The sequence below is a fragment of the Bemisia tabaci genome, chromosome 10, assembly GCF_918797505.1.
Source record: "Bemisia tabaci chromosome 10, PGI_BMITA_v3".
In the NCBI taxonomy this organism is placed as follows: Eukaryota; Metazoa; Arthropoda; class Insecta; order Hemiptera; family Aleyrodidae; genus Bemisia; species Bemisia tabaci.
The window spans coordinates 8,488,718-8,632,896 of record NC_092802.1 but is presented as its reverse complement, the minus strand read 5'-3'; positions in this window follow the sequence as shown (position 1 = coordinate 8,632,896).

Here is a 144,179-nt window from a genome sequence, read left to right as displayed (position 1 = left end):
AGCTTAAATCTGATTGAATCAAGAGTCATTTTTCTTGTCAATGTTTTCAAGAGTCTGGACTCTAGATCCAATGTGTTTTTTTCCAGGGTGTAGGTTTGAACAATTATAGATCAAATTTGCTGATTTTTTCACCAATTCTTGTCTTTTGAGAATTTTTGTCTCGGAACTTCAAGACTTTGGACTTCGAGGGAAATTGTTTTTCCAGTGTGCTGCGTGGCATGAATTCTCGCGTCGTTTCAAACCCACGAAGCCGGGTTGAATGATCCAAACACAAAGCTGCCGTGCTAAGGAAGAACGTCGAATGAAAATTTGAGAGTTGCCAAATCATCCTTGATAAAACATGTATTTCTGACGACATTCATGCATATTTTTCCTTGAAATTTTCAGATATTTTAGATAAAATTGCGTGTAAAATTGTCTGAAAATTTTGGACAAAAACATACACAATTTTCTAAATGAATTAGGTTTTTATCGAAGGAAACTTGGCAACGTCTGAAGGCTCATACGGCGTTTTTCTTTAGCGCGACAGAATGGAGTCTCGACGGAGATAACTTTTTACGGGCTCAGCGACCAATGATGACGCTTGCCATCGTCGGTGCTTTACTTAAGACGCATCCGAATCCGATGATAAAAAGACGGCGGGTGGTTACGAGATCCCGTTTTAATCCGCACATAAACAACTAGTTATGATTTGCCGTTCGTTATTATTTCAGGGTGGAGGAAAAGGCCGCGAGGGCGTGGGAGTTCTTAGGGGGTGTCGAGTCGGGGACGGTCATTTTCCTCGCTTTAAGAGCGCTTTCGATGTCCATTATTGAATTCTTTCCCGGCTCCACGTGAGGGTGGCCAGAGCAAAGAGAGTGTGCGCTGTTGTCAAATTTTACGGGGAAAATGGAGATGTTGCATGTGTGAGGGATTTGCGATTTGACCATTGATTCTTATGTAAAAGTTCGCGAGAAACACGATGGTGCCACTGATTTTCTCTGAAATCATCTCCCAAGCTCAAAAAAAGCTCTCAAAGTGAGGCCAAAATGGAGGGCATATCCCACCCTACCCTGAGAGTCTACCTCTACATCAAAACAAATTCTCCATGCGAAGATAGGGAGCAAATACATTAGCAGGGTTGCCGTGTTTTCAGTTTTGGAGTCCCCAATTAAAGTGGCAGCCCTGTCAATGTATTTGCTCCCTATCTTTGCATGGAGAGTTTGTCTTGATGTAGAGGTGGACTCTCAGGATAGCGTGGGATATTCCCTCCATTTTGGCCTCACTTTGAGAGCTTTTATTGAGCTTGGGAGATGATTTCAGAGAAAACCAGTGGCGCTATCGTGTTTCTCGTGAACTTATACGTAAGAATCGATGGTCAAATCGCAAAGCCCTCACACATGCAACATCCCCATTGATTGCTGATGTAACAATTAAATTGTTAAAAAATGTCCAACAAGTTCCAAATGTGTATTTTACAATAGTGGAAACCTAATTTAACTTGGAGGTGGTTAAATTAGCATTTTTTGTTGTAAAATCTACGTCGAAACATGTTGGACACTTTATTCAACTACAAAATTGTTATTAACACGAGCTTTTCAGCTAAATCAGCATTTCATTTTTTTCATGAAAGAAAGGATGAAGACTACACAGGGCACAAATCATATCGGTTAACAATGGACCGGAAGTGGAACTACATTTTGCAATTAGGAGCTACGATCTTTGGCTCAGTTTAGAAACAACGTTTGTAACACTATAGTTTCTCCATGTACATAAGTGTTACGATGATACAGATGAGCTGGAAATTGTAGTTCCAGATATTGCAAAATGAAGTCCAGTTGCGAAATCTTAAATCCGGCTATAGGTGGGGAAAACTACATATAATCTAGTTGAGTTTAGGAATATACTTCCCCACTTACTTATAGCGTCTTGTTAGTTTGATATACGGTAACACGCTATTGTACTATTACAAACATCGTTAGGGGGCTACACATTACACATGTCTCGAATTTTTCGTTCTTTTAAAAACTCTATTGCAGATAAAAGTTCTTCATTGTGGATGCATATGGGTGTTATTCTGTCCGTCCTCAGTCAAATTAAGTTCGATCTTATTTCTACGATAAAAAATAAAATTACATAAAAAATTCCCCTGAGATAATTCACGTTTTAAAATCGTCCAATAATTTTCCAAAACCTTCTTGTGCGTCTTGTGTGTTCTTTGTGCAAAAAATGTTCCCAACTATCCGGTTTTTACAAAGTTTCTTTCATAATATATTGTGAGAATTTTTTAAACGGTGTCCTCATCCTTTAATAATTTTTAGGTTGATATTACGAATGATGGGTATTATGATACCCGAATGCATCCGCATTAAAGCACTCGTATGTCAATATCCTGTACCTTATGTACATCGAACTGCACTTTATTTCGATTGTATTTGTTTTGACCTCCGTATGTTTTACTGAACCTTCATTTATCTCGGCAACAATGCATATTTCCATCATTCACCCCATCTTTTGACCAAGCGTAAGTAAGTGCGAACCTCTTTTTGAACTCTCAAACTTTCAGGTAGAGCTTCAAAGCTTTTTCCTTCTATCGATGAAAGTCAATTAGGCATTTTGTTTTTGTTGTAAAAAACAGAATAAACTCAACTTTCCTCTCCTACTTTTTGTTTTCGAAGGAAAGAAAGTAAAAAAAGCTTCCGAATCGGCCGAAATTTTTTCTTACACTACACAAAGATTGATAGAAAAACAAAAAACCAGGCTTGGAAGCTATCTTATCGTCTTAACTTTGGATCAAACTTAATTTTTTTTCCATGAATGTTTAAGTCGAAAAAGATAATACGCAGTACTTTAAAAGGAAAACAACCGAACGAAAGTTCTTTAAAGACTGAAATTATACATGCCTACATTAGAAGAGTTGGATAATGCTCATTTTGTTTCAGGGATTCGAAAAATGTCTCGGTGACCGGAAAATTCACTCCTCTATTTCTAAACATCATAGGAACATATCCTACATATCGATGAGATACACTCCAACAACTCAACGCATGGGCCACTATAAATGATCAGGTTTCACTTGTAAAAAAAATATAAAAAAAAAAAAAAAAAAAAAAATGAACAACAGAAACGAATCGATAAAAATTAGCAACCACCATACCAGGGCCGTCCCCGTTTGCTCCTCTCCGGCGACTCGAAAATTGCCCCCAGCAGGCCGATTATTGAAATTGATGGACAAAGCTATAGACATAGACGACAAAAGGGATTTGGAGGGATCCTATTGGTGGCAGCGGGTGGTGGCAATGGACATAGGAGGTAGGTAATGGACTAACTAACGGCAACCCACCAAAGACCCGATAGTTAGTCCATCATTTTCTTCCCTAGTCTATAAGAACCAACCATGTCAACCAATAGGATCGCTCTATACTCCATATGTCTTCTTTGTCTATCGCTTTGTCTATCAGTTTCAATAATCGGCCCGCAGACCCGGGAAATCTGGAAAAGCGTGCTCCAAACTACGCAAATTGCGCAAAAAAGAGTGGATTCCAGACTTTCGTATAAAACTATCTTGCACTGAAAAAAAACTCCGGCCTTGGAAGCCGTACTTACGGTCTATTGTATAGCCATACCGTCCTTGTTTCATGCTCAGATGCCGAAAGTTCCGGGCGTGGCACCCGGAGCAGATATAGCTACGGCTTCAGCACCCGGAACTTTCGGCCTCAGAACCCGCAACGAACGGTATGTTGATATAGCTCCTGACTTTCTTTTTTCCGGGTTGATTTTTGTGCCATTTCACCCCTAAAAAGTATATTTCCACGGATGAATCTCTTGCACGGAAAAAAATTAAACGTTGATTTAGCATTCATACTGTTAAAAAGATGTCCGACAAGTTTCAAATGCTGATTTTACATTACAAAAATGCTAACATATTATTTAAATTTGTTCGTTTTGCAGTGGGCGTACTTACGTTAGCATTTGTTAAAATGTAAAATCAGCATTTGAAACTTGTCGGACATCTTTTTAACAGTATACATGCTGAATCAACATTTAATTTTTTTCCGTGTGGGTGGGACACTGGGACAGATCCACCTCGCCTGCGTCTTCAATACGAGATCACCTTAGTATATTTGCAATCGACTACAGTGAAGACATTACCAAGTAACGTCTGAACTGGACTAGAGCCAAGCAGATTGGATGAATAAGCTCCGCATCTATGCATCTATGGTGGGAGATCGGATGGTAGCAATGATTAAAACGACCAAAATCGGTCGGATGATAATCAGCGAATAGCAGCGCAGCGAAGGCTCCTCGTATGGAGATGGGCCCGGACGCATAAAAATGTTGTATATATTTCTGCGGTGGGGCCATATATCGTATACGTTGCCAATTACGTCACCGGCAGCCGACGTCGAAGGGAAATATATGGCAATATAAATATCAGGCCCGGGAGTCTGGTGCGCCCGCCGTGTTGCCGGGTAGGCAACCGGCGCCGCGTGCGAGCCTTGCGGGTTGCGTCCGGCAGGCGCCACGTTCGGCAGCGACGCGCGTGATCTCGATCTGGAGCTATTGCAACCCTTTTTTCGCCTGTTCACAGTTTAGTAATCATGGTCCGCGCTGTTAGCTAACCTTTTGCGCTCGGCTAGATAAATTATGATCGGTCGGGGGAAAAAAAGACACCCATGAATTGGTAAATTCATTCGGGAATGAGCGGAGAGTGAGATATAATCGCTAGTTTTCCCCGCGGCTCGGGGGAGTGGACTAGGAAGCTCGCGGTAATAATTTCTGGGAAATATTTAATTGGTTTTGTCGATATCGTGAGAATATGAATGCGAGGATTTTGAATAACGGTTGGGGCAAATTATCAAGTCTCGATCGATTGATTATCGAGTTAGGTTGATCGGTAAATAAGTGAAGGATCTCGAATCGCACCCCTCGTTTGACCGAATAGCCGTGTTTGCACCCCTAGGAATCTCGAAAAGCACGTAAACGCACATCGTTCGCACTTTGTGAGTTTTAAACACACAAGTGAAAGATCTCGAATCGCATCATGCGTTCGACCAAATAGTCGTGTTAGCACCCATAAGAATCTCGAAAAGCCCGTAAACACACAATTTCCGCGATTTGTGTGTTTCAAACTCACAAGTGAAAGATCTCGAGTCGCATGATGCGTTCGACCAAATAGTCGTGTTAGCACCCCTAAGAATCTCGAGAAGCACGTAAACACACAATTTCCGCGCTTTGTGTGTTTTAAAGTCACAAGTGAAAGATCTCGAGTCGCATGATGCGTTCAACCGAATAGTCGTTAGGGTGGAGCGTTTTGGGGAAATGTTGTCCGATCGAGTTCGGACATATGACAATCGATGCTCCTTTTGAATACAAATCGAAATGGTTATTTTGAATTTTGCCGAAAAATTCGATCTTCTGCAAGTAAATTGGACCTAAAGGGCGTAAGTTAAAAATGTGATTTTTCACTTGTGACTTTAAAACACACAAAGCGCGGAAATTGTGTGTTTACGTGCTTTTCGAGATTCTGAGGGGTGCTAACACGACGATTCGGTCGAACGCATCATGCGACTCGAGATCTTTCACTTGTGAGTTTAAAACACACAAATCGCGGAAATTGTGTGTTTACGTGCTTTTCGAGATTCTGAGGGTTGCTAACACGACGATTCGGTCAAACGCATGATGCGATTCGAGATCTTTCACTTGTGACTTTAAAACACACAAAGCGCGGAAATTGTGTGTTTACGTGCTTCTCGAGATTCTTAGGGGTGCTAACACGACTATTTGGTCGAACGCATCATGCGACTCGAGATCTTTCACTTGTGAGTTTAAAACACACAAATCGCGGAAATTGTGTGTTTACGTGCTTTTCGAGATTCTGAGGGTTGCTAACACGACGATTCGGTCAAACGCATGATGCGATTCGAGATCTTTCACTTGTGACTTTAAAACACACAAAGCGCGGAAATTGTGTGTTTACGTGCTTTTCGAGATTCTGAGGGGTGCTAACACGACGATTCGGTCGAACGCATCATGCGACTCGAGATCTTTCACTTGTGAGTTTAAAACACACAAATCGCGGAAACTGTGTGTTTACGTGCTTTTCGAGATTCTGAGGGGTGCTAACACGACTTATCGTGTGTCACGATGAAGTCGCAATATATCTTAATTTTTGACCTGATAATATTGCAAAAAATTGCCGTCGATAATTGAATTTTATAATAATATTTATATATATAATTTATATATAATAATTATAATATATAATATATATATAATTTTAATAATAAATGAAAAATTCTCCGATCAATCGCAACCTAAGGCGATCATTGCTACTTGGGAAAGAGTGTTCGCAATCACTGTGGGGCATTAATTACTGTCTCCTTTTCTAACGTTAGTGTAAAACCCATTGTAAATTCCTCATAATGTTATAAGATCCTCAAAAAATTTAAGATCTTATCTGCCTGGCAGCCGCGTCCTGAGAGTTCTACAATGTAGCGACAACGACCAAACTTAAATGGGATTCTCCGCAAAATTTAAAATGTGGCAAGTTTTAATAGGCGGGATATTTAAATGGCTGTATCGAGTGGCCACGAAATTGCCAGATCGTCGAAAACCATCCGACGTCTCGACGAAAAAGCAGGGCCATTCACCCGAAAATCGACATCAGCGCGCGGTCGTTGTAAACCGTGCCCGTAGCCAGCATAAAGCGATAAACCGTGTTTGAAATTACGTTTACACTGTTCCAGTCAAATTTATCGCCGTTTTAAAGAGATCGTCATCTATTTAAGCGGACTTCATTAAAATTAATGCAAGCATAACTGAACTGCTCTCAAAAGAAGAGGAGGGAGGGGGGGGCATAAAAGCCAGCGACGCCGAATTTGACAAAAAGACAATTCGACGATTGATTTCTGGTGGCTAATAGTTCAAGTTGATAGACAAAGCTGTGAAAACAGAAGAAAAAAAGGATATGGAGGGATCCTATGAGCGGAAGCGGGTGGTTGCAATGGACAAAGAAGGTAGGTAATAGACTGGCTAACGGCAACCTAAAATAGACCCTATGGTTAGTCCAACATTCTCTCCTTTTGTGTATCAAAACCATCCATTTCAGCCAATGGGATTGTTCCATACTCCCTATGTCTTCTTTGTCTATCGTTTTGTCGGTCAATTTCAACAATCGCTGCTTAACACCAAAAAATGTCTTAAGACTCATCAGATTTTCATATTGAAAAAAGAGAGGAAAAACTAAGTGAGCGACAGCGACACGTCTCAGAAGACACAAGGAATCGTAATTAATTGGAAGACAAATTTAAATAATCGGACACTTACGTACGTCGGAAACAGGGTGTAGGATTCAAACGGAACAAAACTCATCGGTTTCTTACCTAAAACAAAGGGAGAGTAAAAAGATATAAAACATTGGAAATAATCAAGAACAGTAAGAGAAATTGAGAAATATGTAAAGACATATGTCTTTTTAGAGGCATAGTAAGTCAGTCACGCTGATCTACGCCTGAGAAAGTAATTACGGTTGAATTCGTGAAACTCTTAATGAAATGCGCGTAAATGAGAAACTTCTAATTTCATTTTAAAATAATTTTTCTTCCCATGGAAAAACACGCATAATGCAGCCCACAGATTATCATCATCCGACTAAAGACTGAGAAGTACATTTTTTCCGTCAGGAAGAAAATTAATCTCGGCTTAACTACAGGAGATTGAATTGCAATTCGATTCCAATAAAATCGTAATTTTTTTACCATTAAATTGCAATATTTTTACACCATTTAGTCAATTTATGCCGATTTTAAACAATCAACAAAATAAGGTTCATGTGTTAGACAGATAGGTTATATGCAATGCAATGAAAAATTGCAGCTTGTTTCAATTTTATTGCAATAAGTTTCAATAAATGGGGCTCCTTCAAATAAGATTTAGGCCACATACACAACACTCCGTGGTATTGCGATATTTTTGCATAGTAATTGCTATTAATTGCAATCTGTGCTGCTTGGTTGAGTAGTATACAAGTGTTTTGCGAGTGAGAAAAAAACACTAAGAAGTGCCCCGAATACTGTAAGTAACAAGATGGAGAAATGGTTTTGGGTCCACACCATTTAGCGGGGAAAACGAAGCCGAGAAGAATTATAATTATAATTATAATTTTTGGAATTTCTCGGCTTCATTTTCCCCGCGAAATGATGTGGACCCAGCACCATTTCTCCACTTTATGCTTTGCAAGCATGCATGCGGTTGCACACGAATTCATGGCTGATTGATGCTTCACTACAAACAGCGCGAAAAGAAACTTGTAAATGTATGATCAGTTTGAATGATGCGACTTATCTAGCACCGGTGCATTGCGGCGTATCACACTCTATTGAAGGCGCTTACAAAAAATCGCGCGTTTGGGTTGTATCCGTATTGCCAATGTGCTACAACACTGTATGGGCACGCTGAGCGAATTTTGGAAATTAAATGGACGGAGTTAAACAGAAAGGAACCAAGCCACATCGGGATCGAACCGAGAAAAATAGGTTTAAAGTTCAGCTCCTGCATAAGACTCAATGTATAAGATAAACTTCAAGTTCAATTTCTGCAAAATTTGCTCCAACAAAAACTTTGAATTTTTGGCGATAGATAGTAAAGCAGTGGTTGAGTTCAAAACCACTCAAAACTCAATTTTTTCCAAAATGTGGGTTGGTTCCTTTCTGCTTAACTCAGTCCAAATATTGTTTGTTTTTGTATCCTATTACTACTGGTTGTTCATTTTGTTTTCCGTTTCATCATATTTGGATCTTTCGGGACCACTGTCTGAAACTGTTCAATTATTATCCGCCTAGTTCCTGATCTAAAGTAAATGAAGTCGACTCTCCTCGACTTCAGTTTCAGCATCATCTGCACTCGGCGCTCGGTAACGATGCCTGGAAAAGTTTCGAGCTCGGCGAAGAACCGATTCCGGGCTAACCTCGATTAGAGGCGCGATTGACCCCCACGCACAGTGGACGAAACTTTAGGAGAAGTTGGACGTGAAATCCTGATTTCAACGGCAAATTTTTAAGTTTATTTCGTAGTATTTCAAAGTTTAAGGAATATTTCCTTCAGAACATTTAACGAGAAAACCAATGGCGAACCACTTTTAAACTACCGAAGATATGAAGTTGTAAAACGAAGTTAAAGCTTATACAGTTTCAGAATGATGTCCGAACCCTCCTATTGTCTGGCTTAACTGAGGGCTTATTATTGAAACGGTTCAGTTGCGCTGGTCACAGAATCGTGTTTTAATACTTTATTCTTGCAGATCAACTAAAAATAATAAGATTTGTCCAAACCGCAACTTTCTACGTTCAATATTAAGCGATATATCGCGCCTTGAAAAACCATATGTATGACGTCATCTACCGCGGTAGTACATACCATGTTATGCATAACCGCTGTCTTGCCTGCGTAATTTTTTGCGCACTTACTTCACATGTCTTGTTTCGGTAAAATTTAGATAAATTTTGCTGTTTTAGCTAGTTCAGCGATTCCATCTAAAACAGATTAGACGAGTTTTGGAAGAAATTCGATTTCGAAAATTTGACACTCACTGCTATCTTCGCTATCACGGCAATTACTGCCGTGCTAAGGAAAAACGCCGTATGAACCTTCTGGCGTTGCCAAATTTCCTTTCCTAAAACGCAAATTTTCTGGTAAACTTGTGAATATTTTCCTCCCGATTTGTCAGATCATTTTGTTCACAATTGCACCTGAAGATTCTGAAAATTTCAAGGATAAATATTCATAACTTTCTTAAAAATTGAACATTTTATCGAAGTAAATTTGGCAACTCTCAAATGTTCATACGGCGTTCTTCCTTAGCACGGCAGAATACTTCGGCTCTACCTTTCACTTTGTCCATCAATTTAAATAACCAACCCAGTGTGCGGCGTCGGGGGCGCCTAATTGTGACGCAGGAGTCTGCGAGAAGTCAAAACGCCCGGCGAACTTGGCTCGTAAACGTGAGCGCGGGGCCACTTCGTTTTTATGTCCCGAGTTTCTGGGCTCTGGCCCCCGGAGTACCCGACTCCCGACGTTGGCGCGCGGGTTATCCGCACTACAGTTCGCAATAAGGAATTATTAGCGTTGCAATGTTGCTCGAATTCCGCAGCTTCTACGGGGTAACGTTAAATTAATTGTAAGTAGATCAATAAGTGAAGTTTACAGGGTGTCTATAAATAAATTTATTGGACCGAGTCGAGGCTATTGTCAAAATTAACGGGGCAATAGAAAATTTGCAGGTGTCTGAAATTTGATGAATTTCGTGTTTGAATGGAGACTACTGAGTGGACTGAACGCGAGGATACCCTCGGTTCAAGAATTGAACAACTATTGGAGAAGATATGACAAAATGATCTAATCTGCTGAAATACATGTGTTTAAATGGAACATGCCGCCAGATGACGTCACTAGGCGGTGCATTTTCTCACTTTAAAATCAATTTTTATACTATTTCCCATATTAGAAAAAAATTATAAAAAATACTGTGAAATCAGCTCTTTAAGCACTCTCAGATGCAGCAATAAACAATTTGCATGCGAATTCTCCATTGGACCTAGTCAAAGCTATTGCCAAAATAGAGAATTTGCAGGTGTCTAAAGTTTGATTAATTTCGTGTTTAAGTAGAAACTACTGAGTCTACTGAACATAAGGATACCCTCGGTTCATGAATTGAACGATTATTTGAGAGGATATGACAAAATAATCTAATCTGCTGTTTCTATACTATTTCCCATAACAGAAAAAAATTACAAAATATACTGTGAAATCAGCTCTTTAAGCACTTTCAGATGAAGCGATAAAAAAATTTGCATGCAAATTCTCCATTAACGGGGCAATTCAATTGTTTTACATAAAAACGGTTGTGCGAATTTGTAGGCAAATTTCAGTGAATTTTCTGCATAGCAAGAGGCAAATCCTTAAAATTCCAAAGGAATCGGCACACACGTTTTCTTGTAAAAAATTAAACTTTCCAGATAAATTTGGCAATAGCCAATGTAGCTTGGTTCTTTTCTGCTAAACCCGGTCCAATTCACGATACAAGCAATACACATGTCCTTTGGGTGAAGATTTTTTAATTAGTATTATCTCAGCTTCCAAATAGACCAATAGATCTGAGACAGACTACGTTCTTCGCAAAATGACAGGCGCGAGGAAACAACTATTTGAACTCCCATGTGATGTGGCGAAGTATCACAGTATTTGAAGGCGTTTTGAAAACCACTCACTGTGCAACAATAAGAGCGGCATCGCTTAGACCCACTTTGTGGTTTTATGCGGTAGTCAAATGAGCCATTTCTGTAGGCTGATCATTGAAACTGATAGACAAAGCGATAGATAAAGAAAACAGAGAAAATAGAGTGATCTTAGCGGTTTATTCCAGTGGACAAAGGAGGTAAGTGATATAGTAACTAAATACTTAACGATATTGATTTGGACCGCGTAAAACAGAAAAAAAACCAAGCCACATTAGCTATTGCCAAACTTAAGTGATCAATTTAATTTTTTACACGAGAAAGTTTGTGTGGATTCCTTAGGAAATTTTAAGGAATTCGCTTCTTGCTATGCAGAAAATTCACAGAAAGCACAGAAATCCACACAACCGGTCTTAAGTAAAAAATTGAATTGCCCAATTAAAATTGACAATAACTGATGCGGCTTGCTTCCTTTCTGCTACATGCAATCAAATGAACATTATATAGAAAATGAACATTACATAGAAACTGCTTGAATTTTCAGCATTGGTTCGTTCGTAAGATTCCGCGACTAATAAGTTCATAGAACCGATGAGTATATAAAATTTACGAGATGATTTTTTCATTGCATCGGACGGATTAACGGATAACGGATAGGTCGTCCTACTATACAAATCTTGGCAAGCCTTTCCCCGTCCATCCTCTCAACATGTTCCGACCACAAGTTTCCGGCGCATCTTGGTCAATTTGGCAATATCTTGAATTTGGCACTCTTTGCGAATTGACTCGTTAGTCTACCTGTCTCGGAGCGTAAAGCCAAATTTGCAATCCCCTAATTTTCACCCCCTTTTTGAATTGATACCTTTTGAGTTAATTTACAAGTTTCAATTGAGGTAACTGTTCCTATTTCAACAAAAGAGGAAACAATGGTGTAACACCGCTCGCATGTTCCCCAGGTCGATGAGCTATGCGGGATGTGGGTGGAACAAGTCAAGAGGGTTTTTTTTATGAAAGGTCGATGCGTCGTGTAAACAGGAGATCTGTCTGTCAGTTGCTTGACTTTTGAGAGCTTCCGAGTCTCGGGCCTATTTTTAGATTTTACCTCGGAATAAATTAATTTATAAAAACTCAATATAAGGATCCCGTCACAGGTAGTGGTTGAAGGACATTTCAACAACGATTTTTTGTCCGCACACCTGGTTCTTCTTAGTAGTTTATGTCCACGCGTTTTTCGGCAGGGGAGTTCGTGCCGTAGTACCTTAATTTATTTTTCGAGGAAAGCTTCGTACTCTTGAAGGATGCCTATCATTTTAAAATGTTGGAGCGCCTTCAATTTCGTTTGATACTGTGCACCTCTCTGTTGTAAAATAGTTGCTTGAGGCGCCGTGGCACGCTACGCGGGCCATCTCCCAACGCGCAATGGCGCCTACAAACCTAAGGGGATACTTCAAGCATTGCGCAATGCGTAAATTATCCCCTTACGTTTGTAGGCGTTAGTGCGCATTTCGCGCCGGTAGCACGCCGCTCCGCACTGTGTTATGGCTCGTAATATTTAAAATTGCGGAGTCGGTGTTTTTCAGTTCATGATTTTGAAATTTTTGCTTACTCTGCATGGATTTTTGTCATTTAAATTGAAGGAAAAAATAAATTGTATTTTAGGAATATATAAAATGTGTTTTGTAAATATTACGGTGGTTCTGTGTCAAATTTAATGATTCCCAAAGCACTTTAATGTTTTCTATTATATTTTATGCTTTTAATATGCTTCAGCGCGGCTTTCCGCGCAACCAAACGCTTGAAATCGGAGATATTTGACTCTAAGAGATCAATGTACGTAGTCGTACGGGTTAAAACTAATGAATACGTACTTCTTGGTTTTTCTCCCTTTTTTATTAATTTTTGTATGGTTTCTCACAACACAACTTTTATTTTCCGGGTGGACGTAAACTACTGGACAAAACAGGTGCGCGGACTAAAAATCGTTGATGAAATGTCCTGAAACCCAGGTAGTGGGGCCATAAAAATCGCAAATCGGTTTGCGACGTTGCAAACGTATTTCCTTACTTCACCGTTTTGAGGACGAACTAGTGTCATTGTGCGAATAATTTTGTGTAATTCACCCTCGTCTTTTGAGAAATTCATGAGAATTTTTCAATAACAAATATTTCGGGACATACTTTTGAGGAACCAAAAATGAACGAATTCAAAATTGTTTACAACAAACCTACTACAATGCTCGACCTTACCGAGTGGTAAATAGGGCGTATTTCTGCCAAACGGAACTATGTGCATTAAGACCTGAACCCTGGGACCCATAATAATGTATGCATAACAGGGCTCAAGTCATATTGCACATAGTTCCATTTGGCAGAGGTAAATTGGGCGTATTTCTGCCAAACGGAACTATGTGCATTAAAGACATGAGCCCTGAGATCCATAGGAATGTATGCATAACAGGGCTCAAGTTATATTGCACATAGTTCCATTTGGCAGGGATACGTCCAATTGTGGATCCGAGGACGAAAGAAAATTAAGCGAACGTCCACGCGAATTTTCGACGAAGTGCGCTTACTTCTCCGTTAATAATAATTGCGTCTTTTCGACATCCTAGAAGGGCTTGCTCAGGAGGCGAGAGGGAGTCCGATAAAATCTGGTCTTGGAAGCTCTTGAGAGAAGTTTCTAGCAGTGGAATGGGCGTGCTTTTCGATATATCGATTGGTCTGCCATTTGAACCTATGGAAAAGAATCGATAGACAGGGTGTTCGCGACGAATACTTTGATAATCGATTCTTTATCACAGCTTCAAATGGGGAATTATCGAAAATCGATCATTCACGTCTTGCCACTGGTTTCCAGTTTGGAAGCAACTTCCGACTCCAGACCACATTAAAGCCAAGAGGATAATGAAACGACCCAATGGGACAACTCGAGTCTGCGACACAGTTTCTAGATTTTGAGACATCCCGAAACTCAATTCGCAATTTGCAATTTAGCTTGTGATATACAGGATGATCCAAGACTAAACCGCAAAGCTGCAAGAGCGTGTCCTAGGGTCCGAATAAGAATCTTTCCTAATTGGTAATCGTCCAAAAGTCCTTGCGATTTGCAATTTAGCTTTTAATACACAGGATGATCCATGACTAAACCGCAAAGCTACAATAGCGTGTCCTAGGGTCCGAATAAGAATTTTTCTAATTGGAAATTTTGTCTAAAAGTCTTCCTTAGGGGCCGTCAAGAAATTACGTAACCCATTTTTGTTCAATTTTTCGACCCCCCTCCCTCACCGTATCCAACATCCACTGCTAGACCTCCTTAAAATTTCGGTCATCCTCGGCGTACCCCCCCCCCCTTCTTTTAGAGGAAAGCGCAGAAAATCGATTAAAATCAAGCAAGATTTTCAGACTTCTTGCCTTCAGGAAAACTGACGTCATTCTTGGCTTAATCTTCCCTCCCACCCCGTCACCTACCGTCATCATCCACCGCTAGACCAACCCTCCCCTCAACTTGGGTGAAGTAATTTATGGACGGCCCCTTATCCGTACATGGAAACTTATTTTGGAATTTTCAAATAATTTCGTGGAAACCCGGCCGGGGAATAAGAAAAATTAACGCCAGTTTAAGATCCCCAGTTCTCACATGGAGAAAAAAAAATAAATAAATAAATAAAAAAACGGCCTGTATAAAATTCGCTGATGATTGTTAGGGTGAGCACTTGCCATGCGAGTTTTTACAAAATAGGTTAAGTTTACTAAACCGAGGGCTCAATTTTCTGGTCGTCAGTCATCTACACTGAATTAAAAGATTGGTAGAATTTACCATTCCTTCACGCTGTACTTCAAACAGCGTCAATTTAAAGTCAATTCTGCCAGAGGAAAAATGAACATTACTATACACTGGTCACTGGTTATTTTAACTAAACCTTTAAGTTATCAACTTAATAAAATTAATTAATTTACTTAACTTCAAAGGTTATTGTTTAAAACTCAAGTTAATAATTTATATCTAATATCACTTTCCAGTGATCTTACTTTGTTACGACTTGTCTTAATTTATGTAAGAATGACGGGCGATTTGTACATAGCTTATATCAAATTTAGTTAAATAACTTGATTATAAACTATGAAATTTAGATGGTAATTTTTGTCTTAAATTCACAGTTTTTAGCGAGTAAAATAGAAACTATTAATGGATAATCGGGTTTTTCCTCCAAGAGAAAAGAAGTTGCACAATCTTAGCAACATTGCAATGCTAGTGGTTCCTTTTTGCAAAATGCAATCCATATAAGCATTGCTTTTTACACTACTACAGACTCATGTTTTTTGGACTCAGATTTACGAGTTTTTCAGTATTAGACCTTGCTTCGTAATTATTTTGCGCGTATTTCTGGCACCATGGGAGCAAATGCACAAGAACACGTTGACACGAAATGTACTATACCCGAGTTTTGAGTGCACTACTCGCAAGAGAGTGGAGAGATAATGCGTTTAGTTCGCAAGAAGTTCAACATTATCATGCTGCAGGTTTTAGAGCAAGTCTTCTCTTCTCCTAGCTCCCTGTGTTTTCTCTGCAGGTGTCAATTAAGATGATGGCAGGAGTATCACCAATAAGAACTTTTAAGAGCTCGTGAAAAGAACAGCTGAAACTTACTTTCCCGGGGGAAGTTTCGAATGATTATTATTATTGGTCAACAGACGGAAAATTGAATTAATTTTACATTCAAACTGTGAAGCTAAAAGAAAGTTGGCGAAAGAGTAGCAGATTTCCAGATTAAATTTGAAAAAAAAATCACAATTTATATGAAGAGACCTTCTTGTTTAACTACATGAATGGGCGTATTTAAATCAGAATGAGGTATCTCCATCGTTTAGATCTGAGAGCCAAAGTCACAAATATTAAGATAATTCTTTTTTATTTCGATGAGTTTATTTTGTGAGAGATTCAATTTATCACTTTTGAAAGTCGCGTCAGAAAAATACGAATTGTGCTGCTTTAATATTTCTTAAAAATGTTTTCGGATTTTTTTAATATCTCTGAAGTGTTGAACTTTGAGTTTCCGAGATGCAGAAAACTGTAAAGTATCCGAAAAAAGTATAACGTGAGTGGCTCAGTTCCTTTTTCTAATAAAAACGGGGTATAATTGCACTGTGACCGCTATTTGATGCTCTAGACCAGGTAGTCCAGAATTTTAAATAATTTTGCTCGAAACAACGGTTTTCGAACGGACAACTTTAGTCCGCGCTTTTTTGTCATAGTACAATGAACCAGAGAACAGTTATGCTTCAGAGAAATAAAGTTAAAACAAAATGTCTATCGCTCCTTCTCCACACGTTTTAATAGCAGATCAATCGATATATCATAAAGCACGCCACGCCACTGAAACTGCAAACGTTCCGGTTTCTAGGTTTCACGAATCTGGCATCTGCGTCCTCGATAAAATTTTAAGGGTGTTTTTTGCGGGTGGAAGAAAACAGGGTGACAATTAAAACTCCCGCAAGCGATGCAAATAACGACTGGAGGGGAAGTTGGAGCGGACAAAGATACACACCCCTGAGAGCATCTTCTTGGTGGTGCATCCTTTTAATTTCGTTCAAGAGCGAGACGAGGATATTTTAACTTAATGCTATTAGCGAATTCAACTTCGTTAGCGAGTAAAAAGTTCGTTTTCTTCAGATGAAATGGACCACGAGACAGAGCACTAATTAAAACACCAAAAGGTCTGTTTTCTCAACAGAATGCTACGCGGATTACGTTTTACATGTTCAAAGAGTCATAAATCAACCGATAAGTGAGATATTAAAGTGTAAACTTCACACCGAGAAAAGTATTTTGGTTCATAATTTGCATACAAGTATTCTAGTTGAGTAAATCAAAAAAATTTTTAAAGTGACAGGAAGTCTCTCTAAAATAACAGACAATAATACTACGTACACGCGCCAAAAAGTTTATGTTCGGGAAGTACAAGTACGTAAGAAGCGACTTGCCACACTAATTTCCCTTGTCTAGTAAGGTATATGTTTGTAAACTTTGGTATGAAAAAACCCTGTCACATTAAGAACATGATTTTATCACAAATTCAACAGAAATTAAGGTGAAATTCAACAGAATTGAATAAAAAAAACGAGATATTGACTCTATTTTACTAATTATTGGTTTCTGATTGAACTCTTTTTTTTGATACTCACTAATACTCACTTGTTCGTTTTCGCCCGATTATCAGATTCCGGTTGTCTTTTTTTTATTGACTATGGTGAACTTCTACTTACAATAGTTATTCACATTGATATTACATTTAAGAATGAAGAAATTGTACAAACGACAACGTAATTTGTATCTGATTTGCAAGTAAAAGATCGAACTCTTGGGAAAAATGGAGCTATTACGCTTTAAGTAAACGCTTAGCTATTCACTCTCAAAAAATCAGGTTCGTAAACCCTTAGGTGAAACTAGAAGTATTCTAGCGCAAAATTCCAAAATTTTACGTACCGCACGGTTCAAATTTCTCAGCCATGGTACCACTGTGTAGGTCGTTCGATTGTTCTAGCCCGAGCGAATGCCTAGTTGATTAGCATTGGAATCAAATGAAAGTAAATGCGAACGCGACGATATGATTCGGGACAAGAACCTCGAGTCAGGGCCAATGACAGGGTTTCAGGCGCCGCACAATGCTGTTGTGCTTAGAAATACGTCGTATGAACCTTCAGGCGTTGTCAAATTTCCTTTGATAAAACACGAATATACCAGGAAAGTTGTGAGAAGTTTCCCCAAATTTTTCAGAAATTTTTTTTCCCACTTTACTCTGAACTATCTGAAAACACCAACACTGGGAAAAAACCACATTGGATCTAGAGTACAGACTATTGAAAACATTGACAAGAAAATATACTCTTGATTTAATCAGATTTAAGCTTAAATCAAAAGAAAATCCGCTCAAATTAAGAGGCTTGGTTCTTGATTTATGCAAAAATCCGATTGAATCAAGAATATTTTTTCTTGTCGATGTTTTTAAGAGTCTGGACTCTAGATTCAATGTTTTTTTTTTCCAGTGAAGGGAAAATTCGCATAAATTTCTATAAAAAACATTTCATCGAAGGAAATTTGGCAACTCTCGAATGTTCATGCGGCGTTTTACCTTCGCACAGTAGACTGGTCATCAGCCCCGATTATGTATTCCGCAGACGACTCTTGTGGATTCAATATCGCATGAATCGCTTGCTGATAGGAGAGTAGTTACTTTAATCCAACCCTCGGTTCGGTACGGTGGTGTTTTAATTAAAGCGAATTATCATATTGGTGACTCTCACTGTTGACGATGGCGTAGCGTTTTCACGGCTAAAGAAAGGCTCAACCCTGTGGGCTGAGTATTAAAACTGATAGACAAAACAGTCGACAAATACATTGGAATGTCAATGCTGTCATATAACGAAAACAACGATTATAAACATCGAGCTATATAACTATTTCGACGCTCATGTGATGTAGTGAAGTGTCACAATATTCGAAGGCGCATTCAATCGTACAACTATTCGATCGCAGATGTTTCGTCTTGTGATTCGCATAGATAGCCGATTTCCTACTGGCTCCGATCCGCGCAACTTACGTGCAGGCGTTGAGGATACAACTATTTTAACTCACACGTGATGTTGCAAAGTATCACAGTGCTTGAAGGCGTTTGGAATTGTGAAATTCCTTAATTTTAGATTTATGGTCTCGTGTCTCTCAGACGCAGAGATCCACGTTTGGTGCCATGGTAATTGCGTATACTATAATATCTAGGACAGCATCCGGTTTGCGGTCCATTTTTGCTTGTCGAGACAAGCAAAAATGGAGGTCTAAGTGGGACAGAGTCCGGGAAAATAAACGGAAAATATCCAATTTTCATGAAAATATCTGAATTTTTAATCATCACTGAGATCATGCTTGATTGCTTACTTTGATCGCCTCATTTTCTCATTAATTCATCGAAATACGTGGAATCCATCGTGGTAAGGTATACCCAACCTATGACGCACAGTGGATCGAGTCAATTAGAGAAGTCGGAAATGAAATTTTCGATCAAATCTGTAAATTTTAATGCTTATGTCGTTACACTTTAAATTCCGAGGGGTGCTTTCAGAAGAAAATTCCACGAGAAAACCAACGGAACCACTTTCAGAACCTCCAAATTATGTATAAACGGAGTTATCACGGATAAAAAAGTGTCGGGGGTTATCCCCTAAACTTGTGGTACTACCCCAATTTGTTGGATGATATGGACATTTCTAATTAATGGACCACTAGACAAGGTGCGAATTTCAGCATTCTGATTCATGTTTCGTAACTAAATTTTCAGGTAGAACACGATGCGCACAATGAAAATTACCAATATAAACTCCTCACGAAGATTTTTAATGATTGCATGAATTACGATGTATTGTGACCATGAAAGCGAACACCCGCCCGCATAACAATCATGCAATTCTGATTCTTGTTGCGTGAATTGAAACCACCCGCTCATGTAAACTCAATGCTTTACGTGATTCACGTCGCGAGCTAAACGTTATCATGACTGTCTCTGCGATGTAAAAATCTTCAACCTCAATCTTGACACTTTGGCTCAGCTATAGCAAATTTCTAATCGTTTGAACAACATATGGTGGAAAATGAACATTGCTCGATTGAGAAGCTTGCTGAAACCGTTGTGGTGCGCGATTTGACTCAAGGAGACCTTTGAGTTTCTTGTGAGCGGGCAGTTCAAATTCCTCGTAATCAATGTAAAATAAAAAGGTTAATATCTTCGTTAGGAGTTGATTTCAATAATTTTCGTTGTGTGAATCGTGTTCTACGTGAAATTTTCGTTAAGAAACATGTATCAGATTGCTTAAATTCGTACCTTGTCTAGTGGCCCATTGTATTCGTACCGCAACTCAAGTTAGGGTAGTACCGCAACATTTGGGTTAGTTACCTAATTTATTGGGATACTACCGTAATTAATTGGGGTGCCACCATAATTAATTGGGGCACTACCACAACTATTTGGAAATGTCCATATTATCCAACAATCTACCTTTTTTTCCCGTGATAAGCTTTTAAAGTTTCCAAATTTTGTCCGACCTCTCCCATTGATTCGATCCTCTGTGCGACGATCGAAGAATATCAAGTTTCTACTCCTTATCATCATATCAAAGGGAATAATTTTGTGATTTTTATTCCTCTTTTTATCTCCAGGAAAAAATTCACGCTGAGAGATATGACGCAAAGCGTCGAATGCAATAAGCTCGGAGGAGGATAAAAAAACGAAGTAAAAACGAGAAGATATCGTCGCTCCTCTGACGAAAGGGCGTATCCCTATCTCCAAATGAACCCCCGGAAAGCATAGGATTATACATGGAACAGGGCTCACGAGGGAATCGAGTTACGCTTTTACAACAGAGGGACGATAATATGCAAGCTGCCGATGGATGGCGAAAAAAAAGGGATTCAAGAGGAATGGAAAGTTTTGAAGTCGTGAGAATGATATTCAGTGCTGGAATAAAAACAAGATTTTCGAAGAAGGAGGATGTTAAATCATTAAAAGAAATAGAAATATCGCAGAAACACTGCATATAGGTTATCACCGAATTGTTCCTATTTTCCTTCAAAACGTTTTGCACATTGAAAATTATTTCAGCGGCTTTGAAAAAATTATCAGCGCCTAGCCCACATTTTGCGTATAGTGGTTGTTCTTTTCCTTGACGTGACAGAATATTCTCCCAGTTTGGCACCGGTGCGCTTTGGCAAATGAAATTAAGTGTGGCCATGCACCGAAAAGAACCGTATTCTACGAATGCAAAATTTTAGCACAGCAGTTTTTGCGGTTTTTGTCGAGCTGGGTTAATAAATTGGAAATTGAGATTTCGAGGGAAAACTCTCTTTTCTGTCTTTGTGAAAATAACCTTCAAATTGAGTTATGCAGGAATGAGCAATACGATTTATTGCTGTCAATGTTCGAAACTCAGCTTGGAGTTTCAGGAACCATGTGGCGCATCAAGCTCGATTTTTATGGACCGTTGAAGATTTTTTAGGGGCCAAATTCAGTTTTTGCCTAAGTATCATGGCGCATTTAGTGACAAGTTAGACGCAAGATGCTTTAGTTACAGAACTAGTAGCTGTTACTGGGGGAAATTTCGAAAAATCACGAGACAGAAAAACTAGGATTTTTACTTTCTCGCTCCCGTAGGGTAGAGAGGAAGTATTGTCATCCTCCAAGAAAAAAAAAAAGTTGAAATTTCATAATTTCTAGACGTTTCAAGGTCCCAGAAGTCAAAATAACCATACTTGTTTTTTGTGTTTTTTTTTTTGGGGGGGGGGGGATTTTTAGGGGCCACAATGACGCAGAGCCTTCATTTTTTGGGCACCATTACCGATTTCTCAGGCCTTGTCTCCACGGGCTTTTTCACGAGATTTGTCCCAGGGAAAAATCCCACTTACGAAGTTGGGAAAAATATTGAGTTGATCAATATTTTTCCCAGTACCAAGTATGGTCCTTTTACTCCTAGGACCCACTGAGAGAGGAAGAAGAAGTGTAAACGAATTGTGCGATATTTTGTGGAATACTCCATTGTTCATGTTTGTTTGGTTAAAATAATGTGTCTGATTGTCAATTGAGTGCTACTATTATTTTAATCCCGGTTAAATACTCGACTTCGTCTAATTTATCTTCCCGCGCAAACTAGTCGCAGGACCGTATGAGCCTCGTCCCGTGGAGACGGTGACTGGGAAAAATCCCAGAACTTTCACTCCTGCGATTCGAACTTGGGACAAATCCCATGAAAACGTCCCGTGGAGACAAGGCCTTAGGCGCATTTGGCGCGTTGGCGCCTGTGAGTTCCGAACACTGATTGCGATGGATTAGATGCGTTAATCAAAAATCCCTCCTGCATCGCAAGAGCCCCACACCATCGAGTATCTAGGTCTGGCATCGGCGCCGCAGAATGAAATTAAGTGAGGTATCACGGTCGGGTTAGGAGTGCTCGCGGCGTAAGAAATATAAATCTTTATCAATGACTCTGATTTCATTTTAGAGCAACCCACCCCCTCCCCCGCCCCCGCGCCGGGGAATCCCGTATTTTTTTATCTGGGATCTGGGATCGGTTCGACCTGTAATTCAATTTCCGGGTCCGTGGCTCGTTCTAATCTCGAAATTATACCCCATTGTTTCCAGCTTCCCTTTTTTATAGTCATTTCGGATCCCGGCCCGCAACGCCAGCGCTGCAGTTCCGCTCATAAAATCCGTTTTTCTGCACTGGAATTCGCGGGAAATTATCGACGGGATGGCAACGTCGGGATCCATTACTACTTCCCTTTCGGGATTTTTGCCTCCGGGCTCTGCCGTTGCCAATTTGAGCGTAATTGTGCGTGAGGGAGGATTCGCACGCAAATTTTATATTGCTTCACCTGAGAGTGCTTCAAGAGCTGATTTCGCATTTTTTTTAATGATCGAGTCTCTAAGTTTGAAAACGAATCAACTCGAGTCTTTAACAAAGATCATTTTTTCACCCGAAAAGACTCCTTCTCTGGCCGTTACGTAATTGTCTCTTGACAAATTTCATTTTTCCGAGATGGGTCGTTTTCGAATTGAAGATGAGAACTGAGAATGAAACATAAAGCCGCAAGTACGCAAAAAATGAAGTATTTATAGGCCATATATTATAGGCGTATTTTTAGACAGCAGTAAGTGACATCATTTCTTCAGAGAGCCAATGAAAACAGTGCTTTCAAGTAAAATGCCGCCCTCTTCTGCCAATTTGAGAGTCATTGTGTGTAATGAAGAATTCGCACGCGAATTTTTTAGTGCTTCAACTGAGAGTGCTTTAAGAGCTGATTTCGAATTTTCTTTTTTTCTTCTTTTTTTATAACTGAATCTCTAAGTTTAAAAATGACCCAACTCGGGTCTCTTACAAAGTCCATTTTTTCACCTGGAAACACTCCCTCTCTGGACGTTACGAAGTTTTAATCATCTCCTGAAAAATTTCTTTTTCCCGAGATGGGCCGTTATCGAACTGAGAATTCATTTTCTGATATGGAAAATCGTATAAAAATAAGAAAATGCACTAGTGACGTCATCTGGCTGGCGGCCTTTCCCATTTAAACGCATGCATTTTAGCAGATCAAATAATTTTGTAATATCTCCTCCAATAATTGTTCAATTTATGATTATAGTTGTCTCCAATCCTCGTCGTCAGTTCATTCAGAAATTTCCACGCAAACACGAAATTCATCAAGTTTTAGACACCTGTAAATTCTTAATCGGGCGATGCTACGCAGGAAAGAACCAGTTTTCCTCGCTGTTCTATGAAAGCACTCATCCGTACGAGGAATTGAATGGAAATCATGTCGTTTTTATGAGGCTTACCTGAGTGAGATGCCAGTGTTTGGACGCTTTGGCGATGGGGTCGGTGACCTGTGTGCAAGCGGCTCCGAACAGCATGACCTTGTGGGGTAGGTCATGCATCATGTCAAAGAACGCTTTGACCCCGACCGCGGTATTACACTGCAACAAATAAGTAAAATAAAGAAAGATTAACAACTTCATTTCGTCAATTGCGTTTACTACATAACTACATCACAGGTTAAGTGAAATAATTCGCTTACTTAGGCGGACCCGTTAGGAGCGAACCCCTCCCCCCTCCCTTACAGCTCGCTCGCTAGAAAAAAAGTAGGAAGAAAGAATAAGAAAAGCACGGAGGAAATAGGAAAGAGGAAAGAAAGACGCTTAATGGTAATTATTCATTTCGAAATGAACTTAAATTGCATATTAGATGCTTCAAAAATTCAACAACTTTCTGAGGGAGGACCCCAGATCCCCATGTGCCCCCCTCAATTCGAGGTGGCTGGGTCCACCTGTGAACGGTTAAGGCATGGAAGTGTGTATTTTGAGAAACTTTTGACGACCACGAGCTAATATAGAAAGTATCGCCGTTAAAAATAAATGAAAATGTTTTTATTTGTTGATGTACATGTACATTCTGTCAGAACTAAGTAGGACGATGAACAAACAAAAAACGCCATAGGAACCATATAGTGAATACTTATGCAAAAAATTTTACTTCGAAGTAGAAAGTTATAAAGAAAGGTAGGCCGCATAAGGCACGGCTTCGTTCATTGCGCAACCACCCGCTTCCACCAATAGGATCGCTTCATTCACCCCTTGTATTCTTTGTCTACAGCTTTGTCTATAGATTTCAATAATCAGCTTGCTAGAAAGACCTATTTGACCGCTGTATAAAACCACAAAAGGGCGCCAGAAATGCTGCTCTCTCATTGATGCACAGTTTGTGATTTCAAAACGCCTTCAAATACTGTGATACTTCACCACATCAGATGAGAGTTGATATAGTTGTTTCCTCCGCACCTGCCGTTTTGCGCAGATCGGAACTGGTCACAGAACTTTTGCTTTATCGCTCGTTCGTATGGGGGACTCTATTCGTTCTGGATTTATTCTCCCACGGTTTTGCGGTTCTTTATCAGGCGATTGAAGAGCTGAAAAATTACTCAATATATTCAAGTTGATCCGAAGACTTCACCGGACAACACAAATCCTAGAATATTTAATTTTGGACCATAACCCGTGCTCTGTCGAAGTATAGGTCTTAGGGCGCAAAAGGGCAGCCAACCTCCTAGGGCAAAACATTTCACTGCCAATCTTCAGATTCCTGTATCAAACCAAGATGGCCAAGAATGCTCATAAATGAGTGCCCTGCCGCAAAAATGAGCGTATTTATGCAAAAGTTAAGTCCAATACGTGTTTTACAAAAGACGGGTCGTAACCATTGAAAGTGTTCATGCTAAAAGCATTGGCGGATCCAGCGAATCGGCAACATTGTTTTTCTCCATTTAAACCTATGGAAATGTATCGATTCCTGGAGGCGTCAGGTGCTCCGACAAGAATCGATTATTTAACATAGGTTTGAATGGAGGGAATCCGGGGTTGCCTAAGTGCTGGATCCGCCTCTGGCTAAAAGGAACCGGAGACGAGTGGGATCGAAGAAGTGTGCTCGTTAGTTGATGGCCGTAAGAATGAGGGGGATTATACTGCCGTGCTAAGCAAAAAAGCCGTATGAGCCATAAGGCGTTGCCAAATTTTCTTCGAAAAAAGCGAATTTTCAAGAAAAATAGTAAATATTTCTCCTCCGATTTTTGGGCGGATTTTGTTCGAAGTTTCATCTAAAAAGTCTGAAAATTTCATGGAAAAATATTTGGAGCTCTCTTCACAAATTACCATTTTCTGAGAGGAAACTTGGCAACGTTTGAATACTCATACAGCGTTAGTCCTTAGCATGACAGTATAAAGAACCAGTGACGTCAGCTTCGACGACAGGGACGGGGAGATCGTTGATGATGCACTCTGACTTTTGACCCCTGTCCACAACGCTCTTTTCACATGCCCAAGGTTCATGAGTTAGCATTCTTTGACGCTTGGTTTTTCCGATTTAATGTCAATTCCAACTTTCCCACTTTGTTAAAAGGAGCCACGTCTACTTTTACATTGTTTCTTATGGAACTCAAACGAGCACAGCGCATCTTTTCCACTCATCTGTAGTTCATCTTAGCATAAATACGTTCGCTTGTAATAATAAATCACTCTGGATAATTTGAATTCATGGATTGGCTGGCTTTTTGGGCCCTAAAAGCTCCGTGACCTAACCTTAAAATTATCAACGCGTCTGCACTATCCATGTATACTGCTTTGATAGCGATGAGAGCAGTATGTGTCAAATTTTCGAAATCGTTTTCCTTTACTTTTGTATTCTGTATTTTTTGGGGTTTTAAATCATTTCAATCCCTATAAAGGACCCGTTTTCAGAGTTATATAGCGGAATTTCATTCACAAATTGCGAAAATTGCCTTAGTCGTGATGATATGTAAAAATCTCCCTGGCCCTCTCCTTAAATAATAATTTCTTCTAAGAGTCTTTTGGATGATTGGTGGTAATTTGACGAAGAACGGAAGCTTCCTTCGATAAAATTTTCCGGTCAGACGCCTCTGAGCCCGTTTTCTTAAAACTTCATTTTTGCACTTACTGCTCTCTTTGCTGTCACGGTAGTATCCTCGAGGTGGATATGAAATGGGAGTACCGCAAATGAAAGAATGATACAACTATTCAAGCTTCCGTGTATTGCACAGTATCATTCCCAATTGAAGGCGTTTTGTGATCTCTCCATCTGTGAACGGAGGCTTCTTCCAATATAATTGTTCGTTCATTCTGAGCCCGTTTTCTCAAAACTTCATTTTTGCACTTATTACTCTCTCCGCTATCACGGCAGTGTCCTCGAGGAGCATATGAAATGGGAAGATTGGAAATGAAAGAGCGACAAGAGCTCGATACAACTATTCGAGCTTCCGTGTATTGCACAGTATCATTCCCAATTGAAGGGGTTTTGTGGACATGAATGATATGAAACGGGAAGATCGGAAATGAAAGAGCGACAAGAGCGCGATACAACTATTCGAGCTTCCGTGTATTGCACAGTATCATTCCCAATTGAAGGCGTTTTGTGTTTTCTGCATCTGTGATCGGATGCCTCTTTCAATAAAATTTGTTGATACTTACTGCTCTCTTCGCTATCACGGCAGTATCCTCGAGGTGGATATGAAATGGGAATACCACAAATGAAAGAGTGATACAATTATACGAGCTTCCGTGTATTGCACAGTATCATTCCCAATCGAAGGCTTTTTGTGTTTCTTCCATCTGTGAACGGAGGCTTCTTCCAATAAAATTCTTCGTTCATTCTAAGCCCGTTTTCTCAAAATTTCATTTTTGCACTTACTGCTCTCTTCGCTATTACGACAGTATAGGTATTCTAATTGGCACAACTTGGTAGCAGCGCGAAGGGTCCTCGGTGCACTTGGCTCGAGTGACACGGAGTTAGTCTCGTCCGTCCGGATAAAATCGTATCTTTCGAGCCCTTTCAGACTCGGCTCGGAGCCCGTGGCTCGTCCTGCATTCATTGTGCTCGCAACCTCCCCCCCCCTCATCCCCCAACCCCCCCGGCCGGGGCACTTCTGAAGCACTCTTGAATGCGCATTCCTTCGAGCTACTTTCCGCCGGGCGCGCTCATCACGCAGTTGCCGAAAATCGGACGCGGCACCGTCGATGGTTACCGATTGGAGTGAAAAATGTCTGTCTTCTATCTTGCTGTATTAAATTAAAACGCCGTAAGAACATTCTGCCGTCCAACACAAAATCGCCGAAAACGCCATTTTAATTATTTTGGAAACAATGTATTATAGCAGAAAAACTTGCGTACCTTGGGACGATGTTTTTGCAGAATTCTTTCCCAAATACTATCAAAAACTTGACCTGAAATACTATCAAGAACTTGACCTGAAAATTTGAGGTGTATGGGTAAAACAGGTTTTACTTTACACATTGCTAACTTCCAAAAAACGTGGGACAATCTTGATGGATTTACGGCGTTTTTGCTTAGCACGACATCAATCGAGTGTTGCGAAAGTTCCTACTGCAAAATGTTCATTTATAAAGAGCGTTATGAATACAATCTCTTGAAATTTTTGGATAATTTAGATAGGATCGCACAACAAATTGGAGGAAAAATATGCACAGATTTTCCCCAAAATTCGTATTTTATCAAAGGAAATGGCAACATTTGAAAGCTCATACGGTGTTCTCCCTTAAAACGGCAGCATGAGGAGTATTCCCGTGCCTAAGCAACTTTCTGAACGGTATTTATCATTTATAGGATTTTCTTGGGGCTCTTTTAAACAAATTTGAACAAATCTTATTATTGCTCATTATTGCAATGGATGGACAAAGCTATAGACAAAGAAGACAAAGGAACAAGGCAACCTATTGGTTGAAGCTGGTGGCTATATCGAGGATCAAACCAACTACATGATTTCTCGTGGGTTGCCGTTAGACAGTCTATTATTTACCTCCTTCGTTCATTGCGCAACCACCCGCTTCCACCAATAGGATCGCTTCTTTTACCCCTTGTATTCTTTGTCTACAGCTTTGTCTATAGATTTCAATAATCAGCTTGCTAAAGTGACCTATTTGACCGCTGTATAAAACCAAAAAGTGAGCGCCAGTGATGCTGCTCTCTTACCGATGCACAGTTTGTGATTTCAAAACGCCTTCAAATACCGTGATACTTCACCACATCACATGAGAGTTGATATAGTTGTATCCTCCGCGCCTGCCATTTTTCGCAGATCGAAACTGGACACAGAACTTTTGCTTTATCGCTCGTTCGTATGGGGGACTCTATTCGTTCTGTTTTTTTTTTTTTATTCCACGGTTTTGCGGTTCTTTATCAGATGATTGAAGAGCTGAAAAATTGCCCAATATATTCAAGTTGATCCGAAGATATCACCGGACAACACAAATCCTAGAATATTTAATTTTGGACCATAACCCGTGCTCTGCACCTACTTACTTTTTCTGCGTTGCTTGTTTTTTACTTATAATTACTGTCTATAACTTTGTCTACCTATTTCAATCATCAGCCCACTGTTTGATATTGGAACTGGTCCCTTTCATACATTTCAAGTCATTTTGACGAGTGTCTTTTGGAAAAAATAAAGTAGGTCAAACATCTTGAAACATCACGAGAGATATACATGGATTGATTGAGCATCGATATTAAGAAAATTTAAGTACACATATGAATAATCACGCAGACTACAATCAACTTTTCTCGCGTAAATTGATGTCTTTTTTTAATAAAAAAAAATCATTTTTAAAAGCATTGAATAATCATCGCATTTTCTAGGTTTTTTGTGCCCTTCCATCAACGCGCGTTCCGCAAAGATCTAACAGCCTTTTATACGTGAATAATTTTACCACGAATTTAGGAATAAAGAGCTGTTGACGAAAAAGCGCAAAATGTCGGAACAATGTTTCAGGTAATCGCGAGGGAAATATCCCCACTTGACCGAAAACATCACGTTGTACTGAGGCGAAAACTCGTGTCAATTGCATGAGCAGCATTTGAAATTTCAAAATCTCGCTAAATTTTTCCCTACATGACCGCAGCAGATGATGCTTGCCAGCATTTACGACGCAACTGCACACATTAAACGCGAACGACCGTCGTTGATAAAGCTTTCAAAGTTGGGAACGAGTGGAATTACCATGCATCATGTTGAACAACCCTCCTTTCCTTCCTGAAATTTCTCTCCGGTGTTGTCATTATTGCGGAGGATTTTTTAACTTGTATTCATTCTTTTCCTACCGCTTGTAGCGTACCCATATACACTGGGAAAAAAAGAACAGTAGAATTTACCATTCCTTCGCGTTGTATTTCACACAGCGTTAATTCAGAGTCAATTCTGCCAGGAGAAAGGTAAACGTTACTATATGCTAGTGCAGGTAACCATTCCTCTGGCAGAAATAACTTGAAGATTGGTAGAATTTACCATTCCTTCACGCTGTATGAAATACAGCGTGAAGGAACGGTATATTCTACTTATCTTTTTTTTCAGTGTAGGAAGAATATGGTCATTTCGATCATCTGAAAACAGGAAAATTTGGTCTTTCCCTGAATTTTCTACGTGCGTCAGGACTTATTCGATACAGTTATAGATTACAGTATCGAATGCGAGGTTTTTTCCAAACAGGCTTCTGCTTTCATTTTCCTACATTATGTTGATTTTTTGGTTCAGAGTGCTTCTTAAGGCTCATGCGCAAGGGATATCGTCCTTTTTGGGCTAAAAATTCAAAATATGCCGATATTTTTTACCTAATTGATGCGATATATCGCACGCCTATTTGACCGTATCGGAGAGCTTGACGAATCACTTTAAATGATAAGTTTAAGTTGTCCGATACATTTTTGGAGATCGATTCAATAGTTGATAAATCAAATGATAATTCCAGAATTTTAGAAAATCCTCAAAATCCGTGAGTGCCGCATCACGGTAAAGTGCAAAAGGTTTTTTTGTGCGCAAAACTGGACCAAGGAACATTACTTTAGTGATATTATTTCACCGAATTTATTTTACAAATATTCACCTCCGTCCTCAACCGTTCTACGTCATGCCAATATAGCGATAAAAATTTACAAAAAACGCTTTTTCTCGTGGGAAGTTTTTAAAGGAAAAAATGATTTTACTCAAAAAACGACAACATTCTCCCTGCCCTCCTCGCGCAATTTACGTGGTGAGTTAGAAGAGTGGATGCCAAATGACCATCATTATCACCATTGAAGTGATTTTGACGAAATTAATGGGGCGTAAATAGGATCAAAAATCGAGTGCCTTTCATGCGCGCTTGCGCTAATCTTACACGACTATTTTTGACTCGTGATTTTTCGACTGGCTATGATTTTATAGTGAATCCCTGACTGTGGTCTACAGTTAAAGAACACAACTTTCTTGCTCAAAAACATTTAAACGCAATAAAGTAAAGAGATAGTGACGACGAATACAACCTTCCAGAGCCAAGGTAAATGGCATTCTTCTTGACAGGGCTCTTGGTTTGTTTTAACCACTCGAGTTTTATTTTTTATATTCTTTTGTTGTGATCAGAGGCTGATATTCTAAAGACCCTACTCTGATATTTTCCCTATTGTGCAATGAAAAGTTACTTCCGAAAGCCAAATCTTCGATTCGCCTGATGATGACTGAAGACCGAAATGTCAGATACGAATCGTTTTACAACTTAAAACGCCTTCAAATACAGTGATACTTCACCACATCACATAAAAGTCGGAATAGTTGTCTTTTCGGCGCCTTAACGTTGAGCACAAGGAAGCAAGCCGGAGATCTATTCGTTTAGTAATGCTCGTTAATTTGCAAAAGCTCGTCTAGAAAAGTGACAACCCGACATTCAGCATCAGCGGTCATAAATGGACATATTTATGCTAAAAGGAACTATATGCATAGGATATGCATGTAACAAAGTTCCTTTTAGCATAAATACGCCTACCTAGGGGAATTTTAGTTGCATTGTTTATCAAAAAGTTGCTCATCAATCATCATTGTGCTAGAAGCAGTGTTGACCACCGGACTTCAATTTCTTGTCACCCGATTACAATGCTTAGATCTATTTACTGCGGGGCCTTTGTTTTCTCTGATCCGGAAGATCATTTATAAACAAAGGGACTTGATGAAAACTTCTGAGACACATCTCAACGGCCGGCAAAAAGGCAGGTCTATAACTGCAGGATGCTGCCTTGAGTGTGAAACCCTCCGTCATTGCTAGAATACCAGACGAGGATCTGCTATGAGACTCAAGGTCTGCGATTGAGGAGTTTAAACGCCTTCAAATACTGTGATATACTTCACAACATAACACGAGAGTTAAAATAGTTGTATGCTCAACGCCTGCACGCGTGTTAAGCAGATCGGAACCAGTTGAAGATCTGCTGCGTATTTCGATCGAATAGTTTTACGATTCAAAACGCCTGTAAAAACTGTGATACTTCACAACAATACATGAGAGTTAAAATAGTTGTATGCTCAACGCCTGCACGTTGAGTGAAACGAAGCAAGCCGGAGATGTGCTGGTTTGGTATTGCTCGTTAATATGAGGGGTTCTATTCATCTTTGCGGGTTGATTATTGAAATTGATAGACAGATCGTTAGACATAGAAGACACGATTTAGGGCGTGTTAGGTTTTACGGAAATCCACAAACTAATTCGAAATAAATTCATTTCCCTTCAGTTTATTTATTAAATTCCTTTTAATCATTAGGCATTCACATTATTATGCAATTTTTCGACACAGGCTGTAGAATTAGGACCGAAATTCAGACTCACAGGCAGATATACATTATTGCATGAAACGCCAGTACTTAAATTTTTCATGTACTTAATTTTGTAAAATTTCATAAAATTTGTTTAAACTTCTACAATGGATACATCATGGCATGACTCGCACAGGAGAAGTCAAACTCATAATTTAATTTTTTTCCCTTTTCTTTTACAAAAAATTTATGATCGCTAGGGAATTTGACGATATAAAATTCCCAAGTTTCTCAACGAATTCTCGGAAAATTGTCCCTAGTTGAAATTTGCGGCCTCTGAAAAATCGTTAAAAATTAATAAAAAATGAAATTCCACTTTTCAGCAAAATAAAATTTCAATCCGTGAAATTACATTTTGCATTTCTATTTATAGATCTCAAAAGCAAGCAACCTGCAACTAGCCTTTGCGTTCCAGCTGAAGTTTACGATACTGCTGTGCAAAGGGAAAACGCCGTATGAAAAATTCAAGAGTTGCCCAATTTCCTCTGATAAAATGTTCATTTTTGAGGATGGTTATGAATATTTTCTCTTGAAGTTTTCTCATGCTTTGGATCTGGCTGCGAAAAAGATTCTGTAAAAATTAAAAGTAAAATTTTCACAGAATTGTCTTAAAATCGGACGTATTTCTGCCAAATGGAACTACGTGCATTATGACGTGACCCCTGTTACGCTTGTGACCTAATGGGTCCCAAGGCTCATATCTTAATGCACATAGTTCCGTTTGGCAGAAATACGTCCAATTCGTATTTTAACAAAGGAAATTTGGCAACTTCTAACGGCTTATACGGCGTTCTTCTTTAGCATGGCAGAATGGGACAAAGGCTTCGGTATCAACGGTGCACTGGAAAAAAAACACATTGGGTCTAGAGCCAAGACTCTTGAAAACATTGACAAGAAAATGGAGTCTTGATTCAATAAGATTTAAGCTTAAATCAAAAGGAAATCCGCTCAAATTAAGAGGCTTGGCTCTTGATTAAATCTTATTGAATCAAGAGTATTTTTTCTTGTCGATGTTTTTAAGAGTCTGGACTCTAGATCCAATGTGTTTTTTTTCCAGTGTGTTCTCCGCGAAACTCCGAGAAGGAAACTCGAGTTGCGGTATTTGCTTCCCGGATGCGGCTGGTAGTCCGACCATCCTTCCACGCACACCGACAACGCGGGCTCGAATCAGGGGAGAAAAACGAGTTGTCAGGACGGTTAAAATTACCCGGCAAATCACCGACTCGTTAAAGCGGCGCGTTTATGGCTCCCCCGTTGTTTTTACGCGCGCCCCCCGTGCGCGCCCGGGCCGGGGTGGGGGATTCCGAGCGGACCCCATAGATCTTCGCCGAGAGGCGCTCCCCCCCCCCCCCCCGCACGGATAAAAAAAAAAGCGTGTCGCGTAATGACGTCATTATGAGGAGTTCACAAGTTAACTTGATTAGCTCCGACGCGCCGGGACGGTATGCAGTCCGCGTTGTCGTTCGCAGAATATTGGCTTTGCGGTCACCGAGCAGGGAAATGCGGATCGCCATTGGCTACAGTTGCATTGAATAGATGAGGGAGTCGGCTTTGATTAAAGACCTATTTCTGCCGAGTCCTTTTTCAAGGTCTGGAGTAATGCCGCAATCACACGCTGAATTTAGCAGCTGAATGTGGAAGTCGACAGTCATCGCCCAACGGCTAAAATTTCGCAAATTCGAGTTATTTTCATCCAGATATGTATCTAATCTACTTGAATAGTTCGGACAAATCCAACATTAGTCCGATCGTTGCTGAGAATGAGGCATCGGGCCGATGTCCACATTCAAGCCACATACAGCTCCCACATTCGGCGTGTGATTGCGGCATCAGGGGAAAAGTTCACTCGAAGAGAATCTCTAACCTAAAGTACCTTTATGGGGAGGGTATGATAAGTCGAAATATGGAGTTTTTAGGGCCCGAAGTAGCAGCAAACCTTATAACACAATATGCAATGGTAATATATTAGCAATACAATAGTTGAATTTGCTACCTGGAGACTCTTCTTTCTTGACGAATTTCCACGCAGATTTTTTATTGTTTCATTTAACAGTGCTTAAAAAAACTGATTTCACCGTATTTTTTTATACATTTTTCTGATACGGGAAAATAGTATAAAAATGAAAAATAGATTGAAAAACTCATCTAGTGGGATTTTCCGTTTAAACACTGGTTAAACACTTTTTCCGAACTGTAATAGTGCAATATATTCAATTTCTCCACGATGAATTTAGTGCAAATAAGTCCGCGAAAAGCTCCACAATGCCAATAAGCTTAACTTTACCCTAGAGAGAGATGTTGGACGCGGGACCCCGGCAATTCCCCTGGCCGATAGAAAATCCGCGGGCTTACATGTGGAAACGACTTTTGAAGAGAAAAGCTTCCTCTTACTTGCGTAGAGCGTCCGATTTGGACAGTCACAAAGGCTGTAAAAGTTCTAGAGACGTTTGAAATAGACAGTAATTCTGTCAACCGGCCCTGTCTCGCGAATGGAAAAGGTTCACTGGGGGCATTATCTGCCAGGGACTTCCAAGTCTCTGCGTGCGATTTATTCTGCCGTGTAAAGGAAAAACACCGTATGAGCCTTCAAACGTTGCCATATTTCTCTCAATGAAGAACGAATTCACTAAAAAATTCTGAATATTTTCTCTTCCGATTTTTCAGACAATTGTTTTTGGATTTTAATCTATATTGTAATATCTGGAAAGTTCAAGGATACATATACATAATTTTTTTCAAAAATAATTATTTTATCGGGGAGATTTGGCAACTCGCGAATGTTCATACGCCGTTTTTCCTTGGCACGACAGTGTTGTGCTCACTGGTTTCGGAGGAGCTTATGAAATATTAACTTGCCGAAAAGTTGTTACAAGACTTTCCGTGATGTAGGAAGCAAGTAAGATTTGTCTCTGGACAGGTTCGAGCCCTTGAGTAGACATTATCTAGGCGGTCAATGTGTCGAAAACTGCTCAACCCGGGGAAAATCAAAGATTCGCTCTGATGCAGAAAATTCGTTTTCAGGGCTCTACGCATCTTTAAATATTCTTTTTTTTCATTTTACGTAATAAAGATAGACAAGAAGCATTGTTGGCCGTAGTTAGCCACGGAGGCAAGGCGCAAGGTGTGAAGTAAAAAGAAGGAACTCAGATTTTTTCAATGTGAAATTGTGTTACTTATAGTATATTAAAAAGAGAATGTAGAACTTCGATATCCCCATAATATAGGGCACCCCTTGAAAAGGAGATTTTGATATAGGTATAAGCACAGTTCTCCCTCCCCATAATAGGAGGACAGTGATTATACAGTAATCATATTTAAAAAAATTAATTTTGAAGAGGGGGTAGAATTTATTGAGTGCGCTGAATGAGGGGGAAATACCCAAGCTCTCGGAAAAAACATGACAGCATTGCAATAGGCGCAATGTTCTCAAGTTGCGAAACAGGATTGGGCGGACTATCTTTTGCCGCTTCGTGGACACAAAGTAGAAGAGGGGAAATAGGACTCGTGCCAACCTAAGCAACGTTGCCAAGGATAAAATAACAAAGCGTCTTGCTTACAGTGGACTGAAAATTGGATCACGTAGGATAGGATTTCCTCTCGCTGAACGAGGTAGCTTAATACGATGTTGATATCGCATCGGCAAAGCATTTACATAGTTACATCGATAAGTTCTCAAACTGGATGGATTCACGGCAAAACAGATCGTGTGAACATTTAATTAAACTCACATGAACTATATTGCACGCAAAGCGATGCACACAATCTCTTTTATTCAATTTTTACATGATTCTTTTCAGCATAGACAGTCCAATTGAATCGTGTCGTGCGAAAACCGCTAATGTCCAGTTTTCCAACTCTCAGTTTTTTTATGTTGATAATACCTAACAAAAGTTTATACAATCGTGATAGTGATGCAAATACTCTTTTTGAAATTAAGATAATTCTAATTTGAGAATCAACGCCACTTTCATGGTTACATGTCACCCTGAAAAGTATTTTCAACCCAAAAAAACTCAAGACTGGGAGAATGGACATTAAAGCGATTTTGTCACGATTCAAATATTGCATTTGGAATTACATGATGCATTGCATTATACTTTCTACCAGCATTACACCTGTGTTGACGAATTAGTATACAGTTTACTCGGTTAGGTCATCATTGACATAGGCGGGTCAGGACAACTCGGTTGGATGGAGTCGGAGGGGGGTCTGGGGGCCAACCTCTGGAATTTTTTGAGTTTTGAAGCATTAATATGCAGTTTGTGTCAATTTTGTGATAAATAATTGCCAAATACATGCGTCTTTTCTTCTTCTTTGCTCCGTTTCTTCCTTCCTTTTTCCTTGTTTTCTCTTCCTCATTTTTTTCGGGCGAACGGTGGGAGTATACGCCTCCTACACCCCCCTGGATCGGACTATGATCATTGAAATGTAATGAAATAACAAGCCATGTAGATTGTAGATTTAGTATCAAAGAAAAAACTAGGATTACACGATCCCTATCTCAACATTATTGTAAACTTCCTGTGTTGATAAGTTTTCACCGGAAAAAAAGTATGGTAACATCTACCAATAGTCCACTTGATTTTTTACAGAGTGATGCTCTTCAGTGAAGATAACCAGAATTATAGCAATATTCACCAGAACTCAGGTGATACTTACCATGACATGGTAATTGCTACCATAAAGCCTGTGTTGATTACCATACTCGGATTCCTGCTTTAAAGCATGGTGAAATCTATTATATTATTTTTACAGTGTTACGATGGTATTGCGGCAATATTGGGGCAAGTCCCCTAAAGTAGCCATGCCGATATGCGTGCAATGCTCCATATGATTTTACAAGTAGTAGTTGCAGTATCATGCACACAACTGTGTTACGCTTCCTTGGAAAGGCTTGATATAAAAATGCATCCAAAACTAACAAAGTGCAAGGATTTTCCGCGTTTCAGTAAGTTTTGAAAGTTCAATGCTAAGTTGAAGATGCCCACTTATGAACTCCGAGCTTCAGGCAATGTGCTACATGCGTCAGCTGCGCGCGAGCTTACTTGTTTCCTGGTGTTTTGACACACTGCAAAAACGAGGAAGTGAAAAAGGAAAGATTAATGGCGCACATTGGAAGTCTACATGGCTGGAAAAATATCAAGGAAACGTTAGTCCCGATTCCGTGAAGTCGGTGTAGATTCCCATTCGGCTATTATCTGATGTTTATTAGACGTCACTTCAAACGATAGAGGTTGACATTCAGTTTGCAACAAAACTTTCATCTACTAACAGATTTTCTTAGGACACTTAGGAGAATTTCACGAGTAAAATGGATTTGAAAGGAGGACGTTGAGGGGAAAAATGGGGAACATTTCACAGAGAATTAACTTTTCAGATATGTGTGTGTGTGTTCAAGTTAGTTTTACGGCGCTAGGGCGCTCTGCGACGCCTACCCACCACAGGAATCTATCAATGTAGCAATCCTTTGGAATCTGGCATCTCTCCATTTCTTCGTGGACGCCCTCTCCATCGTCTACCTTTAGGAGCCCACGCCAACACCTTCGGTAATCTGGTATCAGCCATCTGCACATGGCTATATCATACCAATCGCCAGATATGTTCTTTTTAAAAATTATGATTAAGGTATAATCAAAGAAGTGCATCGGAAAGGTCTGAAATACACTCCTAACTTCACAATCTGGGTAAGAAATATGCGTTGAATTCAGCTTTCCGCTTCAAAAACGATAATGATCACAGGTGAACATTCCATAAGAGGAGGTCGCTCCATCCAACCCTTTCGCACTAGGATGCTACGAAATATTCATTATGACTGACGCTTCCGCGCGGAAATCGTGAGGAATCCCATGGCCTTTATCAACGCAACGAAAATTTAACTATAAAACACGCCGCCAGTTGATAAAATCCCATCTCGTAACGTGTGATACGGTGGGTTGGCATCGGCCATATTGAATATTGCGTAGCATTCTAGTGCGCAAAGATATATGGTGCAACGACTCCCCTAACAAAATATTCACCGGTGTCGTAACACCGTATTTGAATAGGGAAGCTTAAAAGGGGAATTTCGAAAAAAAGCGAATTTCATTCGCAGATTGTGTGATTACGAGTGTATTACAGACTTACCGATGCACTAATCGTGGTTTTTGAGCCATTTTCTACAGCTAACAACCCTTTTCGCTCTAGTTACAGTTTGCCCATTATTTTTCACATCGTTTCCTCCAAAATCTGGCGAGGCTACCAGCTACCGCACAAACAACCACTCTAAGATAAACACGACAGCCCCCCCCCCCCCCTCAATAAAGTGCGCTTCGTCCAATCCGTTACGTTTCCCCTGGAAATCCGGAGAATTTCCACCCTCACACCCCCTCCCCCAACAACGCCGCACACTGGACCTACAATTAATTGTAGGACTCGGATAAAGTCTAGAAACTTTGAAAGCTTATATTTGCGTAAATATGGGACAAAAAAGTTTAAGAGTGATTTCATGGGGTTTTTAGTGAAATCTCCTTTCAGAAACCCTCCTTGAAGTTTGATTTCTGACGAAATATACATCAAAATTTGCGGTTTTGGACAAAAATTTCATGTCCAACTTCGTCTATTCGCTCGTTCCATTGTGCGCTGCACGTGGGATATCGCGTCGGCTTATCTGGGATACATTCTTTGCCCGGATAAATCTGACTGATGGTTTAGCGAGACAGAGTTGAGAGATAGACGCCCCCCCCCCCCCCAGACGGACGGAAACCGACTTCCAGGACGAATGGTGAGGCGACGCCTCGGTGACAGCTCCAGGCGTGGCTGCCATCTGGTGGCGAGAATTGGAAACATGCCTCGTTGAATAGGAGGATTTTCAGGGGCAATTTGGCGACATTGTCCAGACGTCCTCGTATACCGATTCCAGATAAATTTGCGCTCCTCCCGTATCCGCCCCCTCGGTGAGGATAAGTGTACGGGAGCGTTTCACGAGACATTAATTTCTGAAAGAATCAGGGGTTCGGGTTGAGTCAACGCTGTAATCACGTGCTCCGGGATGATGATGGGATGGGTTCACACGGGTTGCATTTTGGGGAGGAAACCGGGTTAATTTCGGACAGGGTGGGTCTGGTCGTAAGTTAGTCTGCAGGATGGACCATTAGTCACAGAAACAATTAAGGTACAATGACATAAAAAAATTTCGCACAGAATGTGGATCCGTAATGACAGAGCCCCTTCAAATCTTCGTTTATACTACCATGACATCTCCTAGGTATGAATAGTTTGACAATGGAGTCGAATTTTGCTAGTCCTTTCACCGTACTTAAAATATACTTAAGACTATCGTCATTGCGTCTCCGTGTAAAATAGTCGACAAAATTCGGTCCCAGGCGTAGGATAAGCGAATATGCTGTGCTTCAATTTTGATATTGCGATGCACTGGAAAAAAAACACACGTTGGATCTAGAGTCCAGACTCTTAAAAACATCGACAAGAAAAAATATTCTTGACTCAATCGGATTTCTGCTTAAATCAAGAACCAAGCCTCTTGATTTGAGTGGATTTCCTTTTGATTTAAGCTTGAATCTGATTGAATCAAGAGTCCTTTTTCTTGTCAATGTTTTCAAGAGTCTGGACTCTAGATCCAATGTGTTTTTTTTTCCAGTGTGTGCTGAGTGAAGTGCCTTCATAGGGAGAGTATACGGTCACGTCGAAATACGGAGCTCTTGGGGCTCAAGAGAGCAGCCAACCTTCTAACACCTAAAATGCCAATGCCAATCTTTAGATTCCAATATCAAATCAACATGGCCAAAAAAGTGCGCAAATGAACGTTCTTCCGTGAAAGTGAGTAAATTTATGCGAACAAGTGAAATATATCGATGGTGAAACTGCAAAATTGCGTTTTTCGGTTACGGTTCCGAAAGAAACCGAAAGACGCGATTATGCAGTTTCACCATCGATATATTCCACTTACAACATGGCTCACTGGGAGAAAACACATTGGATCTAGAGTTCAGACTCTTGAAAACATCCACAAGAAAAAATACTCTAGATTCAATCGGATTTTTGCTTGAATCAAAACAAAATCCGCTTAAATTAAGAGGCTCGGTTCTGGATTTGAGCAAGAATCCCATTGAATCAAGAGTATTTTTTCTTGTCAATATTATTAAGAGTCTGGAAAAAAATAATTCAATGTATTCAACTACCTACATGATGTTAACAAAACAAGCAAAAGATGAAAATACAGCGCGCTCAATCATGTAGGTAATGGAATAAACTGAATTATTTGTTGGCTTTTAGCTCGTTTAATATATCGTTTACCTTTTCTTCAATAGCCTAACCAGCCAAATGTAGCATTAAAATGTATTTGTTGGATGAAATGGATCGATATTTCCAATTAACCTTGGTGGTGCTGCAATATTTGGATGAGTGACCTGGTTTATTGGATGTCTACCACAAATAATTGGAAATGTCCAAGTTTGGACTTAAAACCTACCTTTTTTTCCATCTGGTGGATTAATCATAGGGCGGTGCAGGCATAGCAATATTCTCATTGTACAGTAGCCTAACACGAAGACGAAATGAAATATTACACATCTGCACGGAGGAATAAACAGTAAAGCTGGATCAAGTCATCTCATGAAACTTCATAAAGTGTTTGCATCTCCGTCCCGACTTTCGTGCAACGAGAAAGGCAGAGAAATTAAAAATAAAATAATAAATAAACGCGCTTTTCACTCGCGCTTGAAAGACGGCGCAACAGCTGCGAAAAATCTCGCACTCGAAAAAAGAAGGAGAAGAGGAAAATGTGTACTTGAAGGGAAACGCAGAATTTATTCTGATTCAGCGCTGAGAGCCTCGTTCATTGAACAAGAGAGCGTCAAATTACCGTAAATTATACGGAATTTCTCAACTGACATAACCGGGAAAAAAGCATTTTACAGTACTATCCGACGCTTTTGGAGAGGCGAGCTAGGGAGTGGGATGTGTGTGGATGAGGAAAGAATGGAGAAACACAAAGCCTCTTTTAGAGAGTTTAGTTTTAGCTCTACGCGCGTGGTCCATTTATCTTGTAAGCATGGAAAATCAGAACAAGGGAGTTTCATACGGGGAACAGTCAGATGTGGTATAGTTTTAATGCTTTATTTCTGTTTAAAAATATATCATCGTCTGTATATTATCATACGGATGAAACTAAAATTTATTACTACAAGCATTTCCCCTCTCCTCTGATTCATGGTACTTAACAACTTTGGCTATGATAATTCGCGTCACAAAGGAAGGCCCACAGTACTGGAAAAAAACACATTGGATCTAGAGTCCAGACTACTAAAACCATTGACAAGAAAAAGTACTCTTGATTCAATCAGAATCTAGCTTAAATCAAGAACCAAGCCTCTTAACTTAAGCGGATTTTGTTTTAATTCAAGCCAAAAACCAATTGAATCTAGAGTACTTGTTCTTGTAAATGTTTTCAAGAGTCTGGACTCTAAATCCAATGTGTTTTCTTTCCCAGTGAGCCATGTTGTAATTGGAAAATATCGTTGGTGAAATCGGCATCTACGATAATCTAGTTGGAGCAGCATGGCAATTTTAAAAACGCCTTCAATTGAGAGTGATGCGCCGCAACACACCAATGCTCGTTAAGTGATATGACCTAAGCTGACTCATCCTGCCTTTTGAACTGGCGGCTCTCATACACAATAGTTATCTTGATGCGCGGAGCTGATGTTTCCAGACTCGAAGGATTGGTGAAAAGTTAACTGGAGCTCCCGAGAAAAAGTATTTCTAGTATTTTGAAAAATAAGTGGCATTTGAACCGACTCGTAATGTATTTTACTAGCGTACCTTGCATACTTGTATGAACACGGGGAAAAAGCACTAAAAATATGCAGATTTATATCGTCACCTTCCGGCCAAAAAATCACAAGCGCCACGCGACTTTTCAAAATTTCTATCGTCATTTTATTTTTTTGCAGAAAAATTGTTGAACAAATTTATCCGAAAATGAATGAATTGAATTTTCTTCGTGCTGCCGATAAAATTCAGTGAAATTTTCAAATATATTTAACAGACAATTTCTCTGTAAAAAAAATAAAATGGCGGCGGAAATTTTCAGATATCGCACGGCGCTTGTGATACTTTAGCCGGAAAGAGATGATGTAGGCACGACTTTGATTTCGATTTATGTAAAATGTACAAACATCCAGGTTTTTTAAACTTTTCAATGGCTTTGTTAATTCGGAATCGCGAGGTCATCATGTTTTTTCATCTGTTTTTTAAATGAAATGAGTCCTAATGTATTAGCAAATTCAAGTCGCAGTAGGATTGTTTGGAATTTTTTATAATTCAATCCTTGGTGTTTATGAGAATTCAAATTATCCAGAGAAATTAATATCATAGTTGTTACGACCCGTCGTTTGTAAAGCACGAATTTCACATATTTTTCGTATAAATTTACTCATTCGACGTTTTCCCGACTCAACAGGCAGGGTTGCAATAATTTCTCCATCACGCGACCGAGCGGGTGGCAATTTGTCACTTTTTTAAGGAGAAAAAGTTTTTAAAATGGGAAGGCCAATTTGAAAAAGAGGAAGGAAAAAAACTTTTCGCATCCCTGTCAACGGGAATACCTCTTCTAAAAATTTCACTCCGTAAAGTTATCACAGAAAAAATTGAATGTTGTTTAAGCATTTATTATGTTAAAAAATAAATGTGAGACAGGTATAAGTGCAGATTTTACAATGAAAAAGAATGCTAGGTTAACTTCGTCCATGGTTAAATCAACAAATTCAACTTGAGTTAGAAATACTTTTCATGTGAAATCTCTCTGATACTTGTCGCACATTATTAACAGTAAAGGCTAAAGCAACATTCAATTTTTCTCCGTGAAGGTCCCTTCTCCAGTGACTGTTGGTCAAATGGACCTATTAAAATCAAAAGGACCTATATCAATTCCACCGCGAGCCCCAATATCCATAAGAAAACATGCAGGGCAGGGCTCATGCCGCAATGGATATAGCTCTTTTGTCATGGGAACGGAGTTCCCCATGATATTAGAATCGTTCCGTTGCTATCGCTATGGGATTCCCTATACCTCTGCGACCTTGAGCGTTTCGCCCAGTCTCCGATTTTTGCATGATTTTCCGATGTATCAAAAACCGTTGTATTTTTTAGCCAATCATGTCTCTACTTCAAGTTGTGTTGATTTGTAAAATTCGCTTTCAGCGAGTTTTTTTCCACCTTGAGATGTCGTGTCTGACTGGTAAATCTGCGCAGAACCACGAAGTTCCGTTTTTGGGCAAATTCTTTTTTTTGGGAGGTTCTGATTGGTTATTTTTCGCCATCAGTTTTCTGTTCGTTGGTGCAAAAGATCGCCTACCTCGGTGTTCTTGAGAAGCCGCCATTATCCCACCTCAAATTTGAAAAATAGAAGTAAAGAAATAATAACCATCGTACAAGGTGGAAAATTGTTCTGGAGGACTCGTTACGGATAAAGAAGTCAAATTCAGAGCTCGATTGATTGATTTAATTCATGGATACGCAAATATTGCCTTAGCTCAACTGCCGCGATCGGAATGCATCCTGGGATGAACCTCGAGACGCATTAAAACAGTGCGAACCATGGCTCCTACAGCAATGCGCTCCCAAAAGCAGTCAAGGTCTCTTGTGATAAGTCCCGCCCATTGCCCGAGTCTTTTAAATGCTATTTTTACTCTCGCACACATAGAACCGTTTTAGCCTAGTTGACTAAACCACCTCGTTGTTTTGATTAGATGTGGGCACCCGGCGACCGGGAGTTCGATACCCGGCGTTGGATACTACTTTTTAATGGTTGTATTGAATGTTTTAGACTAATCATCAAAAGATAATTAATAGTAGATGATAAATGTACGAACATTTTCTCGTTAGTTAATATGTTAAACAAAAATACTGGAATATACCTCCTTCATATAATCAGCCACATGTTCCCCCAAATTAATGACGTTATTTTCTTTTTTCAATAAAGTTCATTTGCATTCAACGTTCGTAGGTTAAGCAAAAAGTACCTATTGATACAAATAGATAGACATGAAAATAGTATGTCTAACATTTCAGTTGTTTTTTTTTTTATTTATTTTTTGTTTTTTTGTTTTTTTGTTTTTTCAATAAAACAAATTGACTGGGACTAGAATCATTGTATCTTTGAAGACAAAAGCTAAGTTTTTTGATACAGAATACTAATATATTCATCCTTTATATAATCAGGGAGATGTTGACCCAAATATTGATGTATATTTTCTCTGTTCGCCCAAATTAATGATGGTATTTTCTTTTTTCAATAAAATTAATTTACATTCCACGTTCTTAAAGCAATATTTTCTCCAAAATTCAGCAAAAAATAACAATTTATACCTACGCAAAAAGTAAATAAATAAATAAAGCAATGACATGAAAGTAGTATAGGTAGTACACATCTAACATTTCGGTTACATCTATTTGAATGAAAAAAATGGCAACTTAGGAAGCACATAGGTCACTTATCGACGGTGAAACTACCAAACCACGTATCTCGGTTTGCGACGTCGCAGACTTCCTGTCACACTTTATTTTTTAAATGAAAAGCTACTTAACGTCCAGTCTTGAAAATTTCCGTGATTTTTCCTCTTCGTGCGGAGAAAATTCTGTGAAAATTTCAAGGAATGATATTGATTTGGTCTACTTCAAAAAAATAAAATGTGAGCGGAGATTTTTAAACACCGCAAACGAGATACGTGGTTTGGTAGTTTCACCGTCGTTATGATGCGTATTCGGGCATATGCGTAGAGTAAAAATATCATACTTTACGCCGCAAAAACGAGACTGAAAGTTAAATGCGTTAACTTCCAAAAACCATACATAATCCAACGAAAATAAATAATTGGTAAATAACAGCTTTCTTGTATGAAAAGAAAAAAAATTAAAAATGTTAAAAAAGAGATGCCCCTTCAATTTTGAAGATACTACAAACGAACTGTACCTTAAAATTTTCATATCCCAGAAGCAAAAGTTCCCATGACGAATATTGCTATCGCTAGCGATTGCAAAAACCAACTTGTTCGATTTCAATTCGTCCACATATCGGCTTAAATTTCGCTAAAACGTTTCCTCCGCTCAGACTAACTCCCTCCCTGTCAGCCATCATCGGAGTTTGGAGAACTTTTAAAAGTGTAAAGGTAACGAGACCGGAGCACAGAACTTGAAAAAAAGGAAGCTCAACTCTTCACAACAGACTCGGCCGGCAGCAGAGGGAATGGAGTCGTGGGGCAACTCCGAGTTACCTTTGAAGTCGCCGCATCCTTGCCAGATAGTGCTGGAAAACAGCACAATCCCCGTATAAAAATCCTCATTTCATCGCACAACCTGGCAACGTCGAGTCGGCGCGACGAAGGGTCAGGTTACGGACCGCTGCGCCCGGAGATAAATATTTCGCGCGGTCCAGCGAGTCGGATCTCAAAAGGATGCTGCTCTGCCCTGCTAGGGAAGAACGCCGTATGGACATTCGAGAGTTGCCAAATCTCCCTTGATAAAACGTGTAACGACATTCCTGTACATTTTTCTTTGACATTTTCAGATGTTTTAGATTAAAAATTGTAAGAAAATTTTGGGATAATTAGAATACCTTTTTGGGAGAGTATGGACAGCTCGAATATTTGGAGGTAAGGTATGATCAGGTCATGTAGTTCTTTGGGCCCAAAAAGGCAGCCAACCTATTAACTCGAACTATCTACTTGTACTAATTGAAACTCCGAGAGTAGGTACAGGTACACTGATCAAAAATTACAAAAGCACGTAAAACACTTTGACCTCGCCTACATTTTCTTGATCCTTAAAAACGCTTGTTTGCAATGCGCTGTCAGACCTATTCATTAATCTTTTTGTGATTTTCGTTTTACTGAAAAAAAAGTGAAGTTGATTTAACATTCTGGATGTAAAAAAAGTGTGCGAGAACTTACAAAATGCTGGATTACCCGCTACGGCAGTTACTATAGCAATGCCAAGATGTAAAACTAACTGTTTTGGCGGGTAATTCGGCATTTTCTAAGTTCTAGCACACTTTTTTTTACATCCACCAACCACTGTATTAAACCAACTTCACATTTTTTCGGTGAGCTTTTTTCGGCCATGAGAGCTACATAAATCGAGTTGTCCAAATATTCAAAATTTTCCCAGTAAATTCAGTTTTTATCGAAGGAAACTTGGCAACGTCATAGGGTCCGTACGTCGTTTTTCCTTAACACAGTAGTGCTGCAATGTGCAGTGCCCTTTCGGAGAGAGACTTGGCGTCAAATCCACCCGAACAAAGATGAAGCCGTGGTCGGAGACTCGCCGAACGGGGTCATGTCCGATTTCGCGCGAGCCCTGGAGTCCTCGAATTCCGGCGTTTTTTAGGGTTCATCCGAGAACGGAGATTCTTTGCAACGAGGAGAGCGGGCGACGGATAGAAGCGCCGAGGGCGCTAGGCGAGCACTCGCATTTCAACCGAGAAACAAGCTGAGCTCGGAGACTGAGTTTACTCCACTCATCATTTCGTGCACCGTTGACGCTCTGGAATGGCGTGCAGTCGCGGGGTTGACACGTCTCGGTAGATTTCAAATGTACTGTCGTGTTGAGTACTTATAGAGAGAGAGTTTGTAGCAGGAGAAGGAACTATGCGCAGGTCGATTTACTTCGACTCTCACAGTGAATTCTGTCGAACGAGAAACAACTTTGGTCATACCACTTATCGAGCATTGGTGTATTGCGGCGCATCACTCTCAATTGAAGGCGTTTTTAAAATTGCCAAGCTGCGCTACCGATTATGAAAGTGTATGGAAAAACTGAAACGTTTAAAGAAATGAGGGGGTATCAATACATTGTCTCTCAGTGGAAGGCAGGAAATGTAGACGCTCATTGTAAAAAGATATTAAATTTTTACAATCCAGATGACTTCAAAGACACCATGCATTCACGGTGTATTCTATACCTCATTCTGTAAAGTTAGTTGTTCTAGAAAAATGTAGAGAGAAAGGTAAAATATTTCATTTATTTCCCCACCGATGATGTTTTCATTAATATCGCCGTGAAGTATCTAACTTTGGAAGAATAGTTTGACATTCCCAAAAATTCATATAGAGTTCAATTTAGGAGAAGGTACTACTTGCAGGTCGATTTACTTTGACTCTTACAATGAATTATGTCGAACAAGAAACGAGCACACCGCTCTCATACCAAAAAATCTGCAAGCTTTCAACTGATTGCAGCGCAGCTTCGCAATTTTAAAAACGCCTTCAATTGAGCGTGATACGCCGCAACACACCAATGCTCGATAAGTGGTATGACCTAAGCTGATCCATCCTGCCTTTTGAACTGGTGGCTCTTATACACAATAGTGATCTTGATGCGCGGAGCTGATGTTTCCAGACTCGGAGGATTGGTGACAAGTTAATTGAAACTCCCGAAAAAAAATGTTTTCAAGTATTTTGAAAAGTAAGTGGCATGTGAACTGGCAGGAACTATGAACGCTCATTGTAAAAATATATCAAATGTTTACTGTCCAAATGACTTCAAATTTGACACCATGCATTCATGGTGTATTCTGTACCTCATCCTGTAAAGTTAATTGTTCTAGGAAAATGTAGAAAGAAAAATAAAATATTTCATTTATTTCCCCACCGATGATGTTTTCATTAATATCGCCGTGAAGTATCTAACTTTGGAAGAATAGTTTGACATTCCCAAAAATTCATATAGAGTTCAATTTAGGAGAAGGAACTACTTGCAGGTCGATTAACTTTGACTCTTACAGTGAATTCTGTGGAACAAGAAACGAGCACGCCGCTCTCTTACCAAAAAATCTGCAAGCTTCAAACTGATTGCAAGCTTCCCAATTTTAAAAACGCCTTCAATTGAGCGTGATACGTCGCAACACACCAATGCTCGATAAATGGTATGACCTAAGCTGACCCAACCTGTCTTTTGAACTGGTGGCTTTTATACACAATAGTGATCTTGATGCGCGGAGCTGATGTTTCCAGACTCGGAGGATTGGTGACAAGTTAACTGAAGCTCCCGAAAAAATTTATTTCTAGTGTTTTGAAAAATAAGTGGCATTTGAACCGACTCTCAATGTATTTTACTAGCGTGACTTGCATACTTATATGAACAGGGGGAAAAAGCACTAAAAATATGCATATTCATATTGTCACCTTCCGGCCAAAAAATCACAAGCGCCACGCGACGTTTCAAGATTTCTACCGCCATTTTATTTTTTTACAGAAAAATCGTCGAACAAAATTATCCGAAAACAAATGAACTGAATTTTCTTCGTGCTGCCGATAAAATTCAGTGAAAATTTCAAATATATTTAACAAACAAGTTTTCTGTAATAGAAATAAAATGACGGCGGAGATTTTGAAACGTCGCGTGGCGCTTGTGATTTTTTGGCCGGAAGGTGACAATATGAATATGCATATTTTTAGTGCTTTTTCCCCCTGTTCATATAAGTATGCATGTCACGCTAGTAAAATACATTACGAGTCGGTTCACATGCCACTTATTTTTCAAAATACCAGAAATAATTTTTTTTCGGGAGCTTCAGTTAACTTTTCACCAATCCTCCGAGTCACATCACGTCCGCGCATCAAGATAACTATTGTGTATGAGAGCCACTAGTTCAAAAGGCAGGATGGGTCAGCTTAGGTCATACGACTTATCGAGCATTTGTGTGTTGCGGCGTATCACGCTCAATTGAAGGCGTTTTTTAAATTGCTTAGCTGCGCTGCAATTAGTTGAAAGCTTGCAGATTTTTTGGTAAGAGAGCGGCGTGCTCGTTTCTTGTTCCACAGAATTCACTGTAAGAGTCAAAGTAAATCGACCTGCACATATAGTTCCTTCTCCTGAATTGAACTCTATATGAATTTTTGGGAATGTCAAACTATTCTTTCAAAGTTAGTTACTTCACGGCAATATTGATGAAAACATAATCGGTAGGGAAAATTAAATATTTGTCAAATTTGAAGTCATCTGGACAGGAAAAATTTGATATCTTTTTACAATGAGCGTCTACAGTTCCTGTGTTCAAGATATTGATACCCCTCATTTCTGTAAAACTTCCCCATATATTTTCAGTCCGTAGGAATCAGCATTACACCCTATTATCGAACTATACAGGGTGATGCAGGGTTAAAAGGCCAGACTGCAGGAGCCGAAACACCCCCAAACCCCCTATTTAAATTGAGTTTTCGATATTTTTAGATCATTTATGGATTCAGGGCTGAAAATTACTAGCAAGTACAAATTTTTATGGAAGTTGGTTCCCAACCATGGCCAAAATTCAGGAAAAACGTTTTACTTTCCAAAATTTTAGGGGGCCGTATCTCCAGAAAAAGGTTTATAGAACAAAAAAGTCTTTTTGTGACCCATAGAATATGCTCCTGTAGTCTGGCCGTTTAATCCTGGATCACCTTTTATTTTGCAAAAGGGAACTGCAGGAGTGCAGGATACAGTTTCGATCAACATAAATCGGTCGAAAAATAGTGAACCAATCGATGAAATTTGATCGATTCACGGGTTTGTTGATGAAATCGGTGTTGATCTAATCACTTCGGCCGTACACGACTTTATTTTTCGATCGATTCATGTTGATCGCATCGACACCGTTTTTTTAATGAATTTTCGTTCGATTCATGTCAAACAAATCCATACTCTCTCAAAAAACTACTGTTTCTGGCTCATTCACAAAAGCTTGTATCAGCATAGGGAAACTAATGGCCCGTATTTCGTTTCTGAAACGAGCTAGAAACAACAGTTCCCTATAGCAAAATGGAGTCAAATTTCCTTCAAAGCCGGCATCGGTGCGGAGGGAGGTCTGGTCCGGCTCTCCGCTCCAACTAGATTATCGTAGGTCTGTGCCGATTGAACGTTTGACCTCCGTCTCTCTCCCGAAATTCCGGAAAAATGATCCGGAGATCAGGCAAGGCTGGAGGCCATGCATGATCGCGGTCAGCTTCCGGAAGATAAACGTCGCGGTTGCGGGGCCTTTTTAATCGGGGTCGTTCTTTCTCCGGCACGTAACTCCCCCCCCCCCCGGCGCTCCGCCGTCCACACCGCTGCGACGCAGCCGAAAATTGCAAATTTGCATGTAATTTACATCGCTCAGGAATTGCGTCTAGACGAGGACCTCTCCTAATTCTCGCCGCGGACCGCAGCTCCGGATTGCCAGATTTCCGGCGAGAGTGCTAAGGGAGTCTCCTACACGGGGAAAACATTAATTTTGAAAGGTCGTTACGGACAGTCCGGAAAATGTGCGGATTTTCTATGAAAGTCATTACGGAAAAGAAGCCAAATTTCAGTCGCAAGCATCGAGAGTGTCTACCATAAGTCGTGTATGCAGGACATGTATACAGGGTGTCCCAGAATTAAGTGCGAATATTGAAGGAGTCGATTCCTTGGGTCAAAAAAATACATTTTTCTCAGCATTCTCCATTGTTTGTCTGGCAGCAGCTGATGCGACTTCTGTCGTGCTAAGGGAAAACGCCGTATGCACCTCCAGGCGTTGCCAAATTTCCTTCGATGAAACACGAGTTTCCTGGTAAACTTGTGAATATTTTCTTTCCAATTTTTCAGATAATTTTGCTCGCGATTTCACCTAAAGTTCCTGAAAATTTGAAGGAAAAATATTCATGACTTTCCTGGAAAATGAGCATTTTATCGGAGGAAATTTGGCAACTCTCGCGTGTTCATACGGCGTTCATCCTCAGCACGGCAGACTTCGTTTTGACACGCGTGCATTCAGGTCCGATGGTTCGCGCCACAGCTTCATACATAAGATATTTCGTGATGCCGCGGACCAAATTTCACAGTCTGCGAACGCTCTTTTAAGTAATCAAAAATGTCTGGGTCGGAATTTTTCATCCCTGAGACGGCCCTGATCGCGGCGGCCCTGTTTCCAGAACACAGGGGTAGTTAACTTTATGCAAAAAGGTCTTCTTCCCTTTAATGTGCGGCGGAGCGGGCTTATGAGGGTGTGCCCATACATATTCACGTTCCGAATTTAGTCATGCCGCGTCCGTCACCCGACAACGGACGTTTAAATAAATAAGGCCTCCTTCACATGCCGACTAACTTGCTCAAAGCGAATATTGCGTTTTCTCCCTTACGTGACGAGTTTTATTTGCCTCGTACCGTTTTCGTTTAATATTTCTGGGGTGCTTCGACGAGCCGCGGCTGTAAAGTTGCGGGGAAAAGGTGATTTTTCTTCGTGAACAAAAGCGGGCTGGTTGTTGAAATTTATATACAAAGCAATAGACAAAGAGGATTCCATTTTGCGAAAAGGAACCAAGAGCATTCCATTGTCGTTAGATTGTGCAACTTTTTTTACCTTGCAAATATAAACTGATCATCTATACAAGGATAGCCTTTACTTCCAATAAACTACAATGGGCCTGTTGCATGCAAGAGATACAGCCGTGCGAATAGACTTTTTAGAGGTTAAATGACACAAAAATTACGATGGTCACATTAAAAAAGTCTGAAATACACTCCTTACTGCGCAATTTGTGTTGTTAGGAACGCGCTTTTTCAAATTTCCCGCGTCTGGGGGCAGTTTTCTAACGGAAATAATTAACGGCAACTCGCGGCTATTTCCGGTCAACTAAAACTGACAACATAACCTAAAAATCGGAGCTCGTGACATCGTGAAATGAAATGTAGAAGGATTGCGTTGGATATTTAAAAGTTGATCGATTTGGTTACCGCATAAAGCGTATATGGACCACTGTAGGAGATCACGTTGGGTTTGTAAACAAACTGAAGGAATAAATAACAACAGCAGCAACGACTCGGCATCTTCCGGAAATCACCGAGCCGCCGTTTGCTCGTTTCCGGTGATTAGAAAACTGCCCCCAGGCGCGGGAAATTTGAAAAAGCGCGTTCCTAACAAAACTAATTGCGCAGTAAGGAGTGTATTTCAGACATTTTTAATGTGACCATCGTAATTTTCGTGTCATTTAACCTCTAAAAAGTCTATTCGCGCGGCTGTATCTCTTGCATGCAACAGGCCCATTTCAAGACAAAATCTACCTTTGTAGGTACCTTGCAAGTATTAAGTTTTTGCATGATTTCAGTGGTTTTATTGCGAAGAATTTCAGTTGCACAGTCTTAGAAACATAGGATTGCTCTTGGCTCCTTTTTGCAAAATGCAATCCAAGAGGACATGATAAGTAGAGCGATCCGATTGGTTCATTTGGGCGGTTCTCATTCACAAAGGGAGAAAGTGATGGACTAACTGTAGAGTCTCTCGTGAGTTGCCGTTAGTTCCTCTATTACCTACCTCCTTTGTCCATTGCAACCATGCGCTTCCACCAAAAGGATCCCTCCTTATTCTCTTTGTCTCTTTCTCGGTTCCTTAACACAGCAGTGCAGAAGTCGGACTGCAGAGCAGCCGAGGACGGTGCTCTTGTACAAATTTATTCAACACATTTATCGGTCCCTCACTTTTTCGTGGGGCAAAAATAAACAGACAAAAGCGGAAAATACTACCGCGCTAAGGAATATCGCCGTATGAGCCTTCAGGCGTTGCCAAATTTCCTTTCAAAAAAACACGAATTTTCCGGGAAACTTATGAACATTTTCCGTCCAATTTTATAGATAATTTCGTTCGCAATTTCATCAAAAGCTCCTGAAAGTTTTGAGGAAAAATATTTATAACATTCCTCAAAAACTAACATTTCATCGATGGAAGTTTGGCAACTCTCGAATGCTCATACGACTTTCTTCCTGAGCACGGCGGAATACAGCTTTGATGTGCCGCACAAAAGCCGACAAAGCCGCGAACCTTCAAGTACGGTTTCCGCTAAGGTTCCGCGGTTCCGCAAAGGCCTCTCATCTCAATCAAATTTCGCGCGTGCATTACAAACCCACGTAAAAATGCCGCGCAGATGGCACTTGAGTTAAACAGGAATTCCGTTTTTAGTTCGAGGCCAGTTCAGGATTCGGTGGTTTTTTAAGAGCTTTTTTTACAAAGCATATCAAAGAGTGCCTTACTTTAGGCGCCGACCACAAAGGGCTTATTAGTGACGCCTCGGTGAGTGTTTGGGTGGTTCACCTTTTCATTTTTGTCTCGGCTTCCTTTATTTTCCCCTGACAACAGGTGCCTCCATTGTTTTAATCCCTGAGATCCTCTCAACCGGTTTTTTTTTCAGCCTCATGTGTTGAGAGAGAAGCGGCCGAGAAGTGCACTTAATCGGAGGTTTCATTGTTCATAAAAGATCGGAACATCAAGTTTCAAGTATAATCAACTACTTTAAAGTGCTATTTTTGCAAATGCTCAAGTGCGATTGGACGTAAGGACCTGAATAACAACCGCACTGAAAAAAAAGATTAGTAGAATTTACCATCCCTTCACGCTGTATTTCACACAGCGTCAATATTTAGAGTCAATTATATCAGAAGAAAGGTAGATGTTACTATGTTGTTGCATATTGCACATTTTTTTTTTAAAATTTAGAGTTACCTGAAGATAGGCGGCCTACCCGCTCAAAATGGCCATAGTGCGTAGAGAACAATAAGAAAGTTAGTGCTATATAATCGGTTTTCAAAAAAGTTTCGAGTTAATCAAATAAAATAAGTAGACGTTACTATATATTGGTACAGGTAAACATTCCTCCGGCAGAATCGACTTGAAGATCGGTAGAATTTACCTTTCCTTCGCGCTGTGCGTGTTGTGTGTTCTCCTTTCAGCGTGACGGAATGGTAAATTCTACCGATCTTTTTTTTCAGTGCATATTCAGCTCACCATGCATGGCAGAGATAGGATTGATTACCTGTTCGTGAAATAAGATCTTAATTTCTCGGAGCTACTTCCGAATTTTGGACCTCGTAAGATTTTCCTATATTTTTCTCAAAGCTTTTGATTTTCCCGATATGTTGCGGATCTTTTGAATTTTCCGGAACTTTCTCGGAATTTTTGAAAGAATCTAAAAGGGATCTCGGAACTTTTGACAGACATATAGCGGGAGAAATTGGAACAAGAAGTTCCGAATCCTAGAACTTTTGACGGAAATGGGATGGGAGTACTGTTGAAGTCACAGGAGAAAATGTTTCAGGGGTCACGGCTCGCACAGAAATCGAGATACGCATTTATAATGTCTGGGAAACGGCGAATATAATACTTACTACGAAAATGGAGAATTTGCACGCACATTTTTTTCATCTGAAAGTGCTTAAAGATCTGATTTCACAGTATTTTTTATAATTTCTTTCTGATATGGGAAATAGTATACAAATAGATTTAAAACGGAGAAAATGCACCGCCTAGTGACGTCATCTGGCGGCATTTCCCATTTAAACACATGTATTTTAGGACATTAGATGCTTTTGTCATATCCTCTCCAATAATTGTTCAATTCATGAACCAAGGGTATCCTCAAGTTCAGTTCATTCACCGGTTCCCACTTAAACACGAAATTCATCAAATTTCAGGCACCTTCAAATTCTCTATTGTGCGTTACGGCCCTCTTCTTCTTTTTTTCTCTTTTTTTATATTGAAATTTCTGCTTTACTCAACTTGATGTTGGTACTGAAAACTCTACTCAGGTGGCTCCTGTGCGCAAACTGCCTGTGCAAATTTCCCGTCTTGAAGAACGTTAAGGATAAGGTGGGAGGTGGGGAACTCCGAGAGAAGACTCGGAAAAACTTTCTCAGGCAAGCACGTGATGTGCAGTTCTATAAACGTAAAAGCAGAGACTTCGTAGAATTGCCAAAGTGCACTCGCTAGAGTTTCGACGACGCTGGTAGTCGCTCTTTTTAGCGCGGAAGAGATAGATTAAGATCATCTGCCTTATGCTGTCCAGTTCCTCAATCCCAGATCCCAGTCCTCCCGCAACTCCTCCCTCTACGCGAAAAATAAGTTTTACTTTCGTGGTTTTTGTTCCCGGCGTTGTGATTTTCTTCGCACTGGTCAGGAAATTTCGAAATTGCAATCGGAGGTGCTCGAAACAGCGACGAGAAAAGGGAAATATCGAAGTATTTCATCGGAAATACCAATTTTGGGCCATTTCAAGAGAAACGGGTGACCATCCGATTTTGCGGATTTCTTTTTTCGGTTCAGTATACCTTGTACCAACAAGTTATATAAATAGTCAAGCGTTATTCAGGTCAAAAAATATAAATTTTTTCAGGGCAGACGATGAAAGATCAGTACCTGAAAGTCGGTGAGAACGAAAGCACACCAACTTGAAAATTTTTAAACGCTTAATTCTCTGCGATCAAACAAGGTGTATCGATTTCAACTTGGTGCTTTACGAATTCTATAAGTACTTGTCCTTTGGCACCAAAAAGGTTTTTCTTAGACCAACTTCTTCGCTCGCTGCGCAGTTTTAGGTGATTCCTGAACAATTTTTTTTCCGAGTTGGTGTGTTTTCGAACTCACTGATTTAATTATGAAGAAGCAACATTTTTAAAACACTGTAATCGTGCGGGTTCCTTTTTGCTAAATGCGATCCATTTCGGAATGCATTCCGCTCGACAGCTATCGAGTCGAGGACTAAGCGAAACACCCTGTATAATAAATAACCTCCCCGCTCCGGAACGACAACGCTGATACGCCATCACCATTTGTTATTCGTCTGGCTCCTTCTTAGAGACGTCACACATGCACAAAAATGTTTTCGCATTTCGCTGCCCGGGATTCAACCGCGTTCCCACACACCCGAACCACCCCGCCCCCCTCCCACTCGAGACTCAAGACTCGATTAATCACCGCGAGATAACAATATCGGATCGCTTGCATTTTTCTTGCATCCCAAAATAATGCACACCCCCTCCCCCTCCCCCCACCTACCCACCAAGTACGATGGCCAACGCTGCCATGCTAAGGAAAAACGCCGTATGAACATTCGATAGTTGCCACATAAAACATTTATTTTCGAGAAGAGATATGCAAAATCTTCCGTGAAATTTGCGGATTTGTTAGATGAAGTTGCTCATAGGGCGTTTTTTCTTACGGCGGAACGAAAGTCAACGTATTTTGGGTGGACTTTCACGATTTAGCACTGTGGCTTTCTTTCTTTCTTCAATTCCTTTAAGTCTTTTTGTATTTTTTATTTTGAAAAGAGGAAAATTATCATGATTTGCGAGGATCTATTTCCAAAGTCATCCGAATAAATATCCTCTCGAGATTTGTTAAACCGTTCTTGGGATAAAGAACGAACTAATGCCATGACAACCAGCCGCGATTGTGCTTGAGATGAGAGTGTTTCTCGCCTGTCACATGTTTTACTATAGAAAATGATGACATTATTTTTTAGTATACAATGCGAATTGGATAATATTTTGCTGCATCGTTGCAAATGTTTTAGGTTTATAATACATTATTATACATGCGTCTTTAAGTTTAGAAACCGGGCCCGCATTCACGGAAGCCCGTTTGAATTACATTGTCACGACACACGATAAAAATCTATAATTTTGTGCGCAAACATTTGTCCAAGCTCCGGTGGCGAGGCTTGAATGCTCGAGTATTGATATTTCCTCATTCGAAGCAATGGTAAAAGATCGATTATTGAGGTGTTCTTTGCGAACTTCCTGTTTATCAATCCTTTTCCATAGTTTAAAAGGACATTTCAATCGATATATCGCAAAGCATGCCACGCCACTCGACTCCCAGCAACGTAAAATTCAACTCTTTCTTTAATGTGCACAGTCCTGTACCAACACCGTACTGCCAGGCTAAGTAAAAAGTGCGAAAGTCAGATAAAAACCGTAAGTAAGTGCGCGGTTTTTAGCAAGCACGGCCGTATATCAGAACAGTCAATAAAATACTTCCAACTCTACGAACAGACCTTTTTTAACGGGACCATCGACATGAAGCACGCAACGCAATAAAGAATGGAATCCATACCTGGAACAGAGAAAAAACGAACATTGTCAATAAGTAACGGAAACCCGTAGTTTTATTACGGGGCAAAGAGACTTTACGACTGCTCACTTACGAATAAAATCAGACTCCCGTGCAAATAACTCCGTCATATTTTTTCATAACTATGTTGGCGGGGGAGGATTAGCAGATGTTTCCCCTTGATGCCGAATCGCGCAAAAATGGGGGAAAACTAAAAAAGATTACGACATTGCGGCGGTCTATACATTACTTCAGGCGGATCAGTAGGGAGAATGCTTGTCTTAAATCATGAAAACCTAAACTCGCAAAACTTGGTGCTTCAACTCATATTTGCCGGCCAGCGGGCCGATTGTTGAAATTTATAGATAAAGTGGTAGACAAAGAGGACAAAGGGAATATGGAGCAATCCTATTGGTTGAAACGAGCGGTTGATATGGACTCAGGGAAAAAATGATTGACTCACTACATGGTCTCTCGTGAATTGCCGGTGTGACCCATCTTCTTTGTCCATTGCAACCACCCGCTTCCATCAATATGATGCCTCCATATCCCTTTTGTCTTCTTTGTCTATAGCTTTGTCCATCAATTCCAACAATCAGCCTGAAGGTTGGCCTGTTGGTTAGCCCGTCCGACTCCAGGTCAATAGGTCCCGGGTTCCGGTTATTGCAAATATTATGAATTGGAATGGACCGGGACATTGGGAGTACGGCAAGGAACAAATGGAATGAGAGAGAGAACGGAGATAGGAATTCGGGAATGGGTTAATTAAAGATTACAAAACACGTCCGATTTTTGTAATCTTTATTCCCGTTTGTGACATCCATAAGCCGCATTGTCTCAATTCTCTCCATACAGGGACCCAATGCCTAGGTAGGTTCCAAATTGTATAAAACAAGCTTATTGCCAGTATGAAACTCGGTGCTGCCGTGCCATGAAAAAACGCCATATAACGCTTTGGACGTTGCCTAATTTTTTTTGATAAAATACAAGGCTTCTGGGAACATTTTTCTTCACATTGCGGCGGCGCGGCGAGCGACCAACGGGATACACGCAGTGGCACCTACAAACCTAACAGGGATACTTCACGCATTGCGCAATGCGTGAAGTATCCCTGTTAGGTTCGTAGGCGCCAGTGCGTATGTCGCGCTGCCAGCACGCAATTGTGTAATCTTTATTCCCGTTTGTGGCATCCATGAGCCGCGTTGTCTTAACTCTCTCTGTGAAGGGACTCCGAGTGTCTCTAGATTCCAGACTTATAAAATAGAAAGGAATAGAAGCCGAATAAATTGTAGAAAACCCTCATATTTACTTCAGCGACCCATTCGGTTGTCTTTAGATCCGCCGTGATAGAGGCGGGTGACAAATGTGGTCTCGGCAGCACATGCCGGCGGGAAGTTGCGGAATGCTCCGGCGTGCGGAAAGCTACAAAAAGCCGTCTCGAATCAAGATGGATGTGACGAACAAAAGCCGCGGCACGACCCGAGGGAGCCGAGTCATATTTCGACAAAAAACGTGTTCCGGACCTTATATTGCTATAACTCAGACGATATCACTGTTCTGACACAAAAAACCCGTCCTTCAGTTCGTCCCTTGCTCGTGCGGCGCAATCCTTACGTGATTAGCATACTGCCGTGATAAGGAAGAACGCCGTATGAACATTCGAGAATTGCCAAATTTCCTTTGATAAAATGTTTATTTTTTAGGAAAGTTAGGAATATTTCTCCTTTAAATTTTCAGAATCTTCAGGTAAAATTGCGAACTAAATTATCTGAAAAATTGGGAGGAAAATTTTCACAAATTGACCAGGAAATTCGCGTTTTATCCAAGGAAATTTGGCAACGCCTGACGGTTCATATGGCGTTCTCCATAGCACGGCAGATTAGCATACTGCCTTGATAAGGAAGAACGCCGTATGAACATTCGAGAGCTGCCGAATTTCCTCCGATTTTTTTTTCTTTTCTTTTTTTGTGTCTCGTGGAGATAAAAAATCTGCATACAGATACCAAACTTTAACCGACTGTCACCAACTTCATGAAGGTTTCGTGTATCTCACAAGAGATAGTTTGGCGGGTTGAAGGACATTTGGACTGCATTTTGCAATTTGGAACTATAAATTCTGGCTTTACTGGAAAAACACTTAGGTGCATAGGGAAACAAATGGCACATACGTTGTTTTTAAACCGGGCTGGGATCTATAGGTCCAAATTGCAAAATGCAGTCCATTTCGACAGCAATTTTTTATCCGCACACCTGGTTCTTCCAGTAGTTTATGTCCACGCGTTTTATCGGCAGGTGAGTTCGTGCCGTGGTATCTTAATTTATTTTTCGAGGAAAACTCCGTACTCTTAAAGGATGCCTATCATTCTTAAAATGTTGGAGCGCCTTCAATTTCGTTTGATACCGTGCAACACCTCTGTTGTGAAATAGTTGCTTGAGGCGCCGCGCCGTGGCACGTGGCGGCGCGGCGTGCGGCTGGCCAACTCCCAACGCGCAATGGCGCCTACAAACCTAAGGGGATACTTCAAGCATTGCGCAATGCGTAAAGTATCCCCTTAGGTTTGTAGGCGCTAGTGCGCGTTTCGCGCCGGCACCACGCCGCTCCGCTCTGTGTTATGGCTCGTAATATTTAAAATCTCGGAGTCGGTGTTTTCCAGTTCATGATTTTGAAATTTTTGCACACTCTGCATGGATTTTCTTCATTTAAATTGATGAAAAAAAGAATTGTATTTGAGGAAAATATAAAATGCGTTTAGTAAATATTACGGTGGCTCCGTGTCAAATTTAATAATTTCCAAAGCACTTTAATGTTTTCTTTTAAGAACAAAGCACAAAAACATAGCCCGAATATACGAATAAAGAGGAGATTTAATTGAAATATGGGTAAATAAGACTAAAAAATTATTGAAACACTAAAACGCAGGACGTTTCGAGCTGTTACCAGCTCATTTTCAGCTGCGAAAAAACATAAAAACAAGTAAAAAATTGAGTGGCAACCTGATCCCAGCCGCTATCACGTAACCACTGGAATTCAGTACCGAACATCCGAGGCAGACATAGTGGCCACCTTCACATCAACCAAATTTCAGCTGACCTGGCCATCGTGCTCAACGTGTTGCGCAGATCAGAGCCAGCGGCTCGATTGTTGATTCGATTTCGAATGATATTGATCGATAAAAAGCATTGCTAGGCTAAGGATTTATCGATCAGGATCATTCGATAACAATCCAAAAATTGACCTACAGTTGGCAATCTGCTACGTATACGAATCACGAGACATCTGAGATAAAATAGTTTTACGATTTAAATCGCCTTCAAATACTGTGATACTTTACCACATTACATGAGAGTCGAAATATTTATCTCCTCGGCGCCTGCAAGGTCACGCGTTTTTGTGAAATAAACGCGTTTTTGTGAAATAAACGCGTTTTTGTGAAATGAAAACGTTAATATCTTCGTTAGGAGTCGACTTCAGTAACATTCGTCGTGCGAATCGTGTTCTACGTGAAATTCTGCTTGTGAAACATGTATCAGATCGCTTAATTTCGTACCTATTCTAGTGGTGCATTGCTCTTTTTGCTCTCCTAGAACGCAAAAAATTGGCTATTCTCGATCACGAAAAGGTGCAGTATTTTCACTCTATTTTCACTTTGTCCCCTTTCTTTATCAATTTCAACTATCAGCCAGCAATAGCGAATGTATGAATCATAAGCCATTTCATACTTTATCAAAAAATGGAATACTTTATCAATCGAAGCAGCCGTAGAGAATCGATTATTGAGGCGCTCAGCCAAGCACTTGATAACCGAGCCTTCTCTATAGGCTCAAGTTGAAGACAATCGATTCATCGCAGAGCATAGCACGACTGCAGATCCACCTTTTTTCAGCGACGAGCTCCGCTGACCGTGCCGAGGGCTCCTCATAAAAACCCCGCGTCCCACCCTCGGCGTGTACGGTGTCCAATAAATCGCCGATTAAACCAATGAAGGCAATAAAACAGCATAAAACTGGAAACGCGATTAATCACCCGCTAACGAAGCGACCCCGCGCCCCTCCCCCGCCCGTCACGAACCCTTTTTCGCCGGGCCCCGCTCTAGGTTGTTTTTTGTCGGGAAAGTTTTCCGTCGGGCGCAGGTAGAACGCCTTCGTTGCCAGAGTTGGGAGGACATATCCGACGAGGGAAAAACTTCACTATGCTGCCGCGCTAGGGAAAAACGCCGTATGAGCCTTCAGGCGTTGTTACACTGAAAAAAATGGTATGCTGTTTCAGCACCTAGGATGTCAAAAATGTGTCTGGTGATCCTACGATGCTGCCTTGATTGCCCACGCAGTTGAATTAGCATTCTCAGGATGTAAAGTTAACTGCGAGGGCAGTAAAGGCAGCATATTGGGATCACCAGACACATTTTAGACATTCTAGATGCTAAAACAGCATATTACTTCTTTCGGTGTAAGTTTCCTCCGATAAAAACCGAATTCACTGAGAAAATTGTGATTATTATTTTCAAAATTTTCATGCAATTTTGTACGTGATTAAATCTAAAATTTCTGGCAATTTCAAGGGAAAATATGCATGAATGTTGTCAAAAATACATGTTTTATCGAGGGAAATTTGGCGACTTTCGAATGTTAATACGGCGTTCTTCCTTAGCACGACAGTAAGGAGGTAATACAGAATGTGAGTAGCGATGACCTTTAAAAAGAAATTGATGGAAACTCTGAAAACATCTGTTGAAAATTATTGAAACTAAAAAACACAGGAAAATTTGCTTAAAAAATTTTAGGAAACACTATATGCATACAGGATTAGGAATCCAGCATTGAGTGCATTCTTCATCATATGAGCGGCCAATTTTAAGTAAGGAGACGAATTTTTACAAACCGCCAGTGAATACAGAGGTGTCGTGAAGTGTTTGATGAAAACATACATTCTTGCAAATTTCGACCGACAACTTTGAGAGGACTCCTTAATTAGCAAATTAAACCGCACAAAAAGTCTTTCAAACTAATATGAAAAACATTAAAACAAGTATATTATAGGCTAATTAGATTACATGTTGCAAAAAACTACCAAGTGTATTCAAATGTTACAAGGATTGTGCAACTTACATTATTTGAGATGAAAGTACTGGTTTCACGCAAAACATTGAAATTAACGAAGGTAATTATCGTATTGAATTAACTGTTCATCGGGAGTAAAGATAAAACTTGTCTAGATGATCAGTTTTTAACTGCAAGGTAAAAAGAGTCACACAATCTCACTGGGGAGAAAAAAACATTAGATCTAGAGTCCAGATTCTTAAAAACATCGACAAGAAAAAGTACTCTTGATTCAATCAGAATCTACCTTAAATCAAGACTAAGTCTCTTAATTTAAGTGGATTTCGTTTTGATTCACGCAAAAATCCGATTGAATCAAGAGTATTTTTTCTTGTCAATGTTTTCAAGAGTCTAGACTCTAGATCCAATGTGTTTTTTATCCCAGTGCTTAACAACACTGGAGAGCTTTTGGTTTCTTTTCGCAAAATGCAATCCAATATTCTTCCAACGCATGACGCAGCATTTTGTCATCTCTTTGTTGATCTAGTGAGCCATCACCCATCATTGCACAGAACGCATTATATGTAGTGTACCGATTGAAAGCAGAACACATTATTCATCAGCTGAACGTTAAAAAGGGTGGTGGACGGAGTTAAAAGTTAAGCAACGGTGAATATTGCTGTCACTAACCCATTAAAACTTTATGTTGAACTCGATGGACGCACTGGAAATTCAGGTCCCACCCGTAAATGTTTTTTCAGTTCTGCCCGTGGGTCACTTGAGAGGACGAGAGTTAAAGCGTCAAACGACACGTCCCCTCATCAAAAGTTCATGCAAAACACGTTTGACATAATGAAAATTCCCGAAATCAACTCACAGATGAATCGCGGCACGCAAATAGGGCGAAAGTCGGAAAACCCGCGAATTAAACATGTCCGTCGGTAATGATGTCTAGAATGGCGCGTGTGTTTTCGGAACTCGTCCCTTTTGCGCAGCAAATGGATCTGCTACGCGCTAGAGATGCAGTATGTTGGGGGAATTTTTAGAGGTTGAAACGAAAAAAGAAAATAAGAAAATAATAGAAAATAGAAATTGAATAGAAATAGAAATTTAATCAGTGAAATTTAATAGAAATTGAATCAGTGAGAACGAAAACATACCAACTCGGAAACTCAAAAATGCTAAATTTCCATTAAAAAGATAAAGGTCACTGAAATTAACGCCTATGTTCCAACTTGGACCTTTAAAGTGTCCTTAAGTACTTGTCTTTCAACACCAAAAATCTTTTTCTCGTGCTAACTTCTTCAACTACTACGCAGTTTGGCGGGTGTCTTGATTATTTTCATTTTTTCGAGTTGGTGTGTTTGCGTTCTCACTGATTCAATTAACCCGAGGACAAAAATCGTCCTCACAGGACGAAATCAAATTATGAGCATGGTGTCGACGATCAGGGTGTCAAAAGACAGTTTCTCGAAGTTTTTGTTGACACCATGATCATCCAAAAATAAATAAATTCTGCCTCCTATGCAAGATTACCTTGGTGTCAACGGAACTTAAAACTTCCTTTTTGATACGTCTTTCAAATTATAAGTCTTCTTTTACTTGTGTTCGAAATCGCCCGCTCAATTTGCGCCTTTGGAGGGGCTGATTATTGAAATTGATAGACAAAGCGATAGACAAAGAAGACAAAAAGGATATAGAGGGATCTTAATGGTGGAAGCAGGTGGTTGAAATGGAAAGGAGGTAAGTGACAGGAAAACTAAAGGCAACTCACGAGAGACCCCATAGTTAGTCCATCATTTTCTTTGTTGGTCTATAGAAACCACCATTTCGACGAATAGGATAGCTTCATACTCCCTATGTCTTCTTTGTCTACCACTTAGTCTACCTATTTCAATAATCAGCCCGCTGGGAGGACAATTTATTAAAACTAGGGGAAAAACGTTGAATACATTGTGATCCATTTTACGCATGGTCATTAAATTTTTTCACATCTTCGGGGAATTCTTCTAAATGCGAGGGCGGTCGGATTCGTCGAGAGGTATAAGATAAAAACAAAACCTATACAGTGTGATTCAAAAGTACAGTACCACCCGGGTAACCCTTAAAGGTCTTGCTCTTTTCAGGGCGATCCCTTTAGGATTTTAGGAGTTCTCAAAAGTAATTTTCTTGGTCCTAGGAGCACTCAAAAAATTTCAAGTCTGTGTTTGAATTTTTTAAACAGTTATAGGGGTAATGCCTGGCACTGATGGTGTGCGTAACTTTTTGATCACTGTGTATGCACAAACAAATCTCGAAAGTTATCAGCCTGACTCGCGTATGTGATAGCAATTCTTGTAGAAAGGATATTTTCGCTAAGTATATTCCTCTTCGATCTATAGATCGTAGTATTCTTTGTAAAATTTTGAAGTGAATAGTGAATTTTGAAACCAACCCTTTCCATACGCTCTTCCTGAAATTATAACCAGTAGGGGTCTACACCACTATTTTTTTGTTTTTATTTAAGGAACTCACACTCATGACAATTATCATGGGTCCTTTGCATCACGAGTAACTTGTTTGTAAAAAGTAAAGTTTGTGTGAAATTACTAATTTTCCAAACTATACTTTTTTCATTCAAAACGAAAACTCCAAAATAAGGCTCAAGTTACTGCAGAGGTATTAGAAAAGGGATCTAACAACACGGAGAACTGGTGCGTAGCAATCGGGAAAATAATTAGCACCAATTTATTTCTTGTCTCTCTGAGTAATTTGCTCACAACAATACAGCGGTGCCAAGTGAGAGACTGCGTTTTTTAAACAGGGTATCTGGTAATTGTCGGAAGGTTAATTTTTTCACCGAATTTGCACATTCGTCAAACAACTTTTGCCCTCGATTTAATCACCCTGTCAGAGGATCGAATTTTCTACTTTCTCTCTTCAACATGAGCTTTTATGAAAAATACAACCTGTATAGATGTATCCTTGCTTTTAATTTGAGTAGATCCCAAAAATATGGCTTAGTAGGGGAGATAGAACCATTGGGATGTCGAGAGGTAAAATATTTGCGCCCGTTCCGAAAACATGGAAATACCTACCTCTCCGTTCTCGGAACTTTGGATTTTTGAGTACAAAAGCTCCTAGTATGCGCAAGTTGAGGCCAAAATGGAGGGGATATCCCAAGCTATCCTGAGCGTCCACCTCTACATCAAGACGAACTCTCCATGCAAAGGTAGGGAGTAAATACATTGACAGGGCTGCCACCTTATTTAGGGACTCTTAAACTGAAATCACGGCAACCCTGTCAATGTATTTGCTCCCTATCTTTGCATTGAGAGTTTGTCTTGATGTAGAAGTGGACTCTCAGGATAGCGCGGGATATCCCCTTCATTTTGGCCTCAATTTGAGAGCTTTTTTTGAGCTTTAAAGTTAATTTAAGAGAAAACCAGAGGCTAAATCGTGTTTCTCACGAACTTTTACATAAGAACCAACAGTCAACTCGCAAATTCCTCACACATGCAACATCTCCATTAGAAGAAAAATACTCAGAAGTTTCCGTGGAAAACTTTGTTTCATCAAGGGAAATCTAGCAACGCCTGAGGGCTCATGCGATGTTTTTCCTTGGAACGGCAGAATAATCCGAGGCGAATTTCGAGTCTGGCGATTATCGGCGGTTAACAAGGTGCCGGTGCCGAAACTGTTTGCTCTGCTCCGAGCCGGGAGCGTCTTTGAAAAGGCTCCGTTCCGAGTGTTCGCGGTTCGGTTTCGCGGTTGCAACTCATCAGGGAGACTGGGCTCCTTGCGAGTTCCTGCCGCAGGCCATGGTTCATCAACCGTGGCTCGATAACCGCAGCGCCGGGCTGAGCATTTGAGCATTGTGCCCCAAGTTGCCGTCAGATGGAAACAAGACGACGGTTCCAACGTTAAGACGTTGGAGAGCGTTCACCGTAGCACCTCGTCGATATGTAAAAGTGGTTTTGCGAGGACGGAAGAGAGCGCTGCAAGACGCTGTTGAACTAAACGTGGAGCGTAACCTAATGTGCTGGTTACACGCACAAATTCCCATCAATTTCCGATCAAATAGTGACTGGTGCGCACCATCTACCATCAAAGTTCTGCGTCCTGCAAAAAATTGATGGTAGATGATGGAGCTGTGGGGCTCATCCTTCATCTGATTTCCACACAACCGTGCTTATTTCAATCAACAAGCTGTTTTAATTAATTTTCCTCATCAATCTAGATAACTCTCGACCGCCATCTTGGTCATCATTTTGATCGGAATTTGACGGAAATTTGAGCGTGTAACCAGGCCATAGGAAACATACATAAATACAAAAAATGTCTTGTCATCATAGAGTAAAATAAAGGGGTCATTAGTGAAGGGGTACTTTGTACCCAAAGATTTTTCTAGAACTACGACGACTAAAAATTTGAACGATCCTTGAAAGAGTCATTAAATAAAAGTACGTTGCAGAGTTTTAAAACGTAAGGATATTTATTTCTCAAAGAAAAGCCCACAGGCATTACATAAAGTGGACAAAATAGGAGAAAAAAGTTAGAAATGGTACATAAATAGAATTGAGAAACTAGGTATTGCTTATTCCCGCCACGAAAAATGGCGCCGATACCCATGGAGCAGTGCGGGCCTTTACCAATGGATCCATTAGTAACATACCCGATGCAAAACGACGGGAAAGAGCGTACACTACTAACGTGGTGAACGCTCAAAACACGGGGGCAAAATGGATAACAAGGCTAGAAATACAACACTAAAAACGTTCGACTCAAAATTGAGTCATTTTCGGTTTGTTTTCGAGAGAAATGATTTCTCTTCTGGGCAATCAGTTGGTGCTTCAGAGAGGAATGTATCCGTTCCTAAGCAAAAACTAGTTGCTCAGGAGGGGGAAGATGTATCTTTTATGCACCGAATAGTTGCTCAGGAGAGAAGAAATTTCTCTCCTTTGCACCGACTAGTTGTTTTCGAGAGAAATGTTCTCTCTCCCGAACAACTTGTTAGTGCTTAGGGATGGATATATTTCTCTCCTAAGTACGAACTCGTTGCTCGGGAGAGAATTTCTCCCGCAAACAACAACTCAATGCAGAGGAGAGACATTTTTTTTTTGCAAGAATTAGTGCGAAGCAAATTTCTTAAAATTTTCAAAAAAAAAAAAAAATTCCGCGCAAACGTTCTCTGGTAAAAAATAAAATTTCCATCCCGCTGAAGTTGTTCATTTTACCACCATATAAAATCACAAAATGGACCCAATGATGCCGACCTTATTGTTGAACAGTTTGTGATTTCAAAATACCTTCAAATACTGTGATACTTCACGACATCAAAAAAGAGTCAAAAGACTTGTTTCCTCCGCGCCTGCCGTTTTTCATAGATCCCAGTCGAGATCCCCTACTTCTGAAAACCACAAGTCCAAGCACCTACGATCGAATAGTTTCACGATTCAAAACGCCTTTAAATACTGTGATACTTAACCGCATCACATGAGAGTTGAAATAGTTATCTCCTCGACGCCTGCACGCGTTACGAGAAGAACAGAACCAGCTGGAGATCAATTGATTTAGTATTGCTCGTTGACATGAGGGACTCTATGCATCTCTGCGGGTTGATTATTGAAATTCATAGACAAAGCGTTAGGCATTTAAGACAAAAGGATAATGAAACGATCTAAGACTAAGGAGGAAACTACAGTGTTTATCAATTTTAATAATCAGCCCCCTGTGCAGTCTAAAAAGTAGGCTTTTTGAGAGTGCGACCGCTTTAAGCAGAAAGGATCAAGCCACATCAGCTGTTGACAAATATAATTGGAAAATTTTATCTTTTACATGAAAATGACTGTGCGGATTTTTGTGTAAATTTTATTTTTATTTTTTTACATAGTGTGAAGCAAATTCATGAAAAATTTCAAAAAATTCGGACAAGCGTTCTGTTGTAAAAAATCAAATTGCCAAGTTAAATGAGACAATAGCTGATGTGGCTTGGTTCCTTTCTGTTAAACACGGTCCATATTATGCAAGTAAGGCTTGCAGTAGAATCATTTGACTTACTGTTTAGGTATTTATAACACCGTCTGCAAACATTCCCCAAGAGTTCCGAAAAATAAATCGCTTTAGTCCTTTTTCTAATCTTAGATCTACATTTATTTCCTCGTGGCTCTGGTATGGATCCAAATCTGACTGAATGAAGCATCAAGTTCTCAAATTTCAGCCCTCGTCTAAAATTCTACCCGGTGAATTATCTATGACATCTCTCAATAGAGGGTGCGGATTAAATTATTCAGGTGACGGCTAACATCATTTCTGACCTTTTATTTTTTTCTCGATGTCAATCTTTGTTTCCGTATTCGTGATCGAGGTTGGACCGAAAAATCAAACTTGGTTGAAAGTTGCCTCGCTGTCTTTTCAAACGACACCTCGGGTTTCAATCGCACCTGTCCTGAATTTACTTTAACAATTTAGTTATTATACGACTGGCAAATCAAGGTTATACTTAAGCTTATCATAGGTTCGTGTATTTATAGCCTACTCCTGCATAGAGAGAAATACTTTGATTCACATTCATCGAAGTACACATAAAAAGCGACTTCGGAATCCGCATTGGCGGCTCCAGTAAATTGGCAACATTTTTTTTCTCCATTTGAACCCATGGAAATGTGTCGATTCTTGGAGGGACCAGGTGCTCCGACAAGAATCGATTATTTAACATAGGTTTAAATGGGGGAATCCGATGTTGTCAAATTGCTGGATCCGCTCCTGGGAATCCGGAATTCGCAAGAAAAAAATATACATAGAATTCACCTTAAAGGCATTTATGCTTACTAACGTTGAAATCATGATTATTTTCCTAATTTTAGACAAAATAAGTCATTGCTCCTGTTAAAAAGACTTCTCTGTAAAAATGTGCATCATAGAATAGTGTGTATTTTTAACGATTTTCAGGGACCGAGCAAACATTTATCTTCACATTTTTAGCATGTTATAAGACACAGAATTTTCTTAATTTTACAATTTTAAATGTCTGAGCATCATTCTACAGGAAGTAGCAAGGAGATCACTTAGATTTGATCATGCACTTATTTTTCCCATAATATCAAAATTTCACAATTTTGTAAACTTTCAGAATTTGAGTACACTCAAAAAACAAGTATGGGAAGAGTGACTTGCCGGCCGAGTTATGGATCATGGAGCCATAAAACATAAATCGTGGAGCCATGCTTATAGGTTCACGACCAATGAAGTATGGCTCAGAAAGCCATACTGTAGACGGTAAGTCACTTTGGTTGGAAATTATGGATCTTCGAGCCCATTTGTATGGATCTTTGAGCCCATTTTTATGGATCTTTGACCCATTTTTATGGGTCTCAGAGTCATACCTTTTTTGAGTGTATCTGATCAGGCATTTAATAAAGTGCCTGATTTGGCTATTCGCCTACGACATATCTATCCAACGAGCAGAATCGAATCCTCAGTTTAGGAAAAAAACGATCGATCAAAATTTGACAACGTCGAACGCAAATTGATTCCGCGTCGGACGTCATAATCCAGTGCATGTCAAGGATTCCACCGCCCTAAATCCCGATTTACTTTATTTATTTACCTATTTATCGCTTTATATCCTTTTATTTATTTTTCGTCGCGATGACTGATGCGCTGTAAATATTTGCGACCAGGAGTCGAGTGCGCTCTTTCGTTAGGGCATTTATTTTTCATCCGGATTCTCATTTGATGCTGTTTGCTTTCAATTTGAAATCAGTGTTTCCTCGCGTCTGTACTTTCCGGCGGGCGTTGCTAGACAGACATCCTCGAGGGAACATGACTAATCTAAATCGGTCAGCTTCCGGGTCACGAAAGCGTATTTACTTGACTGCCGTGCTAATGAAAATCGCCGTATGAACCTTGAGGCGTTGCTAAATTTCCTTTGATAAAACACGACTTTCCCTGTAAAATAATGAATATTTTTCTTCCAATTTTTCAGATTATCTTAGTCGCAATTTCACCCGAAGTTCCTGATAATTTCAATCATAAATATTTATAAATTGCCTTAAAAATAATTATCTTAGTGAAGGAAACTTGGCAACTCTCGAATATTCATACGGCGTTTTTCCTTAGCACGGCAGTATGGGGATAGTACGAACAAGTCGAGGCTCTTTCGGTCAAAAAGGGCAGCCACCCCTCTGACACGAACAATGCCACCGCCAATCTTCAGATTCCAATATCACCAAAAAGACGGCCAAGAATGTTTATAGATGAGCGTTCTTCCGCAAAAATGAGTAAATTTATGCAAAAACTAAGTCGAATACGTGCCTTAAAAACGACGGGTCGTAACAGTTGTAATAATAAATCACGCTGGATAATTTTAATTCATAGGTTGGCTGCCTTTTTGGGCCCTAAAACCCCCATATTTCGACGTGTCCGTACTTTCCCCGTATAGGTGCTCTACCGGACACCTGAGTCTCGAGAGCCCTTCCGGAATGCTTCTCATCCCACCCGAAGCGGCGCACAGTGGAACGAGTAGATTGAAGAAATCGGACAAAATGTGGAAACTTTTAAAGCTCATAACTGCGTTATAGCCATATGCTGAGGTTTTAAAACTGGTCTCATTGGTTTTTTCGTAATATTTTCTTGAGAAAACACCCCTCAAAATTTAAAATTTGAAGAAATTTGAAGATTTAAAGATTTAAGATTGGATTTAAATGTCCGAACTTTAACTTGAAAATTTTTTTTCATAAATTATTTACGTAAATCTTCTGCCAACTTATGAAATGTAATTAATTTTTCTAACTTAAAGGTGAACGTTTATAAACTCAAGTTAATAAAATATATCTAATATTACTTTACATACTAATCTTACTTTGTTCCGATTTGTCTTAACTTACATAAGGATGACGGGCGATATGCATAAGGTTTATTTCATATTATATTAAAAAATTTCATTCTAGTTTACTTCTTAATCCTTTTTTGTAATATTTTTAACTAATCTAATCAATATTGACTTCATGTAAATGTAATCCACCTTAATTTTAAAACAATTGTGTGTTGACTTGATTTTTTGAGCTAAGTTTTTGAGATTTTTCGATTTTTTTTTGGAGAACATCCCTCAAAATTTATAATTTAATGAGATAAAAATGTAAATTTGTAGTTTCCGTCCAAAATTTCTTGTCCAACTTCTCCCATTGACTGGGCCCGCACTGGAAAAAAAACCACATTGGATCTAGAGTACAGACTCTTGATAACATTGACAAGAAAAAATACTCTTGATTCAATCGGATTTTTGCTTGAATCAAAACGAAATCCGCTTAAATTAAGAGGCTTGGTTCTTGATTTAAGCCAGATTCTGATTGATTTAAGAGTACTTTTCCTTGCCGATGTTTTTAAGAGTCTGGACTCTCGATCCAATGTGTTTTTTTTTCTAGTGCGCTGTGCGGAGGCTCCAGCTGAGTTTTTGAGATTTTTAGATTTTCTTTGGAGAAACATCCCTCAAAATTTATAATTTACGAGATAAACATCTAAATTTTCAGTTTCCGTCCAAAATTTGTTGTCCAACTTCTCCTATCGACTGTACCCGCTGTGCGGCGACGGGCACTTTTTCTGCGGGCGGCGTCAACATTCTTGCGATGTCAACCGCGGAGGGATGATTGATGATCCGCGGCCACCGATGCCGCCTGTCGCTTTGTGCGAAAACCGATTGACCCAAATTCCTCCGCGCCCCCACCCCACTCCATAACCCCCCCCCCCCCCCCGGCGACACCTCGTGAAACCGCGGGTCCGTTCTCGACGGGCAACCCTCGGACTCGTGCGATAATTGGACGGCGTGGTGGAGATAAGATCTAGAGGCACGATCGACGTTTTAGACTAAAATCGTTTGTAGGCGAATTTTTCCATCGGGTCTAATTCAATGAGCTTGTTCGATAATTTTTAGTGGTCAACTGGATCCCATTTAGTAAAATAAACCAGCACGATTACAGTGTTTTCAAAATCCTGAACAACTTCTCCATATCGGATCAACTCCCCCGTCACGCGTTCCCCCGTGAAAACACATGTTTAACCGTGGCTGAGTTTCATCCAATATTGTGCTGGTTACACGCTCAAATCCCCGTCAAATTCAGATTAAATGGTGACTGGTGCGCACCATCCACCATCAAATTTCTGCGGCCTGCAAAAATTTGATGGTAGATGATGGATGAAACTGTGGGACTCATCCTTCATCTGATTTCCACACAACCGTGCTTATTTCATGCTTATTTCAATCAACACGCTGTTTTAATCAATTTTACTCATCAATCTAGATAACTCTCGACCGCCATCTTGGTCATCATTTTGATCGGAATTTGACGGGAATTGGATCGTGTAACCAGGCCATAATGGTCAACTGGATTGCATTTAGTAAAAGGAACCAGCGCGATTACAGAGTTTTCAAAATCCTGAACAACTCCTCCATATCGGATCAACACCCCCGTAACGCGTTCTCCCGTAAAAACGCATGTTTAACCGCGGCTGAGTTTCATCCACTATCGGGACATCAAAGAAACGTACCTACGGCCAACATAAATGTAGTCACAGTCACAAAACGTAGGCAACGTTTATTAAAAATGTCCATATCATCCAACAAAGTAGGGTATCACCACCCTTCTAGGGAAATTTCCAGAAGGAGAACACTTATTCTGACAATTGATTAAGCCCGTGTCCCACGATCAAATGAACCTATCACATACTAATCAAATGCAAGATGTCGACAGGTTTTCGCGCAAGTCCGCTGTCAAGTATTAGAATGTTATCGAATGTTGATGAACCCGCCATCTTGCATTTGATGAGTATTTGATAGGTTCAATTTGATCGTGGGACACGGGCTTCAGACGATTGACTTAGTTTTTTCATAAATTTACTCAGTTTTGCAGAAGGACGCTCATTAATTAAAATGCTAGGTTACATTAATGCATAATTGGAATCTGAAGAATAACAGCAGCAATGTTCTGATTTTGTTTTTCGTATAGGGAGGTGGCTGCCCTTTCGGGCACTAAGATCTCCATGTTTTGACACGTCCATACTCTTCTCATATAGGCACTCTTGGTATCGCTGATTGCTTCTCCAATAACTAAATATTAAAGCTCCTTCACGGAAAAAATGAAATTCCTGATTTAAAAACAGTACCCGACGTGTTTCCGTATACATTTCACAATATAAAATGCCAATTTAACCACCCTCATGGTTAAATTAGCTTTCCACTTTTGTAAAATGTACATTTGAAACATTTCGGACCTATTTTTTAACAATTTTCAAAGCAATCCTTTCGTTCTGTGTTGTCCATTTTTCATGTTTTAATCTATTCTGTTGAATGGTTTGAGTTGAATGAACTCGTTTGAAACGAAACTTGAATCAACACTTTGTTGCTGACAGCACGGCAACACCCGCATGGCGAGACATAAAGACGAGGGTATAAAATGCATTGTTGCAGGTCGACGGAGCACGCCTTTGAGGGAAGCCTCTTCGGCGGCGGAAATGATCCAGTCGAGTTGGGAGTTTCAAAAGATTCGCGCGTCATAAATCAGCGGCCCGGAAAACATGAAAAATTACGAAAAGCGAGAGGAATCGAGAGCGAACAATATACCGAGACGCCATCGAACGAAGCTCCATCGAAAAAGGAGTCTTCGGATATGAACCACTAGACAGGCTGAGTATGAATTACTTCATGGTAAGAGACAACACATCACAGTGCACGGAAAAAGTCTAAAAATACGTGTCTTTATGCTGCCGTGCTAAGGAAAAATGCCGTGTAAGTCATCACACGCTGCCAACTTTCCCTCAATAAAATAGAAATTTACTCTGCCGTGCTAAGGTAAAAAGCCGTATGAGCCTTCACGCGTTGCCTTTCCTTTGATGAAACACGAATTTCCCAGTAAACTTATGAATATTTCCTTAAAATATTCAATGAGTATTTTTGAATAAGCGTGCAAAATTCACAAACATTTACAAGAATTTTGCATTGCTTGTGTATATGCAAATTAACAACACTATAATCGCGCTGGTTCCTTAACTATAATGCGATCCAATTCATGCCAATATTATGCAGTAAGCGTGGAAAATCCAGGGAGTTTTTCTGCTGGGAAAATCAATTATCAGTTTTCTCTTAAAAACTCAAACACTGGAAAAAAACACATTGGATCTAGAGTCCAGACTCTTGAAAACATCGACAAGAAAAAATACTCTTGATTCAATCGGAATTTTGCTAAAATCAAAAGGAAATCCGCTCAAATTAAGAGGCTTGGTTCCTAATTTAAGCAAACATCCGATTGAATCAAGAGTATTTTTTCTTGTCGATGTTTTCAAGAGTCTGGACTCTAGATCCAATGTGTTCCTTTTTCCAGTGAATATGAAATATGGACAGAAATTTGCATTGGAGGTGTGCATTTTTCGACTTGGATCGTAGCTCTGTTTCTGCGAAAAAACGCGAGCGGCAAAAGCTCGAGTTGGGTCATTTTCGAGCGATTCAACGGATGAATTCCCGTTGATTAGCGCGGCTAAACCGCGAACGGAATCAGACAACGAAGGGGGTAACAAGCTCGTTTCCCGATTAAACGCATCGACTTCGAGAGCCGTAACGAACGGCCCCCTGGCGCGGCGCGCCGCAAAATGGAACTAGTCAATGGGAGAAGTTGGACAAAATTTAAATACTTCAAAAGCTCATTACTACAGAGTTTTATAGGTTTAAGAGTGGTTCCTCTCTGTTGTGATAGTGAAAGAGAGCATTAATCGTCAAATTTTCGAAATCGAGTTTCCTTCAAAATTCGTCTGATCTCTTTTAGGTGAAATCACTGAAATAGCTAAAACTGTAAAATTCATATTGATTGAATGAAAATGAGACGTAGGAAAAAGCCGCGAGTGCGCTGAAAATGTCATAGTTTCCACGGATAATAAAAAGCACGAGTTTGTTGTTTGATAAGGGCATTTCCAATTAATTGTGGTAGTGCAAGAATTAATAATTATGGTAATTTGTGGTAATTACCCTAACTTGAGTTGCGGTTCTACCACAATTAATTAGAAATGTCCGTATCATCCAACAAATTGTGATAGTACCCCAATTTTAGGGGATAACCCCTGACACTTTTTATTTCGTGTCAGGCAAAACAGCAGTAAGTGACATCATTTCTCCAGAGAGCCAATGAAAGAGGTGATTTCAAGTAATATATGTGCCGCCCTCTTCTGCCAATTTTTAACCTGAAAATGTGTTTGTTATGTGTCCAAAACGCAACCATGGAGGCATGCAGAAGATAGCACTTACAGCTGTCTTGTCAAACACTAGCCTGACATGAAAATGAATAATACCCTTTTTATGTAATTGAAATAAAATCGTTAGATTTTTAATCATTCAAACGATTTCTAAGAGTCTTTCGGATGATTACTGGCAATCTGACAAAGAACGGAGACTTCTTTCAATAACATTTCCCACTCAGAAGCTTCTGGGTCTGTTTTCTCAAAACTTCAATTTCATACTTACTGCTCTCTTCGCTATCTAGGCAGCGTTGGTTTTCTATTACAATGGGCCTGTTGCAAAATTCATCAAGAGCAAAAAGGAAGAATACTTATCTTTTAGAAAATGCCTCAAAAATCACAATGAACGCATCGGAAAAGTCTGATCTGCACTCCTAACTTCCCAGTCGGCGTATGAAGTATACGATGTTTTAAGCCTCCCACTTGAAAAACGATACTACGGCACAGGTGAGCATTTCGTAACAGAAGTCGTTCCATAGAACCCTTTCGCGCTGGGATGCTACATAAGATTCATCACGACTGACATGACGCTTCGTCTTTCGACCATCGGTCTCTACTTATTTCTGGTTTCTGGTTCCTTTTAGCATAAATACGTCCGAATAACATCGGAATGGAGATGTTGCATGTGTGAGAAATTTGCAATTTGACTGTTGATTCTTAAGTAAAAATTCACGACAAACACGATGGTGCCACTGGTTTTCTCTGAATTCAACACCCAAGCTCAAAAAAAGCTCTGAAGTTGAGGCAAAAATGGAGGGGATATCCCACGCTATCCTGAGAGTCCACCTCTACATCAAGACAAACTATCCATGCATAGATAGGGAGCAAATACATTGACGGGGCTGCCACTTTATTTGGGGACTCTAAAACTGAAAACACGGCATCACTCTTAATTTACTTGCTCCCTATCTTTGCATGGAGAGTTTGTTTTGATGTAGAGGTGGACTCTCAGGATAGCGTGGGATATCCCCTCCATTTTGGGCTCAACTTGAGAGCTTTTTTTGAGCTTGGGAGTTGATTCCAGAGAAAACCAGTGGCACCATCGTGTTTCTCGTAAACTTTTACGTGAGAATCAACAGTCAAATCGCAAATTCCTCACACATGCAACATCTCTAATTGCAATTTTACTAAAAAATTTCACGCCAGGCCTCTCCTTGGATCGTTCCACAGTGCGGCGCGGGGGTCGGTAAAGATCTCGAATCGGACGGGGACTAAGCATTCAGCGCCGGCAGTTTCAATTCCCGTTTTGCAACTTCCGATAACCTCGATTTATTTGATTACGCCCGGATCAATTGAATTAACGGTAACGAAGTCAAATTAAAACACAGCCCGGTCTGCCTTCGCACCACGGTTGCCGAATTGTCCTAAATATAAGCACTTGTCCACCACCATGGACTCGTTAGGTTATGCCGTATGCGACATAAAATTATAACTACACGGAGAAAAAAACCTCGTGCGTGGGACCCGAAGTTTAGGTCATATGGATCTCTGAAGTTTTCGGATTGAGGATCTGAACACTTTAGGTGTAGCAGTCGAGGTTCGGATCACACATCTGAAACTTCAGTTATTACATCTGAAGTACTTCAGATGTGAGAACCGAAGTTTTTCGGATGTGAAAACCGAAGTACTTCAGATGTAAGAACTGAAGTTTCAGATGTGTAATCCAAACCTCAGCAGCTGGACCTTAAGTGTTCGGATGCTCAATCCGAAAACTTCAGAGATCCATATGACTTAAACTTCGGGTCTCACGCACGAAGTTTTTTTCTCCGTGTAGGAAGAACGTCTTATGAGCCTTCAGATGTTGCCAACTTTCCTTCGATAAAATATGAATTTTCACATTGAAAAAAAAGTTACGGGAAATATAGACATACCATCCGTTCTGGGCTCAGAGGCCGAAAGTTCCGGGTGCTGGAGCCGGAGCTTCAACTGCTCCGGGTGTTACACCCTGAACTTTCGGCTTCTGAGCCTGGGACGCGGACGTAATGTCTATACAGCCCGTAAGTACGGCTTACACGGTCGGAGTTTTTTTTCAGCGTATGCGTCATGCACGGAAAGAAATTAAATGTTGATTTAGCATTTATACTGTTAAAAAGATGTCCGACAAGTTTCAAATGCTGATTTTACATTTCAACAATTGCTAACGTAACTACGCCTACTGCAAAACGTACAAATTAAAATGTTATGTTAGCATTTATGTATTGTAAAATTAGCATTTGAAACTTGTCGGACATCTTTTTAACAGTATAAATGCTAAAGCAATATTTAATTTTTTTCCGTGTGAAACGAAATCTGCTGTTCTGAGGAAGAACGTCGCATGAGCCTTCAGACTTTGCCAACTTTTCTTCGATAAAATATGAATTTTCAGGAAGAACACAAACACACGAAAATAGCCCGAATAATTAAACTAAAACACAAGAAAATCGGGTTTCGGGAAAATCGATGAAACTACCCAGAAACGTCCGAAGCTTTATGTTGTTTTGTTTTTCAGCCTTAACTACCTGATTTTCTTGTGGTTTTTTAGTTTTTCGAGGAATTTTCGAATATTTCCTTTCGAATTTTTCAGAGAATTTCATTCGCGATCAGACCTGAATTACCTGAAAATTTCAAGAGAGAATATTCATGACACTCGTCATAAATAAGCATTTTATTGGAAGAAATGTAGCAACATCTGGAAGCCCATACAGCGTTTTACTTTAGAAACACAGAACTATAAACGCAATTTAACACAAGTAAACACGATATATATGAACGCAAGGTTTGCATCAATGTAGCCGGGTTTTCTGCCGCTCTCCGGTGTGCTGACGTCAGAGTCGATGATGCTGATGCAGGCGTTTGTTTTGTTTGTAATTTCTAGCCACGCTGGTTTCCGTCTGCTACATTTCGACGCTCGTAATTTGAAACTGAAGAGGAGTTGTAAATTGGTTTCAATTGGACACAATGTACTTTTGTACTGCAGTCAATAGAAGTGATTTTTGAAGGGACTCCTTGATTATTTTACTCCGAAGCAATGTTTATATCAAATGTATTTGTACCGGTCTAATCTAGTATATTAATAAATTCATTAATAATTAATTTAACTAAATATTATTAATTTTAAAAATCCAGAAGTACTCGTCAGAGAACCCAATTTCATTGCAAGGTTGTATCATGAAGCCATACAGATTAAACGGTGCTCAAGTTCCATTAATTTCAGAACTGACACCAATGTACTGGGCACGGCGTACAGTGCTTTTTTCTGATTATTTTGTGTGAAATTTTATGGGCAGCAGAAAGAAAATTTCGTAAAATTTTAGGACAGTTCCGTCGAATAATTTCTCCGTAAAAAAATAAAATAGCGGCGGAATTTTTTAAATGTCGCTTGGCGTTTGTGATACTTCGGCCGGAAAGTGATGATGTCAAAACCGTGATATTGGCAATGCTCGAAAATACTGAGCCAGCGGAAATTTTTTGTTAATTTTTATAATCAGGGGAAATAATACTTACCATGGGGAAAACATTTACTGCACTTCTACTTTAATTTTTGGAGAGCAATTTAAGCCTTACCTGCAACAGAAAAATAAATGGTACCATTAAAAGCAGTTCAAGGGACGAATATGATACAGCTCTCTTAGTATGAAAGTTTTATGTTCAAAAATTTTTAAAAAAAGGGTATACTGGGAAAAAAAAAAAAAAACATATTGGATCTAGAGACCAGGCTCTTGAAAACATCGACGAGAAAAAGTACTCTTGATTCAATCAGAATCTGGAATAAAATTCACTTAAAACTGAGTCCAGCCCACGTCTAATGCACTGGAAAAAAAACACGTTGGATCTGGAGTTCAGACTCTTAAAAACATCGACAAGAAAAAGTACTCTTGATTCAATCAGAATCTAGCTTAAATCAAGAACCAAGCCTCTTAATCTAAGCGGATTTCGTTTTGATTCAAGCAAAAATCCGATTGAATCAAGAGTATTTTTTCTTGTCAATGTTTTCAAGGGTCTGAACTCTAAATCCAATGTGTTTTTTCCCCCAGTGTATGGTCGATTATTGTCAAGTTGGATCGATAAATTTGACTATTTATTATGCGAAATTGAACCATGCTCCACACACACCTTATGCACATGGTTCCTTTTATCATAAATAGTTTCAATTTAATTTTGAAATTTCGGGCGTATTCGTATTCCTTCTGTAAATGTCCCAAATAGACCCAATGTGTTTTTTTCCAGTGTATGAGATAAACTAGGCAACGCACAGTGCAGTTATGCTGATTCTGTGTAATAACATCCGCTTAATGATCTCCATTTGTCTCCGCGGGTCTCGCGGAGCGGTTCCCGAAACCTCGCGGAAAAGCATCTCTACACTTTGTAAAAGCGCTAAACGGAAACCTCAAAATTCCTGTCTCGGCGACGCGAAATCCAGTCGAGTTAAATATCGCGGAGCAGAATACGTTTATCGGGTTTCATCCGCCGAGATCACCATTAATTTTCGCGAGCGGGATTCGCCCCCGGGCGGCGGGCGGGGAGCGTCGAAAAACAAGAAAGAGTAAATTATAATTACTCTTTCTGCAACCTGGGCTTCCCCCCCTCCCCCCCCCCCCCCGGCGTCCGACATCCCGGGCGTTAATGTTGCTGGCAGGGTGCAGGTTATAATTTAAACTTATCACGGCTGGAACACCATACTCAGGTTGCCACATGGCATGGACCATCTGCACGTGACGAACGTGTAGAAGCTCGAATCGAGGGTGCAACTCAAAAACCGCGTAACTCGTTTCCAATGTTGACAAATGTATGATTGAGCCTCTCAAATCATTGAACATCTCAATCATTGAGAGGTGAGAGAAAAGCTCTTCAGAACTGGGAAGTGAGTGAGTTTATGGTTGGTCTAAAATCCTTACTAGTCGGCACTCTAATCTTTAAATGATTTTTTTAATGATAGTTGGCTGTAATTTTCTGTGCCTTTTATTTTGTAAATCAAGAGAATTTTTTCGTGTCGATGTTTTTAAGAGTCTGGACTCTAGATCCAGTGTGTTTTTTTTCCAGTGCTTAAGTTCAGTTAATCGCGCCAAACACTAACCGTCGACGCGATACGCATATTGGCGCCTACAAGACTGTATAAATACTTCACGCATTGAGCATTTAGCGCGGTATATTGGCGCCTACAAGACTGTGTTAATACTTCACGCATTGCGCGTTTAGCACGGTATGTTGGCGCCTACAAGACTGTGTAAATACTTCACGCATTGCGCGTTTAGCTCGGCTCGCGCTTTAATCGTTGAAAATTTATAACCTTTTGGTGGCGAGCCTGCCGCGGTGTACCGCATTTATGGCCAGTGCACACTGCAAGCCTGCCATCCTAGGATCAACGGTTCTTAGAGATTTCACAATCCTGAATAGTATCTTAGTCTATTGCGTCATTGACACCTGAGTTCGTCCGTTTGTTCTGATCGACCATCGTCATGACGAGAGTCTCTGTATGGCGAGGTAATCGGCCTGTCCCTTGAGTTTTCCTTATACAGAGCGATTAATGCTCATTTCAAAAGCAAAATTTTCATTTATGGTACTACGATTTTAGAGGAATTGGCTCAAATACAATTTAAGAGCATCATTTTTACTAATGGTCCTTTTAGAAATTGGTTCCAACATCACGACGCCCAAAATGTAACCATAATTTTATACAGTAAAAAACCCGCCTAAATTGACCTCAGTCCTTTAGGAACTTTAGTTACTAAATACAAATATTTGACAAAAATGTTTACATATTTGAAAAACAACGTGTTTCATGTTAGGCTAGAAGACAGTTGCCTACATTTGGACTGCATTTTGCAATTTGGAACTATAAATTCTGGCTCATCTGAAAAAACACTTATGTGCATAGGGAAACTAATGGCACATACGTTGTTTTTAAACCGGGCCAAAATATACAGTTCCAAATTGCAAAATGCAGTCCATTTCAAGTCCCCTTAATTTACAAGCCATGACTCAGGTTTCTCCTGTAAATCAGCAAAAGTTTCAGATAAACATATATTAAGGATTTTCAGGATGTTTTAGATGACAGTATACTTAAAAAGGGGCTTTTGAATTTATTTTCATACGAATTCAGAGAAAAATAATCCTACTTATAAATATTTCAGAAAGTTCTCCGGTAGTGTAACCGACAGTATTTTAAAACGATTAGGCAAGCAGCACGCTCTGTCGGGACTTTTTGGCACCGTAGCGGTGACATCAAGGAGCCGTGTAATTAAAACTTATGCTTTGCATATTGCATATCTCCTTTTCGCCGGGCGAATCATCCGCGAGGGGCTGCTCCCGCCGTGATGTGAGCCAGCCTAGTGGCGGGATGGGAACAGGGGTGTCCACCGGAAAAAAGGGAGCCCTCCTATGCAGTGTTGCCCAGTGTTCACCTAATTTACAAGATAATTGAATTAAATCGACGTAACAAACTACATATCGACGGTGAAACTACCAAACCACGTATCTCGTTTGCGGTGTTTAAAAATCTACGCTCACATTTTATTTTTTCGAAGTAGACCAAATCAATAACATTCCTTGAAATTTTCACGGAATTTTCTCCGCACAAAGAGGAAAAATCACAGAAATTTTCAAGACTAGATGTTAAGTAGTTTTTCATTTAAAAAATAAAGTATGACAGGAAGTCTGCAACGTCGCAAACCGAGATACGTGGTTTGGTAGTTTCACCGTCGATATGGACTAGAATCCAAAATGAATGTAAAATTCAAAGAAACCTGTTTAACAAGGAGTCAGTCTGGATGATGCGACTTATCGAGCACCGGTGTGTTGCGGCGTATCACGCTCAATTGAAGGCGCTTGTAAAAACATCACTAGTTCCGGTTGTGGAAGCATCACACTGCACTGTATGACACAGAGGCTTCGCCCATCTGATATTATTTTGCTATTGTGTTGCAAAATACTGCTATAGAATTTGTGCACATCATTTGTGCTCTTCATTTTCTTCGATACACTTTTTCTAACTCAGAAATATCAAAGTGGAGGGATAGAAAATCTAGGTTTTTTCCGGCGTGAAAGAAAAATGTTCAAGATGTCTTTGGAATGAATTTTACTGGTAAAATTCGTATACAAATCAAATAAAAGATCCTCGACTATTTGAGAAAGAGGAACTCCGTTAGAACATGCAATTGTCGCACAGTGGATCCAGTCGATCAGAGAGGTGGGACATAAAATGTCTAACTTAAACCGGCAATTTTGATGTTTAATTCGTAAAATTTTAAATTTTAAGGGGTGCTTCTAGTCGAAAATTTAAGAAGGAAACCAATGATACCACTTTTAAAACCTCAAAGTTTTGTATAACCGGAGTTGTAGGTTTTTAAAGTTTCCAAATTTCGTCCGACTTCTCCGATTCACTTGATCCACCGTGCGTCGGTGGAAGATATAAATAGATTTAGTTTCCGTCAAAAACTGAAAATATCCGTGCGGAAAGTTTCTCCACCATAAAACCGACACGATGCGACAGAAGTAGAAGTAGAAGAAGAAGAAGAAGAAGAAGAAGAAGAAGAATTGAATGAAGGAAGAACGGAAAAACGGTTTATGGAAGTAATGATAATCGGCAAATTACCTTCCCTCCGTAGAATAAAATGTTCGTAAAAATTAGCATCTTTTAAACACTGAAATTCCAGTTCAATGATCTGAGCATCGATAAAGGTGCATTTGAGAGGGCAAGTGCACGACGGAGAATACGATCTCTGGATATTAGCAGCATTTAATGGGGCTTCAAGTTAAAATATTATAGCCAATGCTCGTGTAGACAAACTATAAAAGGGCTCAGGGAGAATAGAAAAAAGACAGCTTCCTGGAAAAATTGAAATAATTAATTACTCCGTCGCTAAGAAAAAAAGAGAGGGGGAAAACGAGAAGAAAGAAAAACTACTAATAAAAGCGGAAATAACACGGACAATGTACGCGAGTATGAAATTAAATGCGAAAAAAGGGAGCCGGGCGGGTAGAAGTACCCGGAACAAAGAGAAAAGGAGGCAGGGAGGTCTCTTTTTCCTTTTTTTAAAAAGCACTCAGCGCCTGAGATCACTTTTGAGCTCTGTAAGTTCCCAGGGCTTAAAGATTTACAGGAATCTCCAAGTTTCGCACCACGTCGGTATCCTAGCTCCTCTGCTTGCATTTTTAAAGTTTCACTTTAAAAATGTTAAGATACTTTACGAATATTTACAATTGAAGCGCTGGGTATCGAAAAGGCATTGCTTGGTTATCTTAATATATAATTTGAAAAATAGAATGAAATTGTGAATCAACCACTGTACTAATTGCGAGGGGCGTTGGTTCATTTGAAAGGTGTTGTTCTCAATGCTTCGGGAAAACTATAAATTATTTTCTGGGGTTCGTCCCCGATTTTTAAATCCCTAAAAACTCATAAATTGGATGAGGGGAAGTGGGGGTTTTTTGTTTTTTGTTTTTCGGAAAAGTTTTGTTGCTACGCATCTTACTTTACTGTTTGCTGTCTTTTTATCAGCTGTTTTCATTCAACAATCATCATTAAGTGAGGTTACTTCCAACACTCAACTGCCATCAACTTACATTTTTCTTTTCCCGCGTTTTTTTTTTTTTTTTTTTTTTTTTTTTTTTTTTACGGTTTTTCATGATTGGTTCCATATTTTTCCTATTGCCAATTTTTCCTCATTAAGGCAATAACCTCCAAGTTTTTTTTCTCATTTCCGATCAGAACTTTTCACGCTGTTTCTTTTCAATGTGTATAAATATGTTTATTATTAATTTCCATTTTCATTTCATCCTTTTTCTTCTGATTTATTTTTTTTAATTTAAAAATTGAACTTTTCAGTTATGATTTTGTTAAAATAATAATAATTTTTACTAATTTTAATTTTAAATTTAACAGTTGTTATGAGTGAAATTTTCAATGACCGAGGCGGTCGTCCTCCAAAACGTGGTCGCGTTTTCCAGAATTCTTCGCATGTTCGTTTAGTGAAGCAAGAACTTAACTCTGTTATTAGTATAGAAAATCAAAGTTTCATTTCTTCATTTCGGAAGTATAAAATTGATGATCAGAACTTTGATGAAAATTTTGTTACCAAATTTTCAGTCGGTTCAATGAATATAATTTGTCATCATTGTGATGCTCGCCATTTTCAGGGTGAAATGTCCAATGGTCATTTTAATAACTGCTGCCAAAATGGCTTAATTTCTTTACCGAGTATTCGGACAAATACCGATTTGAAATCATTATTTTTATATTCTCCAAATTTCATAAAGCATATCAGAAATTATAATAGTGCTGTTGCTTTTGCCTCTTTCTCTGCAAATCGAATTGATATTCCGGGTGATGGACCTTATTGCTTTAAATTTCAAGGATCCATATATATGTAAGTTTATTTAATATTTACCGTTACGTAACGTATTTTTTTCAGTTTCTCAGTCCGTCCCTCCCTCCTTCCCACCCCTTAACGCATCCGGAATGCAGCTGCATTCCGGATGCATTTAAAAAATAAAAAAAGATCTTCTTTAAAATTAGTTTGAAAACAAATGTAAAACCTAAAAAATAATTTTGTATGAAGATTAAAACAAAATTTTAGTTTAAAGTTTACTAAATAAAATTACAATTTTTGAAAACAATTGTTATATTCTCTCAAAGAAATAATTAGACCCGATTCAAAGACAAAACAGAAAATTAAATGAAAATAAATAAAAAAAAAAAAAAATTTTAAAGTGAAAAGTGTACAGGAAAAATAAGGGGCTGCGAAGCAGCCCCATAAGCCCCTAGTCTTAATATTTAATTTGAAAAATAGAATGAAATTGTGAATCAACCACTGTACTAATTGCGAGGGGCGTTGGTTCATTTGAAAGGTGTTGTTCTCAATGCTTCGGGAAAACTATAAATTATTTTCTGGGGTTCGTCCCCGATTTTTAAATCCCTAAAAACTCATAAATTGGATGAGGGGAAGTGGGGGTTTTTTGTTTTTTGTTTTTCGGAAAAGTTTTGTTGCTACGCATCTTACTTTACTGTTTGCTGTCTTTTTATCAGCTGTTTTCGTTCAACAATCATCATTAAGTGAGGTTACTTCCAACACTCAACTGCCATCAACTTACATTTTTCTTTTCCCGCGTTTTTTTTTTTTACGGTTTTTCATGATTGGTTCCATCTTTTTATCTTTTTCCTATTGCCAATTTTTCCTCATTAAGGCAATAACCTCCAAGTTTTTTTTCTCATTTCCGATCAGAACTTGTCACGCTGTTTCTTTTCAATGTGTATAAATATGTTTATTATTAATTTCCATTTTCATTTCATCTTTTTTCTTCTGATTTATTTTTTTTAATTTAAAAATTGAACTTTTCAGTTATGATTTTGTTAAAATAATAATAATTTTTACTAATTTTAATTTTAAAAACAGTTGTTATGAGTGAAATTTTGAATGACCGAGGCGGTCGTCCTCCAAAACGTGGTCGCGTTTTCCACAATTCTTCCCATGTTCGTTTAGTGAAGCAAGAACTTAACTCTGTTATTAGTATAGAAAATCAAAGTTTCATTTCTTCATTTCGGAAGTATAAAATTGATGATCAGAACTTTGATGAAAATTTTGTTACCAAATTTTCAGTCGGTTCAATGAATATAATTTGTCATCATTGTGATGCTCGCCATTTTCAGGGTGAAATGCCCAATGGTCATTTTAATAACTGCTGCCAAAATGGCTTAATTTCTTTACCGAGTATTCGGACAAATACCGATTTGAAATCATTATTTTTATATTCTCCAAATTTCATAAAGCATATCAGAAATTATAATAGTGCTGTTGCTTTTGCCTCTTTCTCTGCAAATCGAAATGATATTCCGGGTGATGGACCTTATTGCTTTAAAGTTCAAGGATCCATATATAGGTAAGTTTATTTAATATTTACCGTTACGTAACGTACTTTTTTCAGTTTCTCAGTCCGTCCCTCCCTCCTTCCCACCTTTTAACGCATCCGGAATGCAGCTGCATTCCGGATACTGCATTTAAATCTTTCCTCTTCTGTTAGTTACTATTTGGACTTTGTCTATTCCGTTTTGTTTTTAAACATTTTAAAAATAAACAGTTCAGAGAAAATAATAAGACTTATAATTCTGTTTAATAGTGTTGTTATTATTTTATTACTCATCTCTAAATTTTATTTTTAGAATTATTTTTTAAATTTTATTTTATTTTTTATTTTAGTTTAAAGTTTACTAAATAAAATTACAATTTTTGAAAACATTTGTTATATTTATTCTCTCAAAAAAATAATTAGACCCGATTCAAAAACAAAACAGAAAATTAAATGAATATAAATAAAAAAAAAAAAAACATGTGAAAGTGAAAAGTGTACAGGAAAAATAAGGGGCTGCAAAGCAGCCCCATAAGCCCCTAGTAGTGTCTTAAAACACAGAAAATATGAAATTGCTGAGTTGAAAATTTTGAAGTTAAAAAAAGTGACCAACATGTTTCAATGTAGAATTTACTATAAAAAAATGCTAATTTGACAATCCATTTTTTCCGCGAATCTCAGCTAACCTCCGTCCGTTGTAACTGAAGCAAATTTATGTGATTATTTTAACTTTTGCTGAATATTTTTCATGACTTTACACTGCTGAAAATGTAAAATTGGAAAAAATTCACTCAGTAGTTTCCTCTCAAAACTACAAATCAGTACTGGAGATTCTTAAACCTTGCAATCAAAAAATGTCTTTCCTGCACCCAGTGCCTCAGTTTTCCCCTTCCTTGATTGAACGAAATCAACCAGGATCAGTTTTACTTCACCAGGTGTTTTCTACTTTTGTCTAATGCTGTATTTTCATTTTGAAAAAAAAACGACACAACACGCTGACTTAAAATTTTTCGAGTATACTATATACAATCGAAGGGAAGTCCGCTGAGTGTTGTGTAGTTCCTCGTTGATAAATGTAACCCATGCAAGAAAGACCGCAACACAGAATGCAGTTAGGTCGATTTTGGTTAAATTCCTCCAAATTTCACGTATATTCTCTTGCATTAATTGTAACATTTATTAAAAAAATCGATTTAAATGTATATCGGAAGGTTTAAACTACATTTTGCGAGAAGGAACATTTTTTTGCCTCATACATAAAAGCTCCTATCTGCATAAGGAAGCAAATGGCACAAACGTCGCTTCAATTTCTTAGGATAGGCACTAAACCAGCCAAAACTCTAAAGCACCAACCAATCGCGGTGAACGCACGGATCGAAAGACGAGATGTTGGAGTTTTTCAGCCAACGTGCGTAAAAAATTCAGCTTAAAGCTGAAATCTCATTAGAGAGGGAAAAAGCTCACACACAAGCACAATTTACTCAAAACTCTAAATTTACAAAACACTAAAGGGTAAACTTGTCAGAAACGGGCTCTAGTACTGTTTTCCCTCCATTTGAATCCATCAAAAATTAACGGCTCTGCGCGGGACAACTGGAATCAATATTACTCGATTGTTTCACATACATTTAACCGGACGAGATCCAGTATTACAAAAATGCGAGAGTCACCACTAGTCGATTATTGATTTCCCATTTTCGACGTCTTCCGTTTCATGAGCGAATAATTTCACTTTTATTCTTTGAAATTACGGTCCTCAAGCGATATCTTGGAGCGTGACTTATCATTTCTCTCCATCACTTATCATTATAGATTTCTAGGAATCATTCAATTTTTCCCGGAAAGCCCTCGACACGAGTTGCACAATTGAACGTCTTTCAGCAAAATATATTTATCTACAAATGGAGTTTCAAAAAACACAACCACTGAAACACTATGTTAAGTTAAATGGTGTTCCTGCAGGAATCTCATGCCGATACCAGCTTTCTACTTAATTGGGTCTGATTATTTCGGCGACCGTCTCATCAACTGCATCTCCGATGAAGCCAGACGAGAGCTACCTCGCAGAAACGAGGCGGCAGATAGTAACGTAATCTGCCGTGGTGAGGAAGAACGCCGTATGAACATTCGAGAGTTGCCAAATTTCTACGGATGAAACATGTAATTTTAAGGATGTTATGATTATTTTCCTCTGAATGGAGATGTTGCATGTATGAGGAAATTGCGATTTGACTACTGATTCTTATGCAAAAGTTCGCGAGAAACACGATGGTGCCACTGGTTCTCTCTGAAATCAACTCCAAGCTCAAAAAAAGCTCTCAAGTTATGGCCAAAATGGAGGGGATATCCCACGCTATCCTGAGAGCCCACCTCTACATCAAAACAAACTCTCTATACAAAGATAGGGAGCAAATACATTGACAGGGATGCCACTTTATTTGGGGACTCCACAACTGAAAACACGGCAACCCTGCTAATGTATTTGCTCCCTATCTTTGCATGGAGAGTTTGTCTTGATATAGAAGTGGACTCTCAGGATAGCGTGGGATACCCCCTCCATTTTGGCCTCAACTTGAGAGCTTTTTTTAAGCTTGGGAGTTGGTTTCAGAGAAAACCAGTGGCACCATCGTGTTTCTCGAAAACTTTCATATCAGAATCGGTAGTCAAATCGCAAATTCCTCACACCTGCGACATCTCCATTATTCAGATGTTTCCGTTAAACTAAAACAAAATGGTTTGAAAAATTGGAAGAATAGTAATCACAACTTCACCGATAAAGTTGCATTTTATCGAAGAAAGTTGGCAACCGCAGGCCGGCTTTGAGCTTTAGCAATTTTCACTTGCGTCTGCAGTTTTCCGGGAAAAGACCGAACAGTCTCGGAACCTGAACGAAGAAAAATCTGCGAAAGTAATAATTATGTGAGAGGTATAACGATGAAGAGGAATTCATTTAAGTCTCTTTTTCGAAGACTTTCGGGTCAGGTTGTCATGCGATTGATCGTAAGTTCAATCTAAAATCGTATTATGAACTCTAGTCTGACAGACTTAGTCATCGGACTCCAAGCATAGGTCAGAAAAGGACGAATTAGGGATTAGAAGACACAGAGGGAGAAACAAAGAGAGAAAAACGAACAGGAGGAATGAAAAGAGGTAGGAGAGGAAGAAAAGGAGAAGGGAGAGGAGGAAGAAAACACAGAGAAGAGGAAAAGGGGAAATGGTGGAAAGGAGGAAACATGTGAAGAGCAGGAGGAATAGGAAGAGGGAAATATTTTAGAAAGAGATAGTGTAAGAAAAGTAGTAGGAATAGAAATAATAAAGAGATGAATAAGCGAAACTGGAAGGAGAGTGATAAGAAGTAGTAAAACAGGAAAAAAAGAAAGAGGAATAGAAAATAAAATAAAAATAGGAATAGAAAGTAAAGGAGAAAGAAGAGGAAATAGAAAGACAGGGAACGATCATTTTCTTCGTCTCTGCCTTTTCTCTTTCTTTCCACTTATATTATTCTTGTTCCTAATATTCCTCCTTTTCTTCAATTCTGTTACTTCCGATTCGGAGGAAGGCGAGTCTGATCCAAAAGACTCCAGTCTGTCAGGCTGGGGCCACCTGACAGAGATCAAGAGTGAGCACTGAGTAGTTGAAAGATGAACTCGTGGAAGTGGTTAAAATGTTGTGTGGAAAAATGAGTAAAAGTTTAGCGGATAAACAAAGACTCTAAGGGTGTACTGTTATTCGACTGGCCACGGTTACAATTTCGAGAGAAGTTTTATGAGCTAACTGACCGCAAGAGTTAGCAGTTGAAGAGCAGAATTAGCGGTAAAAGTCAAGATGTCTGAATTGTTTTGGCTTAATTGGTTAGAATATGAAGACTTATACAAGTTTCAGACAGGTAGATTTCAAGAACTGCGCTCCGTTCTTGTTCGATGTGCCGCAGTCTCAATTGGACGTGTTATTCCAAAAATGAACTATATTGAACGCAAACCCCGCAAAAGTTCCTTTTAGAATTAATATTTCCAATTTGCGTGGTGTATTACTTACGAACAGACTTCAGGAGTTAGCGGTAAAGATGAAGATGTATTGCTTTACTTCCGCTTAGTTTGTCGCTCCTCTGGCGTAAGACGCATCTACTTTTCCATATGAGCCCTGGGAGGCATAGAGTTAAACGGAAAAGAGGGCTCATACGTTGAGCTTAAGATACGCCCTTACGTCAGATCAGCGACGAATTGGAACACGCGCAACAGTTTCGCGGATGCTGTTCCGAAGAAGATTCCATATCCGGAAGTGGGTGAAGTAGGGGACGCTTTTCAACTGTTATTTGATGTGAGTTGAGAGATCCTCAGAATTGGGCCGAGAACAAAACTGCATATGAAAATCGCGGAATAAGTGAGGGAGATGTGTTTCCGGAAATTCCGGGGCGATAAGATTGGTCGGTGTAAGTTTCAAGATAATTTTTCAGGAGGAGAACTTAACATTTGATTCATCTAAGTTATTTTTGTAAGCAAGATGGATAATGGAGATGTTGCATGTGTGAGGGATTTGCGATTTGACCACTGATTCTTATGTAAAAGTTCTCGAGAAACACGATGGTGCTACTGGTTTTCTCTGAAATCATCTCCCACGCTCAGAAAAAGCTCTCAAAAGGAGGCCGAAATGGAGGAGATATCCCACCCTACCCTGAGAGTCCTCCTCTACATCAAAACAAATTTTCCATGCAAAGATAGGGAGCAAATACATTAGCAGGGTTGCCGTGTTTTCAGTTTTGGAGTCCCCAAATAAAGTGGCAACCCTGCTAATGTATTTGCTTTCTATCTATGTATGGAGAGTTTGTTTTGATGTAGAGATGGACTCTCAGGGTAAAGTGGGATATCCCCTCCATTTTGGCCTCACTTTGAGAGCTTTTTTTGAGCTTGGGAGATGATTTCAGAGAACACCAGTGGCACCATCGTGTTTCTCGCGAACTTTTACATAAGAATCAATAATCAAATCGCAAATTCCTCACACACGCAACATCTCCATTGAGGGGCTTGGAGGACAAAGAGCATAATTGCAGTTTTTACTCTTCCGAGAGATGCGCGTTTGAAGTTTGGATATTACATGGATCTTTATGGCGCGCGGAGAGAAAGTTCAAACTGATTTTTGGATGCTTGAAAATTGGAATTTCGGAGGGAATTTTTCACAGAATATGCATTAAGACTAGTTTTACTTGCTCGCATTAATAACTCAATTATATCAAAAACTGCACTTATGCACCTTGTTCGCCAAGCCTCTCAAATTCAAAGAACACATATTTACACAGTTTTGGTAGCTTTCTGATTGGGTATTGAAGATCTGAAATCATATAATTTCCCTCGGACAAAAATGTGGATTATAGTATCTCTCCCATGATTTAAACAGTGTGTGCAATTATATGTAAAGTATCTCAGGCTCCCGACAGTACAGTTAAAATACAGTAATACATAAAACACTGAAAAGCAAATAAAGTAAAATAGAAACAATGCCAAGGGATCAACACTACTTCTCGCGCAATGATAATTTGGCTGCATTTAGCAATTTGGAACTACAATATCTGGCTCAGTTTAGAAACGACGTGGGTGCCTTTTCTTTCCCTATGCACATGAGTGTTTTTACGAACGGATCGGAAATTGTAGTTCCTAATCGTAAAATGTAGTCCAATTCATGATGGAAGTTTGAGTGCTGTAAACTGACGACATGACGCCTTCACGGAGAAAAATGTGCTCGGCTCAAACATGCTGATTCTTGAATTTGCCGCCATGAATTTTTTTCATCTTAATTTAAACTGCATTTTTCTTGGGACCAGAGGAAAATGCCAGGGTTAAGCAAAAAATTACTTTTTTTGAAACAGCAAAATTCTTGATTCAAGAAACAATATACTTCTTGGCGGCTTCAAGATTCTTTGTTTTCAGTGTTGAAACGTTCTCTGATGAGTTTTCCTTGGAGTCTGGAAAATTAACTCACGAAATTTCAAGTCGGAGTGTTGCATAGTTTTCTGGTGAGAAATATAACGCGAGAAGAAATGAGGCAACGCTAAATGCAGCTTGGTCGACTCCGGTAAAATCTGTCAAATGTTCTTGAACTTTTCGGATGGATTCCTCCCACTTTGTGACGTTCATTCAGTCCGCCGGCCCGGCAAAAGTCTCGGATTTAACCATTCACTCGTGAATAACGGGAGTTTCGTTCCATCGATGATTTCAAAGTTACAACGCAGAGAGCCGTTAAGAGAGACGTAAGTGCATTTATACATGAGCCACAGTTAGCTCATGTTCTTATGCGTCTCGAGGCTCATCCCAAAACGCACTTGCGGCTCTTCTAACACCCCGTAACAAGGCAGTGCTGATAAACAAGTTAGTGCCGGCGCGGCGGCGGACAACTTGCTGCAAGGTTGCCAGATTATGAGATGAAGTGTGGGTATTTGACGCGGATCGTATTCGATACATCAAACGGGTGAGCTTGTATCGATATCGATTGGTTCAAACTGGAAAAAAAACACATTGGATCTAGAGTCCAGACTCTTAAAAACATCGACAAGAAAAAATCAAAGGAAAAAATACTCTTGAATCAATCAGATTTAAGCGTAAATCAAGAACCAAGCCTCTTAATTCGAGCGGATTTCCTTTTGATTTAAGCTAAAATCTGATTGAATCAAGAGTCCTTATTCTTGTCAATGTCTTCAAGAGTCTGGACTCTACATCCAATGTGGTTTTTCTCCCAGTAAACACGTAAACACAGCCTCAAAAGTCAATTGGGTAATCTGAGTGAACGGGTTTCTTGCAATAGATTTTTTACTCTAATGAGTATAAAATGGACTTATTTGTGCTGAAAAGAACTATGTTACACGCAAACCCTGAACACATGGTTCCTTATAGCATAAATACGTCCAAATGTCAGTAAAAGTGGAATTGTCAGGAATTTTCTCATATTTAGCTTTACCTACTTAAATCCTAAAATGTTTGTTCCAGGTTACGTTCTATTATATAGTTTTACTATACTATATTTTTGCTAAAAGGAACTATGTTGCATGTAAATCCTATGCGCACAGCTCCTTTTAGCATAAATACGTCCAAATGTCAATGCAAAGTGAAATTGTCGGGAATATTCTCATTTTCAACTTCTTTTACTGAAATTTTGAAATGTTTGTTTGAGGTTATTTTCTATTGTTTTGAACCAACGATAATTGAATCAGTGAGTTCGAAAACACACCAACTCAGGTTTTTTCGATCTTCACTTTTTTACGGTTTAGTAACACTTATAGATAGAGGCATCTCCACGCAAAAGGACATTTCGAAATTACAATCGGAAAAGCTCGAAACAGCAACGGGAAAACGGAAGAATCGAAGTATTTCATTGGAAATACCAATCTTTGGCCATTTCAAGGGAAACGGGTGACCTTCCGATTTTGCGGTTTTCTTTTTTCGGTTCAGTATACCTTGTACCTACCAACAAGTGATATAAATATTCGAGCGTTATTCAAGTCGAAAAATATAAATTTCTCAGGGCAGACTATGAAAAATCAGTATCTGAAAGTAGAAGAGAACGAAAACACACTAACTCGGAAATTTTCAAACGCTTAAATCTTTGTAATCAAACATGGTGTATCGATTTCAACTTGGTGCTCTACAAAGTCTCTAAGTACTTGTCCTTTGGCACCGAAAAAGGTTTTTCTTAAACTAATTTCTTCGCCCGCCGCGCAGTTTTAGCTGCCTCCTGAACAATTTTTTTTTCCGAGTTGGTGTGTTTTCGAACTCACTGATTCAAATGAACCGCCTTCAAATATGATCTATAGGTTAAACTGAAGGGACAATTCCAATTTCTAGCACTATTTGGCAACTGTAACTTGCCTCCAGGAGCAGGGCCACGAATTCTTATCGCGATATCATATTCAGAGCCGCGGGCGCGCGTTTGGCGTTTCCGTCCGCAAGTCCTGACTTCCGGGCCCGGTCAACCTCGAAAATTCAAGATCGGCGGGTTCGTCGGCCGATATCGGGGGTCGGGAGTCAGTCAACCGGAAGCCGAGTGCCGGCCGGAAGTCTCCACTCCCAGTTGAACTTTCGGGTGCGAGTAACTTTCCGCCCGAGAATTGCTCGCCGCTTAGAGGTAGATGTGGTTGACCCCGCCTCGCCGAGCGCGAGTAGGGAGGGGGGTGGGGGAGGGTTGGAATTTTCGACTTGAAGGGATCACTAGACAGGCTAATATAATTAAATCGTTTCGTGGTTCTATGCAACACAAGGTAAACATACTGGGGAAGGTAAAAACCTCAATGACGTTCCACACAAAAATTTCACATTACACAAAAACTACACTGATAAAATTATTTTGTGTTCTCGTGTTACTTTTACACAAACTGATTGCGGTGGACGCACGGGTCGTAAGACAGTATGGGTGCAAATGAGGCCTTATATGTAACAATGGCGGATGTGAAAAATTCCTTTTTAGAAACACGCTTAAAAAACTGTTTTGTTCACACAAAAATTTAATATGTTTGGCTCTGGCGTAATGTACAGGTCTCGAAGATCATATCTCAAGTATTTTCTCAAAAATTTTTCGATGCCAAAATAGTTTTTTGAATGTGTTTCGAGAAGGTAATTTTTCAAATCCGCCATTGTTACAGATAAGTCCTCAAATGTTGATGTTTAACTCGGCCTCCTGTGGTGTAGTGGTTGTAGCCCTAGCTCTATGATCGGTTCGATTCCCGGCCAGGCGATCTGAGTTTGATGGTCTCAAACAATGGTAGCTTGGGACTGGTTGTTCAGTAGGGACGGAGGGGGGACGGGACTAAAAAAAGTGCAGAATTCGCCCTTGTGTGCTACTTAAAGTAGTAAAAAAAACTCGATACATTTCAACATGTGAGGGGTGCTTCTAAACGAAAATTTCAGAAGGAAACCAGTGGAGCCACTTTTAAAACCTCAACATTTTGTATAAACGAAGTTATGAGCTTTTAAAGTGTCCAAATTTTGTCCGACCTCTCCCGTTGACTCGATCCACTGTGCGATGGCGAAGTGCGGAGTGTGGGGCGCGCCCAGAGCCGGAGTTAATGACGTGTTAATCAGATACGTTAATTTAGCCTTTTACGTTGATGCAGATTCGCTACGTCACCGAGTCGGCGAGACAAGTCGGACGCCCGACGCGAGGCGGCGCGGCGCACGGTGGATCGAGTCAATGAGAGAGGTCGGACAAAATTTAGAAACTTTAAAAGCTTATAACTCCGTTTATACACAACTTTGAGGTTCAAAAAGTGGTTTCATTGGTTTCCTTGTGAAATTTTCTTTCAGAAGCACCCCTTATAATTAAAACTGTGGCGAAAATAACATCAAAATTTGCAAGTTTAGTTTGAAATTTCATGTCCGACCTCTCCGATTGACTCGAACCACTGTGCGGCGCGGCGGCTGCTAATGAGACGCTGATCGGGTTCTCGAGTGATTAAACGTTCGTTTGAGGACCCACGTATTCCACCGTGTTCGCTTGCTTTCATTCACTTATCGCAAGGTTCTGCTTGTGCTTGTGCTTGTGCTTGTACCTGCGCGGCGTCGTTGATTATTCCAAATGAATATCAATTGAGAATCTCCGGGCGTAGTGTTGCCACCCTCCGGTTCGTTTTAGAGTCTCCCTATGAAGAGAGTTGGGACAACGCGGCTTATGGATGTCACAAACGGGAATAAAGATTACAACATAGTGTATTTACAAAGAAACATTTCAAAATCATGAATTAAAAAACGCTGATCCCGTGAGTTTAAGGTGATTCATCGATTGTGTCATTTTTTGTGTCAGAGCGCCGTGCGATATATCGCACCAATTAGTTCCATAATTTCAGCTACTTGTCGTTTTCTCTGAATTTTGAGATCGCACTTCTGTTGTTATGAGACTAAAGAATTCATGTACCAAATTTGACAGAGAAATTTAACGTAACAAACGCAGAGCGGAGCGGCGCGTCGCGCTGGCAGCGCGAACGCGCAATGGCGCCTACAAACCTAACAGGATACTTCACGTATTGCGCAATGTGTGAAATATCCCTGTTAGGTTTGTAGGCGCCAGTGCGCGTTCCGCGTTGCCAGCACGCCGCGCCGCAATGTGAAGAAAAATGTTCTCAGAGGCCTTGTATTGGCCTTGAGCTGCCATTTAAACCTGTAGAAAAGGATCGATAAACAGGGTGTTCATAACGAGCACCTTGTTAATTGATTCTTTACCATAGCTCCAAATGGGGAACTATCGATAATCGATTATTTATGTACCATTAGTTTCCCTATGCTATACGAGCTTTTACAGATGAGCCAGAAATAGTTCCGAATTCCAAAATACAGTGCATTTAACCAACATGATGCACTCAGCAATTGCAGTTCCTAAAAAGTTATGGCTTGCTTTCGAGATCAAAAACCGCATTATACGACAACGGGCCTGGTTTCGAAGGAGGGATTCATGAGCAGTGAGGGGACAGGGTTATTCGAAGGGGTTAAGGGTGAAAGGAGAGCACGCAGTGACGAGGCGATCATCGATATTTCCCCACTTGAAACTATGGAAAAGAGTCGATTATTAAGGATATGTTCCGAAAACCCTGTTAATCGATTCTTTTCCAAAGGTTTAAATGACAGATCAATCGATATATCGCAAAGCACGCCACGCCACTGAGAGCACTCACGGTAAGCGACACCGCGAACCTGTTAATTTGTGTTTTAGCCAACGGCCGTCCGTGTTTGACGCTGCGAGAGCTGTTAATTTCGTTGCGCGGTTACAACGTCGTTGTAACAGAAATTCGTGGCGCACACTGACATTTTCATTGTTGTTACGGTGCGTTTACACGACCACGATGTGTTGCGCGCCGGACAAGGGTGGAAGCGACAGATAATTCAGGGGTGCATAAAATATGGACCTGCAGGTAACGTTGGAAGCGCGGTGGAAATTTTTTTCGAAGGAAAACAATTCTGAGGCATGATGGGTCTGCGGGTATATTGAAATTGATAGACAAAGCGTAAACAAGAATGAAATGGAGGGATCGTATTGGTTAAAACGGGTGTTTGTTGTAGACTAACGCTAAAGTGGCTCATTATTTTGACCACTATATTAAATTACAATGTGGACAGCTCAGTGATGCCGCCCTTATTGGTGCACAACTTGAGATTTCAAAACGCCTTCAAATACTGTGATACTTTGCCACATTACATGCGAGTTGAAATAGTTCTTGCCCCGATTGCCCCCGTGTCTGCCGTTTTGCGCAGATCGTAACCGGTCATAGATGGTCACCCGGTTCAACCAATACTATGGAAATGATGGACTAGCTTTTTGTGAGTTCCCATTGGTTAGTCTAATACTTCCCTCCTTCATATATTGCAATCACCCGGTTCAACCAATAGGATCGCTCTTTCTCTCTTTACCTTCTTTGTTTATAACTTTGTCTAAGAGGTTTAATAATGAGCCCGCTAAAGTGGCTCGTTTGACCACCACATAAAATCACAAAGTGGGTGCCAGTGATGCTGCTCTCATCGGTGTACAGTTTGGGATTTCGAAGCGCCTTCAAATACTGGGATACTTTGCCACATAACTTGAGAGTTGATATAGTTGTTTCCCCGCGCCTGCCGTTATGCGCATATCGTAACCGGTCGTAGATGTATTGGTTTAACACCGCTCGTCCATAAAACTGCCGTCCACACTGGTAACCCCGTATCTCCATTCGATATTCTTTCAATTTTTTGTAGACAAAATTATGTATTAAAAAAAAAACCATACAAATATGCGTCCTTAATTTCTTTGAGTCAATTCTGATATACCATTGGGAACTCAAAATGAAATAATGTAACATCTTGCAAATTGTTCTTGTTTTTGTTATACAGTAGTGCGAATGGAAGAAAAATACAAACTTTGGAATGGAGTAGTGTCGTTTCTGGTGTGGACGGAAAAATAGTCTTTGGTTAGCCGCTTGGGGTTTTATGGTTTTTTATTAAATAATTGAAGAATGGGCCTGTTGCATGCAAGAGATACAGCCGCGCGAATAGAGTTTTTAGAGGTTAAATGACACGAAAATTACGATGGTCACATTAAAAAAGTCTGAAATACACTCCTTACTGCGCAATTTGCGTTGTTAGGAACGCACTTTTTCAAATTTCCCGCGTCTGGGGGCAGTTTTCTAATCACCGGAAACGAGCAAACGGCAGGCTTGGTGATTTCCGGAAGATGCCGAGTCGTTGTTGTTGTTGTTATGTTTTCCTTCAGCTTGTTTACAAACCCAACGTGATCTCCTATAGTGGTCCATATACACTTTATGCGGTAACCAAATCGATCAACTTTTAAATATCCAACGCAATCCTTCTACATTTCATTTCACGATGTCACGAGCTCCAATTTTTAGGTTATGTTGTCAGTTTTAGGTGACCGGAAATAGCCGCGAGTTGCCGTTAATTGTTTCCGTTAGAAAACTGCCCCCAGACGCGGGAAATTTGAAAAAGCGCGTTCCTAACAACACAAATTGCGCAGTAAGGAGTGTATTTCAGACTTTTTTAATGTGACAATCGTAATTTTCGTGTCATTTAACCGCTAAAAAGTCTATTCGCACGGCTGTATCTCTTGCATGCAACAGGCCCATTGAAAATTAAATTACTAATTCATTGCTTCCCATTTTTTACAAGTATGAATGGACCACTAGACAAGGTACGAATTTCAGCATTCTGATACATGTTTCGTAACCAAAATTTCACGTAAAACACGATACGCACAACGAAAATTGCCTAAATCAACTCCTTCCGAAAATATTTATGATTCTTGATGCGTGAATTCAAACCTTCCGCTCATGAAAACTCAAACGTAAACGCTAAACGTTATCATGACAGTCTCTGCTATATAAAAATCTGACAACCTCAATCTTGACACTTTGGCTCAGCTATAGCAAATTGCTCATAGTTTGAACAACACATGGTGGGAAGTGAACATTGCTCGATTGAGAGGCGTGCTGAAACCGTTGTAGTGCGCGATTTGACTCGCGTGGAGCTTTGAGTTTCTTGTGAGCGGGCAGTTGAAATTTCTCGCAACCAATGTGAAATAAAAACGTTAATATCTTCGTTAGGAGTTGGTTTGAGTTTCTTGTGAGCGGGCAGTTCAAATTCCTCGTAACCAATGTGAAATAAAAACGTTAATAACTTCGTTAGGAGTTGGTTTAAGTAATTTTCGTTGTGCGAATCGTGCTCTACGTGAAATTCTGACTGAGAAACATGTATCCGAATGCTTAAATTCGTACCTTGTCTAATGGTCCATTCAGTTGGTTAAGGCATTACGAGATGCACGGTCCCGGATACCGAAAGCTCAGCAGCTCGCAGAGCTTTCGGTTCTTAGACTTAGAGACAAAAAACTCGACTCGAAGATGAGTTTTTCTCTAATACCCACACGAAGCCCCACCCCACCTTCACCCCTTCCCCCACCCCTCACCCCTTCAGCCCCACCTTTCACTCGCAGTCGCAGATAAGCCCTTTCCCGACCCGCGAAGAGCAAGTCCGAGGCACTTGAAAAAGGATCATGGAGTCGACAGAATAAAAGATTCAACCGGGGCCCAAGTCACCTCAAAACAACTGTCTGCTCCAACCTCGGCTCACTTTCATTTTTGCGACGGCCCCCACCCCCCCACCCCTTACCTTCTTCCCGCACCCCCCTCCTTCCGAAGAAAACAACGCTGGCGCAACCCTTTGTAAATAAATGAGGGGGCCGAGGGGGCTGATAATGAAGCTGCAATGCAGACTCTCCGACGAGCAATTTAACAGCTACGTTGTCAAAGTCACCTCCGCGTTCAAGGGGGATGGAAAAAAAATGTGGCTTAATTTGGGAGGATATGACCGTGCTCGTCCCCACTAGAGTCCCTTTATACTGAAAGTCAAGACAACACCCCCTCATGGAGTCACAAACGGGAATAAAGATTACACAAATTGAACGTTTTTCGTAATCTTTGATCGGCCCATTCTCAAATGCCTTTCTCCGTTCCTGCTCTATCATTCCGTTTATTCCTTACCGAACCCATAATTCCCTGGTCCATTCCAGATTATAATCTTTGCAATTGGCGAAAATGTAATCTTTATTCCCGTTTGTGACACTTTGAAGGCCTAAAATACGGGAGCCAATCAGAAATGGATTAACATTGTCTCGAGTCTCAGTATAAAGGGACTCTAGGCCCCACTATATGGAAAAAGAGGTGTTAGGGGACGTACTACCCCAATTTGTAGGATGATATGGACATTTCCAATTCACTGTGGTGGTGCCGCAACTTGATTTTAAATTCAAGGAACCCTAATTAACCGGTGATTTGCGTTAGTAACCCTAAATTATTGGGATCCTACCACAATTAATTGGAAATGTCCTCATAATATAAGCACAACCTTGGTTGGGCAGCCAACCAAAAAAAAAAAAAAAAAAAAAAAAAAAAAATTACCGCCAACCTTTGAATTCCAATATCAAACCAAGAATGTTCATAAATGAGTGTTTTTCCGCAAAAAATGAGTAAATTTATGCCAAAACCAAGTCCAGTACGTGCTTTATAAACGACGAATCATAACAATTGTACTAACGAATCATTCTGGATAATTTGAATTCATAGGTTGGCTGCCCTTTTGGGCCCTAAACTGCCGCCCACGGCAAATCCGTCGTAACTTCACTCCAAATTTTGTATTTTTCTTCCACACGCACTTTTCTATAAAAAGTAAAACCCAATTTGCACGATGTTCCATTTTCCCATGTTGGGTTCCCGATGACATATCAAAGTTGACTCGAAACAATTAGGGGAAAACGTTTGTTAGTTTCTTTGTAAAACAGCATTTTGTCAAAAAATTGAAACAATATTGAATAGAGGTACGGCATATTTAGTTTGGACGGCAGTGTTGTGCTACCCCAGTTTAGTGGATGATATGAACATTTCCAATTCATTGTGGTATAGTACCGCAACTCAATTGGGGTAATTTGCGTGAGTAACCTAAATTATTGGGATACTGCCACAATCAATTAGAAAAGTCCACAACATCCAACAACAAACAACCCTGCGCTCTTTTCATGTGTATTAGACATTGGATAATTCTAACAGGATACTAAGCTACGTTGAAATTTGAAATTTTGTGGTATATTCTTAAAATTCGAATTCCACCCGAAAGTAGAAGTAGCACGAAATAGAGAAAAAAAATACCTATTATAATCCGACAAAAAAAGGTTCGATTTCAGCGTTAAACTCCACTTTCAATAGGAATTTATGACACTAATTTTTGTCAAGGCACATTAGCGCTCTCCGATTTCCATGAAATTTTCATTGCACCTCCAATTGAATTACGTGAGATTTTCAAACGAAATCGTCCGACGGCTACACGTCCTACACTGGAAAAAAATTCTCGGCGTTTTTTTTACGGTCCGTTGGTACCTTTACCATCTCACTTTTTTTTTACCAATTATTGGTAATTTTACCGAGACAGACTGGTAAGCTTACCTAAAAACCGTTTTTTTACTGTTTTTTTTTTTTTTTTTCAGGTAAGAATACAACTTGTATTGGTAATTAATTCCCTGTAACTTTGCCATTTTATCTCGGTAATTCTACCAATTTCAATAAAAAATATTGGCGTTTTTACCAAGGTCCAGTAAAATTACCGAGAAAGTTCAATAATTATACCGAGATTTCTCGGTAAAATTACCAATTCCATAAATGGTAATTTTACCGAGAAAAACTGGGATTTAATAGAACCCTGAATTCTTGGTAATTCTACCCTTTTCTTAGTAAATACACCGAAATTTTTTTTGCAGTGTAGTATGAAGTATTAAGGTGAATCTAAGTGATAACGAAAACCTCTTCCTCCATAGGTACTCACACTTCAGCTATTAATATGTTCCTTATATAATTCCTCCGAAAAACACAAGTAGCAAAGGATCAGAAGTAACAAATACTCCCCGCCCGAATCCGACAAAGAAAAGTCAGATCCCAGCGTAAAACTCAACTTTCAAAAGCAATTTATGATGTTTGCGTCGCGGCACATTAGCGCTTTCCGACGACTGCGTTCGCTTAGGCGTGAGGCGTTAGGCGTTCATCGGTGGCGGCGCCTGCTTCCAGTAAAATCTTGGAGGCCCGCTTCCGGGATTCGAGGGGCATTAATCAACCTCACGAAGGGCGGGGGATTCATTTGGATATTTCTCCAGAGACGGGATGCGAAAACGCCGCCTCCGCGGAGACAACGTGAGAACAAATCTGAGGATATTTGGAGCGCAAAAGGGAACCAGCGATATTACAGAGTTTTCAAAATCGTGCAACTTCTCATTTTCTTTTAAGAATACTCAATACATGTACAGTATTAAAAGTTACCCAATGGACCAACATACGAGGTACTAAGAGACACCACTCAACATGACACAAAGTCACGCATTCTGATCCATGTTTCTTATCCGGATATATAAGTAAAACAAGAATGTCGCATCGAAAATTCCTGAAATGAACTCCTAACTAAGATATTAACGTTTCTATTTTACATGGGTTGGTGCGGGAAATTTGAATCGCCTGATCAGAAGATAAACAAATACTCCACGTGAGTTGAATCGCGCACTTGGTTCGATATCGGATTCTGAAGATTGGCAGTGACATTTTTTGTACTATAAGGTTGGGCACCAAAGAATCGAAATTTACTTATATATTTACATAGTATAGATGAAAAATAAAACACTAAGAAGTGGCCCGAACTGTATGTAACAAGGTGGAGAAATGGTGCTGGGTCCACACCATTTCGCGGGGAAAACAAAGCCAAGAAATTCCAAAAATTGTAATTAGAGTAAAAATTAATTTTGACTCTAATTATAATTTTTGGAATTTCTTGGCTTTGTTTTCCCCGCGAAATGGTGCGGACTCAGCACCATTTATCCATCTTTTCACAAAATTTATGTTTACATTTTCTGTGCGATGATAAAGACCAGAGTGGCTCCTCACAATTTCCGCGAGAAAACATCAGCCATGAGGGTGTTGAATATTGTGTGGCGTCCTAGTGCAAAAAGGACGGATGAAACGACTCATCTTTCAAAATTTTTACGCGTATAGTTTATTTTTTTAGGCAGATTGTGAAGTTAGGGGTGTATTTCAGACTTTTGCAATCACGCAAATCGTGATTTTTAAGAAATTTTTATCCTTGAAATTTGTCTCAAAAAATTGTTATTTTTCAATATCTGGAAACTTATGGAACGCTATGCCATACTGAGCCGTCATAAACGCACTTCAGAAAACCACGCTATGTTCAAATGGATTGCATTTTGCAAAAAGGAACCAGGAGCATTGCAATGTTGCAAAGATTGTGCAAATTCTTTTGTATTGGAAGGAAAACCTGATTATCCATTTACAGTTTTTATCTCACTCGCTAAAATTGTAAATTTAAGACAAAAATTACCATGTGAATTTCATATTCTCCATGATTTCCATAATTTTATTGCAAAGGATGAACATGCACAATCTTAACATCATTGCAATGCTTCTGGTTCCTTTTTGCAAAATGCAATCCAATTAAACTATTAGAACACGACTCTGTGACTAGCGCAACTGACCCATTCCTTTTATAGGGTTTAAACCGGTTGATATTTGTGTATTTTCGATCGCAAAAATTTTCGTCGCGTCCAACAATGTCACTTTTATATTTAACCGGGAGAAAACATAGGAAAACTTAGATGGGCGGAGCCAGCACCGACTTATGGTTTCGAGGGGGATGGGGAGAAAAAGAGGAAGGTTAAGATGAAGCGTTACGGAAATGGGGGCTAACAGCGAGTTCCTGTTGAACTTATTCGTTGCAAGTTCTGATTTCCGTCACGCTAATGCCCTTCCTCATCTTTCCGCCCTTTCCCTTCGCAGACCACCACCCCTGTCAACACCCCTCAATTATTCCAATTAGCCCCGCTCTACCAAGCCGGTGTCTCTGTTGCACACAGTGGGGAGGCATGCTTTGCGATATATATACATTGATCTACCATTTAAATCTATGGAAAATGATCGATAAACAGGGTGTTCGCCACGAGAACCTAAATAATCGATTCTTTACCATAGCCTCAATGGGGGAACTATCGAAAATCGATCATTTTACGCCTCACCACTGGAGTCAAAGGAGGCTTGACGATTTTGAGGAGATACCGGAAACGCTGTTTCTCGATCCGAGGCTGATAAGCTCGAAACAGGAGATCTCAAGAGAAACGTGTTGATTAGAGAGCACTCCATAAAGAAATGGGCCAATAGGATGGAATCAGAAATTAAGCACCATTATGCTGCCGTGTTAATGAAGAGCGTCCTGTGAGAACTTTGCTGTTGCTTAATCGCCCCTCCCCCGATAATATATTTATTTTTGAGTAATGTTAACGTAAAATTTTCATGATCGTTCTTCGTACTTTCATGTATAATAAAGAAGCATTCAAAATGTCTAAAATCGACTTATAATGTGAAAAATTGGTATTTTTCTTCCTCGCAGAATCAAACTTTTTACTCCTCAAATAAAAAGAAAAAAAGAAAAAATACCGGAAGACTCCTAAAATCAAATTTAGGGCTAAACTCATTTCAGCGTACTTTAGGGTGATGTAATGTTAAATGTAAGAAACTTTATGGGAATGACGCCTGTCATCTTGGGCACCGAGAAGATGTATTTAGGGTGTTTAGAGACAATTTATGGTTTTTGATGATCTGTTAGATTCACTCATGACGTCATAAAAAGCACCACGCACTCAACTGACCGGCGGGACATAAAAGATTGAAAGAAGCCAAAATTGAAATAATGTTTTTTTCATGATTGTTGGTCCTCTCTCTTTTTTATATTGGTAGATACATATAATCGTAAATTTTATTTGATCAGGCTTTAAGTATTTATTGGGTCGAAAAGAAAGATTCCGTGGAAGAGAACCCAATGAATCAACATCCAATAATTCCAATTTCGTAGAATGTGCGTTTTTTTTGTTTCTTCCCCCGGGGGAAAAATGAACGAACTTCTCATTTGACTCAGAAATGCGCAAGGAGACATCAAAGCGATAAGTTTAGGTGAAAAGAAAAACTCTCATTGAGGTAGCATTTAAATCGGATTAATATAAAGGTTCAGTTACTTACATTTTCTTCTTTTATAAGTTGAGCATAGAGACAAAAAATTTAAGAAAGATGATGCTTACCTGGAACAAAAATAAAGGACAAATTCATTAATTTCGTACAGGTTGAGCAAAATTTATACAAATCAGTTGATTTTTTATAAAACCCTTGCCTTTATTCTAAATGTGACGAAATGTAGGAAAACAAAACTCCAGGTGAAGGGTTTAACACGAGTAAACTAGATTTTGCTATTGACAGGAATCGGTTTTCCTCCCATCCTACCTAATTTCACACTCTAAAATTGCTCCCATGTACACAGTACATGACATCGGAAGGTCAATTTATGTACAGGTTGTAAAACATACATACATAAAATCCGATTTTATAGTGCTCTTTGGCGCTCTGCACCACCTAGCCGCCAAAGTTCTCTATCCTCCCAAAGCCCTTCAGCGAGTAGGTAACACTCCCTCATTTCCTCTAAACCCCTCTTTCGCCCCCCTTCACTGGGCGTCCCCTTCGTTTCCTCCCAGGAGGATCTCAATCAAGCATCTTCTTCGGCAGGCGTTCTTCCGTCATCTTGTTAACATGACACTTTTCAGAGACTAGACAAGCTGTTTGGCAATGACGTCGAATACGATGACATTTTCGACTCCCATAATCTGACGCACTGTATCATTGCGGACCCTATCTTTCCTAGAAATTCCAGCCGACCCTCTCGAGAAATTCATCTCCGTTGCTCTTAACATGCCCTTTGTCCGTGTCACCAGCTGCCAAACTTCACATCCATATGTAAGAATACTTTTGAGACGACAACGATGAAAATCTCCTCTTGTTCTCTTTTGAAATCTGCGGATCCCAGAGGGATACATTTAACATCGCTATAACCTTCCTTCCTAGGATGTTCCTTCACTGGAAAAAAAAATTCGATCAAGTGGACCAAACGTTCGATGTTCCATATCATCTTGAATATTCGGTTTGTCAAACTGAACTTTCGGTTCATGTAACCGAATATATGACCAAACTTCTTTGACAAACTGACAAACTTTGTTTGTCAGTTCACTTTACCGCGCGCAAGTCCGGTTAAACGAACCGAAAGTTCGGTTTGGCAAACCGAAAATTCAGTCTGACGAACCGAATTAGTTGGGATGATATGGAACAGCGAACTTCGGTATACGTGCGACCGAACTTTTTTTCAGTGTTCCCTTGATAGCTTGATCCGTCTTTCAATCCAAGGTCAACCGCACCCTCAAGTACTTATTTCCCACGCATTTAAAATTGCCCTATGTAATTTGGCAATAGCTAATATGGCTTGGTTCCTATCTGCTGGATGCGATCCACTTCATACTGGACGGATTAAAACAGTCAATGCTCCAATCATACACGACGGTCGACTTTAAACCGATTGCTCCGTGCCTCGGTCCGGTGGCGGACTTAAGGCTTCGACGTTTTCGCCGACTTCACGTCGATGGTAATACTGCGAGCCAAGGAAGAACGCCGTATGAGCTTTCTGACGTTGTCAAATTTCCTCCGACAAAAGATTTATCTCTGAAGAAAGTTATGCATATTTAGCATGGAAATTTTCAAACGTTTTAGATTAAATTGCACACGAGTTTGTCTGAAAAATTGGAGGCTGAATATTGAGAATTTTCCCAGAGAATTCGTTTTTTATCGAAGGAATTATGGCAACGCCTGAAGGCTCATACGGCATTCTTCCTTAGAACAGCAAGACAGTGTTTTACCGTGATGGGAAATCCCTATTTTGACTCGGTTATTGGCGCAGTTTACAACGGATCATGACTCCGCAGTGCTGCCGTGCTAAGAAAAACGTCGTAAGCACATTTGAAAGTTGCCAAATTCCCTCCAATTAAATTATCATACTTCAGGAAAACTATGAGTATTTTTCCTTGCAATTTTTAGGAACTTCAGGTTTTAATAGCGAGCAAAATTATCTGAAAAATTAGAAGGAAAATATTCATAAAACCAGGAAATTCGTGTTTTATCCAAAGAAATTTGGCGGAGCCGGAAGGTCCATACGGCGTTCTTGCTTAGCGCGGCAGTGTAGGTTGGTGTGGCTTCGGCGCAGCACAAAAGCTGGTATTATAATCATGGTTGCGCTGCGCTATCTGGAGACAAGAGCCGGTTGCATCCCCTTGTTTCGCAGGCGCCCCTGAATTAATGAACCATTGTTGGGTGTTTACCAGATCGGATTCGCGCAATCTCGTATGAATAACGGATCACGGGGGGTTTGGCGCCCTGTTAGCCCAGGCAATAGAGGATAGAATAGGGGTTTACCTTGCAAAATTTAGGTGAAATCAGGTCATGATCGATTCCTATGTAATTTTTTACGCTGAATCCGAATTTTTGGTTTCCCAACAAATTTTCCTTGTGCTAACTCCGGAAAATCGGAAAAACCGCGAAAAATCACGTTTTTCCGCGGTTTTCCCGAGATATCTCTTTTCCCGTGCGATATATCGAGAAAATGGTTATTTCCAAAAATAAAGCTGATAAAATTTCCTACAAAAATGATCTGAACGTTTTTCTCATACGTCCACTAGGGAGAGAGCTGGAGCCGTGGAAAGCTCTAAAAACTCGTAAAATCGCGATTTTCCACGGTTTTTCGCCATTTGTGTGCAATAAATTTGTTCTTTTGCAAAATTTCAGGATAGTCTTACCTTAAATATTAATGATGCTTACTTTTAAGACAAAAATGATGCCAATTTTTTCTTTATAGGTCCATTGGAAGCGGTTTTAAAGCCGTGAAAAGCTCGAAAATCGCGATTTTCCGGCATATTTTCGTAACAAATCCGTTCCTGTCCAAAAAACTCATTTAAAGTGACTTCAAAATTCAATCTTCTAAAATTGTCAACATACATACGTAGAATTTGCTCCCATGGCGCGCCCTCGTGCTCTGCGACATCCAAATGCCAGGTGTGCTTATCTACGTAAGGGTTAGTAGACAACGAACGACGTAATAAAATAGTGCAATTTTCAACATACTTAAATGATGTTGAAATTTCCTTGTATATCTGAAGAAACAACGGATATGGATTTGTCGAAAGCGTAAATAATGCAAAAAGTTGAAAAGTTTGAAATTTAAAGAATGTATTGATACAATTATGCGAAAACAACTATAATAGTATCGTAATAATTAGATAAGAACTATGATAGTAAATATGTTCAATGTCAAGAAGTATAATTCAGATGCATGGTCAGGCACTCTGCTGACTGAAAGTCCTGAGGATCTGAAATCAAAATGAAAAGCACGGGTATAATGGCATAACCTAACATATTATTTTCTATCGGTGAAAGAGCTACTAAGTTATAAAATTGGGTCATGGTTTAAAATGGCAAGAGGAACGTAATTGTTGAATTGTTATAGGTGTTATCGGTGTTTTTTTCTTTCTTTTCTGCTATTTGAGAATGTTAATTTGTGCCTACTATAATGTAAATTTTCTCTTCTCAATCAACTCATGGAAAATTTATTGTAAACTTGATGGGAAAATTCTCACCTGCGTTGTCATCATTGCCGTCTTTGCAGTATTTTACGACTTCAGCATGACATCGTCTAAATCGGAGAACAGGAACTTCCGGTATGGATTTATCTTAATTTGAATTGCTCGTTTGAGCTTTTGCAACATCGTTTACTAGAATAAGAGAAACGTATGCCTAGGAAAATCTTTTGGTATTAATCTGAGAGGAGAACAATGAGTAAAGCAACCTGCATTGATACGGTTCGCAGATACAATCGCGATTTTTCGCTTCCTTGGCATTTCAGGATCTTATTTTTGTTGTCAATGAGTATATTTATCCATTGATTGTTGGTTCATAACGACGCTACAATTATTTGGAAATAATGTGACACTTGTGCAATTAATAGAGTAATGTCATGATTGCTGAAATCAAGGATATTAATGTGATCTGCCATAAGGGTAAAATTCTACATCTATCGTACAAGCCTCCCAAAATTATGAGTAGTTCACGGGTGCGTGCCGTGATTACTCTCACTCTTGTTTTCTCAATTACCTAGAGTCGCTTCATTTACATCACTGATAAAACCGAAGTGGAAGAAACCGTGATTTGAATTTCTGCGGTATATGAAGTCAATGAGTACATTTTTTTAAGCATCACTGGCCATTTCTATCAATTCAAATAAAAATAAAAAAAAAATTGAGTGAAATTAATGCCACCTGCAAACGTCTCCGAACTTCTTTCATCTCTTTGATCGTCTGATGTTCTTTCTGTGAACGATTCAGGAGTATATTCCATAAATCATCAGGATCATCTACGATAAGTTCCGCGGATAAGTCCTCATCGAGTGCATTCTCACATGTACCATTAAAATTTTGACACATAATTGTGCAATTTAATCCACCGAAAACATCATCACATTGAATTTTAAATTTTTGAGGTATATTTTTAGCCCCATATTTTTACACAAGATGATTCATTTGTGGCTTAAAAGTGGAAAATCACAATTTTTCGCATTTTTTGAGCTACACATAATTCTCTATGCGGCAATTTTTGACCCATGCTAAAAGCTTTTCACGTCATAAATGTGTTGACAATTTTATAAGATTAAATCTTGAAGTCTCCATTCGCTGAGTTTTTGGCACAAGAACGGATGTGTAACAGAAATATCCACAAATTTAGAAAAATCATTTCAGAAATTGTAGTAGTACATTCTTCAAATTTCAACTTTTTGCATTATTTACGATATGGATTTGTCGAAAGCGTAAATAATGCAGGATTGCACTATTACAACATCATTCCATCCATCCATATCCGTTGTTTCTTCAGATATACAAGGAAATTTCAACAGCATTTAAGTATGTTGAAAATTGCACTATTTTATTACGTCGTTCGTTGTCTACTAACCCTTACGTAGATAAGCACACCTGGCATTTGGATGTCGCAGAGCACGAGGGCGCGCCATGGGAGCAAATTCTACGTATGTATGTTGACAATTTTAGAAGATTGAATTTTGAAGTCACTTTAAATGAGTTTTTTGGACAGGAACGGATTTGTTACGAAAATATGCCGGAAAATCGCGATTTTCGAGCTTTTCACGGCTTTAAAACCGCTTCCAATGGACCTATAAAGAAAAAATTGGCATCATTTTTGTCTTAAAAGTAAGCATCATTAATATTCAAGGTAAGACTATCCTGAAATTTTGCAAAAGAACAAATTTATTGCACACAAATGGCGAAAAACCGTGGAAAATCGCGATTTTACGAGTTTTTAGAGCTTTCCACGGCTCCAGCTCTCTCCCTAGTGGACGTATGAGAAAAACGTTCAGATCATTTTTGTAGGAAATTTTATCAGCTTTATTTTTGGAAATAACCATTTTCTCGATATATCGCACGGGAAAAGAGATATCTCGGGAAAACCGCGGAAAAACGTGATTTTTCGCGGTTTTTCCGATTTTCCGGAGTTAGCACAAGGAAAATTTGTTGGGAAACCAAAAATTCGGATTCAGCGTAAAAAATTACATAGGAATCGATCATAACCTGATTTCACCTAAATTTTGCAAGGTAAAATCCTTTATTGCCTGGACTATGTCGAGAGGGCTCGGTTGCCGGCTCCATGATTTTTGAGCACGGTAAATGCTTCCTGATTCTACACCGATGCGTCTCCCTCGAATGCAGATATTGCATGTGTGAGGAATTTGCGATTTGACTATTGATTCATTTGTAAAAGTTCGTGAGAAACACGATGGTCCCACTGGTTATCTTTGAAATCAACTCCCAAGCTCAAAAAACGCTCTCAAGTTGAGGCCAAAATGGAGGGGATATCCCACGCTACCCTGAGAGTCCACCTCTACATCAAGATGAACTCTCCATGCAAAGATAGGGAGCAAATACATCAGCAGGGTTGCCGTGTTTTCAGTTTTAGGGTCCCCAAATAAAGTGGCAGCCCTGTCAATGTATTTGCTCCCTATCTTTTGCATGGAGAGTTTGTTTTGATGTAGAGGTGGACTCTCAGGATAGCGTGGGATATCCCCTCCATTTTGGCCTCAACTTGGGAGCTTTTTTTGAGCTTGGGAGTTGATTTCAAAGAAAACCAGTGGCAAGTGGTACCATCGTGTTTCTCGTGAACTTTTACATAAGAATCAATAGTCAAATCGCAAATTCCTCACACATGCAACACATTCATTCCCCACTTGGTAATTTTTAACGGAAAAATTGAGATATTTGAAAATTGAGTTGCGATTTTTTCACGCTTTTTTGGCGATAATCGCTAGGCAATAGCTATTATCCTCGATCATGTCCCAAACAGCAACCAGTCCATGATTAGGAGAGCAAACCTAGCTCCCCTGAACACCTACTCAGTGCGAAGTGCAGAAATGTTTTCTATCCTGGGCAACTAGTTTGTGCTTAGGAACGGATACACTCCACTCCTAGGCACAAAGTAGTTGCTCGGGAGAGAAAATTTTTCTCTCGAAGACAATTACTCAATGCAGAAAAGAGATTTTTTTTTCTCTCCTGGGCAATTAGCTATTGCTTAGGAACGGATGAATTCCTCTCCTAAGCACAAAGTAGTTGCTCGGGAGAGAAAACATTTCTCTCAAAAACAACTTCTCAATGCAGACGAAAGAAATGCTTTCTCTCCTGGGCAATTAGTTTGTGCTTAGGAAAGGATACATTCCTCTCCTAAGCACCGACTAGTCGCTTGGCAGAGAGTTCTGTCTTCATAAAATTGCGTTTGAAAAATCGAAATTTTATCTCAATTAATCACGATTTTTTGTGTGATAGTATTGCTATAAATGGCCGTCAATAGAATCGCGATTGTACATGTATGTGATGAAGAAAGTTTTGATTCGAGAGGAACATGACACTTGGCTGAGAAGCTCCTGTTCAGAGAATGTTTATTTATTCAATCAGAATCATCCAGTTTTGACCTCTTCTCACTAGGACACATAAGTGTAGCTTCTTTTAGCATTGTGAAATCACTGAATATTATGATATTTCAAGCTTTAGTGACATTTTTCGGCTGGAGCTATCACCAATTTCGTACTATTTTTCTCATTTCAGAGTCCAAAATACTCGTTCCGAACGAAACTAGTTGTTTTGCGCGGAAAAATCAACTTCATGTATCAAGTACATGATTCCGTGTCTCGGTCTCGGCCAGTGGCGTGGCGTGAATTGCGATGTATCGATTGTTCTGCCATTTAAACCTGTGGTAAAGAATCGATTATTAAGGTGTTCGCTGCGAACACCCTGTTTATCGATCCTTTTCCATAGGTTTAAATGGCATAACAATCGATATATCGCAAAGCACGCCACGCCACTGGTCTCGGCACAGCATTTTCGTAAGAAGCACGTGTGAGAACTCAGTTATCCTTCAATTTAACGGTTATGCAATTTCAAGTACACAGGAGTCGAAATAGCTGTATCATGTAATTAAGTATCACAGCGCTCCGTTAAACGTCACGAACACTAATGATGGTGATTTATCAGATAGATCTCATATTGTACGTAGAACTAGGACAAGTTTGGTGGATTCGAAATCAACTTGCTTTATTTTTTATTTTGCTGTAGATGTTCCCAACACAAGACTGCCGTGTTAAATTACACTATGAGCACAAAATGAACTGAATGGCTGACCACTCACTCTCAGGGGCACAACAGAGAGTTTCCCATCGAATTTTCAAATCCTATATTTAGACCTGAATGAAAGAAGATATCTCAACTGGGAATGTAGCCCTTGGGAATTTAGATCTGATTTCTGATGGTGAGACACTTTTCATTAAAAAAATTTCCTACCACAAGTTTCCCAAATACTTCTTTCCTACTCGTTTTTTATCCAATTATAGTTCGTCTTCCAAGTATATATCCTACTGGTTTGTTTACTAAGTACAATTGTCTTAAATTAAATTAAAATATAGAAAAAATACGGGTTAAAATATTAGGAATGTTTCCTAGGAATTTATATAAATTGCAAGGTTAGGTCGAGAATTTTCCCCTCTGCTCTACTCATGTTAAAGTATCACTTTCAATATACCCTTGTGGGAAAAAATCAGTAGGGGTAGGACATTTAACTCGTTGGACTTACTGTGATGCAACAGAAAACGAGCAGGAAAAAAGTATTTGGAAACTTGTGGTAGGAAAGGAAAATTTATGACAAATGACCTACAGCATCCTCATTTCTTGTTGACGATCACATCTAGAAATCTGAAATCTATCTCAGCTTTGATGTTCTATTTCAAGGAAATTTCGGCTAAAGATTAAGAATCAGAAACCTTCTTCATTCGAAAGATACGTCTGCGTTTTCATTGAAACTTAATCTCCGATGCGTGAAGAGTTCTCCCGCAGCACAGCTCTTGCAAAGATGCATGTGCGTCCCTGCGGCAAAACTCGGTCCAGAGCGGACATCATTTCACCACATACGGTCCCTTTGAAGGTCCGCGCAGGGTTGAGTTCGTAGCGATGATGGCCAAAGAAGACATCCCCGCTTTGCCCCTCCGTTGGAGCGGGTCATCAAAGAGGCCGCACTCCAGTTCTCATCAACCTGAACAAATTCAATTTTTGAGCGCAATACTCATTTTCTACACCGCCGCCAACCATTTGCTGCGGCGCTGCCGAATTTGTCAATATAATTCCCATTCACGTAAAATGCATCCATACATACATTCGAGTCGCTTTACAGCGCGCCCGGGTGCTCTGCGATACCTAATCGCCATCCTTGCCTATCGATCTTGAGGTCATCTGGTAAATGGCATCTTGTGATTTCATCTTATATGCCCACGATCCACAATTTTGCTGGACGCCCCCAACGTCTTCTCCCAGCTGTAGAATGTGAAATACCAGACAAGCTGTAAAATGCATCCATACAGTAGTTTATTCAGAAGTACCTAGTCTGCCGTGATAACGAAGAGAACAGTAAGTGCAAAAGTAAGTTTCGAGAAAACGGGCTCAGAGGCCTCTGACTGGAAAATTCCATGGAAAGAAGCCTCCGTTCCTTTTCAAATTGCCGCTAATCATCCGAAACACGCCTAAAAATTGTTTGGATGATTGAAAATTGACCAAATTTATTTCAATTACAAAAAAAGGTATTTTTTCTTTTTCATACTGAGCTTGATAGGCAAGACAGCCGTAAGTACTATCTTCTCCATGCTTTCGTGATCGCATTTTGGACACACCGCAAACACATTTTCAGATTAGAAATTGGCAAAAGAAGGCGGCACTTCACTCGAAAGCACTATTTTCATTGGCTCTCTGGAGGAATGATGTCACTTGCTACTGTCTTGCCTGAGACTACGTTATTTCTTGAGCACTTACGGATTTCTTACGTGTCTTATTTTGATATAATTAGAATGAATTTTTCTGTTTTAGTTATTTCAGAGATTTAATCTAAAAAAGATTAAAGATATTTTGGAGGAAACTCTATTCCGAGACTTTGACACTTACTGCTCTCTTCGCTATCACGGCAGAGTACAAGAGCGAACTTTCTAATTCGATGTTGTTTCAGCCCACACTGGAAAAAAAACACATTGGATCTAGAGTCCAGACTCTTGAAAATATTGACAAGAAAAAATACTCTTGATTCAATCGGATTTTTGCTTGAATCAAAACGAAATGGGCTTAAAATAAGAGGCTTGGTTCTTGATTTAAGCTAGATTCTGATTGAATCAAGAGTACTTTTTCTTGTCGATGTTTTTTAAGAGTCTGGGCTCGAGAACCAATGTGTTTTTTTCCAGTGTAAAACAAGGAATATCGGCACCGTTGCTTTGACCACCATGTCGACGATAAGGGGAAAAAATCGTACGGACTCAATTCTGCGGTCTCGACCTGCCGTGAGCTTGGAGGCTTGCTGTGAGAGAAATTGGGCTCTAACCGTCCATTTCCCAACAAATTAAAGAATAATATTAGTTCTGCGGCACAGACGCTGCGGCAATCATCAGAACTGCGGGGAGGATGTGAAGGGAAGCGGTATAGGGGAAAAATTGGATACATGGAAGCGCTCTGGTGGAAAAACGTTACTCTTTTGGAGAGGCCCGAACGCATCTGTTCTATCAAAATATCGTTTGGAGTATTTGTGATTATTCGAAAAGGAGCATTTTCCCCCGGGGTGAATGTTGCTTTGATTTTGAATTTGAGATGCAAGTTCGCAGACCCAGACACTCTGTTGCGTTTAGAGCGGTCAGTCCTGTGATCAGGTTCCGCCCCAAGAGTAATCCTATTCCTTTAAGTTGGTTACAGGGAACTTCCATAAGTCGAAATATGGAAGTTGATCATTGAACTGACCGCACTAAACGCCACAGAGTGCGTGGGTCTGTGAACTTGCACCTCAAATTCAATGATACTCAAATTGATTGTAAACGATAAAGCACAAAACAAAGCCCAAATATACGACTAGAGAAAGAGAGAATTGAAACATCGGTTGAGAAGGCTTAGACGTTAAAAACACTAAAAGGCAGGACGTTTCGAGCTGTTTCAGCTGCAAAAAAACACAAAAAACAAATAAAGAACTGAGTGGCGACCGTAACCATCGTGGAGTGGTTACGTAATAACGGCTGGATCCAGATCGCCACCCAATTTTTTATTTGTTTTTTTGCAGCTGAAAATGAGCTGGTAACAGCTCAAAACGTCCTGCCTTTTAGCATTTTTAACGTTGCCTTCGATCTTTACCCATGTTGTAATTCTCTCCTTCTTTATTGATTGTAAATTCATACTGAAAAATTACTTTGCTCCGAAAAGGACAAGGAATGAATGTACAGAACTTTTCCCTGATTTTTCGTCGCGTTTTGCTCTTTGCCGGGATTGCATATTTTGCATTTAAAAGATGAACTAAAAGGGTCCGCGAGAATTGCATTTTAAGTAACAAGTGTAACTTTGTTCATTTTCACGTGCGTAATTATCATAATCTTGCCAATCTAAAAATGCTTGACGGAATCATCTAAACGGCGGTGTATTGTGTGTTTCCTCCTTGAACTTTTACGCAAAGTTCCTTGCACACTCGAAAAAGTTTTAACGCGATCTCTAAAGCACGGGTACGTGTTTAAAACTTTCGCGAGTTAAACACGGAATAATGGGGAACGTATCGTATATGTCTTGCACAGGTTTTAATGCAGGAGTTAATCACTCATTTTAACAGTTGTTTGTGGACTTCTTTTTGCATTGAGTGCCTTCTTCGCTTTTCTTGAGAGAACCGTAATTGCCAAATGATATAACTAGTATTTCCGGTCGTGTTTTGGTCCATTTGACATTTCTTAGCCGCTTCATTCTTACTTAACCTCATTTTCAGTACGCAAAACTGAGAAGACATAATTATATGAGGTCGTACTTGATCAATTGAAGCCACTCGGGTTCAACTTTACCACCCAAATAATTGTACGAAATAGAGGGGATTCTTCCTACTTCCCAAAAGGAAAAGAAACCCGAGCTCGCTTCTGATTGGTGCCGGATGAAATAATTCGGCTAAGCGCGAAACCGGGGCGTTTTAAATTTGCGGAAAATTGCGCATTTCGAACTGGAAATTTCTCAATTTTAGCATTTTCTCATTTTTAACTTAGCGTTTTTAATGTGCGCATCGCGTTTGATGAGTCATTTGAATCACTTTCAGAAAACTGCATTCACAGGTCAAAATTCGTTCATGGTTTAATGACCTCTGTTTTTGGTGAGCATTTGCCGGGACTTGAATCAAAATCGTTCGATTTTTGATGAATCTTCTGAAGACCCAAGTCTCCCAAGATAGTTCCGTTGAAAGGTCGAACATGCATCTAAACGACAGAAAAATTGCACAGAGGAAATTAGCCAGAGCTCTTGACATTATCCTCCAATTTACTCCGCGTCTGGTACCATTTTCGAGTTAACGCGATCGTTAGGTGTCAAAGATTTTTTTTGTGGTGCTCTTTCGATGAATCACTGCGGCGGTTCCCGTAGCGAGACGTTTCCAGATGGCTTTGTCTTAAAATGTTCGATCGAGGTACGAATCATTTTGAACCATATACCGAGACGGTGAATCGGACTGAGCTTAACAAAAAAAGAACCCACTTTCACCAGGGCCGAACTAAGAAACATAGCTTCCAAATGATTCATAAGACTTCATGTTACCGATGAATTTTATCGTATACTTTTAATCTTCAAATATTTTTCTCCGACTTCAAAATTTATTGTGTGGTTAGTTAATCTCAGGAATATTCCTAGCCCCTCCCCTTTCCCGCAATGTGTTTTTGTTCCTTTCGCTTTCACTTAGTCTGATGAAAGTAAGACCAAATATGAGCTCAAGTGGATCTGTGATATAACCAGCAAATACAGACAGTTAAAACGCCTGTACCTACATAAGGAAGATTGTACAAATATATTGAGCATATTTAAAATACTAGATTATAGTCCTCAAAACTCCATTTATTTGAGCAGCTTGGTCATTGAAGAGTGAAAATTCAAAACCTGGAAAACACCATCAATGGGTTGATAATTGAAATTCATAGACAAATCGATTGACAAAAAATACAAAGGGAACATAAAGCGAAACTATTGATAAAGACGGGTGGTTGCCATGTATAAAGGAAGTGAATCGACTTGAATTTATTTAATAATTTTCAAGTTCTTCAATCAGTTAAGAAAGAGCCACAAAACCTTAGGAGAAAAAAACAGAGACACCTAGAATCCGTCATATAAAGCAAGCCATACTCGATCAATAGATCTGTGACCAGTCACAACCTGCGGAAAACGGCAGGCGCGGAGGATACAACTATTTCAACTCTCATGTGATGTGGTGAAGTATCACAGTATTTGAAGGCGTTTTGAAATCACAAACTGTACACCGACACGAGCAGCATCACTGACGCCCTTTTTGTGGTTTTGCACGGTGGTCAAATGATTCACCTCAGCGGGCTGATTATTGAAATTGATAGACAAAGCGATATTCATAGAAGACACAGAGGAAATTGAGCGATCCTATCGATAGAGCTGGGTGGTTGTAATGTACAAAGGGAGTAAGTAATAGAGTGACTAACAGCAACCCAGAAGAGATTATATAGTTAGTTCATAATTTTCCCTTCGTCTTCTACAACAACGACCAATTTCAACCAAAAGGATGGCCAAATTGTGCCGTTGTCTTCTGTGTCAATCGCACTTTCTATAAATTTCAATAATTAGCCCGCAGGTATTGTGTTATGCATGGTGTTTCTCACGGTAACAGAACCGAAACGCTCCCGCTTTTTGGATATATCGCTGAGATTCCTCTTTCCTTCTTTTCCTCTTACTATCAACTGAACACGCTATCAATATTTTTAGGAGTATTTCAAGGGCAAGCGGTGAGTGTAAACCGGAAATGATATTATGGACATCAGACTATTTCCATTAGTATTTTCAAATTATACAGACTGCGCAGCGTGACCTCGAAATATTTACTTAATTATTGATAGTGAGATCAGGGCATAAGTGCTTATATTGGAGCACTGCACTTCCATGCTAAGGAAAAATGCCATATGAACTTTCAGGCGTTGCCAAATTTACTTTGGTAAATCACTAATTTTCGAGAAAATTTGTGCATATTTTTCTTCCAATGTTCAGATAATTTTTTTCACAATTTCACCTGAAGTCCTGAAAATTTCAAGGAAAAATATTCATAGCTTTCCTAAAAATTAAAATTGTATTGAAGGAAATGTGGCAACTGTTGAATGTTCATAGGGCGTTTTTCCTCAGAACGCAGTAGAGCCATTTCCTCTTCCAGCACCGTATTTTCGGTGCTCTGTTTCGAAAACGTGAAGAGTCTCTTCCGGAAAATATTACGAATAAACTTGCCATAACTGTACACGGATTTAAATCAAAGGAACCAACTCCATTGTGACGCGAACCCTATCATGCGTGTATCTTAACGAGTTTCAGGGTCGAGGTAACAACAGAAACATTTTTTTTTTATTTTTTCATTAAAACACGTCCAATTGGCAGTCTCCAGTTTTAAATTCCCCTCGATTTCTTCGAGTCGATTATCGAGTGATTATCGAATGACCTTGATCGATAAATCCCTATCTTATCAATGCTATTTATCGATCAAAGTCATTCGATATCGATTCAACAATCGATCAGACGGTCTGTTTATCGATTCCCCCGCTCTTCCCGCTCTTTTCGGGCAATTAATACTGGCTAGGATTATTAGTACGCATTCTGCTTCCGGCAAGAACAATGGGCTCCTCCGCAGGAACAATGGATTTTCGATAGGAGTTTTTCCCGTGCAAATAAGCCTCGGAGTAGATTTCCGACAAATAATTGGGTTTATTTGTAGTCCTTTGTTCTACGGAGATCATCCAGGTATGACATTGAGCATGTTTCATAACTATCATTTACAAAACTATGTATTCACTCTTACTACTTTACATGTCGAAGGCAAAAACTCAAATCAGGAATTTTGTCAAATGCCTAGGCAAATTGTCGAATGCCTAGGAAAATTGTCAAATATTCTTACTTAGATTGAAATTTTGATTTTATACCCCAATTTTAGACAAAATAATTCGTTGCTCATGTAAAAAATTATTCCCTGTAAAAATATGCAGCATACAATAGTATTTTAAACGATTTTAAGATCCTGAATGTGCATTTATCATGAAATTTTCAGCATATCATAAAACATGGAATTGTGAAAATTTTAACATTTAAATGTACTAAAGGCATATAAAAAGGAAGGAACGAGGAGAGTTTGCGGATTTAAGGAGTTATTCTTCCCAAAATATTGAAAACCCGTGAACTCTTCGCTACAATTTACAGAATTCCGTAAATTGTCAAAACTTGACTACTGACCTGGGCATTTGATAAAATGCCTGATTTGACTAATTGCCTTCGACAGAAATATAGCTTAGATTGAGTTACATGTAAAAACTACAGGAAATCGGGAAGAAAAAGTTACATAATCAGTGATAAATACCTATCTGTTCAAACGATTAGCCCGATATTTTTGCGCAAAATTTTACCGAGGTATAGATAGATAACTCGAAAATCCCATCTCTAACGGAAACGTCGTCGAAAATCCTGCGCGAAGAATAGAAATGGGTGTTCACTGAACGGAAAAAGCGAGAGACGTGGTTGCGAAGTTCGAAGGGATTATCTTAGCGCACAGCGTTAGCGGCTCGAAGATTTACAGATTGAACAATCTGGCATCGGGTAATTGCGTACCGAAGTTAACTGAATAAGCACCGGGTGTCTCAAGTGTTTTTCTGAGTTTCGAGGGCCTTTCAAGTTAAATGCACCGTTTCCAACGGGATTTTCTTCGAATTGCTTATTTCAAGAAAATTACAAAACGCAGACGCTTTATCTTTTCAGTAGCGATGTGTTCGCCTCGGCAATTTTGAATGCCAAAAATCCACATGCATGCCGGGGAATTAAATCAGGGATATCTCAGCAGAGCAATCTTTTGAATCTTATACGTCTTAATTTAATCCTTTTTAAGCTCGCTAACCTTTTCTCGAGGATTTGTAAACATCATAACAGGACCAATTAAAGAAGGTAAAAAGAAACATTTAAAAATCAAAGGACGCATGGCATGAGTTAGCGTTTCATTTTCAAAACAGAAATCGTTACACTTTATCTTCATATTTCGTCGTTTTCCCCACAGAAGAACGTAAATAAAATTCAATTTTGCCAAACTTCCCCTCGTAAATTGAAATGAAACCTGTAGAGTCTTGGGTACATCAAACTGAAAATTTCACTGATTTTCCATTGATTTCATGCAAAAACGAGACAAATTATCGACGAAAATTGCGCGGGTGCACTCTTGTAAAAAATTAAATGATCGGAGTTTTTGCAAGCTTGGAATGGAGTTTCGCTACCTTCGGGAAAGGACGATTTAAGGACGACGTAAGCTTAAAAAATTGAGAGAATCCGAGTTCGGCGTGCAAAGTCTTGTGAGAGAGGAAAGAGTTAAGCCCAGTCTTACGGAGGGTTTTGACCATGAAAAGGACTATTTTAACAATATATAGTAAAATACAACAGTGTAACTATGGAAACATATTTTTGCAAGGGATAGTAATGAGACACCTCTGTAAAAACTTGAAAATACCAAAAAAAAACTTCGTCAGTTTTGAAAATTTTGAGGTAGGTTTGCTACCTTACAGTTTTCAAAATCATAGAATTTTTTCCTTTGTATTTTTGAATTCTGCGAGGCAAATCCGTTTGAGCCCTTGCGAGGGAAGTATTTGAAGGGAACTATTTCAGAAGTCATTTTGTTGAAAAATCCGTGAAGAGATGGAGATATGCCAGCTTCCGGAGGATCTTTACCATGGCATATTCCCGTGGCGGGTAAGCGTCGTAGAGCGCCCTAGCGTAAAAGCGTCTTTTACAGACATTCTGTTGAGTTTTACCCGAAAATCGTGGAAATTGTTCTTTTGGATGATCCAATGTCAAGGAACGCCTCAAACTTCCTTTAATCACGATGTAAACCAAACGGGACCTTCTAAGGGCCGTGTACATAGTCATTCTTCAAACAGCTTCTTTTTGTCAGGAGACTAAAGCAATCACTCACCGATTTTAACAAAGAAATTCAACGTAATAAAGGCGTGGTTTTTTTTAGAGAGAAAACATCGCATTCGATACTGATATCGAAACTGCACTCGAATGCGATGCTTTCTCTCTAAAAAAACCACGGCTTCATTACGTTCAATTCCTTTGTTAAAATTCGTAGGTGAGTGCTTTAGTCTTCCGACAACAGAATTGCGATCTCAAAGTTGGAGAAAAATGACGAGTAGCTGAAAAAATGAAACCAATTGATGCGATATATCTCATGCCGTTCTGACACAAAATATGGCGTCCATCGAATCACCTTAACCTTGTGATTACGGAGGTATCAAATAGGTCCTTGGCGTAGAATCATGAAAAGGAAATTTTTTGCAAACCTCGAATAGGATTTTGTTTAATTCTATGGAAATAGATCCTTACAAGTGATTGACGCTACAATGGAAAACGAGACAGCGTACGAATTTAGGAATTCTGATATACATGTTTCGTGATTAAAATTTCACGTAGAACACAATTTTTGGATCGAAAATCACTGGAATCAATTCCTAACAAAGATATTAACGTTTTAATTTCACATTGGTTACGGGAAAGTTGAATTGCCCGGTCACAAGAAACACATTATTTTGCGTGAGTCAAATTGCGCACGAAGACGGTTTTGGCAGGCTTCTCAATCAAACGTTTTTCATTCTTCACCCTTTATTGTTCAAAATGTAAAAAATTTGCTATAGCTGAGCCAAAGCATCAAGATTGAGGTTGCCAGATTTTCAAATCGCAATATTGTCATGGTGAAGTGCATGGGTAAATTAGGCATGGACGAATTAGATCGCATTTAGCAAAAAGGAACCAGCGCAATTGCAGTGTTGTTAAAATGTTGCTTCTTCATACTTATCTAAAAAATCTCTCAAAATGGTAACTAGTTTTTGCATCCCACTAAACCATTGTTAATTTTAAAAGGGAATAATTGTGTAGATATTAATACTGTACATATATTTCGTATTTTTAAAAGAAAAAAAGAGGTTGCACGATTTTGGAAAAAAAACTTAACAAGCTGGTTCCTCTTTGCTAAATGGGATCCAAATGCCCTGAAACCACAGAATGAAGATGTTGCATGTGTGAGGGATTTGCGATTTGACCATTGATTCTTATGTAAAAGTTCGCGAGAAACACGATGGTGCCACTGCGGTTTTCTCTGAAATCAACTCCCAAGCTCAAAAAAAGCTTTCAAGTTCAGGCCAAAATGGAGGGGATATCCCACCCTATCCTGAGAGTCCACCTCCACATCAAAACAGCCTCTCCATGCACAGATAGGGAGCAAATACATTAGCAGGGTTGCCACTTTATTTGGGGACTCCAAAACTGAAAACACGGCATCACTGCTAATGTATTTGCCTCCTATCTTTGCATGGAGAGTTTGTTTTGATGTGGAAGTGGACTCTCAGGATAGCGTGGGGTATCCCCTCCATTTTGGCCTCACTTTGAGAGCTTTTTTGGAGCTTGGGAGATTTTTCCAGAGAAAACCAGTGGCACCATCGTGTTTCTCGAGAAATTTTACATAAGAATCAATATTCAAATCGCAAATCCCTCACACATGCTACAACTCCATAGGGGTCTCCTGAGGAAAAGGGTTCCTTAAGGAATGCTTATGAATAAATCCCTCACTCTATACGCGAAATGAAATAAGTAATCGCCCAACCTGACAACCCGGGAGGAATCGCAATTCGCCCATTTATCCGGTGAACGATCGGGCGCGGCCGAAGGAAAGTTTCTTTCGGAACTCGAATCCACGAGGGTAGTTGCTGCGGCTCTCGAAAGCGAAATCTATTGTAAAAACCGAGCCAGCCATGCATGAAGAAAGAGGGGAAAAAACCGGAAAGTTTCCTACCCCCTTCCCTCCCCGCCCCTCCCGCCCCCTCCCGCGGCCCCGGCCTCATCAGCCGGTCCGAAATTGGTAAACTTTTATCGAGCCATGCGAAAAAGGTACGGCTTGATTCGATTATTTACATAAAATATATTCAAAGCCTTTTTTAAAGCTACTTTTCTTCTCCGGATGTTTCGTTCCGCGCCGCGACGTTCCGATTCTAGCGCGGTGCCGTCAAATCGACGCCCTTCCACCGGTGTCGATGGGTCAGTTGTGCTCGGCGCAAAATCGGATTTCGATGGTTTCACGCGTTTGTCGATCCATTCACAGGTTTTTCGATTGAGTCACGGATTTGTCGATCGATTCATGTGTTTGTTGGTCGACTCACGGCCTTTGTTGATCGATTCACGAGTTTGTCGATCGATTCACGGGTTTTTCGATCGATACACGGGTTTTTCGATCAATTCACGGTTGTCGATCGAATCGGTGTCGATTGATTCGCGTTTTCATATTTCGATCGATTCACGTTTTTGTTTTTCGATCGATTCAAGGGTTTTCGATTGATTCACGACTTTTATTGATCCACGTTTTCATTTTTCGATCGATTCACGTTTTCATTTTTCGATTGATTCACGTTTTCATTTTTCGATCGATTCACGTTATCATTTTTCGATCGATTCACGTTTTCATTTTTCGATTGATTCACGTTTTCATTTTTCGATTGATTCACGTCGATCGATTCAATTTTTTGTTCTTCGATCGATTCACGTCGATCGACTCGACACCGGTTTTTTGATAATTTGTCGATCAATTCCAATTTTCATTTTTCGATCGATTCATGTCGATCAAAGCCATACCCTTCTTTTAAAGCTACTTTCTTCTCCGAAAGTTTCGTTCCGATTACAGCGCAATGCAGTCAAATTGACGCCCTTCAAACGGTGTCGAAGGGTCAGTTTCGCTCGGCGCAAAATCGGATTTCGATGGTTTACGCTCATATATCGGCACGTTCCGGTCGAAGTATCACAAGCGCCGTGCGACGTTTAAAAATGTTCGCCGCCGTTTTATTTTTTACAGAAAAATTGCTCAACGAAGCTGTTCGAAGAGTTCACTGAACTTTCTTTGTATTGCCGATAAAATTCAGTGAAATTTTCAAACAGATTCAACCAACAATTTCTCCGTACAAAAATAAAATGGCGGGCATTTTTTAACATAGCATGGCGCTTGCGATACTTTGGACGGAAGGTGACGAATAACTTTTCAGGAATCTACCGAGTCTGGAAACATCACCTCCGCGCATCAAGATCACGATTGTGTAGAAGGACCACTAGTTAAAAGGCAGGACGGGTCAGCTTGGGTCATACCACTTATCGAGCATTGGTGTGTTGCGGCGCATCCCCTTCAATTGAAGGCGTTTTCAAAACTGCAAAGCTCCGCTGCAATCGGTTAAAAGGCTTGCAGATTTTTTGGTATACATTTTGAAATTTTGAAACGACGCGTATAATATTAGACGTGGAACCTTGGTGGTAATAGTCTGCGTAAACGACTTGTGGACGCAACTTTCGAATGGCTAACGCATTGGATTATCACTAATGTGATCCATCTTCAATCCTAGCGGGTGGCTACATAGTTTCAACGAGGTCGCAGATTTTTAACACAAAGATTTGGTCACCTCAACTCAAACATTTGGTCGATTTGACACAGGGAAAACTAACACAAAAAACCAACTAGCACCTTGTGTTACTTCGTGATTAACTTCCCATATTGAATACAAGATATAGGTTACTTTTTCTTGCTGTGAATGGTCCTTGACAGTAACAGTGATCGCTCAAGGAGAAAGTTAGTCTCCGGGGCAACGGTGGTCATTAGGGGCAACAATGATCATTTTAACACGAGTTTATGGATCGTATTCGAAACATCAAACAGGTGAGATTACATCGATTGGTTCAACATGTAAACATAGCCTCAAAAATCAATTGAGTAATCCGAGGGAACGGGTTTTTTGTGATAGATTTTTGATCTCCATAAGTATAAAATAACAATGTAAGTGAAATTGTTCGGAATTTTCTCATTTTCAGCTTTTCCTACTGAAATCATTAAATTTTTGTTTGAGGCTATGTTCTATTCTTTTGAACTAAACGATACGTCGAACTAGAGTCCCTTCATAGAGAAAGTTGAGACAACGCGGCTTATGGATGTCACACGGGAATAAAGATAACACAGATCGGATGTTTTTTTAATCTTTGATCAACTCATTCCAGAGTTCCTATCTCCGCCCCCTTTCACATAAAATCGGATTTCGACACTTTGAGGGCCTAAAATACTGGAACCGATCAGAAATGGATTCGCATTGTCTTTACTCACAGTATAAAGGGACTCTACGTCGAACCACAATCGAATGCGATCTATAATCATCGCAGCTGACCCTTTGTTTTCGTTTGACGACAAATGCAGAAAAAAAAGATTACGTGTGACAACTTGACACCCCTGTTGATGTGCGTAATAACTCAGTAGCTGCAACGGTCTCTGCTTTAGTAAAGACATGCGAGTCCCCTGCGGTGCCATGAATCCCGAGCTTCAATTAGTGGGACGGACCCAAGGACCTGGCTCCGCTAGGTAATGAAAATCTATGCGGCGACCCAGAAGATTCGGGATCCCCGTTTTAATACCCAGGATCCTCTTGTCTCCAACCTTCGGAATCCCTGTTGCCAACACAACCTGATAAGTCCTTGACTCACGGACGAAATAACCTAACTACATTTGGACCGCATTAAACAGGAAGGAACCAAGCCACGTCAGCTATTGCCAAATTTAACAGGGGAATTTGAATTTTTACGAGAGAACGTTTGTGCGGATTCCTTTCAAAATTTTAAAGAATTTGCTTTGTATTATGAAGAAAATTCGTAGAAATTTTCCATAAAAATCCACAAAACCGCTTTCATGTAAAAATTAAATTGCCCGATTAAATTTGGCAATAGCTGATGTAGCTTGGTTCTTTTTTGTTTAACGCGGTCCATTTTAACGTTGAAAATATCCGCTTATAAATTTTATTTCGGCAAAAAACTGTCGGGCATTTTGGACTGACAATTGAATCAGTGAGTCAATCAACTCGGGGGGAAAAAATTGTTCAGGAAACACCTAAAACTGCGCAGCGGGCGAAGAAGTTAGTTTTAGAAAAACCTTTTTGGTGCCAAAGAACAAGTACTTACTTAGAGACTTTGTAAAGCACCAAGTTGAAATCGATACACCATGTTTGATGACAGAATTAAGCGTTTAAAAATTTCCGAGTTGGTGTGTTTTCGTTCTCGCCGACTTTCAGATACTGATTTTTCATAGTCTGCCCTGAAAAATTTATATTTTTCGACCTGAATAACGCCTGAATATTTATATAACTTGTCGGTACAAGGTATACTGAACCGAAAGAAGAAAACCGCAAGATCGGAACTCTCCATTAAATGATAGGACGCAAATGCATTAACAGGGTTGTCACTTTGTTTAGGGGCTTCAAAACTAAAAACATGGCAACGGAGAGCTCGGCTCGAAACAGAGGTGGACTCCCAGAATAGCGTGGGTTATCTCCTCCGCTACGGCCTTAACTTAGAGAGTTTTTTTTTTGTTTGGGAGTTCGTTTTAGAGAAAACCGGTGGCAGCATCCCATCGTGTTCCTCGAGAAATTTTACAAAGCTTTCAGTACTTAAATCACGAACTCCTGGCACATGCAATAGAGTTCCATTGAAGGCACATATATAGGCGTATAGAAACAGGGAGTTAGAATTGGATTGCTTTTAGCAAAACGGAACCAGCGTGATTACAGTGCTTCCAAAATCGAGTACATAAATTCTTCTTTCCTTTTTTAAAGTTACTCATTATACGTATAGTATTAAAATTTACACGAAATTATTTTCCTTCGAAATTAACAATTTTTTGGTGAGGAGCAAAAACCGTGTGCTTTTCTGAGAGATTTTGTAGATAATTATGAAGAAGCAACATTTTTACGACACTGTAATCACGCTGGCTCCTTTTTGCTATATATGATCCACTTAATCTTCAGTATCAAGGAGAGTTCTGCTATAAAGAGTTTAATAAAAAAAAGCACTACAAAAATAAAGTATTTCCTCTGCGATTTGCTGACGTTAACTCTAAAACAGTCTTCCCACTCAAAAAAATGATAGAAAAAAAGCATCGAAAAGTACCACACTCTTAACGGAACGGTCTCGATGTTCCTCGGTGATGGGGTTCATATTGGAATTGCAATTGAAATGCTCTTAGATATACATCATTATTGGAATAGCGTTGGCTGTATTGAGAGAAGTTTAAAAGACGGATCAAACATGGGGTTTGAGGTGATCTGCACAAAAAATCATGTCTCCTTATTGCGGTTACGAACTTGTTCAATAATGCAGGACATGGCGATTCGGACCCTGGCCACCGCAAAAACTTTTCCACTTTGCTTTTACGGAAGATATTTCGCAAAGCTTGCTGGTTAATAAAAGAGGACGAATTTCCCCTCATCTGCGGTTCATGAGTAGAGGGAAGAGAGAAAGAGTTTTGACCCTCCCAATTATTGCAACCTTCCTTACGACCGATCTAATGAAGATGTTTGACCTTTGTGGAAGCCCACGGGGACTGGGACTCAATATAGTACGGTGGGTACACAAAAAAACCCTGCACTTTTTGATTGGAAATTGCCGCTTTCAGGGATCATTCTTATGGTCATAAGAAGCCCTTTTAGAAGGGGAAGCACTCTGAGGTCCGTGCAGGAACCAAGATGGCGGCCGATAAAGATGGCCGCCGAGCGTTTTTTCAGCGCGCTATATCTCGGAAACTTCGTGTCCGATTTTCATTTTCTTGGTCTCGTTTTGAGGCTAAAATGCTTCTCCAGAAGTCTACCTCATTAATTTTTTCGCCTAAGGCACACATAAACGGTCATTAGGAAAATTTTGAAATTTCACCCAATTTTCAAGAGCGTATAATTATTTAACACGCGAGAAAATGACGTTTTTTCCTTAAGTAACGGCGATGGGAAACTATCTGACTTTTAATTTGATACCAAAACAATTTTTTTGCGTCAAAAAATGCACCCTCCAGAGCACTTTAAGTGAGCGTCGCGGTACGCGGTGCGCGGTGAAAACGGCGGAATACGGGCAATTAACGCGCTACGCAAGTCATACGCGCACTATATCTCGGCACATTCTCGTCCGATTTTCATTATTTTGGGCTTGTTTAGAAGCTATGTTGAAGGTCAACAGTGTTACGGATATACTTGCGTTTTTCCTCCGACTTTTCCGGGTATTTTCCAAATGAATAGAAAATGTTCAAATTGCCAAAATTTACAACGACGAATAATTTTCAATAGGGTGGAGAAACACACCTCCTCTCGTGTTTTGTAGAAAGATCATTTTCTGACGTTTAAAATGATACCACAACCATTTTTGTGCGATGATAAATAAATCCATGAGCTCAATTTGAAGCGCACCCCCGTGGCAAGCACTGTTGGTAGGCGTTTTGACCCGATTCGTCGCCGCGCCGCGCCTTATGCAACCTAAGTGGACGCGACTTTGCGTGACTTCACGGATTCTAAGACAGATTCTTGATAAATTGCGATGTACAGAGGGTTATCTCACTTCCCATAAAACTTAATTTGTTTATCAAGATGAATTTTCATCGGTATGGTTGGTATATACGGAGGGGAAAAGGGACAGAAATTCGTAAAAATCAACATGAAAGCGTATTCTCTTTTGGCCTTGGGGTATTTGTTGTCTGGTATAAGACGTGATATGAAATGGTTTGAAAGATCGACTAGCTGTTTTCGATGTTTTTTCTGGGAAGTTTTGCAATGACGGAGGAAAGGTGGAACACGATAGGATTATTGTGACCAAAAAATTACTTCGTACTTATTTAAATTCATTTGTAAATCTTGAGAGAACATGAACATGTTTTTGAATTCCGTAATTAATTGACATTCCGGCCTTACACTAAAAGTTAGGCAGTACCGCATCATATCCTCGGTTATTGTGTGCCTTAAGCAGCGATTGTGGACGTATCGTAAAGGTCTTGGGGGAAACTTTTATTTGAGCTACAAAACTCTTCAGCAAAAATCATTATGATATGAATTGCGTTTCGCATGGTAGTGAATTTCGATCGAAAAATTCACATCTCCACGTTAGTCCCCCCACCCCTAGCGAATTTTTTTTTAATTTGAGGAACAAGAATTTTTTAAATTTCCAAAGTAAGAAATTTGAAATCATTGGAAGTCGGGAAAAGGAGGATGATGTTGGTGAAGCAATTTATCTGCCTCTGTTATTGCCTGTCTTTTAGAAATGGCCAAATTGAAATACTCGTGGGTAGCAAAAGGAATCATATCTCTGGAAAGGAGAGAACACCAGGGAATCTTCCAGCCTTACAGAAGGGCCGCTACGTGCATAATTTATGGATGATGAAATAAGAAAACAAAACAAACATTAGGTTCTGAGTGTACAATTGAGATGATAGTCAAGCTGACTGATTCTTCAAACTCTCACAAAAATAGAAGAGTAAACTGAAAGAAAATATCATCAGCATAGGCAAGGCCAGGTTATTTCGGCCCCCCTACCACCGAAGAATGATGGGAGCGTTGAAACCCCTCCCCCCTCCTTCACCGTACAGTTCAAAAAGCCTCTCCCTGAAGTTTGTTGTAATTTCAGCTATAATCGGACGAATTTCGAGGTCTCCGTGAGGACATTTTTTCTAAAAGGGCTTCTTATGACCATAAGAATGATTCCTGAAAGCGGTAATTTCCAATCAAAAAGTGCAGGGTTTTTTTGTGTACCCACCGTACTAGATTGGGTGTCCCCCTGGAGGCTCGCGGACTGTAGGAGTGCTTAACAACCAATGACGCCTCGTCACTTCGAGAGATACCGAGCCGTCCCGATTGGCTCCTGCCTCATCACGGAGGCGAAACTGCGTCCTTCTACGCCTTCGATCACGTTTCCAAGGGGGTTCATGGATAAAAAAAACTGTGTGTTTTGACGTCCGAGTTAGAGGAGAACGAGCATACAGGGAGGGTCATAAAAACCAATGATGGATGAATGCGTGATGATGTGACGATATTTTAGAATTGTGCTCGGTTAATACTAGGGGGCCGTTCATAAAATACGTAGCGCTATAAGGGAAGGGGAAGGGGTCTAGGACAGGGTGGCAAAATTTCATGAAAAATAAAATCTTGAAATTTTACATGAAATGTTTCATGAAATTTCAGAAATTTATGAAAGACATTGAAAAATACCGGTTCCTTCCCATGTTCCGCAAAATGTAAAAATTGTGACTTTTTTTAATTTTGTGTGTTTGAGTGCATGTTGCATACTCTAGCCCCTGACAAATATGAAATATTTCACAGCCTCGTGAAAGTTCATGAAATATTTCACTGAAATTTCCAATCTTTCATTTCTTTCTTACGTTTCATGCCACCCTGGTTCAGGATAGTGTTGCGCTTTTTCGTTTTGACGTTTTACAGAACTGGGAACCACTTCATAAAAGCGCTAAGAGGGGGTGGGGGTTAAAGATGATACTTTGCCATGAAAAATAAAACAATTTTGTATAGAGAACTGTAAGAATCACAAAAATAGTAAGTAGAATCATATGAGTAAGTGAAAAAAAGTTTAAATAAAAAGAAGAGGAAAAAAGAAAAAATACTGAGCTGAACCTTACATAACACAGAAGAGGGTGTCTCAGAGTCGCAGAAAAACCCGGCCTAACTGTGCCTGCCGGAAGGAGATGTGGGAGTTGAGTGCAGAGCTTAGGATTGAGTTGGCGCAGGATTCGCGGAGAGGGGTGATGCAGTGATGCAGGGATATATTACATGGAGAATGCTTCTATAGAATATGCCATCTTATATAGAGAAATATTTCGCTCCAAATCTACTGAACTGTCAAAAAGTTTGTAAAAAAGTGAAGAAAATCGGACGAAATCGATTGGAATCAGCCTGATTATATTTCATATTGCCTAGTGTCCCCATAGGTTGTATTAATTTACAGAGAAACCAAGCAACAAACACCTTAGATCTTTTCATCAATATCCTTGATTATGAATCATGTACTCCCAAAATTTGAAGGCAAAATGTTTCTTAATTACTCTTAAAGAAAAGAAAACATGAGAGAAAATTAGGCAATAATGTCGGATAGAGTTAGCCGAATTCTGGTCAATGTTAAAAAAAAATCCTATTTGACGAAAATAATCGGTTCTTGAGTGTTTCATATTTAATACTGAGCCACCCTGTATGCGTCGAATCGAAATGTTCTTATTGACATTCCACCCCTGGGCATATCAAGTTCGATTGTATCACCCCGTACCTGGAATTATTTACAGCAACATTCCAATATCAGCTAATGAAAGAGCAGCCCGGGTATTTGTTATTGCTTTTCCCGTTACAATAAGTTAAGCCTGATGAAAACCTAGAAATAAAAAATGTATGAGAGCCTATTCATGTCGCGGCTTCTTCCTCTAGAGAAAGGAAATTATTTATGAGGAAAATATGTAATTGCCTTTTATTTTTAGAATTTAATATATTGAACACTGGTATCCTCGTGTAACATCTCAAGATAACTTTCATATTCAATTTCTGGGAAAAAAAAAGGGACTCGATCGAAGCTCTTGCATCCGTGAAGAATTTGCGATTTAAGTATTGATTCCCGTATATTTCGCGAGGAACACGATGGTGCCGTTGGTTTTCTCTGAAATCAACTCCAAAGCTCTAAAAATGCTCTCGAAATTAAGGCCGTAATGGAGGGGATATCCCACGCTATCCTGAGAGTCCACCTCTACACCCAGACAAACTATCTATGTAATGCTAAGATAGGAAGCAGATACACTAACAGAGTTGCCACCTTGTTTAGGGACTCCAAAAGTGAAAACACGGCATTCTTGCTAATGTATACTCACTCCGTAACTTTGCGTAGAAAGTTTGTCTTGATGTAGAGGTGGACTCTCAGGGTGGCGTGGGATATCCACGCCAACTTTGAAAGCTCTTTTTTGAGCTTTGGAGCTAATTTTATAACAGACAACAAATACCCCAAGGCCAAAAGAGAATACGCTTTCATGTTGATTTTTACGAATTTCTGTCCCTTTTCCCCTCCGTATATACCAACCATACCGATGAAAATTCATCTTGATAAACAAATTAAGTTTTATGGGAAGTGAGATAACCCTCTGTACATCGCAATTTATCAAGAATCTGTCTTAGAATCCGTGAAGTCACGCAAAGTCGCGTCCACTTAGGTTGCATAAGGCGCGGCGCGGCGACGAATCGGGTCAAAACGCCTACCAACAGTGCTTGCCACGGGGGTGCGCTTCAAATTGAGCTCATGGATTTATTTATCATCGCACAAAAATGGTTGTGGTATCATTTTAAACGTCAGAAAATGATCTTTCTACAAAACACGAGAGGAGGTGTGTTTCTCCACCCTATTGAAAATTATTCGTCGTTGTAAATTTTGGCAATTTGAACATTTTCTATTCATTTGGAAAATACCCGGAAAAGTCGGAGGAAAAACGCAAGTATATCCGTAACACTTGTTGACCTTCAACATAGCTTCTAAACAAGCCCAAAATAATGAAAATCGGACGAGAATGTGCCGAGATATAGTGCGCGTATGACTTGCGTAGCGCGTTAATTGCCCGTATTCCGCCGTTTTCACCGCGCACCGCGTACCGCGACGCTCACTTAAAGTGCTCTGGAGGGTGCATTTTTTGACGCAAAAAAATTGTTTTGGTATCAAATTAAAAGTCAGATAGTTTCCCATCGCCGTTACTTAAGGAAAAAACGTCATTTTCTCGCGTGTTAAATAATTATACGCTCTTGAAAATTGGGTGAAATTTCAAAATTTTCCTAATGACCGTTTATGTGTGCCTTAGGCGAAAAAATTAATGAGGTAGACTTCTGGAGAAGCATTTTAGCCTCAAAACGAGACCAAGAAAATGAAAATCGGACACGAAGTTTCCGAGATATAGCGCGCTGAAAAAACGCTCGGCGGCCATCTTTATCGGCCGCCATCTTGGTTCCTGCACGGACCTCAGAGTGCTTCCCCTTCTAAAAGGGCTTCTTATGACCATAAGAATGATCCCTGAAAGCGGCAATTTCCAATCAAAAAGTGCAGGGTTTTGGCCATTATTCGATCGTACCCACCGTACTAATACCAGAAAAAGTTAAACTGATGGTATCCGTTTCATTATAACAAAGAATCATAGAGTACATATAGTCGTAATGTAAATGAGAGAGCTGGTGCCATTTTTGAGCATTTTCCAGGTCCCAAATTCGGAGACTCCTGTGTCGAGTCGGGTCACTTCTTCGACACATAATCGATTTTTTCGATACACGGGGACCCGGCCATCTGATGTATAAACAAAGAGGATAGGTATTAGTATGTATTCTACATCGACATTTTGGATCGAAAATGTATTGAAAATGTGACCGAAGCTCGGCGCACACTTGACTCGGAACTCGTCGATCGGAACAGGGCGCTAGCTCTCCCATTTACATTACGACTCTATGTACTCTATGCAATGGATGACTACGAAACTCCTGCGGACATGACTCTAAACTACGTAAAATGCATGATACAACTATTTTAACTCCTGAATCGCTCTAATTGCGTCCATCGAGTTGAAGGCGAACTTTATTTCACACTCCTATTTTCAATTATTCAGACAACTCGTAGGATCTGTTTTTCGTCCTACATCAAGTACATACACGGTAAAAAAGCGGAGATGCATACCTCGATTTGCGGCGTTGCAGACTTCATCTCATTTTTTAACCATGAGAATTTTTGATGAGAAACCATTATACGTCTTACCTTGAAATCTTTGGTGATTTTCTTTTTTTAAGTAAAGAATGTTCTGTGAAAATTTCAAGCCATGATGATGGTTCAACATTCTTTTAATAAATAAAGTAGGAAAGGAGATTTCGGAACATCGCAACAAAAATTCGTTTTTCTGTAGTTTCAACATCGATATTCAAAATAACTTGAAATTCAAAAGAGATTCAAATCTCTTGATCAGTTTGAGTCTTGAGCCGAGAAGAAATTTTCCTTCATCTTAGATTTTCTTTTTATATTAACTATTTATCTTCTTTTCCCTTTTTCTATTCTCTTCTTACTCTTCTTTTCCCCTTCTATTGTTTTCCCTTCAAGTCGGATCTTTCTGCGGTTTTTGATACGTCCTCATTTGACATAAGTTAGGAATTGTAAGATAGAAACATTCCCAAGTTCTGTCCATTTGGTACCGCTGATTTTTGACAGGCTGTCGCATTGACGTTGCGTTGTTGTTCATCAACTTTCTCTCCTTTCTTTAAGTCGTTTTGGAGCCCATTAGAGCTGTTGACTGTTGACTGTGATCGGTGCTTGACGATCCTTGATCGTTGATTTTCCCGAGATCTGTCCATTTGGTTGCCGCTGATTCTTGATAGGCTGTCACACCGAAGTTGGATTGATGTTTGTTAGCCACCTTTCACTCGGTTGTTTAGGAACCCATTAGAATTGCTGACTGAAGACTGTTGACTGTTGATTGTTCTCCGTTGAGCGTTGACGGTTGAGAACGGGGAGGCGGAAAAGAGTTGGACGGATTGAGCTTATCTCACAATCCGCCGCAACGGCCTTCCCGACTCACCGATTCCCACGGTTTCCACCATCAAACCATTTGTAACTCCATCATCAAAGCATTTGTAATTCCATCATCAAACTAGCCGTCGAGAAGCCAACAGGAACATATCGACGGTGTAAGTCGGCAATCACATAACTCGGTTTGATACGTCGCAGACTTCCTGTCATACTTTATTTTTTAAACGGAAAACTACTCAACGGCAATTCTATGAAACTGCCGTGATTCTCCCTCTCTGTGCGAAAACGATTCTGCATTGACTTCAAGGAAATTTGTTCTCCTTCAAAAAAGTAACATAGAGGCGGAGATTTTCAGACACCGCAAACGAGTTATGTGATTGCCGACTTACACCGTCGAAAAGTTAATATGATAATGGTATTTATGACCAACACAGTGGTGCTTTAGGAAAACAACACTTTTATCTCACAAAATAAATAATAAAAATTGAATCTCTCAGTTCAAAAAGGATTCAATTCCAGGTTTTTTACAATGCTCACTTTTTTTTAGTAGAAATACTCCTTTTCTGACTCATGTTATACAGTTTTTATCGTCTTTTGAAAAATTTAATTTTTACGATGAGTCGGTTTTGAACTAAGATATTTATTATTCCAATGATTTAAATTCCAGTAATATTACAATAAGACAAAATTGACAATATAACAGGTTTTTACGGTCAAATTACATCTACTTTTTCTTTTTATTGAAAAAATATTACTCTGAAGGATTCAGGAAATATGAGAGAAGTGTGTCACGATTATATTTACCTCTTTTAATAAATATTTCGAAGAGAAGTACATTTCAAAAGACAAACAAATAGTAGAAGCACGTAAATTGTCAATTCAGACCAACAAAAATAAAAAGCAACTTAAAAATGAGCACTCAATTTTTTGCCGATTCGTCATTCAGAAACAGTGGCGAGGCATGAATGACGACTATCGATACAATCCCATTTGAAGTTGTGGTAAAGAATCGATTATTAAGGTGTTCGTTGCGAACACCCTGTTTATCGATCCTTTTCCATTGGTTTAAATCGTAGATCCTTCGATATATCGCAAAATACGCCACGCCTCTATTCAGAAAAGTCCATCGACGACCCCCGATGACCATCGATGACGCTTCATTTGTAAAAATGTCTGGCTGTTGAGGGGTTGAGGTAATTGATTGTCGGATTAACCTATGACCTTTATAACAAAACCGAATTATTAATGATAGAAAGGTATTTGAACTCATAGAAAGGAGACAAGACTGGGAAACGATGGTGATAATTGTACTATAATTCTTTACAACTGAAAAGCGGGATGAACAAATTACAAAATAATTGCATGAAAATAGCATGAAAAGGGATAGAGGACTCTTTCATCTGCAAGAAAGAGAATTTTGGCCCCCAAAAGAAAAATTCTCAGACGAGCGACTTTTATCAAGTTACAAAAAAAAATCGGATTTCGAGATTAAAACTCTTTCTAGTATTTTAAAGTTCAATTTACAGGCGGTCCATAGTTACTTTTACTACAAGAAGTCAGCTTGAACCTTTTTTCATAGTTTTGTGCCCTGAACATGACACATCTAAAAACTATGTTCCCCTAGTTCAACCAACCTCAAACCAACAATGCGATGATTTGTTAACATTTTTGGGTGTTTTTTGGTCAGGAAAGGCTCGTAGAATTCTTTTCTATGCTCTGGTATGAACAAAAAATATGTGTCGCTCAAGATCCCTCTTCCCTACAACCGGTTACATATTTCGAAAAATGCACATTTTTAACATATTTTAAATTTTTTCATGATTAATATTCCGCACAGTAACAGATGATGATATGTACCGTCGTTATTCTTGTACCGAAAACTGTAGGAATCAACTATTTGTGGGCAAATTCCTCCCGAGCTAAATATACTCATCATAATTTTGGTGCAGAAATGAAGAATGTTTCGACATCGAGGTTTTTGTTGCCCGCTAAAATACTCAACACGGTTTTAGCCGCATTTCGATGCGAATAGTTCTTTCCGACACATTTCAGTCCATTTACAAATGAAATTCATTAAATTTGAATCGTTCTAAATCTCCTCTGGGGGCGATGAATAAATCATTCCATCATTATACGGTTGCACCTACCACGACTCGGCGAGGTGTCGGAATTGAATTCGATCTTGTTAATAAAACTAATGGTTATTTTGCTCCAGGATAATCCCTCAGTTATCGATCGATCGATTTTAATCGTATCGATCAGAGATTGTAGATATGATTTCGATTATTCGAATGCCCTTTGAGGGTGGTGTACCCAGCGCTGCGGTTCCGATTTTGCCTCGAGATAATCCGCGCTCAAAAATTCAAAGCCGCTCTTCGAACACGTCGCTGAGTCCCCCATTATAAAGTAACAGCCCTCCGCTCTCACGCTGGCTGTAGATTTTAGTCGGCTTATGCAGGGATGCCTTCTACGATATAAAATCACCCCATAAAATCGAAAAATCAATGAGTATCAGGAATGCCACGTTATGATTTTTTAAATCAACGAGAACAAATGCACAAACCAGCGAGCAAATTATAGAAATTGATAGACAAAGCTGTAGAAAAAGAAGACAAAAAAGATATGGAGGAACCATATTGGTGTTACTGCAATGGAACGGAGGTACACTGGAAAAAAAAAAACACATTAGATCTAGAGTCCAGACTCTTGAAAACATTGACAAGAAGAAATACTCTTGATTTAATCAGATTTAAGTTTAAATCAAAAGGAAATCCGCTCAAATTAAGAGGCTGGGTTCTTAATTTAAGCTTAAATCTGATTGAATCAAGAGTATTTTTTCTTGTCGATGTTTTCAAGAGTCTGGTCTCTGGATCCAATGTGTTTTTTTTCCAGTGTATCGGAAATTTTTCTAATTTTTTAAATCAACGATAACAAATATCGACGGTGAAACTACCAAACCACGTATCTCGTTTGCGGTGTTTAAAAATCTCCGCTCACATTTTATTTTTTTGAAGTAGACCAAATCAATATCATTCCTTGAAATTTTCACAGAATTTTCTCCGCACGAAGAGGAAAAATCACGGAAATTTTCAAGGCTGGACGTTAAGTAGCTTTTCATTTAAAAAATAAAGTATGACAGGAAGTCTGCGACGTCGCAAACCGAGATACGTGGTTTGGTAGTTTCACCGTCGATATGCAAACCAGCGAGCCAATCATAGAAATTGATAGACAAAGCTATAGACAAAAATATATGGAAGGATTCTATTGGTGGAAGCGGGTGGTTGCAATGAACAAAGGACGTAGATAATAGACTGACTAACGACAACCCACGGGAGACCCCATAGTTAGTCCATCATTTTCCTCCTTAGTGTATAACAAACACCCATTTCGCTGAATAGGATCACTCCAATCTCCAATTGTCTTCTTTGTCTATGACTTTGTCTACCAATGGGCCTGTTGCAAACTTTTGCTAGAGCAAAACTAAGAGTTGTGTCTTATAGATAATGCCTCAAAAATCACGATGAGCGCATCGGCAAAGTCTGAAATGCACTCATAACTTCACAATCTGCGTAAGAAATTTGCGGTTTTTTGAGCTTCCCGCTTCAAAAACGATACTACGGCACAGGTGAACATTTCGTTAGAAGAGTCGCTCCATCGTCGGCGATATTCATCATGGCCGACGCTTGCACGCAGTTCCGCGCGTAATTCAAGGAGAGTTCAAGGTCAGTCAATTCGGGCGTGGAAAATATGAACGTTAACACACCGATTGTTATCTGGTCTAATCCAGTTCAGGTGTTATCTCGTCCCATCAAACGTGTTTTGGCGGATTGGCGTCGGCCATGATGAGTATTGCCGACGATGGAACGACTCCTCTTACAAAATGTTCACCTGTGCCGTAGTATCGTTTTTGAAGCGGGAAGCTCAAAAAACCGCAAATTTCTTACGCAGTTTGTGAAGTTATGAGTGCATTTCAGAGTTTGCCGATGCGCTCATCGTGATTTTTGAGGCATTATCTATAAGAAACAACTCTTAGTTTTGCTCTAGCAAAAGTTTGCAACAGGCCCATTATAATAATCAACCCGCAGAGACGAATAGAATCCCTCATATTAAGGAGCAATTAATACCAGACGGATTGATCAACGGCTGGCTCCGCTCTGCTCAAAACGCGTGAAGGCACAGTGCGACAACTACTTCGACTCTGTGATGTGGTGAAGTATCACAGTATTTGAAGGCATTTTGAACCGTGAAACTTTTCAATCGCAGATGTTTCTCAGATGTGACGGATGCCATTGTTGAATCAGCAATCCATTTTTTCCCGTGTGGTTTGGGAGTTTCACCGTCGAAATGCAACATCAGATCTATTCTAAAATCCCTAAAAATCTGAAATGCGGTCGAGAGCGCAGGATCGCTAGGATAGCTCCATACTCCTTATGTCTTCTTTGTCTATCGCTTTGTCTAATAATTTAAATAATCAGCCAGCAGATGCTTCATTCTCTTTATTCCTACAGAAGCCGGAGGCAAATATTGTTTCAAAATATGAAAAAAAGTACTGTAATCATACTCTAAGCGCTTCCTAGGGTGAATCCCAATATTGATCCTTACATCGGGGCTCCAGACCGGCAACTGTTTGTGTAGGTGTGATTGCGCTCGAAATATTAAACGGGCTCCAGAGGCGAGGCGTAAATGACCGATTATCGATATTTCCTCATTTGAAACTGTAGTAAAGAATCGATTATTAAGGTGCACCCTGTTCATCGATACTTTTCCATAGGTTTAAACGGCAGATCAGTCGATATATCGCAAAGCACGCCGTGGCACTGCCGGGCTCGGGAAAAGAGCCCAACCGGCCTTCATCGAGTATTCACCGGGGATCACACTTTACGTCCCCGCCCGATCCCCCGGACAAACCGAGTGGAGGGAGGGGGGCGAATATTCAAAGGGGGGACCGTGGGGGGGGGGGCGAGCATGGTCTGCCGACGATAAATAATTCCCGATTGTATCGGAGCCGCGCCATGGCGCGAAAATTTGCTGGGGCACGCTGCCGTCATTAGGAAAAACGCCATATGAGCATTCAGACGTTGTCAAACTGCCTCTGAGAAATTATTTATTTTTGAAGAACGTTATGAAGGAGACGCCCAGTGAAAGAGTGGTGGCAGGGGGATTTAGAAGAAATGAGGGAGTGCCAACTCCTTGAGGGGCTTTGATAGGATAGGAAACTTTGGCGGCTAAGGCAGGGTGGCAGCATTTCATGAAAAATAAAATCTTGAAATTTCACGTGAAATATTTCATAAAATTAATGAAAGACGTTGAAAAATATCGGTTCCTTTTCATGTTTCGCAAAATGTAATAATTGTGACTTTTTACTATTTTTATGTGTTTGAGTGCGAGTTGCATACTCTAGTCCCTGAATAATATGAAATATTTCACAGCCTTGTGAAATTTCATGAAATATTTCACTGAAATTTCAAATCTTTCATTTCTTTCGTACGTATCGTGCCACCCTGGTCTAGGGGGTCGTAGGGCTGCAGAAAGCGCTATACAGCCGCCTTTATATACATAAAAAAGAACGTAATGGATATTTTTTATTGACATCTACACTGGAAAAGAAACACATTGGATCTAGAGTCCAGACTCTTAAAAACATCGACAAGAAAAAGTACTCTCGATTCAATCAGAATCTAGCTTAAATCAAGAACCAAGCCTCTCAATTTAAACGTATTTCGTTTTGATTCAAGCAAAAATCCGATGAATCAAGAGTATTTTTTCTTTTCAATGTTTTCAAGAGTCTGGACTCTAGATCCAATGTGTTTTTTTTCCCAGTGTATAGACACTCTAAATCATATCATGATCAACATTCTCTAAAAAATCGAAAGAAAAATATTAAAAAATTAGCACAAAAATTCGTGATTCGTCAAAGGAGATTTGGCAACCCCTAAAGGCCGATACGGCGTTCTTCCTTAGCACGACAGCGGGGCTCTAATCCGTGACCGCGAATCGGATTTTAGCTCTGTTTGCTCAACAGCCAGGCTCAACGCCCGTCGACGGAAAACGATAGGTCGAACTTCGATATGTATCGAGAGATAAAGAGGTTACTTGAAGTCACTACAGAGCGCAATACATTTAACGGATTTGAGAGAGTATGGCCATTTCTGTTCCGGTTTTTCATTGGTCGCGAGCGAATAGGCTGACACGATGCTCTTAGGGCCGTAAATAAACAAAGAAGATGGCTGTTATCAGCAAGCAAGATTGAGGTTATGCACATCTTACATCCTCCTGTGATAAAGGTGTAAGGCGATTTAACAATAGTTTTCGTGTTTTTTTCGTGTGTTATTCGTAGATATGCTAGTTTAAATTGTTACTGCCGTATAATTGAAATTTTTGTCAAATTTAGCTTCTTATCGATGTTACGGTGAGTCGCCATCTTGTTTGTTTATTTACGGCCCTAAGAGCATCATGAAGCCTAAAAACTCGTTGACCAATCAAAATGCGGAACAGTTTTCCTGTAGTAAAAAGATACGAATGGCCATACTCTGTCTGATAGGTCGAACTTTGATATTCATTGAGGGATGGAAAGGGTACTCGAGCCATTTTAAACCTCGATGGATCGAACGGATTTTAGGGTTATGTGCTCGCTCGGTGCTGATAAGACTCCTCAAAAAATCGATAGGTCGAAATTCGATGTTGAATGTGAGATAACATGGTCGGTTATTGGTATAGGTTTAAAATGTGCAGTTCACACTGTGATACAGGGGAGAACCTCTTGATCGGAGATAAAAGCACATTCTAGAAGGACTATATAGGGAGCGAGTATGAAACGCATGGGAGAAAAAACGGGAAACAAGGCTAAAAATTACACAAAAAATCCGAGACGTTTTAGCCCAAAAGAGAGTCATTTTCAGTCGGAACACTGGAAAAAAAAACGCATTGGATCTAGAGTCCAGACTCTTAAAAACATCGACAAGAAAAAATAATCTTGATTCAATCAGATTTAAGCTTAAATCAAGAACCAAGCCTCTTAACTTGAACTAATATTATTCTTTAATTTGTTGGGAAATGGACGGTAAGAGCCCAATTTCTCTCACAGCAAGCCTCCAAGCTCACGGCAGGTCGAGACCGCAGAATTGAGTTCGTACGATTTTTTCCCCTTATCGTCGACATGGTGGTCAAAGCAACGGTGCCGATAATCCTTGTTTTGCACTGGAAAAAAAACGCATTGGATCTAGAGTCCAGACTCTTAAAAACATCGACAAGAAAAAATACTCTTGATTCAATCAGATTTAAGCTTAAATCAAGAACCAAGCCTCTTAACTTGAGCGGATTTCCTTTTGATTTAAGCTTAAATCTGATTGAATCAAGAGTATTTTTTCTTCTTGTCAATGTTTTCAAGAGTCTGGACTCTAGATCCAATGTGTTTTTTTTCCAGTAAAAAATACAAATAAAATATAAAAATTCCAAAAAGAAACCTGCAGACTACATGATTGATGATATTTTATTTTTATTCTTCCGACTGTAAACGTCCCGAATTTTTATGGGTAATTTTTAGCCATGTTTCCCGTCTTTTCTCCTATGTTTTTATTGTTTTTTTTCTCTCCTATGTTTATGTTCCACATGTCAAAATGTGGAGGTCGCAGAGCCCAAAGAGGGCAGCCAACTTTCTGACACAAAATGTCACTGCCATTCTTCGGATTCCAACATCAAACCAAAATGACCGAAAATATTCATTACTGAACGTTCTTCCGCAAAAAAAGTGAATATTTTGCAAGAACTAAATCAAATTCGTGCTTTGCAAAGGACGGACTTACGTAACACTTGTAATAATAAATCACTCTAAATGATTTGAATTTATAGTTTTGCAAAATTTTTGGACCCTAAAAGCTCCATGCCCTGAACTCAAAATTACCGACATATCCGCAGTGTCCCTATATAGGTACACTAGCTCGTAGACCTTTTGTTCCCTGAAAGACTTCATTCGTCGCTGGTCACCGGAGTTCACTTGCGAATCACACAAACAAGTTTCCGTGATACGACTATTCGAGCTTCGATGTGTTGCGGAGTATCATCATTATTTGAAGGCGCTTTGAAAAACTGAAGAAAAAACCAAGTCAAATGCGTGCTTTACAGACGACGGATCGTAACAATGGATCACTGGACAACGTACGAATTTAAGCATTCTGATACATGTTTCTAAATCAGAATTTCACGTAAAACACGATTCGCACAACGAAAATTACTGAAACCACCTCCTAACGAAAATATTAACGTTTTTATTTCACATTGGTTACGCGGATTTTGAGCTGCCCGCTCATAAGAAACTCAAATCTCTACGTGAGTCAAATCGCGCACTACAACGGTTTCAGCAAGCTTCTCAATCGAGCAATGTTCATTTCCCACCATGTGTTGTTCAAAGTATAAGCAATTTGCTATAGCTGAGCCAAAGCGTCAAGATTGAGGTTACCAGGTTTTTATATCACACAGACTATCATGATAAACGTTTAGCGCGCGATGTGAATTACGTAGAGCATTGAGTTTTCATGAGCGGGTGGTTTCCATTCACGCACCAAGAATCATTAAATATCTTTAGGAGGAGTTGATTCCGGTAATTTCCGTTGTGCGCATCGTGTTCTACGTGAAATTTTGGACAAGAAGCATGTATCAGAAAGCTGAAATTCGTACTTTATCTAGTGGTCCATTCACTTGCAAATCACAGAAACAAGTTTCCCTGATACGACTATTCGAGCTTCGATGTGTTGCGGAGTATCATCACTATTTGAAGGCGCTTTGAAAAACGGAAGCAAAAACTAAGTCAGATGCGTGCTTTACAGACGACGGTTCGTATCAATTGTAATAATAAATCAGTTTGAATAGTTTGATTTCATGCGTTGGCTGCCCTTATGGGACATAAGAGCTCTAAACCTCGCAATTACCGACTTTGGTCCGTTCTCTCCCCTATAGGTACACTAGTAAATTCCTCTTGTTCCTCGAAGCGATTTGATGATAAAAGTTTTATGCAACTGGAGGTATGATGCCGCAGGGTAGGTTTTTTTCAATTAATCTTTTTACAGCATACTCAAGCACTATCATCTGCAAAATGAGGTATTTTAATGGATAAAATAAATAAATAAATAAATAAATAGATAAATAAATAGATAAATAAATTTATAAAAAATAAATAAATACAACTAACTCTTCTTACGTGGATTTTAAGACAAATGAGACATTTCCACAGACTGCCTCAATACGTTTTAAGCCACACATTTACCGCACCAAACATGTGGGCTTCCAACCCACCAAGCAGGTGACAGCACCTCTGAACACCT